Genomic DNA, 144,179 nt, shown 5'->3' with positions numbered 1-144,179 from the left:
ATCTTTACTTACAGTTCTTTACCTCCCTCTAATTTCACCATGTTAAAGAATAAATGCTTCATACATTGGATAGCTTACTAGTTCTTATGTCTATCTTTTGACGATTCAGTGACATTTCTTACTTATTTGGAACCCAAAAGATCTGCATAACATCCACTAGACTTTTTCCCCGTAAGGTCCCAAGTTCTTTGATCATTAGTACTTTGGATGATGCTAGATATGCAGTATCAAAGTGGGGACAAAAGCTCTCCTCCAATAATTTATCTACAACTGAAGTGAAAACTAGTGGGATTTAAGCAATAAATATATATCACTTGTCTTTCAGGATCCGGTTTGTGGGAGTGCACATTGTGCCCTAGCACCATACTGGAGCAAAAAACTTGGGAAGTGTGATTTTGTTGCATTTGCGGTATTCTCAAAATCCCTAGTGCATGCAAACTCATCATTGTAATTGTTGTCTTCATCATATTAATTTACAGTATTTACTTTGTTCAGGCATCACCTAGAAGTGGAGTATTAAACATTCATCTAGATGAGCAAAACCAGAGAGTGCTGCTGCGAGGAAAAGCTGTTACTGTCATGGAAGGGTCTCTTTTAGTTTAGACATTTGGAGTGAAATTCCGTATTGCATGTCTTTTACAATTGAAATAAATGACTATTTCTGGAAAGAAGTATTCCCTGGAGCTGGAGTTGAAATTTCAGTTTCGATTGCTGATTTGAGGTCTTTCTTTTTGATGTATAAATAAGAAGTAGTATTCCACAACATGGGGAATGTGACTCATCTCCATCAGATATACCCGAAAAAAAATGAGGGATAAAGGAGATGGAGGGTGTTCCATTAAAATTACTAGAAAAGCCCAACTAGCTAGAGAGTTTGCAGTAAGATTTGAATTTTTAGAACAACCTAATTTTTTCCCCAACTGTTAAGAGAACTAGTTGGCTACCATCTATATTCCCGCAGACTGAAGACATAATTCTTCATTTGTCTGTTTCAGGGGCAAAATGGATTAGGAAAACATTTTCTCCCATTGTGGTTATAGTCTTGCCTTTGTTAGCAACTATATCACTGATGATATTGCCCATCAATTTTTGATTATTAACCTTTTTGATGTCTCCTGGCTTTGAGTGCAGCACTATGCATTCCTCACTGCAACTGAGGCTTCAGTTTGTTGTAGCAGTGACTCCATCTCTTCAACTTGTTCTGCCATGGTGAAATTTTGGTTTTTTTGGTCAGTGTCTGAAAAATTGATGGATGAGGTCTCTTTTTTAGGAGCTTGGGATGTGTATATGTAGTGGGACGTTTATGGTATGTTGTATTTTTGCTGAGGTTTTTTTGGGCTGAGGTTTATTATGATAAGAAGATGGTGATTATGAGTTGGAATTGAGTGGCATTGTAAGTTTGGGATTTGTTGGGCTGTTATGCCCTGGGGAAAGATACTCTGGTGATGGTTACTATGTCGTTGAGTTGTTTTGGTGAAAAGAAGTCAGGAGCTGGATGTTAAGGTGATGGGAGGTAAAGATTTTGAAGAACCTGGATTATGAGTTTGAAGTAGCAAATGAAGAGGATGGAGGGTGTCTCAGTAAGTGTATGGGAAGGACAGTAATGGGGAGATATGGGGGATTGAGGGATGGTAGGATAGCAGATTTGTGGAATTGCAAGGATGGTAGTAGTGGAACCAATGATTTGCTGTCAAAAGCAGCTTTGGGACTAAGAATCTGTAGAGTCTGTGACTGTTTTATTTGTTTAAGAGTTGCAATCTGTGATTCTTAGTGAAAAGGATGTGGGGTATTTGCTGGTAGATGGATAGGGTTGGTTTATAACGGTTCTTGCTAGTAAAATTATCTCATGAGACTGTTTCATAAAATACCTTCTCGTCTTGTTTTAAACTTAGTTCTTTCTTTCCTTTTTATCTTTTTGTTAATTTGACCATATTTTTGTACATTCCAAAATGAAATAGAGAAAGCATATATATATATATATATATATATATACCCCTATATATAAAAACTTATAATGAATAACATGTTATTAACTTATAATTGGTGTTAATGATAGTCAAATAAATATGATATTATACTAATAATAAATTGTGAAAAAATTATAGAAAATTACATAAAAGGCCCCAAGTTTATGCGCAACTTCAAAATATGTCTTAGGTTCTTAATTTTGTCAAATGAGTTTTCAAATTTATAAAAAAATTTTAATTTGAAACTTTTTTTTGTTATTTGTTTTTGTTATTTTGGATAGTAATGGAATAGAGAAAAGTGAAAAATCAGCAAAAATCAAACATTAAACTTTGAGTTTCACCTTAGACTTTTCATCTCTCTCAAAAAAAAAAAAAAAACCTTAGAATTTCATAAATCAATTTGGCTTGATAGAAAGGGTAGAGAGAGAAAGATCCAATTGAAAAAAAGAAACTTTCACTTCTAGCGAGAAATTAATTGTCAAAAAAACTGATTATGTGAGTAGGGATGATAGGCCCAACAGTATATATTGGGCTGGGGGTCCAGTCCGAGGACGCCTAGTAAGTTGAGGATGGGTAAACGTTATTATGGAAGTCGGCATTAATGAGTAAAGAAAGGGGTCTAGTCATGATGGTCCAAGAAGGTGGTTCGAGGAGGGATGCTTCCTCAGTTGAGCAAAGCAAAGGTCAGAAGGTGCGGTCTGTTATTTAGAAACAACGTTCCAAGAGATTCTATTGATAAGGATATACATCATGAAAGCACAGGACAAATGAAATGTATGATATATCTAAGAGAAAGCTGCTATCACCATATTGAATACTCTGTAACTAACTCTCTGGCCGTATTAATGAGGAAGTGATACCTGAACAGTAATTTTCAGCTTTACAGCTACTCCTAAAGACTTTAACAAGGTGTTGATGGGACAAGGATCAACACCAACAATCTAATCTACATGTGGAAGGTGGAGATGGAAGAAAGAAGATAGTATAAAATAGAAAGAAGATCATGAGGGAAAGGGATCAGAGAATTAAGGAAAAAAAAAAAAAAAACACTGTAGCGACAAAAACTGTGCTTGTAATCAAATTCAAGAGATATATACAAAAACTGATCTTCTCGGATTGTGCCGAGGACAATTTTCTTTAGATAAAACCAGTTTATCTTTATTTTATTGTCATTTGAATCCATTATAGTTGTTACCCAACTTATTAGAGCCTAGTTTTCTAACCCACTCTCTACAAATTCATTGTATTGAACTCTTTAGGCCTAGATCCTTTTACCTTTTGTGCTTAGGAACCAAATTATGTCCTTACAGAAAGCTTTATCAATAATTTCTCATTTTCAATGCATAACTACTACTATTAATGAATAACAAATATGAACATGAGTTTCAAATGGACATAGTTTCATACTTTGGGATTTTAATTGACAAAATTAAATGCTTGAGACCTCATCCAAATTAGGGAATAAATTCTTGACATCTTTACAAAATTCCCCAATAAATTATGTTCATAGAATAATAATAATATATATATTTTTTAAATAATGCTAGAGATACAAATTATTTTACAAACTGCTGATGTGGTGAGGACGATTGTGCCAAGGGCGATTTTCTTTAAATAAAACCAGTCTATCTTTACTTTATTGTCATCTGAATCCATTATAGTTGTTACCCAACTCATTAGAGCCTAGTTTTCTAACCCACTCTCTACAAATTTATTATATTGGACTTTTTAGGCCTAGATCCTTTTATCTTTTGTTCTTAGGAACCAAATTCTGTCCTTACAAAAAGTTTTATCAATAATTTCTCATTTTTTAATGCATAACTACTACTATTAATGAATAACAAATATGAACATGAGTTTCAAATGGACATAGTTTCATACTTAAGGATTTTAATTGACAAAATTAAATGCTTGAGACCTCATCCAAATTAGGGAATAAATTCTTGACATCTTTACAAAATTCCCCAATAAATTATGTTCATAGAATAATAATATATATATATATATATATATATATATATTAAATAATGCTAGAGATACAAATTATTTTACAAACTGCTGATGTGGTGAGGACGATTGTGCCGAAGGCGATTTTCTTTAGATAAAACCAGTCTATCTTTACTTTATTATCATCTGAATCCATTATAGTTATTACCCAACTCATTAGAGCCTAGTTTTCTAACCCACTCTCTACAAATTTATTATATTGGACTTTTTAGACCTAGATCCTTTTACCTTTTGTGCTTAGGAACTAAATTCTGTCCTTACAAAAAGTTTTATCAATAATTTCTCATTTTTCAATTCATAACTACTACTATTAATGAATAACAAATATGAACATGAGTTTCAAATGAACATAGTTTCATACTTCAGGATTTTAATTGACAAAATTAAATGCTTGAGACCTAATCCAAATTAGGGAATAAATTCTTGACATCTTTACAAAATTACCCAATAAATTATGTCCATAGAATAATAATATATATATTTTAAATAATGTTAGAGGTACAAATTATTTTATAAATTGTTGATGTGGTGAGTGATTATTAGTAAATAAAAATGTGATATTAATAGTAGGTTTAAATGAAAATTAATTTATAAAAATATTATAAAATAATTTATTACGGTATTATTAGTCATATATTATATATTTTTTGGTTGAGACAAAAAGGACGATTACATTTGACATTACCATGTGTTTCAATTTACTAAAGAAATTGCAGCTGTCAATTGAGACCAAACCAGCTGACTGTGTTGACCAATCTCTGTTCTGGACTTCTGAAAAGACAAGAAAGACAAAACCTACAACTCAACTTCATTTTCACTTCCTCTGAAATTCTCTCACATCACAGGAACATGGCAAAGAAACCTGTCAAGTACTATGTGGTACTTCTCAGTTCTCTCTATCTGTGTAATATGTATGTATGTCTTATATATTTATGAATAGGATTCTGAGTTTGTAGTGGGACTTGGCAGGTGGACGCGTTTACTGACTCACCTTTCAAGGGGAACCCAGCAGCAGTGTGTTTATTAGAGGAAGAGAGAGATGAGCAATGGCTGCAAGCTGTGGCAGCTGAGTTCAACATCTCCATGACTTGTTACTTGACTCGCCTCACTGACACAGGATCCGACTCTCTTAAGTCACCCAATCCTAGGTTCCATATCAGATGGTTCACTCCTGTAGCTGAGGTGTCACTTCTTAATTTCACTTCCACTCTTAAAAGAAAGTATTTGTTTCTAAGTGCTACCCTTTGAATTTTAATATTTGCCTTAGTGGGGTGTTCTTAGTTCATCCAAATTATTTTAATTTTAGATCTTTAGAATAATACATCCTTTTAAAAAAAAGTAGTAATTTATCTTGTTTTATAATTTTCTTATGGTGAATCATTAAGATGGAGTCTAAGTCACTTGTAAGCAGAAGTGTTAGAATTATAATAACAATTATAATAGTGTATTGGACAATTCTACATATTTTACCTCACTTATTACTTATTTAGAGAATGTCTAGATCAAACGAGGTAGAATGCTAGAATAAGGGCTAAATAATGATAAATGGTTTATTATACTTTTTTTTTCTTTAAAAATTGTGATAGAGAGTATGATTTTACTTGAATGTGATTTAAGTGCATTATCACAGTTAGATTCAATTATTATAGGATTTAGATATACCTTGTTGTATTTATGGTTGTGTACTTATAAAATTGAGCATCACACCATGATCTAATTGCATGTAAGTGTTTTGCTATACAATTTATTGTGATATAAAACGATTATTGCCATAGTTTGGATTCTAATTGGTGTGTCTTGATCTTGTAGGTAAGTGTTAGCAAATTCTTGATCAGAAGTGATTATTAATAATTATATTGGATGCCTTTTTGGCAGGTTGAGCTTTGTGGCCATGCTACATTGGCAGCTGCACATACATTGTTTTCATCTGGTTTGGTGAATTCCAATATTATTGAGTTTGTCACACTATCCGGAATTCTAACTGCTAAGAAGGTCCTTGAAATTAAGGCATCTGATAGTTCAGATATTCAGAATGGTGAAGCGCAAGAGTGCTTTCTTATTGAATTGAATTTTCCTACTGTTCCAGCAATTGATGTCAATTCTGCAGAAGTTTCATCAATTTCCAGTGCCTTGAATGGTGCTTCTGTGATTGATATAAAGAAAATTACTACTTCAGATGCCCTCTTTGTAATGCTCTATTCCAATTTATAATTGTTTTCTTTTTCTTCTATACATTTGTTAGTATCTTAATTATCTTTAGTCCATTATCTTTTGGGAGTCTTTGTTGTTGTTGTAAATATGCATTGCAAAACTTTCAAAAGATTAATCTTTGCTTAAAATAAATGACATGCATGAACGAGTTGGTGTCTCATTGGTAAGTGAGAATCATGACTTTCTTGCTCGAATCATTGGACTTAGATGTGTGGTTGGTTAATATATTTGTTCTAATCCTTGTGTTTTAAAATGATTCTTAATGGAGCAACATCATATTTTTTACTGATTCATGACTACTTTCTAAGTACTTAAAGAGTCAAGCTTATCAATTTTGCAGGTTGTACTCCTATCAGGAGAAAGTGTAATTGAAATACAGCCAGACTTTGATGCTATACGTAAATGTCCTGGACTGGGGATAATTGTTTCAGGGGCTGCTCCCTCAGGATCTGGGTTTGATTTTTACAGTCGGATCTTTTGGCCAAAACTTGGGATCAATGAGGTAAAATTTGTCAGTCTTTGGTCTCAACCAATTGCAATGTTTGTGAAGTGCATGACGTTATAGCTAAATATCTATTGCATCTCTTTACTGTGTTAATAGTGTATTTATAATTTTGTTAGCATGATCACTTGAGATTCATAATTCAAAAGGTTGTGGAAGGGACTTTTGTAAGTTCAATAATTTTTAATGTAAATCATTGCCTACAGAATGGAATTATGATGATAATGCTATTGCCATAAACAAGCAAGATATGTTATTTAACTTCATTATCTTTACAGCCAGCATTTAAAGAATATATGCTTCATACATTGGATAGCTTACTAGTTCTTATATGAGTTATATTTATTGTTTGATAATTAAATAACATTTCACTTATTTGGAACCCAAAACCTACTTGACATTTTCTAGTAAGGTCCCAAGTTCTTTGATCGTTAGCACTTTGATGATACTAGGTATGCAGTACCAAATAGGTGAGTTTGTGATATCAATAAAGGTATACTACTTGTGTTTCAGGATCCTGTTTGTGGGAGTGCACATTGTACACTAGCACCATACTGGGGCAAAAAACTGGGGAAGTGTGATCTTGTTGCATATCAGGTATTTTTCACCATGTCTATCGCAAACTCATAATTGTATTTTTGTGTTTGTCATATTAATTTACAATGTTTCCAGGCATCAGCTAGAAGCGGAGTACTAAACATTCATCTAGACGAACAAAATCAGAGAGTACTACTGAGAGGAAAAGCTGTTACCATCATGGAAGGGTCTCTTTTAGTTTAGACATTTGAAGTTAAAACTCCATATTGCATGTATATTTTCAATTGAAATAATGACTATTACTGGGTGGAAGAATCCCTTGGAGCTAGGGTAGGAATTTCAAATTCTATAGCTGATTCAAGGTCTTGTTATAATCCTACTCTGTGAAATTGTATTTGCAAGGGTGTTTATAGGTTGTAAGGTGATATTTTTTTATCCATTAAGAGAAACTTTCAATAACTATTCCACATAACAATTTTTGTCAAGGCAAGTTTTCTCTTTTCAATACAGCTTCATGTTTCTCTATAATGCCTTCTTAAAATTGTCAAATTCTTACTTTGAAAAGGGTGAAACTTGTTTCTCAAAAAAGAAAAGAAAAGAAAAGAAAAGGGTGAAACTTTGCACTCCATTGTTTGAGATCTTGGAAACAAAAAACTACCTAAAGGGATCCAAGATGAAAAAAGGCATATAGTTGAATATGTCAAACTTTTAATGATTGTGGTTTTGCATATGTTTGGTTATTTGAGGAATTTAAAATTACGTTTATTAAAATATGATGATCTTATCATAATTTCCTTTGTCACATTTGAAGGATTATGAAGATAAGAATTTTGTTTTTGTTGTTGTTGTTGTTGTTTTTTTTTTTTTTTTTTTTTTTTTTTTTTAATTTTTTTATTTTATTATTATTATTTTTTTTAAAGCTACGAAGAATATAGAAAATCAATTTTTACTCTTGAAAGGTTTCATATATTTTACACAACCTCATTTTGTAAGTCTATTGTATTAAAATTGGTAATAACTTTAATATTTTCCTAAAAATATATAGGTTTTCAAAATTATTATCTTTAATTTAAAGTTAAATTAATAGGGTACTGACTTGCTTCCTTTTCACTTTGCTGGTTTCTGTGTTCTTTTTTGTCATAGAGAGCCACTACTTGAAGATTTAAGGCCTTATAGGATTCCTAAATTATGTCACAAGTGCAATACATGTATAATTCCATGAATAATAATGGGAAGACTAACTCTTTCACTTTACAATAATGCACGAGGGGATTCCGTGTAAGGTTTGTGCATTCAACCCATCAACTAGACACCATGGGTTGATTTTTCCAGGATTGATAGGTTGGTTCTAAATTTTTTTGAACTTAGGTTGAGTCAGATTCAAGTTGATAAAATTTTAACCAGAATAACTTGACTCAACCAACACTAGTAATAGTTTAAAAAATGTGTAATTTAAATTTATTATTTTGGATTTTAAAGCTTAGTTTATATTTGTTAGTTTGGTTTATTTTGATATTTTTGAGACTTATTTTTTATTTATGAAATTTGAATATATATTAAGTTTAATTGTATTACTTGTCATCATTTATTGAATAACTAGCAAATGTTCCGTGTAATGTGCAGTGCATTTTAAAATATTTTGCAATAAATTATCTTATGGTTTATATATGTATGTTTAAGAAAATCAACTTCAACTATTTTACAAATCATTAAAAAGAGGAAACACAAATTATTAAAGTTAAAATAATCTATATATAAAATAATAGGTGAAGCAGAGAGAGTGTGAAATTGAATTCTAAATTAGAACTCTAATTTTGTGCCACGTGTCCAGATTGCAACTCCAATTTAGATTGCCACGTGTACACACCAATTTCAGTCAATTAACGCTGTGCTTTTTTTTTTTGGGTGAATAAAACATTCTGCTCTTCACACCCGCGTATTTTTAGGTTCACCTCCCCTTCTCAAAACCCAAAATCCTTACTCTCCTTCAATATACAGCTCCCCTCTTCTTCAATGAATGTTATGGAATTTCAAAAGAATATCTCGGTATCAATGATGCATGCTTCTTGGTATTTCTCTATCTTATATAGAAGAGGTTCTGCATTTTGTACTTTTCTTCACAGTTTTAATGGTCCTGGTGGTTCTGCATCTATTCCAATTGTACTTTTCTTCACAATTTTAATGTTCCTGAGCAGCAAAACGAATTCTTCCTAAGGTTCGATTACTCTTTTCTTTCATCTGCATCTGCTTTCCTTCCTTTTTGTGAATAATTTTTATTCTTTAATTATATAAGTTTTTTTGTTTTCGCATGTTTATCTTCTGTTTCATTAGTTTCTCATTTTGTCACACAAAAAACTTCCACCTTCATCATTGGCTCTCTCTCTCAAAGCCCAAAACCAAAGCCAGCAACGCACACACATATCATTCCAAGCAAACCCATTTAAAAGCAAAAAATTTCTCTATTTTTTTGTATTTTTGATTCCCTTCTTCTTATTCGTCCGTACACAACGCAAAAAACCCTTTTTCCCAATCGTGCTTTCACAATTTTCTTTTCGGGGGTTTTGGATTTTAGCTCAGCAGTGAATTTTACTTTGATCGATGGTTAGTGGGCATGTCATTAAACGCGCCAAGTACAAGACCTCACCCAAAGGCGTTGGAACTCCTGGTGTTCAATCTGAAATTGGAGTCCAATTTCACCTCCCCTTCTAGAAATCTGTGTTCTACATTTAAATGTTGTGCTCTTTTTTTTTTTTGTTTTGGCTAAATAAAACCTTTTGCTCTTCTTTATATATCACACACACCTGTTTTACAGGTTCACCTCCCTTTCTGCCAAAGCCAACAACGACAACAACACCGATCTCTTCACCTCCTTGATCTCAGACATCAAATCCTACTCTGGCAACGACCCTCTTCTCGCATGGCTCCAATATGCCTCTCTCTTTCTTTGTGGGTAGCTCTTTTAATGGTTTTAAAAAGTAAGATTGTTTGGCATTTTGTATATACAGAGGGATCAGAAAGATGAAGGATTCGCTGCCTTCGCAAGTACTGAACGAGAAGCTGCCACGGTTTTTGCAGAAGTGCGCGCAGACCTTCGATTCCGATCGCCGTTACAAAAACGACTTACGGTACCTCCGCGTTTGGTTACAGTTGGTATTTTACTAATCCATCGCTTTTTCTTTTTTTCTTTTTTTCGTTTTCTTCTTGATGATTTCGATTCTGGGTCGTTGGGTTTCTTAGAAGTTGTTTGGTTCCTGTGGAAATGAAGGGGAAAGATGTGAAAATCAAATTTGGATGCTCTTTAGATTTTTTTGGTTATCTAAATGTTGTGAATTTATTCATTTATTTTAGTGTGTAGATGGGTTTTTGTGTATGGTCTGAGAGCGCTTTTTTTTTTATACATTTTCTTATTGTTGATTTTGATGCTGGGATATTCGGCTTTTGTTCAATTTCATAGCCTTTGTTTGGTTCCTGAGTGAAAATGAAGGAAAAGTTATGAACATCAAATTTGGAGTTTTAGTAAACAGAAGGGTTGTTTTGGGCTAAGTTCACTAGCTTTTTTTTTTGTTATTATGATTCTCTTTTGATTTATGACATATCATCTTCATAGAAGAGAGGGAGTTGATAGGAGTTAATCGTGAATTGAAAAATGCCAATTTCATTGTCCGCATCATAATTCATAAGTAATTATTTATTTATTTATTTTGTGAGTAGATGGAGTTTGCGGATGATCCAAGAGTGATTTTCATTATCTTGTGGATGATTTTGATAATGGGTCATTCATTTTTTGTTCAATTTCATAACCCATTCCCTTTTTTTCAATGAATGCTATGAAATTTGAAAGGCATCTCTCAGGATCAATGATGAATGCTTTTCAGTTGTGACTATTCTTATTTAATATTTTCTGGTTATTTGGATTTTTTGATTTCAAGCATTTTGGATTTATATCTGTCAATTCCTTTCTCTACAGAGATGAGGTGGGTTCTTTCTAAAATCCTTGATAGCTCTTTCTCTCGCTGTCAATGGCAGACAAGAAATTAGGGTTCTTCACTATAAAAGAAGAGGATTATGGAGGCATAAAGAGAGGGGAGGCACGTACTACTACAGAAAGAAGGATCACCAAAGAGTAAGACCTTTCTTTTATTCTGCACTTTTATTTAGTTGCTTTTCTGAAATTTAATAATTTGTTAAGATAAAGAGAGGCTGGAACCACTACCGGTGAGTTTTTATCTTCAATTTAAGTTTGTTTATTAATTGTGATTAGGTTTTGATATTCACAACCAACCCAATATCAGATCGCTGGAACTGCTACAAGTAAAATCGTTTATGTTAATTTTGTGCGTTTAATAGGATTTAGGTTTTGCTATTTTGGTTGGTTGGTTTTGATTTAAGAAATTGGTTTAGATTTTGTATAGTCAAAACCTAATATAGATTCCTTTCAATATATAACCCTCTATATATTCCCATCAGTGGCCATAGAAGAGTGACCACTCTCTAACAAACTGATTTTATTTTGGTTTATTTGGAAATATCTCATGTCTCATTCTTTTAATGTGTTGTGGCTTATAAGAGAAGAGCCAGTTATGAGGAGAAGTTTGTTGATTCTATGTAGAAGAAAGCTAAGGTAACAATTCCTTGCTGATTGTTCTCTGCATAATCTGCCATCTAATTGGTTATCAATCATAGAGTTCAAATACTTTTCTAGGTTTTGTTTTATAGTTCTCAAGTTTCCTTTGTTGTGGCAGGAGGAAAAAGGTTGAATTTGCATCAAAGAGATTCTTGGTATTCTTTCGTGGACTTACAGATTGATTAATTTTGATAGCAACCAGATTCCAAGATCCTTCAAAGGCAATGATTTTTTAGGATATAATATTTGGTTCCGGAAAATTAGCCTGTTTTCTATTGAAACTAACAGAATTTGTATTGCTCTATTTATTTATTTGGTTGGTTGAGAAATTCTGTTGATGGGTTTTGTTGGTGAGAATTTCTACGCTGAATCTAAAATTTAATACTAAATATTAAATTTGATGTTCACTTCTTACTCTTTTTTTTCTTGTCCTAATTTCGCTGTCTCATTGACAGGCTTCAAGCGTAGGAATGGTGCACACAATCTTTCATTAATAACTATGCAAGTTTGTATTAATTTCATGTGATTTTTTTATTTTTTATTATTTTTATGATAGTTAGATATCTATTTGCTTATGAATGATATCAGATCTGACCCTCACTTAAACAAAACATAAGGTATAACATTCACAAAACTTAACGTAAGGTATCCTATGCTTTCTTGCTTTCTGAGAAAATTTCATTTCCATTCCATGTGTTTGTCACAGGTTTTTGTTTTGTGTGTCTTTGGGTTAATAAGGCAACAAAACTAAAGTTTTGAAGGCTGTCTGAGACTGTCAACAACATCACATAATGGTAGCTTAAATTCTTCTTTCATTGCTGATTTTTTTCATTTGCTTTGATTTGTAAATAAGGACTGTGTTTTTGGAGAAGTGAATAATGACTCTAAGTTCGTTACATTTCATACTGATTGAACTGTTGATTGCCTGAATGGAAGTATATAAGTAAGATTTCCCTAATTTAAATGCCACTTGTGATTTTTTTTTTTTTTTGTGATGCACTTGAAGCATAGAGTTTCTTTATTCAAAAATTGATAGTTGATACTAGCTTAATATTTCTTCTTATTATACTCTATGGGTTTTGTTTTCCCTTTACTACACAAACACAAACAAAATTCCAATATGTTATTTATTTATGTAGTTATCCCAGATTTTTTAAAATTTGGGTTGCCAAACATAGGTGTATATGATTTAGACTCAAACCTTAAATAACTACCATTTGTTGTGATAAGATTGTATAGAAATTATTCACCATAAATGTGTATTATCCATACTTCTAAGAGGATTGGCTCTGTTCCTTCTATGCCTACTTAGATAAAGTGGATGTGGTTTTGTAAGGTGCCACTAGGTGCCATCATCAGAGGTTCATTTGAGACCAATTGTGAGAATTTGTGGTATAACAAAATTTGAAAATAATTATATTGAAAGTTAACACAAATCTATCTTTTAGATTTATTGGTTGAAGAGCAATTTCTTCAAAATTGGTTGGCACTGATAAGCAAGAGTTCAATGCAGATGTTGGTCATTTTGGAGTAGGAATTTGTCATGATATATGCTTCTCTAAAGTTGCTACATTCCTGTCAAGGTAAGCAAAATACTAAAATTTTGAACTGTTGTAGAGATTATAAACAAAAGAGACATGCCAAATCTGCCTTCAATTAAAACGTCAGGTGTTTAGGAGTTATCTTGCAACTATACAAAGTATTTTCAACCTTTCATTAGGTTATCCCACTTGGAAGACCATTTTTTAGTTATTATTACATGTGTTTTGTGAAATTTCATTAGACATGTGATATGTAATATTTAGTCTCGATTCCCACTTTATCTCATCCTATTATAGATTTGCATCTCCTCTATAGGACTCAAATATCACATTGGATTCTTGCTTATCACAAGTGTAGACTATGTTGGTAAGGTATTGCTTGCGTTGCTGAGCTAAGTTCATTTTTTGGAGTTCATGTAATTGTATTTTTTTTAAAAACTTCGTCAATCACAATTCTGCATTGTGTGCTATCCGAACATTTGAGTTAAATAGTCAATATTATCTTGGTTTGAGAAAAACCAAGACCTAATCAGGGTGGCCAAGAGCTTCCTTAGTCTCTGTATTATTAGATCACTATTTTCATTCTTTAGATTGTATTATGAACTTTCATTATTGTTTTAATCATTTTCAGGTGTGGATTTTGAGATTAAGTTGCTCACAATTGGTGGGAGAAGATTGAAGCTTACAATTTGGGACATAGGCAACTGCTGGAATTATTTTGAATTATAGTTTCATTTTAATCTTTGATTAATGATGCTTTTGGAAGTGATAGTTTATGCTAACATGTAATCTTTCTCTTCTTTCAAGTTTTTTTTGATAATCTTCTCTTCTTTCAAGTTAGTCATTGCTTTTGGTGCATAAATAGATTGTAGAGCTATTAACAATAGCTGAAAGATATGTATATTTGATTTTTAGTTGGGTGAACTTTTGGATTTTAATATAAACATTTAACCTTCGGATGTTGAAAAAACAAGAAGGTAAAATGTTCTGTAAATTTTAATTTTGTGAAACTGATCAATGGCAATTTGAAGTGTTAAAAGAGACAAACAATATTGACTTCGGCTTGAAACGTACTCAAAATAAACTCAAGGACAGCATATTAGACATGTCTATAGGGGAAAAGTGCTATCTGATGACATCTCCACTAAAAACTGTGAATTGCAACACACTTCTGATTCCAATATGCTATTCATGTCCAATTTTATTAAAAACTTTTGAAGAAAGTTCCATTAATGTCCCTTTATATATTTTAAATAATAAAATGCAATATTCTCTTTTTTCTTCACTGTAGCATCACTTAAATAATAAAATGCAATATTCTCTTTTTTTATTCATTGTTTTATCTAATGCTATCCTATGTATGATAAACCAAAAAAAAAAAAAAAAAAGACCAATAGCATTACTTAGATAATAATATGCAATATATATTTGTTAGATAATAATATGCAATATATATTTGTTATTGTTTTATTTAATTCTATCATCCGTGTGATAATCCCAAAAAAACAAAAACAAAACAAAATTGGCCAATAGCATCATTACAATTAACCAGTCCCGTGCGGTAGCACGGGGTTACATACTAGTAGTAATAAAATATGAACATGTTGCTTGAGTAGTTGGACAAAGAAATAATTATTTTTCTCTAACTTAAGTGGAGAGTTATTATTATGTTATATATATATATATATATATATATTTTTTTTTTTTTTTTTGAGGAATATATGTAATATATATTCTTGATTCCGTGTTTTTTAATTTTTACTTTTGTCTCTTTCATTAAAAAAAAAAAGCTTTCGTCTTTTGCTAGACCTTGTTTCAAAGAAATCAATTATTTCCAATTCAACTTAATTTGAATAAGAACATCATAATTCAAGTTCAACCACTATCTAGACACTCAAAACTTACAAATCAAGTACATGAAAGAGTTTTAATTAGCCAACAATTAATATGATCTCTGATCTGACCCTAACAAACTCAAATACTAAAGCTGTTCCCGACCCATCACTTTCTTTTTTCTTACATTACGTTTCATTCTCAAGTTACAAGCATAAAATGCTACATGTGGCTCTAGCTGATAATTTTACTTTAACCTCAAGTCTCATCCACTACACAGTAATTCTCCATGTTACAGCAATCACAATGATGGGGATGGGCCGGATGGCAGAAAATCATCTTGAACCCCAAATTGCAAATTTTGGAACCCCAATTACGTACCTTGATGGAGTTTGGTATTTGTGGACAAATGGGGTAACAATTGGACCAGAAAGGAAATAGTTTGATAAGTAGATGGAGTTATGTAACAATTCAGATAGGCTTTCTGGGATGCTTCCAGTCGAGAGGTTGTTGGAGAGATCAAGAACATTGAGAGATTTTAGCATAGAAAGTGAATTTGGGATAGAAGAATTGAGCTTGTTGCCTCGTAACAGCAGTAAATTTAGCTTTTCCAAATAGCCAATTTCAGAAGGTATTTGACCAGACAGGAGATTAATACTAAGATCTAGTTTTATCAGGTTGGATGCTCGAGAGATACTAGGAGGTATAATACCTGAAGTCCAGTTTACTTGTACATACAGTTGTGACAAGTTTCTGGGATATTCAATTGTAATAGGTAGAGGAGCAGTAAAATTATTGTAAGCCAAGTCAATGAGTGAAGTATGGGGAAGACTTAAAAGTCCTTGAGGCATAGACCCCTCTAAAAGGTTATAACTAACTCCAAACCGTAAAACAGACTCACATTTTGTGTAACTATCAGGCAAATTTCCAGAGAACATATTTTGAAAGACAAGAAGGTAAAGCAATTGACCTCCCTTGCAAACCTCCGCTAGCAAAGGACCTCTAAGATTGTTTTCTGACAGGTCTAGAACAACCATAGATGATGATTGTCCCAGATTTTGTGGAACTTCACCTGTCAGAAAATTGTCATAAAGTGACAAAGAAGTTACTTAAGGTTGTTGAGTTTGCAATCACACCTGGGATTTCTCCTCCAAGGCTGTTGTTGTAATGCTGCAAGACTTGGAGCTTTGGAAGGTGACAAATGGATTCGGGGATCTTGCCCGTTAACCAATTCACTGACATGTCCAAGTCTATGAGCTCTGTCAGATTTCCAATCTCCTCTGGCATGTTTCCACTAAGTAGGTTGTGGTAAAGCTCAAGATGTTGCAAGTTCTTCAACAATCCAATCTCTTTTGGAATTTGACCCACAAGGTAATTTCCACTAAATTCAAGATCAACAAGGGATGTCATGTCTCCTATTGTTGCAGGGATTGGACCTTGCAACGTGGATGCTGACAAGATCATACGTTTGAGCTTTTTCAGCCTTGAAGAAATATTCTTGGGAATTTGCCAGAAGTTGAAGCCCTCGTTTTCGTTGAAGTTAAGCACCTCAAGATTGGTAAGGTTAGTTACTGAGATGGGGGAAGTTACCCCCAAAACGGTTCTCTGACAAATCGAGTGTTTTTAAAAATTTCAAGGGTGAAAATCAGGGAGTGGTCCAGCTTGATTCACGTTTTTCATGCTAATAGCTCTTCTAAGACCAAGCAGTTGACGAGGCTATTAGGAGAGTTGCCAATGAATCCGTTGTTGCTGAAACGGAGTACACGCAACTTTGGCAAGTAAGAGCATACATCTGCTGGGAAGTGACCAAAAAGTGCCCAATCAGTGACATCAATCTTGACAACATAGCCTTAATCATCACAGCTAACTCCACTGAAGTTGCAGTGTGGCTTTCCTTCAGCTGAGACATTCCACTCAGCCAAGGATTTCCCTAAGACAGACTCTTTCATAAGGGTGAAAAACTGAGACTGCTGGTTATTATTGATTGCTTGAGAGAGATAGGAGAGTGATAATAGTAATACCAACTCAAAAATAAGGAAGATAATAGACTAAGGAGCCATTTGAGAGAGTAAGAGAGGAGAGAACTAGGGAGGTTGAGAGGCTGTTATGGTGGTTGTTGCAAGGAAGGAGGTGAGGAAGAGAAGTATATGAGTGGAAGGGAAAATGTAGTTAAACATAGCCTAATCCACAAATCATGACTTGAAATCACAATTTCGGTTTATTTCTGGTATGTGTACATAAGAGCGTGTGGATTAGTATATGTAATAAATACTACTCATGATAAGTGGAATGATTGTAGGGATTATTGAGTGCAACAATAATAAGAGCATACATGATGAAAAAAGCAATTCTGTGCAATAGTGCTAAGAGCAATATAAAGCAAGAAAGAAAGAGAAAGAGGTGCCTGTGAAGCTTCTCCACTAACGGATTCAGACAAGGTGCAATAGCCCTTAGTTATTACATCATTTGTAGAAGAAAAGAGTCAAGAAGGTAAAGGTAAAGTGATAAAAATATTAAAAATTAAAATTTTTTATCCAATTGGTTGATATTAAAAATAAAATTTTGAACTTTTAATCTTTTTCCATCAAAAGTGGTCAAAAGTGGTTTTGCATGGTGCAATAGCTACCAAATCTCAATCCATCCACTAACTTATATAGAAAATATAACTTCAGTGCAAGTATTGTATACTGATGAGCTAGGATGCACGGATGCGGCAAAACGGCCATTGCACCTGCGTTCGACGCAGCAGGGACGCCACTACTTGCGCGTTGGTGCCACGTCCATTTTTTTTTTTTTGCAACTCGTGTGGACTCAGCGCCAACTCGGGTCGAATCGATTCGTATTGGGAGAAACTGCCGAAACACACTGAACCACCCAATTCAGGCCGAAATTAATTAAAAAAAAAAAAAAAAAACCGCACCGTTTGAACTAAACCCTAAACTATCTTAGTTAAAACACACCATTCTTCACTTCAATCTTCAGCTCTCTCTCACTCTCTGTGCTTCGTCTCCCCTCTTGGCTCTCTACTCTCCGTCTCCCCTAAACTATCTTTGGTAATTTCTTTAGCTCATTCTCTTTTACACTCTGCTTTCTCAGCTAAATCTCCGATATGTGTAACAGTATTCGGTTCAAAATGTTTTTTATGAGAAACCCATTTAGCAAATTTTTTTTTTTAATTTTAATTTTTATAATAAATTAGCAATGTTCGAGTTTTTGTGCTGTTGATTATGCTTATTGATTTTTGGTTTCTTTGAAAAGTTTCATAATTTTTTTTTTTTTGAAATATGTTTTCTTTGGTGATTTGCTTGTGCCTGTGTGAATTTTTTTGGTTAATAATTTGTATATATTATGCTCATTATACTCTCACATGCTCTGAGCCTCTGACTATTACTCATTGTGAATCTGTGATCTAATTTTTTTAATTTTTTTTTTATATAAGCTGTAATGTTATGACTAGGGTCTGATTTATTATTTAGTTAATAGTTATTATTTGTAGGTTAAATTGAATCTATTGAATTTGCAATGGATGAAGTTACTAGCATAGAAACTTCACCTTCATCTAAATAAGAAGTTCCAAATGATGAAGCTCCTCTTTGGCAGTATGTGAATAAAGTAGAAAAACTACCTGGTTCTACTGTTAAATCAGGTGGAAACACACACTTTAAGTGCAACTATTGTGGTGTTGTTTTTTTGGGATCCTATTCTAGGGTTAAGGCTCATTTATTAAAAATTCCTAATAAAGGTATTAAAGCATGCCCTATTGTGGTGTAGTTTTTTTGGGATCCTATTCTAGGGTTAAGGCTCATTTATTAAAAATTCCTAATAAAGGTATTAAAGCATGCCCTAAGGTGACACCGAGCCATAGGCTGGAAATGCAGCGAATGCATGATCAAGTTGAGAATGATAAGTTAGAGAGAGAACGGAGAAGTCAAATTCCCTTACCCCCACCTCCCCTAGGCCGTGGGCCTATACCTATTCCCTTATTTTGGAGACAGGAAGGGAATGATAGTACAAATTCGGTTGATGGTAAGAGGAGGAAGGTGACTATGAATTCTCATTTGGAGAGAGCATTCCAGAATAATGCTAGACATGAATTGGATAGTAGAATTGCTAGGATATTTTACACCGGTGGGCTTCCGTTTAACTTTGCAAGGAACCCATATTATCGTAGTTCCTATGCATATTCTGCTACCCATAGCATTCAGGGTTATGTTCCTCTTGGATACAATGCCTTGAGAATGCTGAAAAGGTTGCTGATACTAGATTTGCTTCAGTTGTTGTAATGCTGAAAAAGTTGAAGTTGATAAAAAGATGCTTTCAAACCATGGCTATTAGTGACCAATGGGCTTTTTATAGGGAGGATGATGTTGGAAAAGAGCTTAAAAGGTGAAAGATATGATTCTAAGTGATCTTTGGTGGGATACTATTGATTATATCCTTGAATTCACAGCACTTATTTATGATATGCTACGAGTAGCCGACACAGATAAGCCTTGTATTCATCTTGTATATGAAATGTGGGATTCAATGATAGAGAAGGTGAAGGTAGCAATATATCGGCACGAAGGCTTGGAAGATGATGAGTATAGCTCATTTTGGGGTGTGGATATACTCATTGATCGATGGACTAAAAATTGTACACCACTACCTTGCTTGGCTCATTCCTTAAATCCTAAGTAAGTACATTTATTTTTTATTTTCCTTAGTTCCCCCTTCTAGTAAAACACAAGTTTCATCTATATTTGTTTTTTACTAGGTATTACTCCATTGAATGGCTTTCGGAGAATCCAAAACGCATCTCTCCACATCGGGATCATGAAATTTCTATGGAAAGGAGCAAGTGTTTGGATTGATACTTTGAAGATGAGAATGACTTAAGGGTGATAAAAGTTGAGTTTGCTGCATTTTCAGGAGGAAGGTTTCCTTCACCAGATGCCTTGACAGATAGGTGGGCCTTACAACCTTTGGTTTGGTGGTAATACCATGGCTCCTTGTTTCCAACTCTTCAAACCCTTGCCCTTAAACTTCTTGGACAACCTTGTTCATCCTCATGTGCTGAGAGGAATTGGAGCACATAAAAATTTATTCATTCTTTAAAAAGAAACAAAATGGCTCCTGTGCGCCCTGAGGATTTGGTATATTTGCATTCTAATCTTCGACTCTTATCAAGGCGTAATGAGGAGTACGTAAATATAGCAACAAAGATGTGGGATATTATAAGAGATTCTTGGAATGAGAGCGACATACATGGAGGAGCTGGAATTCTTGAGAATACTGCCCTTACACTTGATGAGCCAGAGATGAAGGCCATGGTTATTGAGAATGTTAGCACTAGTGTTACTACTAGTGAAAGTGAAGTTCGAAATGAAGCTATTAATCTTGAAGATGATGATGGTTGTATTTGATTGTTTTGTTGATAATCTTTTATTTTATTTTAGTTTCAAACTTGTGAGTTGTATTCTAATTTTCGAATATCATGGAATATTTTAGTTTCAAACTTGTGGATTGTATTTAATTTATGAACATCATGTTTTAGTTATTATCTACTATTACTCTTAAATTTAGTATATGTTTATGTAAAGTTGTAATTTACAACTATATGTTTTGTTGGCTTTAATTCCGTGCCAAATTTGATTGTAATTATGTTCAATCTTTTGTGCCCTGTATTTCATGTGGGATTTATTTGTAAGGGTTGTGTGAGAGAGAGAGAGAGAGAGTGTGAAGACTCAAGGCATTGAAGACTGAAGTGTTTTCGCGGGTAGCTCGCGAGTATGCATCTCGCGAAGTGATGCATGTGCCCTGCACATGACTGGAATGCTAAGAGTCAGGACAGGATGGAGACAACTGGTTTTCGCGAGTATCTCGCGGGTAAGGCCTTCCCGCGAGACACCTGCAAAACATTCTGTTTTGCTAGACTGTCATTTCTGATACACACTTTCTGTACCTACACTATTTATACCCTCATTACCCACATATGTTGAGGAGTGCTTCTGAGAGAAAACCCTAGCCACAAACCTTGAGAGTTAGAGATTGTTATACCCACAATTCTCTACACAATTGCTTGTGGATTTTTCTCAACTCCTACCTCTCCATTTCTATACCATTGAGAGATTGATAACTCAAACACTTACCACGCCCTTTCAGAGTGTTTAGTGAGGTATTGGTGCTGCTTGGAAGCATTGGAAAAAGCCAGGCTTTGGCGGATGCAATCGGGCGTATTGCGGGATCTAGAGAGCTAGACAAGACACGGTTCCGAGAAGTCTTGTTGGAGTAGGAGTTTGGAGGGCTTAGGTGCATCGAGTAGATTAGGCTTAGAGGGTCTCTTTCTAACCCATGTATCCCAACTAATTTTCTAGTGGATCAATTACAGCTTAGAGGACGGCGGAGAGGTTTTACGCCGAGTACTTCGGTTTCCTCTTCAATAACACATCGGCGTGTTATCTTGTATTTGCATTCTTCTTCCCTACTCTTTTAGCTTTCATATTACTGCTGTGTTATATTGAATATGGCTTAGAGTAGTTTGTTTGTTTATCCGCTCGCATTTACTCTATTCCGCACATAGTATATGTTAGAGTAAAATCTATCGAGCCGTAACTTTTAATTTGGGGGTCTAAACAACTCTTGTGTTTTAACACATTTTCTAGCATTTAGTTTATATAATGTGAAAAAGTATGCTTAGCAATATATTAAAAATATAAATAAAAATGTTTTTAGAAATTTTTTAATCGCCGCACCCGCACCCAACTTTTTCAAAAATTACCAAGTCCCACACCCGCACCTTCACCTGCACTCGAAAATGCATCTGTGCTTCTTAGCTAATGAGACCTTTATATAAATTGCATCTAATTCTAATCACCGCTTGTAGTCTTGAACAGCACCTCAACTCGATGTGATCAATCTCTTTATGTTGGATGGCCACAGCTAAAAACTCAACTCGATAGGACTTGTGTCCTAAAAGAGTAGTTTTTTCAATTTATTTGTTGGCTAAAAACTAGTTCACACACAATACTATTATACACGCTCTATCTCACTTTCAAATATAAGTATTTATGAATGGGATTCTAAGTTGGTGTGGGCAAGTGGACGCTTTCACTGTAGTGGTGTGTTTATTAGAGGAAGATCAGAGAACCCAAGAGTGGCTACACAATGCTAAATAGTGTAAGTGTAGCCGTTTAGAGGTTTTGTTTTGCGATAAACTTATAGATCCTAGCTAGACCACGTTAATTCTTTATAATCTTTCTAAGGGTCGACCCTTCCACTAGGCCAATTAGGCAATTGCCTAAGGCCCCCAAGTGGAAGGGAGGCCCCAAAATTTTAGAAAATAGGGGGTAGTAGGGGAAAAAAATTTGGTTTCAGATGAATCTAAAAAAATCCGGCACATCCTTATGACCAAAAAACAAAATTTCAGTTATACCCGGTTAAACATTGGTAGCACAAAATTTTTTTTTGGTCTAAATAAAATCAATTGTCCCAAAAATAACATCATTATTCTCTAGACAAACCAAAATTCAACAAGATAACTCCAAATCCGGTCTAAGAAATTAACCACAAAACAATCAATAATAAAAATAAAATAAAAAACCTCAAATCCCTAAAATTTTTACTGTCTATTCTCATTCTTACTCAGCTTTTTTCTCTCAACTCTTGCTCTCCGACTATCTCATTCTTTCTCTCCACTGTTGCTGGGCCTGGCTGCTTGGCTCAAGCTTCCTTTCCTCCGATCTAAATCATCTGATCGCATCTGATCTAAAAACTCTGAAGAGTGAGGACTACCGAGCCAACTGCCTTTTTTTCATTTTCTTTTTCCACTACTACTATGCTATGTTTTGATTCTGGCATTTTGCACTGCAGAATGGGTTTTGACTTTTGAGCTTGAGGTATAACTTATAAGGCTTGCTTTCTACTTTAGATTTGTTAAGAGGGCTGGGCTGTGGCTGGACATTTCACACTTTCACGTTTGGGCCTTTAAGTTTTTTTTTTTTTTTTTTTTTTTTTTTTTTTTGGTTATAGGTGTGTAATAGGATTTTTTTTTTTTTTTATTTATTTTTTGTGGGTCTTGGCAGGCATTTTCTTGGCTGGGCTGGGCTTGTTTTTGTTATGGTTGTGCTTAATTTTTTTTTTTTGGTTTAAATTTTAATCTTGTTATATATATATATATATATATATATAGTTATTGGTAATATAATGAATAAATATTTATTTATGCAAATTGAGATTGATAAAAACTTGTTATTATTTGGTGAAACTACAACAATACTTTTTAAATAAATCAGGTTCTATTTCTCATTTGCTCTACACTTGAAAGTTATTATTTTATTTTAGTCTTTATAAATATATTGTTTGATTAGAAATGTATACTAGAAAATATGCATCTAGATATGAAAATTTTAAAAAAAAGAAAAAAAAAACGAAGAAAAATTAATTGAATCTCAAAAAGGATCAATGGATAAATTTGTTATTAGTAATAAACAAAATATAACACAAAATTTAGATGAAAATATCACAAATGAACAAGAAATTCACCAAAAAGAGTTAGAAGATAATGAAATGATACAATTGCAAGATAACAATGATGTTCAATTTTGCAATACAACAAATCTTGATAATGAACTTCAAAATAATTTAAAAGAAAATGAAAATAATGAGACAACACATTCTGCTGAAGAATCTTTTAGAATTAATTATTTCTTATATATAGTAGATAAAGCAATTAGTTCAATTGAGAATAAATTTGAACAATTTCAAATATATGAAGATATTTTTGGTTTTCAATTTAACTTCACAAAATTGAAATCACTAGATGATGATAGTTTATAAAAATACTGTCTTAAACTTGAATCTTTTCTCTAACATGATGTTTATTATGATATTGATGGTTTAGATTTATTTTCAGAGTTAAAGGTTTTAAAAGAAATTTTATAAATAAAAGATTATACTCTAATTGACACACTAAATTATATAAAAAGATTAGATTCATTTCCAAATACATGCATTGCTTATAGGATTTTACTAACAATACCTGTTACAGTAGCTTCTACAGAAAGAAGTTTTTCAAAATTAAAATTAATAAAATCATATCTAAGATCAACAATGTCCCAAGAAAGATTAAGTGGATTAGCTATATTATCGATTGAAAATGAGATGTTAGAAGAACTTGAATACAAAAATTTAATTAGTCAATTTACATCTCAAAAGGCAAGAAAAATAGATTTTAAATGAAATAAATTATAATATAAAAATATTAAATAAATATTAATTTAATTAATACATAAGTAAGGCCCCATTTTAGTTCTCATCTTAAGCCCCAAAATGTCTAGGGCCGGCACTTTCTTAGTTTTTTCTTACTCTAATGTGGTATTAGAGCTATTCCTTTGCCTTTCTCTTATTCTCACTGTTACAAGTGCCCCATCTTGAAACGTAAAGGTTGACTTATTTTGACATGTGTCAAACTCAGGCACCTATGAATGACCAACGTACTAACTTTCCTATGGTGGCATGCATGGTGGGAACACTACAAAACATGCGGGTTATAGCTGCGTTTTTTTCAACCGCGTTTATTAAAATGTGGTTTAAAGTATTCACCTATAGCCGTGTTTTTAAAAGCAGCTATAGGACATGTCTACAGCCGCATTTATATGTGTTTATAGCCGCATTTTTAGGTTAGGCCCTATTGCCGCGTTTGGAAAATGCGGCTATAAGACCAACCAAATAATTTTTTTTTTTTAAAGTTGACCTATGGCCGCGTTTTTGAATGCGGCTATAAATTATGTCTATAGCCCCGTTTAGAACCCGTGGATTTAGCTTTCCTATAGCCGCGTTTCTAAAACGCAGCTTTAGCTTTGGCTATAGCCACTGTTAGGGTCTAAGACTTTAGGAATTAATGTATTAGAATTTCAATTTGTATTATGTTGGCAAATCATGATCAAAACATTGAGTTTAGGTTTATACTTGCTCAAAGTATGTTTATTTGTAAAATTGGAATTGAGTGATTACAGAATTTATTGGACTAAATCTGCAAGGCTCGATCGATCGAACCACGTGTAGATTTATTTTTCTGCAGAGTTCCAATTCAGCCCAAACTTTACTTAAACGTATTGGGTTTCAAGTAAAACACTCCTATATATAAAGGAAACCCTAAAACGTTTTTATTTTTTATTTTTTTTATTTATTTAAAGTTTTTTAGAGAGAGAAGAGTGTGCCTCTTTTGTATTTAGGATTTTGTACCCAAAAGCTCTCTAAGGACTTGGTTGCTCTTTATGCTATATGTGTGAATCTTTTGTGAGATCTAGAGGTGTTTGCCTTCACATACACTTAGAGTTTCCAATATCAAGATTGATGTCGAGAGCTTGGTGATCAATTCAGTTGCTGCTTCAAGAGCTTAAAGATACATAAGCAGGAATGCTTGCACTTGCTGGGAATTCAAGAAAGAAGTAGTCCGTGGACTCGGAGTTATCATGGGGTTGTGGTAGTAAGTTTCCTACTTGAGGTAGCAATAGGATGTTAGTGGTCTAAGTCGCTATTGTGTAAACTTCAATTCTTTCATAGTGGATTTAGTTTCACCTTGAGGATAGCTAGGTTAAATCATCCCCAAGTTTTTACCAGTTTGGTTTTCCTGTGTTATCATATTGTTATGTTTTTTATTTTACGCACTTTACAATAATATGATATTTGCGTTAACTTAGACTACATAATTTACCTAAGTTAATCACTTGGCTAAATAACTAGGTTAATCTGGTTGTGTTTTAAGGGGTTTAAAAACATACAAGTGGTATCAAAGCGAGTAGCTCTTTTGTTTTAGATCTTTTGATCTAAGAGTTGATCCTTGACCCCTGTTGTCATGGATAAATTGAAGTATCTTTCTGATCATGTTTCTGTTGATCTTATTGATGCTTGTGAAACTCTCCGTAAGGAATTATTGAAATCTATGAAAATTGCTAAGAGATTTAAGGAAGAGTTAAAATTGGTTAATCTTGAAAAAGAGGAATTGGTTGTTAGATTAGATGAATCTAATAAAAAGAATTAATATTTTTGAAATCAAATTTCCTTTCAAGATGAGAAGATGAAAAGCTTGGAACAAGAGTTAGTTAAATTTAAAGCTAAAATTGATAATTTGACTAGTACCAAGCCTGCTGTTGATAACAGAAGTGTTTCTATTTCTCTTAAGCCTAAAACTGAGAAAGTTTATATCCCTCATTTCAAGAGGAATAATAAAGAAAATGCTTATTTTGCTAGGTTAGACAAAGGTAAAAGTTCTGATGTAGACGCTGATGTTTCTAAACCTATGCCTAAACCTACTGTTAGTGAACATAATAAATCTGTTTTTGTGCCTGTCTGTCACCTTTGTGGTGTTGTTGGTCATATTAGACCAAATTGTTCTTTGTTAAGGCAAAAACCAAAATCTAGACTAGATTTGTTGTTAGAATTACTGATGTTCCTAAATTTGTTCTTGTTTGTCACTTTTGTGATGTCTCCGGTCACATTCGTCCTAATTGTCATAAATTGAAATTTAAGCATTCTATGTTTCAGTTTAGGATATGTGATGATATTTCTCCTGCCATAAGTCCATATAAATTGTTTTATATTCTTTTGAAAAATTTGAGCTTGTTGGCTTGTGAAAGGAATTTGCAGGATTTCAGTCTCTCTTAGAAGATTAGTGTAATCCCTTAAATACACTCTGCCTCTTATGGATTTTCACCTACAAAGCCAAAGACTCGTGCTATATGGGTGAGAAAAGATTCTCTAAGGTGAGTGTTGTTTACTTGTCCCTAATTTAATTCTTTCAATTGTTTGTGGACATGTTTTGTTTTTGTCTTTTAGGTTGTTTTTCATTAAAAAAAATCCAAAAATATTGAAAAATTTCAAAAAGACAAAAATATTTTATTTTGTGTCTAGTTTTATTTTTCTTGAGGATTACATGAATTGTGATATCTCTCTCTTGATTTAGAACATGCTTGACATTGTGGATAAACTTGAATAGTAAGTGTTATATAAGTGCTAAGCTATTTCTAATTTTGTGTGAGTATGTACTAGTTTGTACATGTACTCAAGGGTTAAGAAATTGATATTTCTTGTTTGTGTACCCTCTATAGCTTAGTTAAGCACTGTCATGCATTGCATTTGCGTTGTTCATTTAGCATAATGTGTGCTTTTTGTTTTTGGTCATAAATTTTTTTTAAAACCAAAAAGATTTTTGTATTTTGTATTTCACATCTTGGATTTATAATCAATGATTGACCATTTTATCTTTACATAACATATTTATGTACCTTGTTTAGCTTGGATGAACTTATTTATTGCATTTTATTAGTTTGAGCTTTGTAGTGCATGTTGTGTGGGAAGATGTTTATAGTTTTTGATCACATGATCTTGATCTTGAAGTCACATGCCTTTGATTGTCGGACTTGAACTTATTAAGTAAGGTATAAATAACCATCTCACCACTGTTTACTAGCCAATCATGAACACCTTAGTGCATATCGTAAGATTCTGTGCTCGAGAAAGTGTAGCACATGCACAAAAAGAGCATAAGGTGTAGCCTCGAATTAATGCTAAAATTGGTGTGTACATTATTGGGATATAATTAATTCACAATGAAATAAAATTGGTGTGTACATTATCTTGGCTATTCTAATAATTTCCAAAACAAATAAAATTGGTGTGTACATTATGAGGCAAAACAAGAAAATTATATGATAGCAAGTTTGTTTTCTAGGAGATGTGAGAGTTATATGATGTAACTCTTTAGGTGATAGTTTCTTTCAAACTTATGTGATGAATTTTGTAGTAATTGTGATCGATTACTATCTACATATCACCTTACATGTATCTCAAGCTATTACTAGTTGCACACACTACACAAGTTTTTCTTTGCTAAACTTAGTACATGATATTGTGTGTGATCTTGTTGTGGCCATCCAAGATTAAAAGTTCCTTGATTTTAATGCAAAGCGTGTTTAATGTTTGAGCTTTAAGGACAAAAAGGTTGAAAATCTTGTTTTTAGAAGATTTGGGTTGAATTCAAGTGTTTTTGAAAAACTTTTCATCTCATACTCATGAATTTTATTCATAATACAATGTGCTTTGAGGAGTTTCTGCATTAAAATGCTTTGTTAAAAAAAAAAAAAAAAAAACTAATTTTTCCAAATTTTCAATCGATCGAACCTGTTGCTCAACCGATCGAAATTGCGATTAAAAATTTTTGATTTGAATCTGCCTGACTTGATCGGCATTCGATCGATGCTCGATCAATTGAAAAAAAAAAAAAAAAAAAAACCTCAGTTTTTAAGTATTTGACCAAAATTTTTTTCATGCATCATTTATGTTTAGGATTTACATGCATTGCATTGTGTTCTGTATCCATCTTGCAATCATATTTCTCATTATTTTCACACATAACATGCATACACTTTGCTAAATTGGGTACTCAACTTGATTTCAAAATGGATTGATTAATTTTTGAGTCCTTGTACATTTTAGTATATGCTATTTTTTATGTGTGAACTGCAAAAATACTCTTCTTAAGAGATATGATGGATAATAATGTTCAAATATTTTCTGTACTCATGCACCTGTTTATGGGTCACATAGTGTCAAGTTTGCATTTATTGAAAGAGAGAATATTTGTGTTCATGTGTAACCTCAATTTTTTTTTTTTTTTTTTGAGTTTGGTGTGTGTTTTTATTTATCCCCACCTCCTAAATTTTCCCCTAAACTGTTTTTCCCAAAACTTGTTTTGTTTTTCCTATTTTTGTAGGGGGAAGCTTGTTTTTAACCCTTGTTGTTCATAGGGAGAGTTGTCCTTATTTTCTATAGAGTTGAATTGTTTTGTGTTCCCTTATTTCTCTATTTTCTCTTGTCTTTTGTTGCGTATGTTTTTGTTTACTCTTTGTTTGAGTTGTCTTTGTCAATACGTGACAAAAAGGGGGAGAGTTAGATGAAATGTGGGAATATGTGGGAATCCTGTTTGTTTTGTTTAGGGGGAGTTGAAATTATTTTTGAAAGGGGGAGAAAATAAATTTTTTTATGTATCTAACTTAGGGGGAGAGTTAGTTTGCATATTTGTTATTTGCTTTAGTTTGTTTTTTTTTTCGTTTACTTGTATTTTCCACACATGCATTTATGTGTTTGTTGAGTGTTTTAGGAATATATAGGTTAATTCAGTAGTGGCTACTGTCTACACTAGCAACTGATAGATAGTAGTTAGGTTGAATTGTATTTTGGGCTATTTGTAACTTAATTTGAGCACTTCATGTTTGTGATGTGTTTTGTCACGGATTGTTAAAGGGAGAGTTTATTAAGTTTCTATATGATAATGATATATATTCTGCTTGCAATCCTCATGTGCACTTAACCAAATTATTTTATAGAATTTTCTTCCGCCTCCTGTGATTCTCCATGTAATTTTAGGCACCAGTATAAAGCTCTTCTAGAAAAGTTATGTGAGAAAACGTCAATGCTTAGCGATCAATGGGGGTAATAACATGATTATGTAACAAGCCCTTTTTATGTTTTTCCTGTGTTACATGTGGTCAAGAGTCATGATAGAAGGTCGTATATAAACTTTGAGGAATTAAATCAAAGGATAAAATAGACTTGATTTTAAGTTGAGGAATTAAATCAACATAATTGAAAGTTCAAGGACTAATAATAATATTGACACTATTAACGTACAGTAGAGGAGTAACCAAATTGAACTTTTCCTAGTACTTTAATAATTGTGAATTGAGCTTTATTTTAAGTATACCTACCTAAATTGTCCCATACTGGCTAGTCTCTTTTGTGAATTGTTTACGTATGTTGACCAATATACTATATACTTAGAGAGAAAAAAAGAGAGACAGACTCCATTTTTTCACTTCTTCGACCTGAAAAACGTGACTCTCATTGAAACATGGCAAAGAAACCTGTCAAGTACTACGTGGTACTTCTCAGTTCTCTCTATCTGTGTTAAATATTTATCAATGGGATTCTGAGTTTGTAGTGGGACTTAATTGGCAGGTGGACGCGTTCACTGAGTCAGCGTTCAAGGGGAACCCGGCAGCCGTATGTTTCTTAGAGGAAGAAGATCAAAGGGACGAGAAGTGGTTTCAACTGGTGGCAGCCGAGTTCAACATCTCCACTACGTGTTACTTGACTCAGCTCACTCACTCTGACTCACCCACTCCTCAGTTCCGTATCAGATGGTTCAGCCCTGTAGCTGAGGTATGTACTTTGGCTTGTAACTCATTGACAAAATAAAGAAATAGCAAATCAGATAAAAATAAATAAAAAAAAATAAAAATTTGTTGTGTATGTACGCATGCTACTTGTAGTTGGTAAAAAAGAAAGTAGAGAATTATAAAAAGAAAAGATATTTATTATTAATTTACTACTTTCTTGGGGAGGCTATATTAATTTTCCGCCCAAAAAAAGAAAAAGATATATTAGAATTTTGAAATTTGAAAGAAAAAGGAATTAGTTTAAAAAAAAAAAAAAAAAAAAAACAGTTCAGTGCGCCTTTGAATAGCTTTTTTATGAGGGCCACAAAAGTTCAGTTTATTTTATTATTATTAGTATTATTTAAAGAAAAAGACAATAATATATTTGTATCTAGAAAATATGGGACTTAAAGAAAATGTACATAAGTAAATAAGTTAAAAAGCTTAAAGTTGAAAGCTGAAAGCTAATCCAAATGGCTATTATGATAGATAAAAATTTGGCTTGCCAAGTAATATAGTTCTAGATAAAAATTTGAACTTTTTTATATTGTGACAGCATTATTTGCCCGTTTGACATATTGTGGGAATTAGAAAAATTGTAGAACTTTAGTAATAGAGATACTGTGATATACAACTTTAATGTTTTGTGTTTTCGTCAAATTACAATGAATAGTGTTTTAGGCCCTTAGGATTCGTATGGTTGGAAAGATGGAAAAGTGAAAAAATTATAAAATACTAATAGTGAATGATAGAGTTTTTTCCTCAAAAGTTCCAAATTTCAACTTTAGAGCTTTGAGGACCTCTTGAAAGAACTCTTTTAGAATTGGTAGACACCCCAATTTTTGGCTTAAAGTGCTTTTCAGCACAAAAAACACCAGACGGATCATATGATTTCGATTGGCATGCCATTTATGTTCATTATCAGTTAGATTTCATTTAAGGCTTAATCATAACTTGATCTATTTAAGATTGTTTATTTTCTTTTGGAATTCAATATCTTAAAATGATTTATTTGCATGTGAATCTTATAGCAGCCAAATGTTGATTAAAGAGTAATTGACACTGCAATGTTTGATAACCTTTTGCAGCTTCAGCTTTGTGGTCATGCCACATTGGCTGCTGCACACACAATCTTTACTTCTAGTTTTATGAATTCTAGCATTGTGGAATTTGTCACCGTATCCGGAATTGTGACTGCTAGAAGGGTTCCCGAAATCAAAACAATCGATGGTTTGAATTCTCAGAATGGCGAATCACATGAGAGCTTTCTTATTGAATTGAATTTTCCTACCACCCCAATGACTGATTTAAATTCTGCTGAGGTTTCAACAATTTCCAATGCCCTGAATGGTGCTTCTGTGATTGATATAAAGAGGACAACAGCTAAAGATGATATCGTTGTAATGCCTCCATACTTTTTCTCTTTGCTTAATATTTCTTTTACTCATAAGTTTTGAGTATCATATAGTAATATATGCATTTGAAAATTCCCTGAGAGAATATAATGTTGGCTTAACATGAATGATATGAACTATTGTGTGTATTGTTTTTGACCCAATTGAGAATCATGACTAGTCTTATCTGTTGACATGATCATTAGATTCGATGTATAATTGGTTGGAATATTTCTAACAACCTTTGTGTGCCTAAGTGATTCTCAAAGCAAAAGTGGCATCTTTTTGACTGACAGATGAAATTTTTGTTGAGTACTAGGAACTAAGATAATAGTCTTTTGCAGGTCATTCTCCCATCAGGACAAGCTGTTGAAGAACTACAGCCACAGTTTGATGCAATACGCAAATGTCCAGGAAGGGGGATAATTATTTCAGGGGTTGCTCCCCTAGGATCTGGATTTGACTATTACTATCGATATTTCGGCCCAAAATTTGGGATCAATGAGGTAAAATATTTGGTATCAAACAATGTAATGCTTTTCAAAAACTTGATGTTATAACTCAATTTCTAGATAACATTAGAAATCCTTTAGTTTCTGGGGTGCTACTAGAATTCAGAACTAAAAAAGGAAAGGGGAAAAAAGGTAACTCCTCTTTCGGTTATTGTCTAAAATTGAAATTGAACTAGTGGGGAGTCCTCTTACTTATCACTTCTCTTTTAGGATCCTGTAACTGGGAGTGCAAATTGTGCCTTAACACCATACTGGAGCAAAAAATTGGGGAAGTGCGATTTGATTGCTTATGCGGTATTCTTGCTATCTCTAGTGCATTGAAACTTATGTAATCTTTGTCTTCATTGTATAATTTACATTGTTTACTTTGTTCAGGCATCACCTAGAGGTGGAGTACTAAACATTCATTTAGACGAACAAAACCAAACAGTGCTTCTGCGAGGAAAAGCCATTACTGTCATGGAAGGGTCTCTTCTAGTTTAGAGATTTGGAGTTGAAACTCCATGTTTTGTTTTTTATACAATTGAAATAAATGGTTACTGGGTATAAGAATCACTTGGAATTGGAATTTGACTTTCAACTTATTACGTCATTCTGGGGGTGTTTGGTAATGTTATTCTAGTAATGTTGTTTGTATTTTTTAGAAATACGTGTGGGTGAAAAAGTGTATAAAAATACGTGTAATGTTATTTAAACACCGAAAATCGTTGTTTGAAATACATTACCAAACATCCCCTCTAATTATGTGGTTCACATTAAAAAAAATTGTATTTATCAAACTTATCTAATCTTTTTTTTTTTTTTTATAGAATACTAAATATTTTAACACACACGGGGAGAGAGGAGAAAGTCTTAAAGAAACTTACAGTAGTGTATATCTAAAAAAACCTAAACTTATCTAATCTTAATAGTTAACAGTAACATACAAAAAAAAAATGTATGCATTAGTCCATTAGAATTCTCCTTATAGACATACTCTATGTAAATGTTGATTTGGAACCATACAAGTAAATTTATTATAAAATAATAATAATAATAATAAAAGTGAGTATTAGACCAAGGTCCTTTAGTTTAAGGCTCTAATGAACAAGTGAATTGGTCTTAACAATGAGCCCAAATGGACTAAGAAAAAAGAGCCCAAATCCATTGGTTCACGATTTTGGGTTAAAGTAGTTTCTCAACTATATATATCAATGGGCTCTTGGTCGACTCTCTAGGCCTCTTTCCCCAAACATATTACATGTACAGTACTATCCTCCTGTTTAGTCTATGCTCAGCACAGCTAGTTACCGAAAAATTAATCGATTTTCAGAAGATTTTACATCAATGATAGTTAATGGGATTAAAGAAGCGACACAGCTGATTCCTTTCTTTTGCAAATTTTATTGTTTTTTGAAGTCTAGGAAGCACGGACACTCTCGTCATCGTATCATACCCATACCCGTCTCTGTTTTAGAAGTGTTAATAGTGATTGTCTTTCGTGTAACAAATCCTGATTTTCTTCCTCCATTAGGACTACTTTGTGCAAAACTTACACAACCATTTCCCCGTAGGAATTGCAAATGATCTTCTCCATCCAATAATTTAATCCAAAGATTTGCTTCAGGGGATCATACTGAGGATACTATCTTAATCCTCATGCCCTAAGTATTTATAGCTACAAATTTTGATGATATATTATATTACAAAAAATTTCAGGTTGTAGTTCAGGTGAAGTCCTTATAGTCACCAAATCTTTACTCATTAAACATAAGATTTCATCTTATACCAATTAATGCTTTCCTAATAGGCACCTAAAATTTCAATAGCAAAATGAAATCAGACACCATATTGACATTTAATTTGGATATAAATAAGATTCATGAAGATTTGATCATCGTTTTAACGACATTAGATCAATAATTAATTTCTAAATTAAGACAGGTATCATTTTTCGCCTTTATAAATATTGGCCTTTTTATTTCCTTCATATTGCAAGGAATTTCCGTCTGCCTTTTTGTTAAAATTCTTCATCACTTGCAAGAATTCCTGAGTATATCCTGACCCAACAACATAAGTAATTTGAAGGCAACAGAAGAGCTGTACTTGTATTTGGCTGTGAAGTTTTTGAAGCAACTTTTAATGGAGTAATGGAGTACTACCACCCACATGTAATGGACTCCCATATTGCTCCTCAGGTAGCTTGCCGAATGCTACAGGATTTAGATAATTGCATGGAATTTAGAAGTCTGGTTCATGAATTTTTCTCTTTAGTTCCTCTAGCATTAGTGTAAGGTTTTATTACATATTTTATGATAGTCATGTTGGTCCTCTAAGCAAGTCACAAGCTGCAAGACAACATTTTGTCCTTTTGTTTCTACTTAGCATACGATTTATAGTATAATATGTCATTTTTTTTTTTTTTAATCTTGTGTTAATTTTCTCCAATATATTTCACCATACAAAATTTAGGACTAAGGAATTAAGGATCCTTTTTAGTATATATATTAGTAAACGTTCACGTAATTATACATCCATGAGTGTATCTTTAGTACTATATAGTACCGATAGCTTTTATTTTCTTTTTTCCTTATAAGAAGTGGGGATGGAGTAATCCAAATTATCTCGATTGAGAAAACCGAGCAACATCATTGAGCTAGAAGGCTCTTCACTAATACCTTAAATTTTACTTCAAAGAAATTATATGATATAGGTTTTATTTGGTTGTTAAACTCTTATAAAATCTCCTTGAATGATTTTGTTACAGACTTACGTTTTCAGACTACCTTGTCTGAAATGTCAAAGGAGGGTGAGGCAATTGTTGTCAAAACTTCATGGTAACTTCAAGTTTTGGTTTTATTTAATGATTAAATTTTGTCAAAATTGCAAAACTGTAACATTTTATATATTATTTTGCTAGGAGTGTATTCTATTGAGGCTGATGGAGAATCCGGGAGAGTAAAAGTAACAACTGAAATAGATCCTCACACACTTGCTGACCGTCTTGAAGGAATATATAACAAAAGAGAGCTACCATGTGCAACAATGCATATTCCATCACCACACCCTGTGCCTAACCATAACACACATGTTGCAGCTACTAATAACCAAAATGGACAAGAGCAATTCAGAGATTTCCAAATAGCAGAACTTCAAGAATTGGCTAAACTTGAGAGGTTGAAAAACGTGGAGCTTGTTCAATCTAGGACATTGAAAATGACATTTAATGATTACAAAGAGGGTCACGCAAATGCATCTATTGGTGATGTTCAAAGTGAAAAGAAGGATGGGCCTAACCTTAAGCCTGCAAAAGCTGCTGGCTCAAGTCATTGTGAGGCTTCTTCTAGCTATGGTGGTGGTGGTGGTGGTGGCTGTGAAAATCTTAACTGTAATGCAATGAAAAACTTGCCCCATCATCATACTTTTAACATTGAATTCATTAAACCACCACCATCACCACCAAGCAATCATGTTCCACAGCCACAGGGATATGCACCACAAGGACAACCCCAAGGTCCTCCCACATCACAACCATTCAATGCTCACTATTCTGATGTGTCATGTGGTGACATGCAAAAATGCATAGTGATGTGAGTTGAGTTGAAAATAATTCACTTAATTTGAAACAGATATATTTTATGATTCACATTAAATATTACAAATTTAGAAATATATTAAATGCAACTTTATTTCAAATTTTAAATGATGTGGGATTATGTTACATTTTCGTTTCAAATTTTTACGCTTTGCTTGCTCATATATATAAGTTTCATGATATTTAAGAATTAAGTATTTCCTTCCCTCTAAATTTGTTAGTTAATCATAAAACTAATGAGATGTGTTTACTTATGAACTAGAATAAGGAATATGTGTATAAAAAAGTATTCGCTTCTTGATGTGAATCAAAAACTCCTGCTAGTATTCTGTTTTTAGTTCTAAGTATATATATTGGGATAGAATACTCGTATCAGTTTTGAATGATTATATATATCTAATTTTAGATGATGTGACATTATATATGGTTATATACTAACAAAAACAAATGGATTATTTTCATTTGAAAATCAAATAATTAAAAATCACCTTAAACTCTTAATGCCCATGAAAACTATATATAAAAAAATTGTCACTATAGTCGAATTGTCAAAGATTCGAAGTAGTCACAAAAAAGAACACAATGTTTATTCCAAGGGTCATCAGTAACCTTTTACGCTTGTAAAATAAAACGATGCTTAGAAAAATGAGGGGAAAAAAAAAGGAAACAATAAAATAAAACAAAAAAGGAAACAATCAAACCATAGTTGAAGTAGTCTTTAACATTCTTAAAGTCACTAGATATACAATAAATTACACTTTTTCACTTTAACTTTTACCCTAAGTACACTTAATCCCTGGAACAAAGAAAATGCATGACTGACCCCCAAAAGTTGTAACTTTGTTTCAAAATCACCCCGAACATCACTTTTGTTGTTAAGTATGATAGATTGAAACACCAATTTATACCTCTCCAAAACAGACAGTAAATAGATAAATTGGTAACTGTCGATAGTCTTTTTTAAATTAAAGAGTCGATCGTGCGTTACAATAGCTCAATAAGTGTAATCGAGGTCAAAGATTAGGGTAAAGGAAAGTGTAATTTTGCTTTAAAATGAAAGGGTGCTTAGAGAAAAATGAGAAAAAACAAAAAATGAAACAGTATAGACACAAAAGGGTGCTTAGGCTTATTTGAATGTGGTTGTGTATTTGTAACTGAAGTAAAAGTGAAGTCAGCACAAGTGGTTCCCTAGAGCAAAAGAAAGGAGGTGAATTCGAGTTTGGTTGATTCAAGATCAAACTGTAAAAGATTATCCTCCATTTGATACCCTTTAATCACAATCGATGTCTTCATAGAAAGACCACCATTCATAAACCCCAAGCACCACAAGTCAGCATCATCCCTTGTAGTCCTAACCATTGAATTCGACCCAGTAATCCTCCAAACAACATCGGGTCTATGCATAACGAGATCAATGGTTGGGACGCTCGGTCCCATAGGTGTAGTTGTGACATCCTTTGCTTAATTCATAGAACAAATCGAATGACAAAGTAAGGTCTGCTACAGAGGTTAGGTTAAAAGCTGAGGAGGCTTCACTAACAAACACCTTTCTGAATTCAATGTATATATAATTACTTAGGGATGTGTTAAAGAAGAATTAAGCACAAAATTTTTTCTCAGTAAAACTAACTACAATGTTGTTTTAATTTAGAGACTATTCAAACCGTGAAGCTATTCTTGACTACTTGTATAGTTTTATCAAAACTCTAGAGATATACAGGTATTTTCTTACACTGAGACCTAATATGAAACATGGTCTAACACTACAACAAAAAATGTTTATTACAACAAAAAAATTGTTGTGATAACATCAAAGTCATTGCAATAGTTTATGCAAAGTGTTGCAATAAAATTTGAGGTAATAGGTTTGTGTTAAAAAAATCTCATTGCAATAAACTTTAAATATTTTAATGACAATTTTAATGTAGTACTATATTTGCTGTTACAATAAACAATTTACTACTTCAAATATATTGTAGCAATAGACAATAATTTCACGAATTTTATTGTAATAGATTGCAAATAATTGAAAAAATAATTTTGGTTAAGTTATTGCAACAATATATTCATTATAATAGATAATTGTTTCATATTTTTTCATTATTATAGATTGTAAAATAATTGGTATTAGATTATTGTAATAATATATTCGTTGCAATTTCATGTTTATTATTGCAATAGATTGTAAAATAATTGATATTTAGTTATTGCAATAGATTAAAAAATCATTTTAACTTTTTCTTAAGTTAAATTTATTACATTTTTTTTTTTTTTACTGAATAGGTTAAATTTATTATACTTAATAAATGCTTTTAAGACAACAATATTGACATCACTTTATTGAAAATACAAAAAATTTAACCTATTTAGAAGGAGATCCTCAGGAGCAGCTTAAAGCATTTTTCACCAGTGGCAAAAAGCATGCCCTTGGATATGGTGTGAACGACCACCTTGACCGTTGGTGGAAAAGACTAGAGGTTAATCCAGGAGAGCAAATCAGAGACACGTTTGTTAATTTTTTTAATGAACATCTTGGCGGGTGAGGTGTTTTCCCCAGGGCTTGAGAAAGCCCGAGTAGAGAGGAGGAGATGGGGAGGAGAAGATGGGATGGGATAGAATGGAGCAGGTGGAGCAAGCCATGGCTTGAGAGGAGGAGCGGTAGTGGTGGTAGTGGTGGTGGTGGTGGTGGTAGGAGCAGAAAGAAGCGGATGGGGTGGTGATCAATGTAGAGAGAAAGAATTGATATAATATTAACTAGTGTAATTTTTTAATCCAAGAAATTCGATTTCTAATGTACAGTAGCCCATCAGGTTTGATGGGCTACTGTTTATGAGCCAAAAATAAAATGCAGGTTTACCGAATCTGCTGGAACATGAACAGTGCACAGATTCTCCAAATTTTAGCTAATATACCCGGCTACATACATTGTTGGAAATACTCTTATTAGTAGTAATCAATTATTTAGCGCTGCCAATGATTTCTTTTTTAATTTATCAAGAAGGCCATGTTAAAAAATACCAAAGAAACAAAAGGGTAATTAAGGAAAAAAGATAAAAATTAAAAATACAAAAGATACAAAAAGTTGTAACTTAGAGTTGGAATATGATCACTCTATTTGACTATGCGTTTACTAGAAGTCGATGTAAAATTAAAGTTGGCACATGTGGTCCCTTTAACCAAAATTGATGAGCTAAATCCCAATCTCTTTGATTCAAGATCAAATTGTAGAAGATTATCCTCCAATTGATGCCCACCAATCACGACTGAAGTTCTTGCATGGGGTCCACCATCCACAAACCCCAAACACCACACGTCAGCATCGCTCCTCTCAATCCTAACCATCGAATTAGACCCAAAAACCCTCCAAAACACATCATCACTTTGCATCACGAGATCGACGGTCGGGACAGCCGGTCCCACGCGAGTACTCATGATATCTTTTCCAGCATAGCACACACCGAATGGCTCAACGGTATTTGCCGTTACCGTTAAGTTCAAACCCAGGGCTTCCTTTACAAACAGATCATTAAAAGCTTTGTAAATGGACGTCTCTAACACCGTGTAGGGATCAACGGTGCTGATCTTGGTCCCACCAAAACCGTTCTCATCAACGGTCAGGAGCGAGGCATTGATGGGAACAGCTTTTCCGTTGACTTTGATCAAAGTCAAACCTATGAAATACTCATCAGACGGCTGTAAATAGTACGTGATCACAGTACTCCCAACCGGGTTGAGAATGAGAGGAGTGTAAATAAGCGACTTGGAAAGGTCAATTTTGGAGTTGAAAAAGTAGGGCCCACTCGAACCCAAGAAGACCGGGCCGGGTAAAGACCGCGAACCAGACAAGCAAAGCGCAAAATAGCGAGGCAGAGAGAGGGATCTGCTAACCTGCACCGGGAGCGAGAAATTGGACCGGCCCAGTGCGGCCAAACCGGCGACCCCTTTGGCGAGGCCCTGGAGGAGGGAGGTTTGGGAACAGGAGAAGAGGAAGTCGGGGACGAGTCCACCGAGCTGACTCAACTGAGTGGACCCGTCGGTTGTGGGCAGAGCGAGGGAGTCGAGGAGCGCGTTGGTGAGCGTGGCTTTGCGAGTGAGTGGGTTTTCGGGGAAGAGGGCGCAGGTGTCGTTGGCGCAGGCGGGGTCGGGGCCGGGGGGGCTGTAGTAGTTGGAGCAGGCGAGGGAGTGGAGGGAAGAGCAGAGAGAGGAGTTGCAGGGGACGTGGGAGAAGGTGGAGGAAGTGTAGTTTTGGTAGCAGTCGAGCCAGGAGAAGGAGGCGCCGAGGTGGAGGAGTAGCTTGGTGGGTTGGAGCGGGGTTTTGAGGTGTGCTTGGATGGTGTATTGGTGGGTTGTGTGGTCTTTTGTAATGGGTGCTAGTAGAGCTGTTTGGTGAGAGAGGACAAAAACAAGTGAGAAAGTGAGAACAAGGAAAGGAAGAAGAAACATTGTTGACAGAGAAGAGAAACTATAGGAAGGAGGAGTTTGCACGCGGTGAACTGGTGAATGGTGATAGAAATCATATCAGCAGTTTTGGGTGAATATGGATGCGTGAGATGAACCTTGGAATGCTGGAAAGGTGCTACTGTTAACTGTTGGGCAATAAATTATTCGATCACTTACAAAATGGCTAAGTTAAGGGCATGTTTGGGTAAGGAATTTTCGTCACTCAATTTCCATCACTCATCACTCAATTTTTCACATCTGTTTGCCTTCATCACTCAGTTTTCATCACTCACTATTTTTCACACTATTTGGAGGGCCCACACCTGTCACGGTACAGTGTTTTTTTTTTTTTTTTCCCTCCTGGGTTGGCTGTTCGGTCTGGTTTTTTTTTTTTTTTTTTCACTAAGTTTGGTGAGTCTAGGTACTTAAAAAAAAAAAAAAAAAAAAAAAAAAAAGCCAACGCCAACCCAGAAAAGAAAAAGAAAAAAAAGAGAAAGCCAACGCCAACCAAAAAAAAAAAAAAACAAACAAACAGCCAACGCCAACCCAGAAAAGAAAAAGAAAAAGGAAAAAAAAAAAAGTCAAAAGGTAGTCAAAAGTTGCGGCTGTGGGTCCCTCATGTGTGTTTATTTACGGAAATGCCATTGAGTTATGAGTTATGGAAACTGAAAACAGCCTTTTGTTTTCAGTTTCCATAACTCATAACTCAAAAATCAGAGAATTGAGTGATGGAAACAGAGTTATGGAAACAGAGTTATCGTTTAGCCAAACAACCTTTTTGCTATGGGTCCCACCATTTTTGAGTTATGAGTTATGGAAACTGAGAATTGAGTTATCAAAAAACTCAATCCAAACGGCCCCTAAATGTTTCCCCAATTTTGTTTGCACTCACCAGCAACTACATCAGATGAAAAAAAAAAAAAAAAAAAAAAAAAAAAAACCTACATCAGATGGGGAATAATTAAAAAAATACAATATCTTTCTGCAAATTACAACTAATTCTAGCAAGTGCATGAGCACTTCTATTTGCCTCCTTAAATACATGCTTTACTGTGTTACTTTTTTATTATTATTATTTCATTTCTGGGTCATGTAAACAAAATTAAATTTTTTGGGGGAAATTTCAATTACTTAGTGATTGGATTAAAATTTAAATTGTTTATATGTGAGTTGAAATTTGAAATTTTTTATATTTTTTATTTTAGAATACTAAGTATTTAACACACATAGAAAAATGAGAGAAGGTTTTAAAAAAACTGACAGTGGTGTATATCCAAAAAAATTTAAAATTTTTCCATTTCAAGTTAGCTCAATTAGATTTCTATAACTCACTTTTGTTAAAAACATAACTAAATATGTAATTTTGCTCCACTTTTATGTCTCTCTAATCTCTCTCTAATATATATATATATATATATATATATATATAAGATCAAATAAAATAAAAAATAATCTAGCAGAACACTTGCATCATGAGATTTTAAACCATAGATAGTTATTTTAAATTTTGGTCAAATCTCAGGTGGGAAAAATGTCAAATTTTAAATCATGAATAGGCAACTTAAATTTTAGTCAAATCACAGGTAGGTAAATTGTAATTTGCCCAAAAAAATTTTCTTATTTTTCTATAAAATATTTTTAAAAAGAGTCATGCTAACGAGTGCCCTTAGAGCATTAATTAACAATCTATTTTAGAAAAATTTTGACATCACTTTTATAGGAAAGGAAAATTATTAGGTACTCCTAGAGTACCATAAATGCGTACTCCCTCATCTCACATGAATAGTAGGTCCCACCATGAATTTAATTAGTGAGACCCACCATTTATGTGAGAGGAGGGAGTACGCATTTATGATACTTCGGAAGTACACAATAATTTCCCTGAAAAGAAATGAAAAAAGTTGTCTAAACATTATTATTTTTTTTCCCCATAAAAATTTTCTTTAAATGGATTATTAACAAATACCTTAAAAGCATTCGTTAACATTTCTCTTTTAAAAATAGCTTTTAAATTAATACCTTTAAAGCATTCAATAACATTTTTTTCCTTTCTTTTTTTAGTGTTAAAGATTAAAATATATAGGGTTATAAATGAATTAAGTTCTTTGTGAATAACTCAAGCTCTGTTCAGGAAAAAACTTATTTATATTTGTTTGTTTAGAAAATAAGTCAAGTTTAAGTCTTAAGTTTATACTCGATTATTAAATGAGCCAAACTCAAAAATATAGTAATGTTTTCACAAACAAGCTCATGAACATGAGAGCTCGATTTAACTATATATAATATTATATTATATATGTATACTTGTCTAAAAATATATTAATATATACTTGAAATTGGATTCTATAAGTTTTTTTAATAGATCCATATGATATTAAATTATTATTTATAGTTTCTTAATGATACAAAAAAATCTTTTTGTAATAAAAATTTATAAAATTGTGAAGAGGTAAATCATTTTAGTCATAGTTTCTCAATATATAGGAAAATAATAAGTTAGTCAAGTAGTTTGTAGACAAACTCGAGCTTGCTCGACAAGAATATGAGCAAAGTTTGAATATAAAATCTTATTTGGTAATGAGGTTAAGCTCAGCTTGTGTTCAAAAATAATAATAATAAATAAATGTGGGGCCTAATAATTTATGGGTTAGGCCCATTTGCTCGTGGGGAGTCCAACGGCCCAAGCCGAGGAAGGCTATGGCCCAAGTTCAATAATATAAAGCACAAGATAGCCTTGGGATACAGCCAGAGACAATTCAGTCCTCGGTAGACCCAAAGTCCCACCGGAAGGAGGGGCAATAACGGTATAGGGCCAACTTGAAAGAAAATCTAAAATATCCAGGGAAAGCTACCTTTACTGCCATTCAATACTCTGCACCTGACAGAGCAGTATTCTTCGGCTTTTACAACCACCCCCAACGACTTTGGGTATGGGCTGATGGGACAAGTATCAGACTTGGAAAGGTTGGCCCTACACATGGACGAAGGACAGTAAACGCAGGCTAGTATAAAAAGAAACGAAAGTAATTTCTGATAGAGGCTAGGAAAAATGGCCAAAAACCAGAACCTCCCAGCCCACCTCCAGGAGAAAGGCTCCAGGGGTGAAAACAACTTAACCATGTATGAACACCACGAAAAACCCACCGCCTGGTGACCAAGGCCTAGCCTTTCAAACCCACGCTCTACAAATGATATTGTTTGGGCCTTTTTACGTGCGAACCCAACGCTGTTACGATTCGTTACAAATCGTGTCCTTATAATTGGCGCCGTCTGTGGGAAAGGCTTGTGTGTTGGCATAGGCGGTAGGTCGAGAGAGTTCTTTTGTCATTTCTAGCAACTGGTTATAGAGTTTTAGTGTAAAGTTCCGCTAAGGGCTATGCTTCTTGACTAGGGGCTACGCTTGGTAGTGTTAATCGCACGAATAATTCTAGGGGCTTGGCTGAAGAGTTAACTCCCCTAAAGCCAAGGTCCCATGCAAAGAGAAAACTGGGTTTTGGACAGAACCAAGGCATTGCATGGTCCTCGGACTCAAGCCTATGGGGAAACCAACTACTTGGATGAGAAAACTGAGTTTTGGACAGAACCAAGGCATTGCATGGTCCTCGGACTCAAACCTATGGGGAAACCAACTACTTAGATGAGAAAATTGATTTTTGGACAGAACCAAGGCATTGCATGGTTCTCGAACTCAAGCCTATAGGGAAACCAACTACTTAGATGAGAAAACTGAGTTTTGGACAGAACCAAGGTATTGCATGGTCCTCGGACTCAAGCCTATGGGGAAACCAACTACTTGGATGAGAAAACTGAGTTTTGGACAGAACCAAGGCATTGAACTCAATGGGGAAACCAACTACAGTTTTGGACAGAACCAAGGCATTGCATGGTCCTCGGACTCAAACCTATTGGGAAACCAACTACTTAGATGAGAAAACTGAGTTTTGGACAGAACCAAGGCATTGCATGGTCATTGGACTCAAGCCTATGTGGAAACCAACTACTTAGATGAGAAAACTGAGTTTTGGACAGAACCAAGGCATTGCATGGTCTTCGGACTCAAGCCTATGGGGAAACCAACTACTTGGATGAGAAAATGACAAGGAGAAAACTGAGTTTTGGACAGAACCAAGGCATTGCATGGTCCTCGGACTCAAGCCTATGGAGAAACCAACTACTTAGATGAGAAAACTGAGTTTTGGACAGAACCAAGGCATTGCATGATCCTCGGACTCAAGCCTATGGGGAAACCAACTACTTAGATGAGAAAACTGAGTTTTGGACAGAACCAAGGTATTGCATGGTCCTCGGACTCAAGCCTATGGGGAAACCAACTACTTGGATGAGAAAACTGAGTTTTGGACAGAACCAAGGCATTGCATGGTCCTCGGACTCAAGCCTATGGGGAAACCAACTACTTGGATGAGAAAAAGATTGAGTTTCGTAAGGTTGGCTACTTAATAAAAATTCTAAGTTACTCAATCCTCGACTTAAAAACTGTAAAAGGTTAATGCCAATAAGAGCGTTAAGAAGATGGTGAAACACCCCACTATTCAGTAGCCTAGGGGGGCTGTTCATTTTTCGGGTGATATGTCTTCGAATGATTACTTCCTACACCGCATTGAGCATTCAGTTATCATCTCAGCTAGTTTTGGGGTAAGTATCGTTTTTCACAGGTCGGCATTATTGTGCCAAACAACTCTATTAAAGTTATGGTGATATCTCTTTCTTAGCAAGTATTTTGGCCCTAGGTGTCATTAATTCAAATACTATATTACTGTGCCAAATAGCACTTGCAAATACATAATAGCGCCTTTCTCTTTGATAAGGGATTATGGCCCCAAATATTGTACTCTAAAGTCGGCGGTATTGTGCCAGGCCGACTCAGTAGACCCATCATAATGTCCTTTCTTTTCCTGTCTAATGGGAGTTTCAGCCCTAAGTATCATTTGTTTGATTCAGTATTATTAAGTCGGATTGTTTTTATAAACACAGAGCAAGATCTTTCTATTAACTGGGACTTTGGTCCTAGACGTCGGTCACGGTTTAAAAATAAAAAGAATTCACAAAGATTGTATGTCTATTCATTGCGTTATCATTTCGGAAATATAGAGATAGAACATGTGAAGTAAAGTGATACCAATTTTTATTAATATAAAGATGTATTACAACGTACAAAGAGGGGCTTAAACAAGCCTATACAAAAGGTGGATTGCCAAAACAATAAAAAAAATAAAAATAAAAATAAAAAATAAAAAAACAAACAAACAACAATACAGATAAGTAAACAGTCAGATGTCCTTTTAAACTCGTCTCCGAAATCCTTCCAAACTCTGCTTCAGTGGCGCCCATATCGAGAGAAGGACCTTCTTCAGAAGAAGATGGAGGAGATGAATGAAGAAGATGGAGGAGATGAATGAAAAGAAGGAGGAGAAGAAGAGGGAAGAGATGAAAAGAAAGAAAAAGGAGCAAAAGAGGGAGAAGGAAAAGCACCAGGATGGATCTGGTGGTGGAAAGAAGAAGAAAGAGAGGCAAAAGGAGGCATCAATGAACGAAAAGAGGAAGAAGCAGGGGCACTTAGTCCCTGCCTCAGTCCTGACTCCTAACACACTGGTGCCATGTTAGATATGCTCATGAGAGAGTGGTTGGTACTGATAATGGGTGTCCTCGACTTAGTCACATCGAAGGTTTGACGTAATGAGCCCCTGCTTCGGATTTTGGCTGAAAGGAAGGTGAGACAGATTTTAAGTCTTCGCCATCCATGCCCTGACCGAGCCATTACGAGCTTTATTGGAACGTGGTGTTTACGGGAGGGGGGGTATGGTTCCTTCATTATTCGTTGTTATGGTGAGCGTATTATGATTTAGTGTATAACTAGTGGATAAAGTAAACGCTAAAGGAGGCTAAGGAAATCAGATCTCAGAAGGATAAAAAGAGTCTCTGTACGAGAGCGATAGCCTCCTACTTGTCTTCTTATAGGAAGGGCAAAATGGAAGGTATTAAATTTACCCAGGTTTCCAAGAGAATCTGTAAACAAAGATGTATCCATTCCACTTCCCCACCTCATCAAACAAACCGTCGAATTTAAATAGTCTCGTAAATAGAAGTCATTAAAAGCGCGTTTTGGATAACCAAACGGCGAGAATGCGTTAGGAGTAAAATCAAAAGAATGTCTCGTAGACCGGTACATTTCCTGGGCAGATGGAGAATCGCCAGCATTAGTGAAAGGCCGAATTAAATGAGCCATAATAGAGGCTCGATATTACCAAAACCCCCCTTTCCAACCAAGAGGTCGGACAACAGGGTTTTGAGGGGCTATTGTGGGGCCTAATAATTTATGGGCCAGACCCATTTGCCCGTGAAGAGTCCAACAGCCCAAGCAGAGGAAAGCTATGGCCCAAGTTCAATAATATAAAGTACAAGATAGCCTTAGGATACAGCCAGGGACAATTCAGTCCTCGGCAGACCCAAAGTCCCACCAGAAGGAGGGGCAATAACGGTATAGGGCCAACTTGAAAGAAAATCTAAAATATCTAGGGAAAGTTACCTTTACTGCCATTCAATACTCTGCACCTGACAGAGCATATTCTTCGGCTTTTACAACCACCCCCAACGACTTTGGGTATGGGCTGATGGGACAAGTATCAGACTTGGAAAGGTTGGCCCTACACGTGGACGAAGGACAGTGAACGCAAGCTAGTATAAAAAGAAACGAAAGTAATTTCTGATAGAGGCTGGGAAAAATGGCCAAAAACCAGAACCTCCCAACCCACCTCCAGGAGAAAGGCTCCAGGGGTGAAAACAACTTAACCATGTATGAACACCACGAAAAACCCACCGCTTGGTGACCAAGGCCTAGCCTTTCAAACCCACGCTCTACAAATGATATTGTTTAGGTCTTTTTACGTGCGAACCCAACGCTGTTACGGTTCGTTACAAATCGTGTCCTTACAATAAACATATTTAAACTTTTAATACTCAATTCAACTCAGCTCAACTCATTTACTGCCCTAAAAATAGAGAGAAGTTCTACGTCCACATCATTTTCACAACAAATCATAGGTAATTAGTTGTTATTGGTTCAAATTTGAATCTACCACCGAGATTACTTTTTTGTCCCAACAATAACAACCTACCATTTAAGATTTGTTATGAAAATATTGTAAAAATAATATGGACATAGCATTTCTCAAAAAGATATATTTGATTGCTCTATGTTAAAAAGAAATATTACCTTTCCCTTGCTCATGTCTTTTCCCTTAATATTTGTTAGTTAATCCCAAAATTTAACCTGTATCCACTTGTGGAACAAAATATGGAATGTGTATCAAATTATACACTTCTTGATGATACATAAATTGGGAAAGGACTGAGTTCATTGTTTCTGTGTATTAGATTTGTTAAGATGGGAACATGTGGCAAAAGTTTGACATATGTCAGCATTCCAATGGATTTAATGCACAGGGCCCAAACTGATTCTCACATAAACCAATAAAATATTTTTTTTGTCACAAGTACAAAAACCTTCTGAAAATTTGGGAAGTGAGTTTCATTTTAAAATTTCAGCTTAAGCTTTGTCCTATCATATCTAATTTTAGATGAGGTGACTGTGACACTACTATATACAATGATATGTGCAATTTTCATTTTAAAAAAACAAATAAAATGACAATAAACCTCTTAATACCCATAGGAAAAGGAAACTGTCAAACTATAGTCGAACCAGTGTTTAAATAACAAAATATCTATTCAAAAGGTCACTTACCTTTTAGTAAAATAAAACGGTACCAAGGAAAAGGTCACCTACCTTTAATTTAAATCTTAGAAACCCAAAATTGGGGGCTCAAGGACAATTCCAGTTTAAGACTTTTTTTTTTCTTCTTTTTCTTTTTCATCCCTCCTTATTCCGGTTTAAAACTTGAGAATCATATGGTATCATACAACTACGTTTGAAGATGAATACTCATTTAGTAAAATAACAGGCTTAACAGTAGACATTTTAAGTGGGGAATTTGAATCCCAAATATGTTTGTTGGACTTGGAATCACTAAAAAATACCATTGAACCTAAAGATCATTAGCAATATAGTAGTGATTAATCGCTCTACATTGATGGCTGATGAGTTTGGTAGGATTTGATTGCATATTTACAGAATTGATCTCAAGAGTTTGACATGTTTTTCTTTTTGATGAGTGTGATACAAAAGCATTACTCTGGGTGGAGAAAACTCCCCCATGACCATGAGTTTCAAGTTCAACCATCCTCATTGAGGATCTATCCTTCACTTAGATATATCAATATACTGCCACTATCAATTTTTTTTTTTTTTTTTTAAATTACAATCGTTAATGTGACAACTTGTTAATGATAAATAATAAAATGAAGTTAATTATGCTTATATAAAAAACAATAATAACCTATTAAGTAGACATGGAATATGTAAAAAAAATATTTTGTATATTGCGTATGCGTTTGACTTTGACTTAAAAAATCAATTTTTTTTTACTATTTATAAATTCTATTACACTTTTTTAAATTATTCATGAATCTCACTGTATAATTAATTTTTAGTTTTATTAAATAAATTTTTTTTAATTTTAACTAAATATACTAACGCATTATCTTATTAGGGAGGTGCTAGTTTTGGGAGATGTGGTTCTGGGACACACAAAGTCCAAAGTCAACCGGAGCTAGCTTTATTTATGCCAATTCACTTCCCATCAAAAAGATTGCATGCTTTTGACTTTGACTGAGATGTTCTTTATTACTTTTTTTTTTTTTTAATATTTCAAATTTCATTAGTCAAGGATACAAAGTTAATAACATGACCACAACTGTTTATCTCCTTGATTTCTTTTTTAAAAAGAAGTGTTTATTAATTATTATCATTATTAAATAATTAAAGATGCTTGCCAGCCAATGAATACTCCTCCAGTCTTCCATCTTATCCGATGATATATATATATATATATATATATATATATATTTATTTAATAATCATATCGGATGATATGTTATTAGCTCACAGAATCACAGAACTTTGAATTCAATTATATATGCTTAGTCAATTTGACTGATAATATAGAGTGTAGGGCGTAAATGATTTATGGGCCAAGTCGAGGAGGATTATGGCCCAAGTTCAACAAAATAGACTTTGGGTACCGCCGAGGGTAGTTCAGTCCTCGGCAGACCCAAAGTTCCCCCTCGTAAAGAAGGGTAAAAATGGTATAAAACTGAAACTCGGAAAAAAGATCTAAAATATCCGGGGAAAGCTGCTGTTATTATCATTTAATGTTCTGAACCCGACAGGGCCGCATTCTTTGGCTTTTACAACCACCCCCAATGACTTTGGGGGATAGACTGATGGGACAAGTATCAGCCTTGGAAAGATTGACCCTACACGTGGATGAAGGATAAATGGATACAGGCGAGTATAAAAGGAAAACTAAGTAATCTTGGGAAGGGGCTGGGAAAAATGGCCAAGAAACGAGAGCCTCCCAGCCCACCTCCAGGAGAAGTACTCTAGGGGTGACGATCGTTTAACCTTGTATGAACGCCATGAAAAACCCACCGCCTATCGATCAAGGCCTAGCCTTTCAAACCCACGCTCTACAAATGATATTGTTAGGGCCGTTTTACGTGCGAACCCGACACTGTTACGGTCCGCCACGAATCGTGACCCTACAATTGGCGCCGTCTGTGGGAAAGGCTTGCGTGTTGGCGCAGGTGGTAGGTTGAAACAGTTTCTCTGTTATTTCTAACCGTTAGTTATAGAGTTCAGGTATAAAATCTCACTAGGGGCTACGTTTCTTGACGAGGGGCTTGGCTGAGGAGCTAATTCCCCTAAAAGCTAAAGCTCCTCGTAAAGAACAAACTAGGCGCTTGGTAACGTTAACCGTATAGATAAACTCAAGGGGCTTGGCTGAGTAGCTAACTCTCCTAAAGCTAAAGGCCAGCCAAGGCCCCGTGCAAAGGGAAAACTAGGTTTTGAACAGAATCAAGGCATTGCATAGTCCTCGGACTCAAGCCTCTGGGGAAACCAACTACTTGGATGATGGAAAACTAGGTTTTGGACAGAACCAAGGCATTGTATGGTCCACGGACTCAAGCCTCTGGGGAAACCAACTACTTGGATGATGGAAAACTAGGTTTTGGACAGAACCAAGGCATTGCATAGTCCTCGGACTCAAGCCTGTGGGAAACCAACTACCTGGATGTGGAAAACTAGGTTTTGGACAGAACCAAGGAATTCCTCGACCCAAGCCTCTGGGGAAACCAACTACCTGGATGTGGAAAACTAGGTTTTGGACAGAACCAAGGCATTGCATAGTCCTCGGACTCAAGCCTGTGGGAAAACCAACTACCTGGATGTGGAAAACTAGGTTTTGGACAGAACCAAGGCATTGCATAGTCCTCGGACTCAAGCCTGTGGGAAAACCAACTACCTGGATGTGGAAAACTAGGTTTTGGACAGAACCAAGGCATTGCATAGTCCTCGGACTCAAGCCTGTGGGAAAACCGACTACCTGGATGTGGAAAACTAAACACTAAACGAGATTTAGCTACTCTGCGTGATGGCGAAAATGGTGCTTATATCTTCGCAAAAACAAAGGTTAGAAATGAATCTAAGGCCTCTGTGGGCACAAGTAAATGAGAGTTTGGGGAACATAGTGTTAAATGTCTTGCATGCATAGTTATTTGTACATATTAAAATGAGTCAGCGCAGAGTTTATAAGCAAATAATGCGCATTAACAAGGGCGGATAACAAATATATACATGTTCAAATACTTGGAAACTATCGATAAATTAGGAAGTTTGCGAAAGGAAAAGAGACAAATTAATCGTTCAAATAGAAACAAATACAAAAGCCCAACCAAGGCTTCTACTTTTCTGCTTGTTTGTCGGTTGCATTTTTGGAGGTGGGATTAGGATCAGCTTCAATGCCTGGAATGACGGTTTCTTCTAAGGAAGACTGAACAGGGCCAACACTGGTACCCTGAGTGACCACAGCAAGGGGAATGGCCTGTGGCAACTGTGCAGGAGCGGCTAGTTCTTCTGTACTCGACACCTGAACGCCCACCTTGGGTTCAGTAATTTCTGTAGGTATCTCAGGATCCGCATGCTGCGATATTACCACCACATCTTGAAGTATTCCCTCTTTGGGCGCCTTGCTAGTAGAACCACTGGCTTGTAAGTTTCCCGACGGGGTGACCTCTTCCTCGGGTTGAGCATCCGTGGTCACAGAGCTAGTGGAAGTGGTGTCACGGATGGCCGCCGGGTAGAAAACGCTCTCTGCCTTCCACAAATCTGATGAAGCGTCCACTCCAGCTCGCTTCAATGCTTCTTCCCAGACCTGGGAGCAATAAAACCTGCATACTCCAGGAATCTGCGCCTTAAGGGTGGCTTGGGTTTCGGCTACTCCCATGTTATAACCATCATCCTCGGCCGTATTCTTGGCAGCCTCTGCCTCATTCCTGGCAAATTCGGCCTCCTGCTTTGCCCGTACGGCTTCATGCCGGGCATAGTCTGCCACTCCTTTTTCATGCAAGGCCACGGTCAGCTGCTTATTCAAATCCTCGATTAGGTCTTTGGCTATTCGCAGCTGGTCCTCGGCTTCAATTGCGCGCTTGGTTTGGTCCTTGGCCTGTTTCTGGGCACTATCAAGGCCCGCCGAGACGTTATCCCTCTCGCGAGTAGTCATTATTAAATCATCCTTGACTTTAGCGAGTTCCTTTTCAGAAGCTTCGAGTGTTTTTGAGGCTGTTATGCGCTTCTTACGTTCGTTCTCGGCTGCCTTACTCCTGTCATGCACCTCTTCCTCCATCCTATAGGTTGCCTGGAGAGCCTGTCAAGAAAGATGAACGCGTAGTGAGCGGTAAACCGGTAACAAGGGATGATAAGGTGTTAGGTGGCCAGAAATCTTACCATGCACAAGTATCTCTTGGTGCTGAGAAAAACCTCCTGCATCCTCATTCTCTTCAGCTCGTCCATATCATTAGGGAGTAATATGGTTCTCCCTAATGCGTCCGCCACGTATTCACCCTCGCCGTCTCCGAGGTCCCTCAGGGAGGCCGTTTCCAGTAATGGACCCCCGTGAAGCATTGGGGCAGGGAGCCAGGCGCTCGGTAGGGATTGGGAATCAATTCCTTTCCCCTTGCCTTGAGGGGTTTGAACTGCGGGTCCTTTGCCCTTGCTTTGGGGCCCGAGCTTCAGTTGTTTTGTACGCGGAGCCTCATCCTTCTCCTTTGAAGGTTGGGATTTTCCCTCATCCGCGGTGTCCTTGCCCTTGGGACTCCTCTTTCTCTTAGAATCAGCACCTTCAGGTCTGGGGGACCGAGCTGGTTGGGAGGGGGTGGGAGGTTCGGGGCGGTTGGATTGTGGCTGGGACTTGGTGGAGGATGACCGGGTTTGGATTGTAAGGGGTCGAGGCGGTGGAGGAGGAGCATCGGGTTGTGGTGCCTCCTGGGTATCCTTCCTTGGTTGGATCTCGAGGAGTTGGAGAAGGGGGGTTAAAGGTATTCTCTTGACTCCCATCTCGGCTTGCGAAGAGGTGCCTATTAACGACAATTCAGCCTCGGACAAGGCTGGGTCACCTAGGTCACCAGGAGGGTCCTCTGATTGGTAGACTAAATCAAAAACCCTGAACCCCTCCTCCGTCAGATCGGGTTCACCTTCGTCCTCGGCTGCTTGATGAGATGAAGATGGACCCACCAGGGGGGTGTTCTTGGGGACAGCTGGCTCCTGAGAGATTAAAAATCCCTTTTCTACTACGGTAATTTTTGGAAGCCAGGGACGGCGGGCACTGATCACGTGCTTTGCGTCCCCAAACGACTTCTGAACTGGAGGGTACCCTAGTATTTTGTGAGCTGCACGGACTTGGCCATCACTGTCATTCACAAAAACTGCCGATTGTAAAACGGTCTCCAAATCCGCCCGGTTGACTAAATGAAAATGCCGTGTATAGGCACGTGCATCTACAAAAAAAACAACAAACATATATGCATGGTTAGTTATCAAAAGACATTAGATTAGAATGGATTAAAGGGTTATCCCTCTTCCATTCCTGAAACCCCACCTGGTTCTCCTTCTACTACGGGGCATGGGTCGCCATCATGCCACTCCCCAGAGACAATAAGGAAATCCTTGTTCAGTCCCTTGTTAGAATCAGGAAGGCACTGGATCAACCGAACCCTATCGTCCCTTGACCTCATGTAATAGGTTTTTCCTTTCAATTTCTGGAGGTTATAGCACCAATTTACATCATGGTGGGTCAGTCTTAAACCCATCTTCTCATTTAAAGCGTCCACGTAACCCAAAATCCTAAGAACGTTGCCGGCACACTGGGTAGGGGCTAAACGGAAATGCCTGAGGTAACCCCTTGTCACTGGCCCCATAGGGATTCTCATACCTCCCTCTACAAAGGCAAGGACGGGAATTACAACCGCGCCCGTTCCCCTCTTAATGTGCCATTCCCCCATCTTACAGTGCTCCAGACTTACATTGTGGGGAATATTATAATCAACGATGAACTTATTCATCGCCTCATCAGTGTCGACCAACTTCCTCAACCTCAATTTAGTTGCCTTTGTCATCTACTAGCACAAACCTAACCCGCGACGGAAAAGAAAGGGAGCCAGAGAGAAATAAACCCAGACAAAGAAAAAATGCGAGTTAATGAAGGTAGGAAACTTACATAAGGGGAGAGTTACGCTTCGGATGAGCTATATGTGCTTGAGATAAACTTGAAATTGGGTAGAAGTTCAGATGAACCCTGGATACACGCGCTAAAGCTCTTAAGTATATAACTGGAGAGACGAATCCATCTCCAGAATATCTTTTATACTTTCTAGGGTAAACTGCACGCCCATTTTCCCGCCTGAAGAGGCCAGGAAATCATCACCGTTCGATTTTCATCACACCGTTGAACGTGGGAAGCACTAAGCCGCCCGCATTTAATGAGGCCACGTTTCGCCTTCCGAACGGCTCTAGGGACGTGCCTAGGGCAGGTGAAAAACCTCGGGAATCGATATATGACGAGGATTGTTAGGCATTAGCTGATCCCTGGTGTCATCAAAACCCACCTATCCGTCCGAGGGAACGGATAGCAGGATTTTGAGGGGCTATTGTGGGCCCGAGAGGTCTGCAACCCAGCCCAAACTCTACCTGGGCCCAGAACCCGTGCCGAAGGGGTATCCTGCCGAGGACGAATGGTCAATAGCCGACGTGGCGAAGGGAATGGCTGAGGACTTACCCTGTCCTCGGTATTCCGGAGCTGTAATAGAAGGACCTACACTGCGGTGTAGGCAACCCCCAAACAGCCCCCCTCCAGGGGATGTGAACGAAATGGGGCCCATAGGGAAGTAGGGTGTGAAAGTTGGACTAAAGAAAACGCGTTCTTTCTTCAGTAAATGCACCTGCCAATACCCAGAGATGGTTGAAAAGAAAAGACGTTTGGACAGTGTGAACCTTGATCCATGCAACTAATAGAAAGTTAGATGGGATGGCTGACGGGACGGACACAGAGATAAGCTCCCGCCTGACCTACAAGTGGAGGGTCAGGATCAACCAGGCCGGACTATATAATAAAAAGGAAGGTGCGCCAAAAAAGGGGGGTTGGGAAAAAATGGCCAAGAAACGAGAGCCTCCCAGCCCACCTCCAGGAGAAGTACTCTAGGGGTGACGATCGTTTAACCTTGTATGAACGCCATGAAAAACCCACCGCCTATCGATCAAGGCCTAGCCTTTCAAACCCACGCTCTACAAATGATATTGTTAGGGCCGTTTTACATGCGAACCCGACACTGTTACGGTCCGCCACGAATCGTGACCCTACATAGAGAATTGGACAATAATTTTAATAAAATAATCTTAGCAGCAAGGCCAGCATACCTGAATTTGAGATTTGGAGGGGCTTTTTTTTTTCTTTTTTCTTTTTTTTTCCTGAAAGATTTGGAAAGGCTTTGTAAATCTGTTTCCATCCCATTCATAACGTAAGATGTCAAAGTTTTATCATAATCAAATCATTCTTGACTGTAATACAAAAGCATCACACTAGTACTCTTGAAATAAGACATTTTCAAATTTCCATTGTGTTTGACTAGTCCCTTGCATAATTAAGCATATATAATGTAATCAAATAAGGTAAATATACAATTTTTGTCCTTATATTTTGGGCCAATTCTCATTTTAGTTTCCAAAATGATTTTGCGCTTACTCTAATCTCTGAAAATAGAAAATCGTCTCTGTCTTGGTCCCTGTCATTAACTAACTAACAAAAAAGTTCTATATGACAAACAGAATGTATAGATAACATGTTAGATACTGACGTGACTAATAAAATAATATTAAATAATGCAACATCAACATTTTAAATATTAGAAAAGCCACATCATTATTTTTTCTTTTCTTTATTTATTTTTAAATAAAAAATTTTAGTTATTGTGGGGCGCAAATGATTTATGGGCCAGACCCCTCTACCCAGGGAGAGTCCAAAGGCCCAGGCCGAGGAGGATTATGGCCCAAGTTCAACGAAATAGCCTTTGGGTACCGCCGAGGGTAGTTCAGTCCTCGGCAGACCCACAGTACCTCCAAAGGGAAGGGTAAAAACGGTATAGGACTGGAACATGGAAGAAAGATCTAAAATATCCAGGGAAAGCTGCTGTTATTGCCATTTAATGTTCTGAACCCGACAGAGCCGCATTCTTTGGCTTTTACAACCATCCCCAACGACTTTAAGTATGGACTGATGGGACAAGTATCAATCTTGGAAAGTTTAACCCTACGCGTGGACGAAGGACAGTGGACGCGAGTTAGTATAAAAGGAAGAGTAAGTAATCTATAGAGGGGGTTGGGAAAAATGGCCAGAAACCAGGGCCTCCCAGCCCACCTCCAGGAGAAAGACTCCAGGGGTGTAGGAAAGCTTAAGTTCATACGAACACCGCGAAAAACCCACCGCCTATCGAACAAGACCTAGCCTTCCAAACCCATGCTCTACAAATGATATTGTTAGGGGCCTTTTCACGTGCGAACCCGACACTGTTACGGTCCGTCACGAATCGCGTCCTTACAGTTATTATTTAATTATTTAAATAATAATTAAATAATTAAAATAAAATTTTCTTTTCATTTTTTTTTTCTTTTTCATTTTAATAATCTCATTTATCTCTCTCGTGGTCCGTGTGTTTTTGTTTGTATCTATTTCACTTTCTTTCGTGGTGTTTCTTTTTTTTCTTGGTCAGTGGGTTTGTGTTTGTATCTATTTTTTCTTTTCTTCAATTATTATAAAATAAAAGAATATTTTATTTTATTTTAAAATAATTAAAGAAAAGAAAAAAAAATGATGTGACCACTGTAATATTTAAAATACTACATGGTTTTATTTAATATTATTTTATTAATCACGTTAGAATCTAACATGTTATTTATGCACTTTGTTTGTCATGTAGAACTTTTCTATTAGTGGGTTAATGGTAAGAAGCAAAACGAAACGATTTCTATTTTTAGGAACTGGGGTAGACACAAAATTAATTTAAGAACTAAAATAAAAATTGGCCCAAAAATGTAAGAACCAAAAGTATATCTTTTTGATGTACAAATTGATGTGTCATAATATTTTTTTTTTAAATCAAATATTTATATATTAAAGTTGTTGAAATTTATTAATTATATTCCTTCTCACACGAGTTTATAAATATATAATAATAAAATTTATATTACCTTCCTAAAAAAATTATAATAAATATATCATTTTCTTTATTTTAAAGACCCTGTAAAAGAAAATAATAATTAAAAGAAGACATTGAAAGGCTGAAAACCAAGTAGGGATGGCAATTTTTCCCCGCCCCGCTTAACCCGCCCCTCTCCGCTTCGCCCCGCGTGGGTTTTCTCCGCCCCGCAAAGGCGGTGGGGCGGGGATGGGGCAAGATTTTAGCCCCACACCACGGGGCAGGGCGGGGATAGGTTTAGGCTTTTTAGACCCACCCCGTCCCCGCCCCTCGTTACTAAAGATTATAATTATAAAATTTTCATACCCTAAAACCCTACTATTTAAACAAACATATTAATATTAGCATATTTTATTCTATCCAATGTGATTCTCTGCCTTTATTTTGTTGTGTTATACTATGAGATTTTTATTTATTTATTTTTAACGATTTTCTTGTTAAACACTTGGATATATTATTCAAATTTTTCTACAAATTGATTTGATTTGATTGGATAAATTTAGTTGTAATTTCAAGTATATTTTTATTAATAAAATAGGTTTCATTAAAAAAATTGTACTAGTTGTAGGGAAAATTAACAAAAAGTAGAGTCTTACAGGGTGGGGTGGGGCTTCGTGGGGCCCCAAGGGGTGGGGATGGGGTGAAAAAGTATTCCCCGTCATGCGGGGCGGGGCGGGGATGGGGCAAGACAAAACCATACGGGGCGGGGATGAAAACCCCATCCTTTGGCCCCGCCCCGCCCCATTGCCATCTCTAAAACCAAGTTTTATTAACTTGGCAAACAAACCAAGACCAAATTAGGCAATAAGCATAATCGGTCCTTAGAATTATTTTATTTTCTTTGGTAGCTTCAGATTAAAAGCCCCATTTTTCTCAAAAAAAAAAAATCCTCGTAATAAGTTAATTAGTTTATTCAAATATAGGCATTAACTCTGCATGTCTAATTCGAATATAGACATGATCACATAATTTGATTGGGGATTAAGGCATAATTGAAATACTAATATTATTTATCTATCTCTCTCTCTCTCTCTCTCTCTCTCTCTATATATATATATATATATAAATGTAGTTGCTTGTATTCGACGCTAATTTGATTGGGGATTAAGGCATAATTGAAATACTAATATCTTTTCATCTTGTTCTTCTAATTTGATTAATTACTTACATTCCCAATACTCAACTCGTTTGAACAAGTTTTCTCCAAAAAAAAAAAAAAACTCGTTTGAACAATCTGCCACTCCAATTAATGTGAAGTAGACTTTCTGTTCATACATATTTTAAGGGTTCAATAGAAATTAGAAAAGATGCATCATAATATATTATAATAATGTTACGTGACCTAGTAATACACTCCAAAAATTATATATATCATTAAATTTTCAAAGTCAATGTTAGAAATGCCACCTTCTGAAATGTGGATTACAGTGGGCTAAGCAGCCTCCTTTGACGCTAGCTTTGCGCGTTGGCTAGCTTATCCAAGCGCCACATCTCCCATCAAAGCATAATAATGCCGACAAAATTAAATAGAGCTTGCATGGTTGCCCACCACTATTATTCCTCCACACCCATTTCCTATATATACCTCTTTCAAACTTGTAACTTAGCATTAATTATAGACATGGCTAGCTCTATTCAATATATCCTCTTCTCTACCTTCTTATTATTCCTCATTGCTCCTTCTTTGGCTAAACAATCTTTCAGGCCAAAAGCACTAGTTGTTCCAGTCTCCAAAGATGCCACCACTCTTCAATACATTACACGTATTAACCAAAGAACCCCACTTGTTCCAATAAGCCTAGTGGTTGATCTTGGTGGCCAATTTTTGTGGGTTAATTGTGAGCAAAATTATGTGTCCTCAACATACCACCCGGTCCGTTGCCACTCGGCCCAATGCTCACTTGCTGGAGCTAGTGGCTGTGGGGATTGCTTCTCAGCCCCTAAGCCAGGCTGCAACAACAATACATGTGGTGTCATACCTGGCAACACTGTGACGCACACCGCCACGAGCGGTGAACTTGCCACGGATGTTGTGTCGGTCCAATCAACCAGCGGGTCAAACCCAGGCCAGGTTGTGACCGTGCCACGTTTCCTTTTCTCATGTGCACCTACTTTCCTATTGAAAGGTCTTGCTAGGGGGGTTTCAGGCATGGCTGGACTAGGCAGGACTAGAATTGCATTCCCTTCACAATTTGCTTCTGCCTTTAGCTTCCATAGGAAATTTGCAATTTGCTTATCATCCACAACTTCAACCGCTTCACCAGGAGTTATGTTCTATGGAGATGGGCCTTATGTACTACTTCCTAACATTGATGCTTCTCAATCCCTCACATACACCCCACTATTTATCAACCCTGTAAGCACAGCCTCAGCCTATTCACAAGGAGAGCCCTCAGCTGAGTATTTTATTGGTGTGAAATCTATCAACGTAAGTGAAAAAGTTGTCCCGATAAACACAAAATTGCTCTCAATTGATAGTAAAGGTTTTGGTGGGACTAAGATTAGCACTGTCAACCCTTACACTGTCTTAGAGACTTCCATCTACAATGCATTGACAAAGGCTTTTATCAATGAGGCTGCTGCCAGGAACATCACTAGGGTGGCTTCCGTGGCACCATTCGACGTGTGTTTCAGCTCAAAGAACGTGTTTAGCACAATTCTTGGGCCTTCTGTGCCTACAATCTATCTTGTTTTGCAGAATAAGAATGTGTATTGGAGCATATTTGGTGACAACTCAATGGTACAGGTTAGTGACAATGTGCTGTGCCTCGGATTTGTAAATGGAGGCAAAAATCCCAGGACTTCAATCGTTATTGGAGGGCACCAGTTGGAGGACAATCTCTTGCAGTTTGATTTGGCAAAATCAAGGCTAGGCTTTAGCTCTCTTCTCTTTGGTAGACGAACTACATGCTCAAACTTCAACTTCACCTCCAACGCCTAGAGGGTGCTTATGAATCGACAGAGAATTATTTTCTGTAATTCTATGATATATTTGTATGTGTTACAGTCTGAATAATTAATTGGGTATATAGCCCAAAAATCTTTGCTTGATATGATTTTTGAATAATAATAAAGAGTTTGATGTTTGTATAACTCGATAAGATCTGATTATTTAAGTACCAATCAAATTGTTATCAAGCAAGCAAGTCAAATTTCGCTGACCAAACATGATTGGATTGGATATAATTGCTTGACTCTTTCCTTAAGAATAAAAAACCAAATTATGATAACATCATATGATTGTGGGCCATCAGAAAATGACAAGGAGTTATATTCTATGGAGATGGGCCTTATGTGCTACTTCCTAACATTGATGACTCTCGATGGGCCTTCTGTGCTACTTCCTAACATTGATGACTCTCAATCCCTCACTTACACCCCACTTTTTATCAAGGAGAGCCTTCAGCTGAGCCTGAGTATTGGTGTGAAGTCTATCAATCTGAATGACAAAATTGTACCAATAGACACAACATCGCTTTTAATTGAAAGTGAAGGTTTTGGTTGGACAAAGATTAGGCACTGTTGACCCCTACCACTGTCTTAGATGCAAGGAAATCAACATTGTACCGGAAAAATAATCCAAAATTTCTATGAGTTATTCAATATTCAAGATTAAAGTATGAAGATGCAGCTTAAAGAAGAATTATTTGTCAGGATTTCGACTGACATTCAATCTCCACTCCATCGATCAAAATCCAAGTTTTGATAGCCTTTTGATTGCGGTTGATCAATTTAAAAAATATTTTTCGAAAGATGTTTGAAAATGACTTGCTTGATCAAATATCATGTATTTAGAATCTAACATGTTTTAATTGAAGTCAGCGTCATTCTCTTTAAACCCTACCAAGTCTACTATATAAAGACTCTTATGTTGCATGACTTTTTTGTGGCTGAGAGAAACAGACACTCAAAGCAAACAGAGAAAAATATAGCCTCCCTCTCAGTGAACTTGTGAGAACAAAAAATCATTTTTATTTGGGTTTGTATTAGTTGGTGATCAAGAAGTTGAAGCCACAAACTAAATATCACTAAGGTAGAGCAAATCTTCAAGAGGTTCTTGGAGTTGGTTAAAGATCCTGATTGTGAATATAGATGCGTTAGTTATTAAAGCATTCATATAATATATAAAGTATTTTAGAAATGTTGTAATTTCTAAAGAGTCTTTATTGTAAGTTCATCTACTAGGGGGGCAAAGCCTAGATATAAAGGTTCCGCTAAGCCTAAATATAAAGGTTGATCATGAATATCAAATTATGATTAAAGGAAGTGTGAATTCATTTTCATAATAAAATCAAAATTCTCTTTGCTTCCTCTTTACATTACATAATATATTTCCAATTAAAGATGGATTCTATATAAAAAATTTCCAATAAATATGTCTCAATGAAGTCTCTAACTTCTCAATTAAACTTTGAGTTTTTTTTTTTTTTTTTTAAATTTTTTTTTTAACTCTACAAAATACACCAAAAATTGCCTCAATGAAGTTTCCAAAACTCCTCAATTGAATTTGTAGTTTATTTAATTCACCAAAAATAAATAGTAAATAAATAAATACCCTTTTACTTACACTTTTCTCAACCAAAAAAAAAAAAAAAAATCAGGTTTTTATATAGTTATATATATATATATATATATATATATATAAAAAGAATGGAAAATTAAATAAATAAATACAGGGGTATAGAAGTAAATATAGAAAACAAAAAGGTCCCGGGACGGCGTCGTTTAAAGAAGTCTCACTCACAAAAAGGCCTTGTTCGATACTAGTAGCAGCGCGAGCCCTAAAACTCAAAAATCGCTCTCCCTGTCTGTGTGTCCATTGCAGCACACACGAACACCCATACAGAGCCCTAGTTCTTCGTCCACAATGAAGCTCGTTAGGTCTCTCACTCTCACCCTTCCCCTTCTTTTCTTTTTGCTTTTTCTCTGTTTTTGAAAACAATGTGATTTCAGCGTTTAATTAATTTTCGACAATTTTTTTTTTTTAATTTTTTATAAATTAATTAATCTGTGAAAAACAATGTACAGGTTTTTGATGAAGCTGAACAACGAGACCGTCTCGATCGAGCTCAAGAACGGCACTGTCGTTCACGGCACCATCACAGGTCTCTCTCTGGTTTTTTTTTTTTTTATAATTAGGGTTTTTGTTAAACCCTAGGTTTTTTAATATGCATTTTCTTTTTGATTTTTAGTGAGTGGAATTATTGGCTAGAAACCCTAGCAAATGTTGGTGTTTGATTTGTGCTTATAGGGAGGTTAGATTGTTAGTACTTGAGCCAAATATAGAGGTTTTGATGAATGGAGCCTAATTGGGGTTTCTGTGGTGTGGTTTTATGTTTGAAAAGCTTTTGTGGGGTCTCTGGGAATGTGGAAACTGAACAGCAATTGGGAAAAAATTATTGATGAAGAGGTCCTTTTTTAAGTGGGTTTGAAGCTGAAATAGCAATAAACAAAAAAGGGCATGTGAATTAAGGAGTTGACAGGGAGCCTGATTTTTGGGCTGCTCCTGATTAGTCTATCAAGGATCCATAGCCAACTCCAAAATTTGAGATTAAGGTGGTGGAGTTTTTGTTGCTCCTGGGTATGAGCATAAACTGCTTGGCCCGTCAAGGGTGAACCCGGCAACTGTTTTTGGTGGGTAAGGTCGGTTGCCCATATTTTACTGGCTAGAGGCTAGTCCAAAAGGCTCTTCTTTACAAAAGTTCCCTATGTTATTTATTTATCTATTTTAAAGTTTGTTGATTTTTTTTCTTAGTTTTTTTGAATATTACTTGAGAATGTTGTGCAATATAACTGGGGATTTTTTGGTTGAATCTTATGACATGGAATGAAGAAGGTGCTAGTTTTAATTTGCTGGTTTCTTTTTAAAAATTATTTTTCAAAAAAGAATTGTCTAAATTTATGTTATCTCTGTGGATTCAAGAAAAGGGCTGTTAAAATGTTAATGGGGTTGTCCTGATAGTTTTGCTTACATAATGTTTGAAATTGTGGCAGAAAACGAGGTAGAATTTTTGAACTTTGTGAGCAATAAATAGCCAAAATTCAAAGTATTTTTGGGGGGGAAATTGGGAGAAAAGGATGGTCTGCCTAGGAGGTGGAAAGCCCCTGTTTGGTTCCATTTTGGTGGTTGGATTAACTATTTGAGTGACAATGTTTGCCTTGCTTATTCTCTATTGAAGTATGTATATCAGTAATTGTTCCGTTTCTCCCTGTTTGAATAGTTTTTTTCCACTCAGAAGCATCAACGACATCTATATGAACCAATTTTATGTTAGTGCACGACACACTTGAGTTAAAAAACATTGAACATTTGAGTTTCCCACACTGTGCTCCCTGAAGAGTTTGTTTTTGCACTTGACTATATAATGATCCTTAACACAATTACCTTTCCACTATTCACTCATTTCCTTCCTAATGGAAAGAAAGTTACTATTTAGTATTTAGAATATGATGGGAAGTGGGATTTATCTAAAAAGATTGATGAGGAGTTATAAAAGCTTATATACCAACTCATAAAATCTTGAATTGAAAAAAAGAAGTTTATGAGGGGTTAATGAAATACTTATTTACTGATAAAAAAAAAATGTTTTGAGGGTAGGTGAGGTAAGATGGGTGGACGAAAAATGTATATATATATTTTTTCTTGATAGTATAAAACTGTAATTATATGTGGAGTGCCTGTTAGAGAAAAATTTCATCCCTGGACTAGAGCCAGACTTGGTAGGCTTGCATGTGGTGTCGTCTTTGAGTGGCACATAAAAGTGTGCGGGGCAAAGTGCTAAGGGTACAGTTTTACTCAGATTATAAAAAAGAAAAATTATCTTTAAGGCTTTTTTCGACTCTTAACATTGAGTCATCATACTTTCCTCATACCATTTATTGACTTTTGTCTACGGGTTTGGCTTTACCTTCACCAGGATCTGTCTGAGTACTTGTCATTTACTAGTGCTCTCACCATCTTCAAGTGTTGCCTTGTTAGGCAGAGTCATGTGTTTTTGATATGATACCTATCTTATTGTGAATACTTAAATTTGTCCAAAGTGTAAGTGTTAATTTTTTGACTCTGGTATTTTGTCATGTTGGATTGATGGATATAACATCTTTGTATTGCCATTTTCACTGTGAGAATTTTGAAATAAACTTTAATCCTTGCATGATTAGACTAGAAGACGGTAGGATAGTTTGTTTATTTCTTGTTTCCTAATTTTGTTGAGTCATATTTTTGAGAGATGTTTTATTCCCAAGAGTTAGAATGTTAAATTCCTCATTATCTTTTAGTCACTGATGCCATTTTAGTAAATCAAATTCCTCATGTTTTTAATTACAAAGTCCATAGTTAAAGGAACTGTGTTAATATCTTAAATTCTCTCTCTCTCTCTCTCTCTCTCTCTCTCTCTCTTTGTTGATTAGTAAGAAGATGCCTGTTGTTAACTCATGATTGATTATGCTGCAAGATTGGGAAAAAAAAGGTAGATAAAGTTTTATGACTAGGAAATAATGTGCTTCCCTGTTGGTATGGTTGTTATGTATAGAAGAGATCAGCCTGTTTGGCATGTGCCCAAGGAAAATGATAAAGCGGATGAATAAATTACTGCTTTTTCATTATCAGGAAATTTTTGTCGGGAGTAACCCCTCTATATGTTTTTTTTTTTTTTCCAATAAAAAAGAAGATTGAGAACAAAAGTAATGTTTGGGAAATTTTCATTTGAAAGTAATGTAGGGAAGGTTTTTTTTCCTTGAAATGGCATGTGATGAGGGACAGACAATTTAGGGCTAGTTTAGGAGTGCTGCAGCTTTTCAAAAACATGAGAAGCTCAGCTGCTTGCTTCTTCAAAGCTGCTTAAAAAGCATGAGCTGTTTCACAATTGACAAAAACATGAAGTACCTTGGTTTGCTGAATGAGATGGAGGTAGCTTCCATCTTTTACAAGTCAACATGCCTACAGGGGAAAGCCCCACTAAATAAAGCCTTAAATACGTTTTTTCTTCACCCCTAATATGTTTGTCCTGTATGTTGCTCTAGCTAGTGCATTTAATTTGATATTTATTTGGTAAATATGTCAATTTTTAGACTAGAGTTCCATTTTATTTAGAAGAAGTCCTACTCCACAAATCTTGTGTCTGTAGCTTGTAGGATTCCTACATGGTAAACTTCTAATCTTTAGCATTACTGAGTGAGTGAATTGTATGTGGCGATTAATTTTTAGACTAGAGTTCCATTTTTATTTAGAAGTCCCACTCCACAAATCTTGTGTCTGTAGCTTGTAGGATGTCTACATGGTGAACTTCTAATTTTTAGCATTACTGAGTGAGTGAATTGTATGTGGCGATTAATAGGGGCTTATAATTTAATTGGCAGTATAAGCCCTTCTCCAGTCTGGGAAAAGCAGTGAACTCTAGAAGCTAGCATTGTTCCACGCTTTGTTCACCTTTGGACATGTACACTATTCTGCTCTTCTCAATGCGTTAAAATTAATTTGATTGAACATTATTGTAAACTATTAGGAATTTTGCAGCAGTAAGGTACTATTTTTGCAATCTGTATTTGCTTTAAATATATGAGTACCTACAATATCTTTGAAAAGATTATGCTGTTTTGTTATTGCACATGTCTATTATCCCACTTTCTTTAAGCTGTGATTTTTTAAACTAGGCAGAATTCCATTATTTCATTACATGCATTTAAGTTAAAGATAAGCCGTTGGACTTGTTGGATGGTGTTTCATTTTCCTAACTGGAGCAATTGATTATTGAGTAGAAAGTACACATGGACACATGGAAAATATAGCTGTTTTGACTAGTGGATTGACTTGTTTGATGCAGGTGTTGATATCAGTATGAATACACATTTGAAGACAGTGAAACTTACATTGAAGGGAAAAAATCCAGTGACGCTGGATCATCTCAGTGTGAGGGGTAACAATATTCGATATTACATCCTTCCTGACAGCTTGAATCTTGAGACTTTACTGGTTGAAGAGACGCCTAGGGTTAAGCCCAAGAAGCCTACTGCCGGTATTGGGACTTTATCTGACTTAAATACCATTCATATTGATGCCTTTTGTTTACACAGTTGTTACGTGGTGAGGTTTTATAGTAATCATTCTAATACTATTCTAAATTTCAGGGAGGCCTTTGGGACGTGGACGTGGCCGTGGACGTGGACGCGGGCGTGGACGTGGTGGTCGTTAAGCCAGGCTGCATTGGTTTCAATTTTTGTGGCACTTGGTTATGTAAACACCAATGTTGTAGGGAGAATTTATTGGAGCTTTTAGGGACATGAAAAGAGTGTTTTCGCTATTTCATCTTGTATTCTGAGTTCTATCCTTTGAAATTTCTTAAAATATCTATCAAAGAAGTCGGTGTTGATAACCTCATGAAACTTTATAAATAGACCCCATTATCGTAGAATTTCACAGTGCAGATGTTATTACTCAAGCCTTTGACTTTTTGTGCCCCTACCAACCCCAAAAAATTTTTCACCATTCGTACTTGGCTTCGTTTAAACCACAGGGTCCCCATAACTTGGTACATTTTGCCTGAAATTGATCCTGCTTGTTTGGCAATTATGTTTATGTATCCTTTTTCCCAGTTGTTTATAATCTTGTTTTAATAATTTGCAGAGTATTTGCCTTTTAATTTTACTTTCAACTCAATTTTCAATTAAGTTATACATGAGGTAGCAGCAGTGCTTGCTATTATTATTATTTAAACATTTACTTGGCTACGAGGCTACTGGCGTCATCTTCAACCCCTGTTAGGGTAGACCTGGTGGCAACAAAAGTGGTAGCATGATGGCCCTGGTTATAAACCATAATAGTGTGGGCTGTTTAAAGCGATAGAATGGATGACTGTTTAAAGCTTCGTGACAAGTTTTTCAAATTTTGGGCTTCAATCTGAATTTAATTCTTTCCCTATGTTGGTTGGAAAGGAATTGAATCGTTGGGTTTTGTAGTATCAACAAAAAGAGAACTATAGGCTATAGCAGATCATGATTTTGTGTAAATGTAACAACAGAAGAAAGAAAGAAAAAGAAAAGACCCCACTAGAAAGTAGGTGAGTTATGCAAGTACTGACTAAAGCTTTGTTGCCTACTGAACAATGTGTGCCAAAGGTTGTCCCTAGATTTTTGTTTTCTTATTGTCATGCAAATAGAATTCTATTGCATTTATTTCAATAAACAATAAATATCAACAATTATTTTAATTTTATTAGAAGAAAGAAAAAATATTTAAGTTCACAAATCCTCACTTAAATGTATTAACCCTCAAATATTTATACAAAAAGGACTTGAAATATGAAAAGAAAATATATTAGATCTTGGGATTGTGCAATAATTAATAACGATCAATTGAAAGATCCTATGTATGCAAGTATCAACAAAGACATTCACATACTTAACAATGTTTTTATTAACTATACATTTCTTTTTTAAAAATCCTTTTTAATACTTATAATTCTTTTTGCATGTTCTTTACTATTGTCTCTAGACTCTTTACTTATTAAGATGCTACAATACAACGAGACTTGAGGCACTTCAGACTAAATAATATCATTTGCTTTTCATGAGAGAGAGAGAGAGAGAGAGAGAGAGAGATTATCGTTAATTTGTTTGATATTGATAATATTTGTGAAGTACATTCACTTCCTAGTTAATTTACAATGGTTTTGGCATGTTTTTCGTAGAATTACAATCACTAATAAAAAAACAAGCCGCTAGTTTGTCCACTTAGATTTTCAATCCTAGCTTGGTACATAATGATACACATTTTGTTAGAACTTAGAACTAAATTCAACAACAGATGAATTTACCTAATAAATACAGATGAATTTTGTTGTAAACAAACAAACTAGGGTGGAATGGATGGCTGTTTAGAACTTCTGTTAAATCTTTTTCAAATTTGGGGCTTCAATCTGATTTTGATTTTCACATTATTGGTTGAAAAAAGAAGAAGGAAAAACGATTCGAATCACAATTGTTGTTGTCTTGTTGAGCATCATGTTGGTTTAGTAGGTACCAGGATCCATGTATTGGTGTTTATGCAAAAATAAGGACCGAGTCTCTCTCTCTCTCTCTCTCTCTCTCTTCATGCCTTAAATAGAAAAGTTCACTAAGAATCACACAAAATTAACCACTCCTCCCCCTCTATTTTTTTATTCTCTTATAAAGGACTTTAATTGCCTCCAAAACAGAGTGATATCAAAGGGAGACAAAAATGGCAAAGACTTGTGCAGTTGCTGCCCTCATTGCCACCATTTTTTGCTTCTCTTCCCTCCTCAACCTTGCCCAAGCCACTAGTGAAACCTTCTTTGTTGAAGGCAAGGTGTACTGTGACACATGCCGTGTCCAATTTGAGACCAAAATCAGCCAACCCCTAGCAGGTAATTTGTCACAACAAAATGTTTTTTTGATTAATTTTACTAAAATTATTAGGATATTACTTCGTAAACCATGATTTTGTAACATTATCAAATTGTAGAAATAGTACTACTTGTATACACAACTATGAATTTGAGTGGCACAACTTTGTCAGAGAACTTAGTCAGCAATGTGTTATTGTTTCCCTTTAAGTATATTAAATGTTTTATGGCTTAAAGTACAAGTGAGAAATTCTCTCTAAATTAGTTTCTAAATTATTGAATGTGACGCTCTATTTGTTTTAATGGAAAACCTTGTATAAAAATAGTTTTTCGTGTTTTCTAGTATTTGGTAATATTAAAAAAAATAAGTCAAAGAAAAACTACATTTAGTTAACATAAAAAGTATAGCTTATTTTTAGATATTGTTTTTCATTAAAAAATTTTTGGAAAACAACTCTATCTTATATCAAGCTAAATAAGGGAAGTTAGAAGATTGGTTTTCAATTTATTTAAGGTTGTTACCAAACATAGGAAAGTGAGATAGTTTTATGGAATACACTTTTTGAAAAATGACTCATTTTCGAAAAAAACATTTTCACCTATAAGATACTTTTTAGAATTTTCAACAAAAACTTTTAGAATTCAAAAAAAAAAAAAAAAAAATTACACCTTAGTATATCGAAAAAATTTAAAAATGACTATCACCAAAATGGTGTATGTCATATCATTTTTCCATAAACTAGATGGCTTTTAATAATTATAATGTAAATATGCGGCAAAAGCTTAATCTTTTTTTTTTTTTTTTTGGGGTCTAGTAGTGTAGATTTTCATTGCTCTTCAAATCCACTTCATTAATTTCAAATGGATGCACTTAATAGTTCAAATAAAATATTATAAAATTAAATTTAACGTCATTCTATTTACAATTTTAAATAACATAACACTATGTACCATGTAGATTATTAAATGGAAGATATAAAATCTCAAGTATGAAATGAACCCTTACATGGTATAATCCTTTGCAGATTCTAAGGTACGCTTGGAATGTAGAAAACGTGAGGGTGGTGAGTTGACATACTCATTCGACGGTACCACTAATTCGACAGGAACTTATCGTCTTCCTGTGGATGGTGATCATGAAGAAGAGATATGTGAGGTTGTGGCCCTCAAGAGCTCCAGGGCTGATTGCTCTGACCTCATGGCTGGTTATGAAAGAGCTAGAATCACACTTACCAAGAAAAATGGTATCGCCTCCATTGCTCGCTATCCCAACCCCCTTGGGTTCATGATTAAGGAAGCTCTCCCCAATTGCCTTGAAATTATTGCTGAAATGGGTCTCATCCCACTTGATCTGTGAAAAATCATTAGCACCTTTGCCTACGTAAATTTACTATGACATGTATTATTATATTGGCAACCGTTGCACTTCATTTTAAAAGAAACTTTTGATATTGATATGGACTAAGTTTTGACATATACTACTCAAAAATACTTTTCTCTAGTTTATCATCTTTTCTGAATGTAACTAATACCATTCTAAAATGGTGTTAAGTGAACTGAATGTATTGTATTTTGTTGACCATAAGAACTATACAGATAGGGGGTTTTATTTATGTTCCTTTGTTTTACTTTTACATCTACTTTTTCTTGTGTTAAAATATAGATATTTTATAAATGTAGACATTTTCGTATTAATTGTAGATATTGATGTAAAATAATTTATGTTAACGAGTGTAAGAGGATACATTCGTAACTCAAAAATCATCTATTCAGCTTGCTCGCAGCTATTGCAAATTACACAGGCTATGAACAACAAACTTCAAATTAAAAATGTGATTTGGAGATGCCCACAAGCTACTAAGACATGAGTTGTGTATGTCAATCCATGCACAAATATAGGGCCAGCAATAAGCATGTTCAGACCATGCTTTTCCAATTTGAAGTCAGCATATCCTTTCTCTGCCTGTTCTTTGTGGTCAAAAAAAAAAAAAAAAAAAACCTCAAACTTGTAGGGAATTCTTCATTTTAAGTTTCTAATTTTTATTTTATTTTATTTTAAAGAATGAGTACTTTATTCAAAACAAGCAGTCCATTTTAAACAATGGAAATAAAAAACAATTGAAAAAAAAAAAAAAGAATTCTAACCACCAAGTCTAGCTTTGACGTAAGCTTCGAAAGTTCATTAAAAATAATCCTGCCAACATAAACACTATAGATTTTCTAACTGATGAGAACAATAGAAAAGTGCTCAATAATGTGCCATTATAAATTTATAGAATTCAGTTATTAGCCATACATAATCTGGAATAATAAAATTAATGCGTAGATAACAGTCAACACAAGTAAGGGAAAACATTTGTGCGGGTAACTTGTATAATTTTAATTGCAAGTTAAGCAGATCAAGTCACAACACAATCAACCAATCAGCTGATTAAGCTGACTCCTCCATAGGGAAAAGAGAAAGAATGTTCACTAAAAAACATAATGACAATTATAAACACTAGCAGAAGAAAAAGAAACAAGTAAGCATACACTACATGACAATTAATTAGTAACCATTGTCTTACATACACACCTATGGTAAGCATAGTTTCTACTAATAAAAAAGAAAAAGAAAAAAAAAAGAGTGCAACAGGTACATAAAAAGAAAAACCAATTACTACAATACCAAGCCTCAGCAACCCTATTGAAACAATCCTCTTTCCTTCAGGAAAAATGAAATTTAGGGTTCCTTTGGTACTGCATCTCTAGCCACTTCAACTGGACGTCCTTCTTATCGCCAAGTGCTATAAACATATTTCTACCCTCTACTTTTTCCATGAAGAAGAGGGTGATGAATAGATGAAGGCGATCACCCGATTACACCCTAGGAAGACTTAACACCATGTCCAGAATTGATTTAAGCTCAGCAGTTGCTTTGGAAGCACATGGTGTACGAGTACTTACACTTCTACTTTCAACAATAATATCTGAGATGCTCTTCAAAGAGTCAAACATCTCTTGCACAACTGAATGCTTTTTTCTTAGTTTTTTGCAAATTGGCCTGAAAAGGTGGACACCGCTTGCCAAGCCTTTCCCCTTATTCACTGCCAGTCCTGACCTTGACAATGATGGGCCTTCAACTTCCATTGGGTCAACATTCACAGAGGGTTGACATTGGGGGTCAACAAATTCTTTGTTATCAACGGAGTCCTTAAACCCTTCAATGCTTTCCTTTGATATTTGACCACTCGTGCAGAATGCATTTTTCCTCGTTGCAACTGTGCCTCCAAACATGATGTCCATGGAGTCTTTATTTGGCATACCTCTTTTTTTAAAGGTTCCTGCCTTGGGACATGCCTATATGTGGATAACCAGTAGTTAGAAAACAATAATATATAGTTGTAGATATTGGAGGTTTTTACAATTATGTAAAGTGAACTAACCACAATCTTTCGGGTCCACCACTCATCACTAGCATTAAGTTGCCCAATTCTAGGATCAAGACCCAACCTAGTCTCACACTCAAAACATTTGTTATAATAATTCCACCGTTTTCTTAGATGATCCCATTTATTTTTAAACTGCGTGTGAGTCACCACTTTTCCCATTTCACCCAAGTGCTTAATCACTACATCAACCCCTTCTTTTTAAAAAAATCCTCCACTCCTCTTGCCCTCTAGGACTTGAACAGCACACAAATCACAAAAAACTTTTAGTTCCGCTGGTTCTTTCCAATCAGTTCTCACATCATTACCACCGTCCTTCGATTTCCCCTTACCCATTTTTGCTACAACTTCCTTCTATACTCATTGAGGCATTTCAACAAACAATTCATGTGCATATCATAATCGGTTACACATGCCCACATGAAAAATGCAAAGTAAACTCACATAGTCCAAATACAACATAGGTAGGAAGAGAAACACACAAAATTACATGAAGGAGAGAGAAACCCACATACTAGTGTCATGGAAAACACAAAAACTACACACAAACGTTGAACACAAAAACCACACACAAATGTTGAACACAAAAAACCACAGATTGAAATCTCGTGGAAAACAATATAACCACACACTAACATATCAGAGAATATGAGAAGTTAGACACAACTTACCCGTGAATGCAAAGACCTACAGTGGCGACAACGATGTCACAAGCGGAGAAAAGGTGAGTTCGAGTGAAGGAAGAATAGAGGGGATGGGGTGGGTTTGTTCTGTGTAATGGGTTTGCAATGTAGGTGTTTCATCTGTTTTGATGGGTTTTTGGTTGGTGGGTAGGCGCAATTCATTGATTTGGAAGAGGACGGAGCATTGATGAAGAACATTGAAGACATCTGCCACTGTAGTTAAGAGAAGAAACTCCTGGAGAATGAAAATAGCCACTGGCCGGAACGCTGTGTTTTGTGTTTGTGACTCTGCCCTTCTTCGTGGGTTATTTGTGTGTGAACAGTACTGAGCATTTGTGTCCATGAATAGTACATGCATATGCCCGCTTTTAATGAAACGATGCACTCTATTTTTTCATCCATGCGTTTCAGCTAGGTTATGCGCATTTAGTGAGCATACTGTAGCATGGGTCCCTTGCATTTGTAAATGCAAACGCAGAAAACGTTAAATCCAAACGCTACCAGAGTACTAACATTTAGATTTTATTTTGAGTGTTAAATCTTAGTACGCAAAGCATTCACCATCAACATTCAAAGAAAATACTATAAGCTTATAAGGCAAATCCAAAATTTATAGCCTCCCTCCTCCATGGTTGAGGACTATTAAAACACTCATCTTGATATCCCCTATATCTTGCAGTAGACTAGCAGTGAACAAATCTATACTCCTTCCTCACCTCAAAGTGATCAAATCTTGAATGAGGCCAGACCATCCTATCTTGTGAAGCACATTTTGAGATGGCCATCTGAAGAGTATACTTTACCACACCTGGGCTAATAGAGCCCTCTGACCAAAGCAGAGTTCCATCTGCACCTACGCTATTAATTCCAAATAGCAACCTAGCAAACCAACTCTCCATATAGGCTTAGGCTTAGGCTTAAAGTTCTAGTAAACATTTTTGGTCAAAGCAAATGATTAATTGGAATTGTTGACATCCTCCAAATCTGCATGGCTAAAAATAAATAAATAATAACTTTCCTAAAATACCACCAGAACTTTTGGTAATGGCAGAGCCACTTTGAGGCCAATTTTTTTTTTTTTTTTTTCAAAATTTCAAGATATATATACTCATATATATAATATATGTGTTATCCCAAAAAAAAAAAAAAAAAAAATTATCCAAATTTTTTTTTCTCAAGTATGTAAGCTTACTGACCCCCATTTCATTAAAATTTCGATTTATATTTATATAAATAGGATTACAGAAAGGGTTTTTAGTTTTTTCACGTTCCTCATTGGGGGAAAAAAACCTCTCTAGTACATCAATACAAAGATGTTTGGAAATGTGTTCAGTGAAAACATAAAAAGACATACACACCAACAAAAGATCAATACACCTCAAGCACCCGCAGGCAGACTCTTACAGTGACAAAACAGACCTCAACAATCTAACAAAACAATAGGAATTTGAAGGACCAAAGACTCCTAATGAGCAGGCTCGGGGTATCACACACTTAACAGGGGCTCTATATATGATAATCCTTCGTATGGAGCAGTAATTATCTTTTGCACTTGCCCTATGGATTGGGCCTCTCACGAAATTATGCCCAACATACCCGTGGGAATCATAAGCCCACTCCAAATAGTTTACTATTTAGATTCTCCTTCCATAATACTAACTTAAGCAAGAGAGTGGGTTTGGCTGATCCACCTCAAGGAAGCCCATCTCACAAAAAAGGTTTTTTTTTTTTTTTTTTTTTGAGAAGCTGAAAAAAAAAGTTTTTTTGTCTTATAAGAATACCTTCTTTTTTTTTTTTTTTTTTTTTTTTTTTTGAGAGATTTTCAACCACTCTTAATAATAGCCCTTTATTATCAGGACAAAACACCAATCAGTTTTGGTGTAGGTAGAGATTAAACCCCAAAACTCTTATTCAATTATCAGACTTTACTAATTAAGATAACTGGAACTCATCTTATAAAAATACTTAAATCAAGCAATTTGAACGGTCATTGATCCCTTTCTCACATGGTTTCCTCTATATAAAAATTCATCCCACCATATATCCAAATGTGATATATTGAAATCTTCAAAGCAATTATGTAGATATCAAACCATACTTGTAGTCTTTCTAACCAATACAAATAAACCATTATGGTTTTTAGTAATTATGTGAATTCCTTAAAATTAATCAATGTGATCGCTAGACTATCTTTTTTATTGAAAAAAAAGAAAAAAAGTCAACTTACTTGAGCCCACTGCACTGCATATGTAAGAGATAAGATGTAAAATTTTTGATGATTTATTTTCTTGTCTATAGTATTTCTTCTATTACATATGCAAATAAGCTCTTACTTAATTGACACATCCTTTTTATCTAAGTGTTAGGTTAAGCGTTAAATCTTGGATTTAAGACCCATTGTGTGCGTATTTAATTTACCAACTGAAAACATTATAGTAATTAAAAATTATTTTGTTATATATATAGGGCGTATCCTAGAAATTAGAAGTTTTCTTAAACCCTAAGGAAATTTTGATTTTTTTTTATTTGAACAAAGTAAGGAAATTTGATAAATTATCACAATCAAACGGGTCCCACACTTTGTGTATTTATATATTCGGTTTAGTTTGGGTTTGAACGCTATTATTTTACTTCATTCAGAGGTCAGACCGCTCTTCTTCTTGCACCGAAAAGCAGTAAAAAAAAAAATGGGGAAATCAACTGCTACGAAGCAAGCGGTGGTAGTGTTCGGAGCCTTAGCGTTTGGGTGGCTAGCCATTGAGCTCGCCTTCAAGCCCTTCCTCGACAAATTCCGGGCCGCTATCGACAAGTCCGACCCGACCCGCGACCCAGACGACGTCGTTCCTCCTGCTGACTCTGACGCTGACGCTGATGCGGGTTCTCCTCAGATTGCTCATCAGTGAGGTTTGAAATTGGAATATGTTTTTGTTTTCAATTATTATTAAAAAGTTAATGGAATTTTCTGATTTAATTGCTAAGGAAATCAGAATTGAATTAATGTTTGTGTTGGATTGTAATTTGTAATAGTCTGTTGGAAAATTTTTAGTACCGTGATGGAGGTGAACTGAATTGGGGAAACTTAAATTTAGTACTTGGGATTTGTGGGATTTTGATATGGTACTTCTTTTTGTTTTGGTAGTTGTATTGTCATTGTACAAAGGCCATAGTTTTTTTTTGATAAATACAAAGGCCATAGTTTAAAAAATAATAATAATAATAATAATAGTGGTTAATTTATGCCCCACTTGTCGATTTATTTGTTAAGTATAAAACCTAACCCTATTATTAGCTTTTAATTTTTTTTTTTTTTAATTTGTTAGTTTGATTTATTTTGAATTTTGAAACTTTGTCTTAATTTTTTAATCAATTTATTTGATATTTTGAGGCTCGATTTTGGTAAAATTGGAATATTACTTATTTAAATATTTAAATAAAATTATCATTTTTATTTAAATAAAATTGTTTTTGTTTAGTCCAAATTTAATAAGAAGCGAAATTCTATTTTTCTAACAAATCGAACTTAAACTCAAACTCATCATTATCATTTTTTTTAACAAAATTATTTTGTCTAATTCAAACTTAATAAGGAGTAAAATTATATTTCTCTAACAAGTCCAATTTAAACTCATTAAATGAAAACCTAACCCTAAGTGGTTTGGTCTATTATGCTCCGTTTGTTTTGAAGTAAAATATTTTCAAATGTAAATATATATTGAATTTTTTTGATTTTATGGCATTTTTACGAAAATTTCAATGTGTAAAACATTTTATAGATTTTTAATAAGCATTTCCAATCAAAGTAAAATTTTTTCATAGTTGACTAAATTTTACAACAAAACAAAAACCTAAAAATATTTTCAGTAAAAAAAAATGGAGAATTAGTTTCCAAAGTCATATGAGATTCATGAGATCCTAAGTTCAAAATTTCTAGTCAACATCTAAGGGTCATGGTCACGTCAAGGGTTTTCTCCCTATAATTGTTTGGAGTGTATGTGTAAAAGGAATAGTTAAGTGCTCAAATAGCTTCGGACACATAGGTAACCCAAAAAAAAAAAAAACTGATCTTTTATTAGGCTCGTTAAAATGGTGCCCCAACCTGATCTATTTTGAGACTCAATTTTGATGAAACTTGAGTGTTATGCCAAGTTGTATAAATTGTACTCATTTATTGAATAATGAGCTTAAATAGTTGAATTAAAAGTCAATTTTGTATGAAAATAACACAATTTTTTTTATTAGAATTGTTAAAATGGTTCCAACTTGATAACTCAACCCAACCCCCAACCCAACATGATCCTTACTATTTGAGTTGGATTGGTTTTTAGAGTTACCATGAGCTAGGTTGGAGATTTCTTACCTCAAGGAGGTCATGTTGGGTTGAAAATACCCCAACCCAATCCGACCTGACTCATACGCACCTTTTCACATTAACTTTTTTTTTGTTTCGGGCGCGCGGGGGTGGGTGGGTGGTAGGGAAGGAAGGAAAGATTTGTATTAGAAAAAAAGACAAAAGACCAACCCTGATAACAACAAACTAATTCTAAATATGAAACCGTAGCACAAATCAAACTGGAGACAAAAGACAGAACCTAAACATCCGACCTTAAAGCCCCATCAAGACCCAACTGATTTACAAGTTAAGGGAAATTGGGAATCCATGAGAGGACCCTCGAATTGGTGTTCAGCAATCCATTTTGCCAGCAAGTGAGCAGCCATGTTAAATCCCCTCCTACCCCAGGAGAATCTAATCCAATCACCACTTCTAGAAGCAGCAAGCTCTCTAGAGTCTAGGCTTATTTGCAGAAATTCCCAATTGGGAATGATAGGAGGGGGATAGAAATACAAGATTTTTTCATATTTCCACCATGATTAGAAGAAGGCAGAACAGTGTGGATGCCATCAAATTGGAGGAAAATAGGTGGATTTTTTAGGAAGATGAAATTAGTTCATATTTTGTCGAAAATTTTCCAAGAGCTATATACTACATGTCATCCTCAGTGACCAGAGGATTTTGAAGGAATTTTACAAGAGTGTGTAGATGAGGCAGAAAATGATGATTTATGCAATCTGGGGAATGAGAGACTTGAAGGCACCTGGACCCGATAGAATGCCAGTTTTATTTTATTTTTTTAAGTATTGGGATATTATGGGAAAGGAGGTCATCAGGGCCAGCTCTATGGTGGAGCAAGAAATGCAGCCGCCTAACGGCCTAAGGTCCCAAGTGAAAAAAAGGCCCCCAAATTTTAACCAATAGGATTATTTATAATCAATAAATAAAATAATTTTTTTTACTAGATGAAAAACAAATAAAAAATAGAGAAAAATGCAACGTCGTTCACAATATTTTTCACAACATTTTTACAACTAATGCTAAGTAGCAGGTTGTTACAGCCTATTGTTGATGGCAAAAAAATAATTATAGTGATATTTTCAAATAAAAACAAAAAACAGTTTAAAATCTAGGATTTGTTGTAAAAAATATTGTGAATGTTGCACTTCTAAAAAAAAAAAAAGAATAATAATAAGAGTTTAATTAACAAACTTTTACTAGTTTTCATCTAAATCTACCACTAACACCACTGTTTTACTTGCCACTATCAATCTACCACATCAACAAGTATGAAAAATTTTGTCAAATTTTTTCTGTCTTAAAAATTCCCAAAAAAAAAAAAAAAAAAAAAAATTTCTATGTAGTTCATGTTAATTAGTAGTAATTTTGCATCTAAATTAAGATGATTAATTTTCGCCTTAGGCCCCCAAATGCATCAAGCCGCCCCTGGAGGTCATAGACACCATACAAAATTTCTTCATTAGTGGGAGGATGCTCAAAGAGCTGGAACCCTTAGCACATTAACTTCAACTTTAACATAAACGTACTATTTATTTATGGTGAAACCTTCTTAATGTTATGTAACTAAGAACTAAATTTTGATATGACCTTTCAAAGGTCCTAACTCTAAGCAGCATAAACCAACGCATCCTTATCCTGTTATCCATGTCAACCATCAAACAAGGCCCGAACCAACTCTTATTACCACCACAGCACAACCTCCGCAAACACCGATTCTATCAATGTCACCCTTCAACCTAACCCAAACATTACTTTAGTTAGGACTTAGGAGCCACCAGCCAGGAATGGCTACCAAGCCCTGCCTGCTTCTGTAGGTTGAATGTTGAGATGATTCCTAGTACTCATGGCTATAAATCCAAAAGACATTAAAACCATGTCAAAAAGAAATGTACTAAATTGATACAAGTGGGTTTAGAAAGACTAGACCGAGAATCATATTTTGCTTTGAAAAAAATGCTGATGAGAGTTTGATTAAGCACAAGATGTCATATTTCACGAATGCATGTCGTCAACCTCATCAACCAAGAATTTCCGCTAGTGCTTACTTTCTAATGCAGTAGGTTATATCAACTCTAGCCGGAGCCTTTTCCATCTTGTTCATCTTCAAAGGCTTAATCTTGCTGACAATTATTTCAACTACTCTCAAATCCCATCCACAGTTTCCAATCTATCAAAACTAACATATCTTGATCTCTCTTTTTCTGCATTTTCTGGTCAAATCCCAGTAGAATTTTCACAATTGTCCCTATTGTTATCACTCGATCTGTCTACCAACAATGGTTTGAAACTCAAGAAGCCCATTCTAAGAAGTCTAGTTGCAAATTTAACCCACCTAGAAAAGCTTGATTTGAGTTGGGTGAGAATAGTCTCCATGGTGCCTAATATCTTGGCAAATTTGTCTTCTTCAATGTCCTTTCAACTCTGCTTTTGCGGATTGCAGGCAACATCTTTTAGTTTCCAAATTTACGAATTCTTGATGTGAGGCACAACAAAGGTGTCACTTGATATTTGTACGATTTTCAACGGAGTAGCCCCTTCAGGAAATGAGCCTCGCGTACCCAAGTTTCTCAGGTAAGATAACCTACTTCAATGGGAAACCTTGGTTCTTTGACTATATTGATATGTTGGGCTGCAACTTCTCTGGGGTCATTCCATCTTCACTTGGTAACCTCACGCATCTAAACTTTTTGCGCCTTTCACGTAACACTTTCGAGGGCCACATTCCATTTTCCTTAGGTAACCTCATCCAATAACTTTCTACCTTAGATCTTAGCCATAATAAATTGACAGGTCCAATCCCTTTTGAGCTTGCAAATCTAACACAATTGACTCAACTTCACTTATATTATAATTTCATCAGTGGTCATATCCCATCGTTTTTTGGAAACACCATCCCCCTTTCTTCTCTAGACCTTGGTCAAAATGAATTGACAGGTCAAACCCCTTTTGAGCTTGCAAACTTAACACAATTGACTCACCTTCAGTTATTTTATAATTTAATTAGTGGTCAAATCCCCTTTGAGCTTACAAGCCTCACACAATAACCCTCTTGGATCTTTCAGACAACAATCTTACAGGCCAAATTCCAAGCTCAATCACTAACCTTGAGAATCTTGAATTTCTTGATCTTTCTGATAACTTCTTTAATGGCACTGTGGAGTTTAACAAGTTTTTTAAGCCCAAAAAGCTAACCACATTGCATTTATCTTATAATCAAGTATCATTACTTATAAGTGAAACAAGTGCCAATAGAACTCTTCAAAAGTTTCAATAATTGGGATTGTCTTCCTGCAACTTGAGCAAGTTTCCAGATTTCCTAGCAAACCAAAATGAATTGTAGAGACTAGACCTAAACAACAGCTATATTCATGGTCAAGTACCAAAATGGTTTTGGAATGTAAGTATAGAAAGTCTTAAGTCAATCGACCTTTCTAATAACTTTCTTACCAACCTTAGTCAACATCCGATGCCTCTTTCATGGACCCATCTAGCCATTTTAGACATTTCGTCTAACAAGCTCCTAGGATCGCTTCCAATTCCATCATTCTCCACTTTGCAATATCACGTATCAAACAATTCCTTCATTGGACAAATTTCAGAGCTAATTTGCAACATGAGTTCTCTTCAGATCCTTGATTTGTCAGAGAACAACTTAAGTGATTCACTTCCTCAATGCTTACACAACTTTGATGACTCTCTGCTTATATTGGATATACGGAGGAGCAATTTCGAAGGAAGCATCCCACTAACTTGGACAAGTGGAAGAAAATTATTGATGATTAACTTCAGCCAAAACAAATTTCAAGGGCAATTACCAAGATAGTTGGCCAAGTGTATAATGTTGAAGGCCCTTGATCTTAGTAATAACCAATTCAATGATACTTTCCCCTCTTGGCTAGGAAACCTTCCTAATTTGAAGATTCTGATTTTAGGGTCCAACCAATTTCATGGCCCAATAAGGACTTCTAAAGCGAAATATATGTTTCCTAGCTTGCAAATTCTTGTCCTCTCGCATAATAGTTTTACTGGAAGATTGCCATTAAAATTCTTTCAAAATTGGAATTCTTCTAGATTTGATCATGCAGATCGGTTAACATATATTCAAGTACACTCAACTTTCAATCTTCCTAGCAATTATTATCAGACTTACATATTGGATAGTGACTATGATTACCGAAGGATGGTGAGAAACAAAGGAGTGGACATGATTTTTGAGAAGGTCCTAGAAATTTTCACAGCCCTGAATTTCTCTAGTAATAGATTTGTAAGAGACATTTCTAAATCCATTGGAAATTTAAAAGGTCTCCATTTGCTCAATCTTTCCAATAACATTTTCATTGGCTGCATCCCACCAACGTTAGGAGACCTTGCAGTGTTGGAATTATTGGACATTTCGCAAAACAAGCTCTCAAGGGAGTTCCCACAATAGCTAACACAACTTACTTCCTTGGAATTCTTCAATGTTTCTCACAACCATCTTGTGGGGCCTATACCACAAGGAAAACAATTTAATACATTTGAAAACAATTCATTTGAAGTCATTTGAAGGAAATGCAAGATTGTGTGGAAGTCCATTGACAAAGAAATGTAAGAATTTTGAGGCTTCACTACCTTCACCTTTAACCCCTGAACAGGGTCAAGATTCAGGGTCTCTACTTCAATTTGGTTGGAAAATTGTTCCGGTTAAGTATGGATTTGGGCTAGTTGTTGGTGTGACTATTGGTCATGTTGTGAGTGCAAAGAATCATGATTGGGTAATTAAGTACTTCGGGTCTAGGCAACTGGTACCAAGAAGAAAGGTTCGTGTGAAGGGAGTCAGAAGACATTAATTAGTTGGACAGATGTCTTTCAAGGATATACATGTGTAGATATGTTTTTTACATTCTGCCCTTCTCAACTTTTTTTTCCTCCTTGTGTGTGTAATGTAGTGTGCTCCTTCCTTTTTCTTTGTTGTTTCAATGTGCATTGTAATGACTAGCAAGTCTAGCATTAATGTATTCTATGAAAAAAGTAACGGTGACTTAAGTGATTTATTTATTTATTTATTTTTTTGAGATAGATTACATTGATTTAAGAATATAGAGTAATGCAGCTTACTAAAGGTCAACGAATAGGTGGATTTGTGCTCATCGCAAGTGTAATGCGCTTAACTAAAGATGAGCAATTAAATACACTGGCGGCTCCTTGCAAGCCAGGGTGATCTGACCACCCTGACTTACAAAGAATTTTAAATATACACTAGCCAAAAAAAAATATTATATACTAAACTAACTTATTATGACTACTCTAATAAAAATGTTGAACACCCTAACTTGAGAATTATAAAAATTTGGATTCAACAAAAATAAGAATAATGCTACATTCACAACATTTTCACAATGATTTCACAACAAATCCAATGTGATAAGCTGTTACCGATTCTAATTTGGGCCCAATACTAATATCATCCTAAAAAAAATTCCTAGAACCGTCACTGAGTGAATATGAATAAGCGTGGCTTCATCAAAAGTTCATGATGTATAGTTGGCCAAAATGGCCAAATGGCTATAAAATCCTAACTATCTAGTTAGTATTTCTAGTTACTAAACTATATTTTTTACTAGCATCTCGAGTCTAAGAGACTCGATTTAGGGCCTATAAATCGAGTCTTTGAGACTCGATTTCGGGCCTATAAATCGAGTATTTGAGACTCGATTTTTATGGGTTAATCACACCTGATATGGCATTTTTTTCCACATGGTGTGTACCTGGAAATCGATGGGTTAAGACTCGATTTCTAACCCAAAAAAATTTTAAAAAATTTTAAGTCTAATGTACCAGCTGAAATACCCAAAACAAATTTAAGAAACTCCAAACACATCCATCCCAATCCTAGATACTCAGATCAGAGGGAGAGAACCTCACCAGTGCGGTCTGGGGCTCGCGCGATCCTGGGTCGCATCGGCCTGGGGCTCGCGCGAGCCTGGGTCACATGCGGCCTGGGTCGCGCGAGCCTAGGTCGCACGCGGCATGGGGCTTGTGCGAGCCTGGGTCTCTGGTTAGTTTCTGGTCATGCCGCGCGCGCTTGGGTCTTCAATCTCGATCTTCTCTCTCTTTCTGTTTTTGGTTTTCTTCTTTTTTTTTTTCTTTGGGTTTTTCTCTGATGTTCTGGTGTTTCCTCTGAGTTGGTCTTATTTATAGGGGTTAGAAATCGAGTCTTAGAGACTCGATTTCCATGTGGTCCACGTGGAAAAATATGCCACATTGGATGTAATTAGAGCATGGAAATCGAGTCTATGATGCTCAATTTATAGGACAAAATCGAGTCTTTTAGACTTGAAATGCTAGTAAATAATATAGTTTGGTAACTAGAACTACTAACTATATAGTTAGGATTTTATGGCCATTTGGCCATTTTGGCCTGTATAGTTTATCCAGATATAGATACTTGTATAGTTGTACATATGCCACACAAATGTATTGGTAAGAACTATATGCAAACAGGCTTTGATTCTTGCACATCTAACATTACAAATAAGTGCATCCAAACGTATTCTAAATAGGAATAGTCTTGGAAATGAAATAAATATGTTATACATCTTATATATACATCATATTTTTTATAGTGAAGGGAATAATATATGTATTAGATACATAAAATAACTTCTCCTTAGAATGGAATGGAAATGAATGAAAAGAATCATTTTAGAATATTCTTCCTTTCCTTTGTTTGGGAGTTTTAATGGAGGGAATGGAAAGCTCAATCCCTTATTTGGGAGTTTAAGTAGGAGGGAATGGAATGGATAGGAGGGAACACTCATTCCTCTCTATTCCCTTAAACCTCAAATTTTCATTCCTCCCGAAATTGGAAGGAATGGGAGGGAATGGAATTAGATTTAATGATTGTTTTACTAAAACTCCCAAAATACCCCTATATATTCAATTATTTATTTTAAAATAGGGGTCTAATAGTAATATTGTCATAAAATGATTCCATTCCATTCTCTCCATGTTGCTCCCAAACAAGATTACTTACATTCCATTCATTTTCATTCCTTTATTTTAAAACATCCAATCAAGGTTACTTAATTCCATTCTTTTCCATTCCTTTCTCTTATTTAAATACATTCCATTCCATTCCTTTCCATTCTCTTATGATCATTCCATTCCCTTCCCTTATGAACTCCCAAGCGGAGCCTTAGTTTCTCCGTCGCTAATGAAAGGTGAGCTATCCATCTTCTTCTAGGCTGTAGAATTGTCGTCTCTTCGTGGAAGAGTTTTTTGTACCTTAGAGTAACACAGTTACCCTAAGGCTCGTTGGTTTTTTCTTTTTTTGGGGTTGTGGGAAACACTAATATCTTCCATGGACGAGCTCACAAAACAGTAGTCCAGACTAACGATCTCCTAGAGAGAAGGACCTAAATTCCGGCTACAGGATGAGATGGCTGCCTCTGTCTCCATTATTGCTGCTAATTTTCTTACTAAGAGAGTCCTGAATACTGATGCCATCGCAACCACCTTTACACCAATATGGTGGTCCAAAAAAGGCTTCAAAATCAAGAACCTTGGTAACCATATAGTGCTCATTACTTTCGAAAGTGAATCCGAAGTTGACACTATCCTTGCATGCACTATGGGGCTTTGACAAACATTTAATGATTTTGCAAAAATACGATGAGGTTAGTAAGATAGAGGATTTGGACTTTAATACCACCCCATTCTGGATCTAAATACATGGCCTCCCGGTGAAGTTCATGAACACGATGGTGGCTGAAAATTAGTGTAAAACCGCTGGGCAAGTATTGAGATTACCAGACTTAACGACTAAAGAGTGTGGAGGCTTTATGCGGGTCAAGGTTATGGTGGATGTCTCACAACCACTATGCCGCAGGAGAGTAGTCACACTCAATGATAGTAGAGAATTCTATGTCTCCTTCAAATATGAAAGGCTTCCTAACCTTTGCTATTGGTGTGGATGCCTCACTCAAAATGACCGGGACTGTGATCGCTGGATTGAGAGCGAAGGATCACTTACTGAAGCTGACAAGGAATACGAGGCATGGCTGAAAGCTTCCCCACTGATTGGAGCTCGTAACTCTGTGGTAGCTGTGCCGGGGTTTTACTCGAAGAAGAAGGAAGAACGATTAGGCCAACGGCAGTCCAATAAGACGGGGGACTCAACGGCAGCTAGGGTAAAGCAAGCCACACCAGGTACCAACATGGTAAGTGATAAATATAGCAACTCTCCCTCTAACTCAATCAATACTGATTCTTTCCAAACTGATAATCATTCTATGTTCATGCCCACCGATCCTTTCCATATAGAAAATAACGCAGTTGACCCTAAACACTTAAACACGGGCCTAGGACTTGACTTTACCTCAACCAAAAATTTTGAAAAGCAATTAGAATCCATAGACCATGATTTGAGGAAATATGATATCCCCATGCACACATCGGATGACCACATGTCCCCTATCACTATCCAACCTAGTCATATGCCGCCTCACCCTCACTCCAAGAAAATTAATGATACCCCAAGCCCGACCAAACAAATATTTGACCTCTCAACCACCAATTCCAAACAGTACACACCAACTTACCTGAATCCACAGAGAGATGCAACTATATCAAACAATCCCAACATGCCTAACTTTCCACCCCACTCGACCCACACCTCCTCTTGGAAAAGAATGTTCAGAGTTGTTGTTGATCATTTGAGCCCAATCAACGGAATTAAACGAGCTCTAACCTAGGATAAGGCTCAGTTTGAGTTACCAAGTAAATGTTATGCAGTTTCACAAGTTGATAAGGATAATAAAATGATATTGGCAGAGGCTGGTTTCTAGCCCTGCTAGAAGCAATAATTCTTTTAGTATGGAACTGTCGCGGGCTTGGGAACCTGTGTACAGAAGATCAACTTGCAGATTTCGTGTGGGCAAAAGATCCCTCTATCGTGTTTTTAGTCGAGACATGGACAGACAAAGCAAGGCTAGAACAGGTTCAAAGACGTATCCAATTTAAAATTTTGTTTATGGTTCCAAGATGTAATAAGGCGGGGGGGTTGGCGATTTTGTGGAAGGAAGGATTTCCTTTGGATGTTGAAAAATACTCAAAGAACTATATTGATACAATCATCAACAAAGGCAAGGAGAATGCATAGAGGTTCACAAGTTTTTATGGAGAACCGGACACTAATAAAAGACATGAAGCATGGTCCAAGCTACAAGCTCTAAAAAATTGTGGGCCACTACCATGGTTGTGTGTAGGAGACTTTAATGAGATCGCACAACAATTTGAGAAGCAAGGTGGGCGATCAAGACCCCATAATCAAATGCAGGCCTTTTGTGATATACTTGATGAGTGTGGATTTATGGACCTTGATTTTGTTGGTTTTCCTTTCACCTAGCACAAACACGATCCCAACTTTATTGTATGGGAAAAACTAGACCGAGCAGTTGCTACTAATGATTGGTTCTCAATGTTTGCAAGTACAAAAGTGCAACATCTAAATGTCACCTCTTCTAATCATAAAGCCTTATGGATTTCACTGGAACATATGAATTGTAGTTTTCAAAAACCCTTCTGCTTTGAACAAATGTGGATGTCTGAAAAGGGTTGTAGTGACATTGTTGAAGTTGTGTGGAGTATAAATTCCACTGAATCATGGGACACCCATATACTAAGGAAGACTGAGAAATGTGGGGCGGCATTGTCTGGGTGGAGTAAAAAAATCCTTTGGCAGCATCAAGAAACAATTGGAAGTCACTCACAAACAATTGAAAGCAGCAGAACAACATGCTCTTCGGTCTCGTGACTCAAGCCGTATGAGGTTTTTGGAGGATGATGTAAATCAACTCCTTGATAAAGAAGCACAAATGTGGAGGCAGCAATCCAAAGTTGCATGGCTCCATGATGGTGATCGTAATACTCTGTTTTTCCATAGCAAGGCTTCTCAACGCCACAAGAGAAACTATATTACTCTGAGAGACCTCGAAAGAAACGTCCCTCAAAAAAGAGATTCGGATATCTTTTAGGGCACTTCTCTTTTTGGGTAAGTGGTGTGGAGTCGCCACTTATTTTTTATTAAAAAAAAAATAAGAAAAATTAAATACATGACTGAATTGTTCTCTTCATTAATTGAATAAAAAAAATACATATCTTGAAAAACTTGAAAATTACATAGCTTTGGATCTTAGTTACAATCTACCAAAAATACATGGCTGGTTGTCCTAGTTACATTCTACCCAAAAATAAACAAAAACAATGCTAGATCTACTTAGCCAAAGACCTAAATCCAGAGGCTAGCTAGGTTACGGAATGGGAAGATATTAGGCACCCATTCTGCCCAGACAGAATCTGGTCTTCTAAAATCTTGAGACCGATGTACCTTTTTATGCATGCCATGAATGATATGTTGAACATGTGAATGAAAAATTAAATCACATAAATTTATTTATGAATGAAGTCTCTTCTTTTGTTTAAAAAATTCGGATCTGTTTTGATTGGTAAGAAAAATTGATTTTTATTTGTCAAAATATCAAATTTGTTTTGTAGTATTTAGAAAAAGTGGTTTTTGGAGATAAAAATTCAGATCTATCTTGTGATGATAAAAAAAAAAGGTTTTTAATAGTAGAAAAATCAGATCTTGTTTTTTATATGTTTAAAAAAGAATGAAAAAGAGTTTTTAAGAAGAGAGTTTCACTCATAATAATGAATTTATGCAATCATGAATTAAAACAAACACAAACATAGTAGTACATGATCTCTTTCTTTATTTCAACAATTTGCGTGTATTAAAAAAAATCAGATTTGTATCTTAAGAAAGATACAAATCAGTTTTGATTTGAGAAAAATTTAGATCTGTATCTCATAAAGATACAAATCTCTTTTTGTTTGAGAAAAATTTATATCTAAATCTAAGAAAGATGCAGGTTTGTTTTTATATTGAGGAAAACTCAGATCTACATCTAAAAAAGATGCAGATCTGTTTTTGTATTGAGAAAAATTCAGATCTACATCCAAGAAAGATGCGGATCTGTTTTTATATTGAGAAAAACTCAAATCTACATCCAGAAAAGATGCAGATCTGTTTTTATATTGAGAAAAACTCAAATCTACATCTAGAAAAAGATGCAGATCTGTTTTATTTCAAGAAAAATCCAGATCTACATCTAAGAAAGATGCAGATCTGTTTTATTTTAATAAAAAGAATTGTTCACATGCAGATTATTGACATTCAAGAAAGAGATTATAACAATCACATAAAAAAACAATAATGTTGTAAACAAAACAACAATTAACAATTCATGTTATGGATATTTGAAAAAGAAAGAGATATAACATGCATCCTCACATCATAAGAAAAAGGGTTAAGAAACAACCTCTTGCACGAGCACTCTTTGTTCTTGAAAGGATGTTTTAGGGTTCAAAAAAAAATTATGCAATTCTCTTTGAAACCTAAAAACCCTAATTTAAGTAGCAACACTTAGAGAAGGGATCAGAAAATATGGGCAATTTGAGAGCCTAAAACGTATGTCTCCCAGAGCGTAGAAAAAAAAGTGTTGAATTATAAGGTTCAGTCTCTATTTATAGAGGCCAGAAAACTCTAAAAAATAGGTACGGACGATTAGGGTTTAAATTCGGACACATCCTTTTACGAAAAGATTGAAAAGGGTATGCATAATCGTCACCCGAAGGCCGTTGGGCCAAAGGCCACATCAGGGAAATTCAGCCCTTTTAGAGTGTCATTCAGCACTCCAAAAGTGGCGAATTGGCCCTATGGCTCCGAATGCACTTTCGTGTTCGGGTGCTATTTGGACTCCTCTTCTAGGGTTTTTTGGCCGATCCTTGTACCTAGACGCGTTTTCATCCTCCGCCTATGATTTTTCATCTCTTTTTTGGATAATTTAAGATATTTAAGGACAATTATCTTGTAGATAAATACCCTAAAATAAATCTTGATAAAGTTCAGATTATCCACAGTTTTATTATTATCCAATCATCCCTTTTATTCCCATGCATGCGTCCCTATTGTAAACACTAAATATCAACCAATCACAAAATTATTTAATTAATTTTAATTGTTTAACAAATCAGAATTAATTTAAATTGATCATGTGTGGTCGATTCTACCTAGACACGATGCATGTTAACCGTGCAAACTTAATCATGCGATATCTTTTGATCTGATAGTCTGATTTGATAACCGGAAACGCCGTTGTGATCGTTAGAATCTCAAGATCATTTTTATGATATGCAATGAATGAATTAATGCATGTAATGCAAAGACAAAATGATGTATGTAATGCAAGAACAAATTGATGCATGTAATGCAATTATGATTTTTGGGGTACATGGATTGGTCATTCAAGTCATTCTCTTTGATTAAATCATGGGTGCAAAATTGAGTGTCTACAATTACCAAGTTGCATGATGCTAATGGAGGATGGTGATCTAGCCAAGATCAAGTTCATGCCACCATAGTAGATTTCTACCAAACACTCTTCACGTCGGGTAGCCCTAACAATTTTGAGGAGGTCATTAAGAATGTTCCACAGGTTGTAACTGAGGAAATGAATGACATGCTTGTGGCCAAATTCACCATTGAGGAAGTGGAGATCGCTCTAAAATAGATGGCAACCCTAAAAGCACCCGGTTCGAATGGTATGCCTCCTCTCTTTTACTAAAGTTATTGGTCCTTACTTGGGCCTGATGTGTCATCCACTATCCTATACTATCTCAAATCGGGTTCTCTTCCTCAAGACCTTTGTCATTCTTTTATTACATTGATTCCTAAGGCAAAAGATCCAACATATGTATTTGAGTTTAGACTCATTAGCTTGAGCAATGTTTTGTATCGAATTTTTGCTAAAGTTCTAACCAATTGTTTGCAGGCTATTATGCCTAATCTTATTTCAGAACATTAGAGCGCATTCATGTCTGATAGGTTGATTTCAAACAATATCTTGGTGGCCTTTGAGACTTAAAACTACATGCGGAATCACAATAAGGGGAAAATTGGCTTTATGGCCTTGAAACTTGATATGAGTAAGGTGTATGATAGGTTGGAGTGGGAGTACATGGAGAAAGTAATGACCAAGATGGATTTTCACCTTAGATGGATACAATTGACGATGATGTGTATCACTACAGCCTCGTACTCGGTGTTAATTAATGGGGAACCCCATGGGCATATCACCCCAACACGTGGTTTGCACCAGGGAAACCCATTATCCCCTTACCTCTTCCTCATGTGTATTAAAGGTCTACATGGTTTACTAAGTCAGGCAGCCAACAATGGTGACATTCGGGGTGTATCTCTTTGCCGAAATGGGCCCAAAATCACTCATCTTCTCTTCGCCGATTATAGCCTAATTTTCTGCAGAGTTAAAGAGGAAGAATGTCAGAGCTTACTTGAGGTATTGGCCAAATATGAGAGAGCTTCTAGACAACAAATCAACTGTACTAAAACCACTATCTTCTTTAGTAAATCCACCATCGCAAACACTCAAACAGTGATTCAAAACATGTTGGGTGTTAGTATTGTTCGACAATACAAGAAATATCTTGGCCTCCCCTTACTAGTTGGCCGAAATAAGAATGAAAGTTTCACATACATCAAACAACAAGTGTGGAAGAGGATTCAAGGGTAGGAAGGCAAGTTACTCAGTCAAGTGGGCCGAGAGATATTAATTAAGGTGGTGGCACAATCTCTCCTAACCTATACCATGGCTTGCTTTAAACTTCCTACTTCACTCTGTCACGAACTTGAGAGCATGATTTGTAGATTCTTTTGGGGGAAAAGGGGAGATAACAGGAAGATCCACTGGGTGAAGTGGTTGGAACTCTGCAAGTCAAAGACACAGGGTGGTATAGGGTTTAAAGATCTGTCTTTATTCAATGATGCACTCTTGGCTAAACAAACTTGGCGGTTGCTTCATGACAAGTCATCTTTGTTCTATCTTGTTTTCAATGCAAAGTTCTTCCCTGATACTTCGATTATAGAGGCCAAAATTCCAGCCAACTCTTCATATGCTTGGAAGAGTATTATGAAGGGTAGGGATGTGGTCAAACGAGGGGCTAATGGAGGATAGGGTCGAGCAGGTCTGTTAACATTTGGGGTTTAAATTGGTTACCCACCACAGCTAATTCCAATGTTCTTTCACCACAGATTGAAGAAAGGGTAGTGAGCATGGTTAGTGAGTTGATTGATCCAAACCTTAAGGAGTGGAGAACGAATGTTATTGATAATTTTTTCTATGATTTTGAGGTAGCCATTATCAAAAACATGCCTCTTTGTAGATCAATACAGGATGATGTCTTAATTTGGCCGTTTAACCCTAATGGAGTGTGCACAGTCTAGTCAAGATATAGATATTTGCATGAACAACAGACTCACGGCTAGCTTGGGCCATCTGATGCTTCAGTGCTCAAGCCACTATGGAAGAAGATTTGGGGGCTTCAAGTCCCAAATAAAGTTAAGCACCTTGCCTAGAAAGCTTGTAAAGATTCATTGCCAACCAAGACAAACTTGGTTCGAAGAAGAGTCATTATTGAGGACTGCTGTGATGCCTGCAAGATGCATCATGAAGATGTTGTTCACGCCTTATTCCTTTGCCCAACCTTGTAGCCTGTATAGAGATCTCGAGCAAATTGGGACCATAGCACGCTTCAGGCGTGGTCCTCTTTCACTAACATTTTTGAGCTCATTTTTATAGGTAACAGGAACCCCAATCTCTTTGCTACTATGCTATGGACAATATGGAATAGGAGGAATAATTTGCGTTTGGGCAAGCTAGTAATCCCGCTCGGCCAAGTGATTGCTTTTGCTCAAGATCGAATCCTAGAGACAAGCACTTGCAGTGTTGGTGTTTAGCGACCCCAACAGTGCCCAACAACAGTTTGGAAAGCACTGACCCAGCATGCCTACAAGGTCAACTTCAACAGAGCTACATTTGCAGAGGACTGCTGGCTTAGGAATGGTGATCCGTAATGAACAAGGACTGATCATGGCTTCGCTTACTTAACAAATACCCCTACCTGCTTCGGTTATAGAGGTAGAGGTCTTGGCTGCATGGAGAGCATTGGAACTCATACTTGAGCTTGGCTTCGACAACATCGTCCTTGAAGGAGACTCTGAAATCCTTTTTAAGTCCTTGGAGATAGAATGCAACTCTCTGGCTCACTATGGCCACCCGATTGCAGATATTCAAGTTTTTATGTCTCAGTTTTCATTGATGAGTTTATCTTATGTTAGGAGGCAATCTAATGGGTTGGCACATGCTTTAGCTAGACGAGCATCCTCTACTCCTTTTATGTCGGTCTGGATGAAAGAAATACCACCAAAACTTAACTCCGTATACATGGCTGATTTGAATGGCCTAAGCTAATAATATATCCTTGTCTTGATTCTCAAAAAAAATAAAATAAATAAATAACTTCTCCTTGAATGAATTAAAATCGGCCAAGATTTGCAACGTAATCAGTATTTTAGTACATGCCGATTTTGACGTCTATTAATAGCGTAGTATGCTTTTTTTAAATCACAACTTAACAAATCAGACACAATCCATATAGGATGTTGTAGTTTTAAGTACACAGCAAGACAAGATATTGTCATTTTGCTTTACAGTAAACATTAGCCATAACGGAGTCCTTTCACATGTTGGTAAACAACAATAAAAGGGTATCACTAGAACATGCTTCCAACCCATCAGACTGATAAAACTGATCCAATCCAACCCAACCCAACCCAACATTTCGGGTTGGTTTTTCAGGAGCTGGGTTGGAATTCATTTGAGCATTGGTTGGGTCAACTTCTTATTGATAGGTTTTTTCAATCCATCTAATCCAACCCAAGATTTTGATAATTAATTTGGATGAATTTATTAATTTGTAATATAATTCAGGCATATTATCAATGACGTGGGATTGAATGTAACCAAACGTATAATAACCTTGTGAGGGTGTTTTATCTTCTACCAATATAAATGGTCCGTTTGGATTGAGCTTATTGTTGCTGAAACTGAAAACTGAAAACTGAAAACTGAAAGTACTGTAGCAAAATAATTTTTAAATGTGTGAATAGTATCGTGGGAACCATTTTTAATATTTTTTAATGCGTGAATAGTACATAATAGTACGTGAACAGGCAAAATGTGGAACTGAAAACGCAAGAATAAGCACAATCCAAACGCTCACAAAATCATCTAAACGTCTTCCACATGGTAATTGAGTACACCATTAATCCTTTGAAATGGACTCATTTTCATTCTCACCAAACTGATAATTAACAGAGTATTGTAGTGCAGCGGATAGCAATTGTGTGGGTATTAGGCGATTTGTGATCTTTATGATTCGTAAGTTATTACCCAGTTATCCCATTTCATCTCTTTTAAGATGGGACTAAAACGTGTTTCTTAGTTGCCTCAACCAATTGCAATTCATCATTTTAAAGTTTGTAAGATTGTTTCAACTTTCAAGTACAAGGTCTTGATCTTATGGCCGAAAAATTATTAGGTACTCCTGGAGTACCGTAAATGCGTACTCCTCCCTCTTACATGAATAGTGGGTCCCACCATGAATTTAATTTGGTTTAGAGGAAAACTTTGTCTTGACTATAATGTCTATTGATTTCAAAATATTTGATAGAAAAAAATAATAGTACTCTATGATGAATTATGCAAAGAGCATGGAATTTTTTTATTTTTTTTATTTTTTTTGCCAATATTTTCTTAGCTTTCATTAGGAAATGGCATTGTAATATGTCAAGGTCCTGCAAACCAACCAGGTGTATTTTGATAAGGTCAGCTTTTGATGATGCAAACTAAATATTAGATGATGTTTCAAAGACTAAATCAAATTTGTTAATGACAACAGGTTTTATACTTTACACACATGCACCTGTCACTTTTTCCCCCCTCAACCCATTAAAAAAAAAAAGGTTAATTTAGTAATAATTAGTATATTTAATGCAACCTTAATCGATGCTTAAAGGCACCCATTAACAAATACCTAAGTTAATTTATGTGCATCTTTTGTAATGAGCATCAATATGTCATTTTCTACAAGTCAGCTCCTCTTGGTCCACAAGCCAAGAGGCCATTGTACGTAATACTTGGAAGGTGCTATGGAAAAAGTCCTTGTATCTAGGATTCCTGATATTTATGGCATGTTTGGTTTATGGAGTTTTCATACCGGTTTGGGTACAGCTGGAACGCAGTGCTTTTGCGTTTCAGTATTTTTTTTTTTCTTCATTGAGAAGCATGTTTCAATGCTTTCTAGTGGGTCTCGTGCACTGTTCATGAGACCCACAAACCTCTTTTTTCAACAAAACTTTAATTAAAAATGGGTCTCACGGTATTATTTACACATTTAAAAATTATTTTGTTACAGTGTTTTCAGTTTTTAACAAAATAAATGGTATCCAAATGGACCATTCATCACTCATCACTCAATTTTCATGGATCCCACACTAGGTTGGGTTGTTTGGTTAAGTTTTCATTCTCAATTTCCATCACTCATAACTCAAAAAAACTGAGTTAGAGTGATGGAAAATGAAAACAACTTTTTAATGTTTTTGAGTTATGAATTATAAGTTATGGTGGCTTTTTTGTAAATTTAATCACATGTGTGGGACCCAGCTAGAGTCTTGGGAACTGAGTCTTGGGACTTGAGTATTGAGTGATACTAAAACCAAACAAGCTTTTAATGGCCATTTACCTTAATTTTAGGTAACCCAAATTCCTCGTCCCCCTTTTTTGGTTTGTAAACATCACATCTCACCAGCATAATAATTGAATTGATTAATTATTGATTTGCTCTTTAATAGTGTGTTTGGATACTGCTTCTTTTGCTGAAATTGAAAAATTATTACTGAAAGTACTGTAAATAAAGGTAAATGATAATTAAAATAGTATAGTGGGACCCATGAATAGTGTCAAAAAGTGCAGTAGGACCCATGAATAGTAGTAAAAATAAGCTAAATAGTGAAATAATTTTAATTTTAATTTTTTATTTTAATCCAAACACACACTAAGTTATTTATTTGAATTATTAGTAGTTCAATAAATAATGGTTAATTTAATTATATGCCCCACTTGTATCATTTTATTTGTTAGGTACCCAACCTTACTTAATTAATCCATGTTATTACTAGTTTAGAAAAATGTGTATTTTAAATTTGTTAGTTTGATTTATTTTGGATTTTGGTATTTGTTTAAATTTTATTGATATTTTAAGACTCGGTTAGCTTCAAACACCAGTGGGTTCCAGTTATCTCAACTGGTAAAAATTTTGATGGTTGAATAAGAGATCTAGGGTTCCATCCCAAAAGTTAGCTTCAATTAATTTTGAGATCCAATTTTGACAAAATTGGAATATTAAGCTAAATTATATAAATTGCCAATTTTTTATTGGGCCTAATAAAATGGTCCTAACTTGACGATTCGACAAGCCAACCTGATTTGTATGTATATAAATTGTAATCATTTTTTGAAAGGAGTACTTTCAAACCGTGGTTAACGGCAATGGGTATTAGTATATCACTTCGTAATGCAATAACCGCAATTACAAGTTGTCCTTTCCTATGTCTCGCATTTTGTTATGATCCAAAGCTAAAGAAATTTTCCAATAGATATCTTAATAAGTTGGTGAGAAACAGTGAAACACGTACGTATTAACTTTTTCTTCATGTTCTCTTAAATGTTTTAGCCTTTTAGGCTGAAGAGAATGGTACAGAAATAATGGAAAGAAACAAGAGGGTTAATTGGCATATTGTGCGATGGGACCAAAAAGAACTATATTTGGGGATTGTATATTTGCTAATTGCAATCCAAAAAAGATTTAGAAAATAAAATGTACTCCATATGTGTCCAATAATTTGCATTAATAGTAATACTTCTTGCAAGGTTTTTGACATGGAGAAAGGTAGTATACATCGGATTGAATCGATATCGAACCAAAAATACATATATAATTACCTTATTTGTGGAAGTGTCTTTATCTTCTAAAGAAATCAAATCATCCAAATATCTTCCACGTACATGGTACCTGAGTACACCATTAATTACCAAACTGATAATTGTGTATGTGTGGGTATCAGGCAATTTGTGATATAATGATTCTTGTCCCATTTCATCTCTAAAGATGAGACTAAACGTGTTTTCTAGTTGCCTCAACCAACTTCAACTCATCATTTTAAAGTTTGTAATTGATTGTTTTCGACTTTCAAACTACGAGGTCATGGTCTTGTGGCCTACTCTCATCTGCCCATTCTTGTGGGGATTTATTAATTCCAAATATGAAATCTCTTATATGTATTTAGCCCCATACCCAAAAATAAAAGTTTTCTGAACTAAAAGATAGAGAGATTGAAATCACTTTTCCCCTGCTATGAATATAAGGGCAAAATTTTCTTCTGAACTAGGTTTCTTAAATTCACTGCATGAAAATTTTAAAGACTATTCATATATATTTTTTAGTTATACATGATCACTTAATAATCATGTGACTTATTTTAAATAATTTATTTAATAAATTATGTGATTTAATAGATGTAAATAGTCTTATGAACTACATAATGGGTTGAAAAAGATTTTTTCAATTAAGTTTAGAGGAAACTTTGTCCTAACTATAACTGCGTCTTGATTTCCTATATATTACAGATAATTATAATAGTACGATATGATGAATTATCTTGAGAGCACGAAATTTATTCAAAGAAGAAAGTTCTGATCGGTACTAATTACCAATACAATAGAAAGGGAAGCAATCTCTTTTCCATTTTTTTGGGTAATAGAAAAAATCTACATGAAAACATCAACGAAGGAAAACTGACAACATAACTACCAATAAGCTCTAGTAAGCCATCTCTTCATCTCTTTGACCAATTTGGTATGATTGAACTTACCTACTTGAGAGGGCATATCCTTGAACAAGCCTCTGTGGCTGCACATGTCTATGCACATACCATTTTTTTTATTAGCAAAAATTTTTCATAGAGATTGGAATAGGCAAGTAACTATGACTTGAGAGGACATGGGGTTTTCATAAAAGAATGGAACAATAATACCTTCAACTTTAAGTTAATGAGTCCGGCTAACGGGTGATTTAAGACATTCGATGAGAAAGTATTTAATGCAACATATTGCAAACTTGATATAACCACTTTTCTATTATGACATAAGTACACTTGTCAAATTTTTTTTTTTTTTTTCTCAACCGCATAAAAAATAAGGTTGTTTTAGTGTATTTAATGCAACCTTAGCCGACATCTAAGGCCTAAGGACACCTGTTAACAAATGGCAAAGTTTATTTATCCACACCTTTTGTAAGGACTAATGAGAGCATTAACAACTACTACATCATGTCATTTTCGATTAGTCAGCTCCTCTTGGTCCGAAAGCCCAAGTGGTCCACAGGAATTGTAATGGCCACTGCACATAATACTTGGGAAGGTGTAATGTAAGAGTCCAACAAGCTCCTGATTTTTATTGGCCAATTACCTTAATTAGGTAATCCAAATTCCTCATCTCCCTTTTTGGTTTGTAAGACATCACATCTCACCAGCATAATAATTTAATCAGATTAAATTATTGCTTTGCTCTTTAAGTTTTTCATTGAATTAGTAGTACAACCACAGAGACAATAAGCAAGTTTTGTCCATAAAAGGAGAGGAATAGGAGATTCGAATTGCTGGCATTTGCCAATAAAGCCTATGTGTGTGTGTGCACACCGATTACCATTGTTCCAACTTAAATTGTTAGGGTAAGGGTGGTACTGACACCGTTGGTCTTAAACACAGTCATAAGGAAATTCAAAAGTTCTTATCACTAATATCTTTAGCATCCGGTGTATATATTAACAATAATAAACAAAATATCACTCAAAAAAACTTTGCAAAACTTTGAGTTATTGTGCATAAGGTATATATATTACTTCTCTCACAATATATCATACAAAACAAGGGACTCACATATTGTGAGAGAGATTAAAAAAAAAAAAAAAAAAGCAAAAAAGCCAAATGCATAAGATAATTATTCGTTAAGAAGAATCTATGATTTAATGACACTTTGACTCTCTTCCCCAAAAAGAACTTGGTTCAAATACCTCTCTATCTTGTTACCAGCAAGGGGAAAAAAAGAATAAGAGAAAGTAATGTTAAGCACGCGACATTTTTCATAACAATAAACATGACATGTTCATGGTGGCATGTTAAGTTCATTCTTCAAATCACTTTTGAGTCTACAAATTTTATTACATATATTCTTTATAAAATACATATAGCGATGAATGTGATTATTTTTTTTTGTAAAAAATAATAAATAAAAATTTAAATTACTTTTACCTTTTTTTTTTTTTAGAAGATAAGTTAATTTAACTTTCACTTAAATAATAATAATAATTGAGCGGCGGGGCCGGGGGAGCAGAGCAATATAGAAAAGAATGCCAAATATCGAAACCTTGCGTATCCATCCAATGTACAGACAGGACACAGCAGAGCATCACACAACACAACACAATCGTGTCCAACAACAGGGGAAAGTGACCCTTAAACGAACGAACAAACAAACAAACAGACAAATCCATATATCATCTTTTAGATTTCAATTTTGTCAACCAAAATAATCTCTAAAGGATTCTCCATCAGATCCTCTTCAATCCTCACTGGGTCTGGGTGTACCTTATTATATTCCTCAAATAAGCTTTCTTTTTTCCTTTTCTCTATCTGGGTCCTCACCTTCTTCACAACTATCTATATTTATAGCTGGCTAGTCTATGAGGTGCCTTAACTCTCTCTCTCTCTCTCTCTCTTCCTTTTTCATACTGAGTGAGTGTATTTGATACTTTGGTTGGGTTTTATGTTTGATTTTTGTTTATGATGTTGAATTTGGAAGTTTTATTTCTCACTTCCTACGTATACTTGTTTTGGGGTTGAGATTAATGTGTTGAAATTCTGTGTCTTTCTGAGTTTTGTGTTGGTAGAAGATGAAGAAGAAAAAGTTGAATGCCCATGTAACAAGTTTTGTTATGTAGCTGGTATAATCTGTATTTCCAAAAAGTGATGTGAATTGCATTTGTTTCCTTCTTTTTCCCTAAAGGATATTTACTTCTTAGGTGATTCTATGGTAGTTATTCTTGGTTGCAGAGCCGAGTTGTTAGTTTCTAAATGGCCACTTCTTTAGTAGTTCTAAATTTGTTTCTGTTTGTTTTATTGTTATATTGGTTCACTTATCATATGGTTATTTATAATTCTGTTTAGAATCCTGTGTTAAACCACTTGAGCACAGCCATCATGGGTTAGAGGATATCAATTTATGTGTCCATCTTGTGCAATAAGTTTCTTTAAACATATAATATGGTTGTGGAGCTACATGCTCTCAAATGGTTTTTTATATCATGTAATGGACTTGATCTCTTAGAGGAGTTTCTAATTCTGTTTCCACAGTATCTATGTTTGGGAGTGTTTGTTGTTTATCTCCCAGTCTTTCCCATGCATGTAAAACATCATAGGTGAAATTCTAATATTTACCTATGAAGTAGTCCCTAAGTAGTGACACTAATGTTTGTTTCGAATTGCAAATTGATGATCTTTTGAAAACTTTATTGTACTTTTACCTTTTAGTTTTTGAAATTAAACTACTTTAATTAGAACTATAGTATTATATTATAGTTTTTGATAAATGTAAGACTAGCTATGCTCCACGGTACTGAATATTGGGCTGTTAAGAAGTAATATGTTCAAAAAATTAGTTTAGCTGCAATGAGAATGTTAAGATGAATAAGCGAAAATACAAGATTGGATTTGAAATAAGGAAATTTACTTAGAGATAGGGATCTCCCTTATTTATGAAAATACAAGGAAGAGTCACTTGAGAGGGTTTGGTCATGTGCAAAGGACAGCGATTAATGCACTGGTGAGGAAGAGTAAGTTGATTTAAGTTGAGGAAATGAGAGAAGTTAGGAAGACCCAACTAATATTAGTAGTAGTAAAAAAGGACATGTCAATGAAGGAGGTAACAAAAAGTATGATTTTGAATAGAGTATAATGGCGGAAAAGAAGACATGTAACCAATCCTTATTAGTCTATTGAGAATCATAGCTGGCCCCAAAATGTTGGAATTAAGGTTTGGTTATTGTTTTTTTCTTATTTTCCCATGTAATTCAAAAAAAATTGAGTCTTGGCCCTTGATTGCATGCTAAAATAAATGTATGAGGTTATGTATTTTTACTCAAGTTAATATTTTTTTGAAAACACAATGATTTTATGGATTTGGACATGAGAACTGTATAACATTTTTGAAATGGGGACTTGGTCTTAGATTCGTTAAACTTTCAAAATGTGGATACAGGATGCAGCCATATGTTGTAATGTAAAATTTGTATATACATGTTTATTTATCCAATTTCTAGTGCTAGTTTGATTGCAGACAGACCATAGGTTGTAAAAACTCATGACACTAATAATAATGTGCAAGTTTCTTGACAAAAATGAATGAAATCTTATGATTTTGTACATTCTCTGGTACTAAAGGTGAATTCTTTTATAAGTCTCCCAATGAGTGTCAGACACCATGTTCTCAGCTGTCAAACATGCTTTTTTTTGCTTAAGATAAGCCTACAAAATTTCATGTAAATATCTTCAAATATCTTATTTGGATCTAGTAAAGGTTGTTCTCCACCCTATTATTATTCGATCTCACAGTCTCCAACTTATTTCAGATTCCTGATTCGTTCTCATTGTGAAAGAAAATTGGATCCGTGTTGACTCAAATTCATGTCAAATTCCTCATTCGGTAAGTATGGTTTGAACATTTTTCCTTTTTGTTTGAATCTTTATATAGAAAGCCAGCCTTCCTATACTGCTCTCTTCATTGCTAGGCACAATGAGTATTAAAACCTCAAAAATTATTCTCTTTTCATCCTATCGTATGAACTTTAAGATGTATGAAGTTTCATATTTGCTTCATAAACTAGAGGCAGGTCAATAGACTCCCATTTAACTTAAATTGATCCAGGCCATAAGCAGACCTACATCTAGATAATCCTTCTTTGGAATTTTAAGCAGCTCAGGCATACTGTAATTATAGATCTATGAAGCAGTTAATTGTCGAGGTAGATCTACGAAGATTTTTCAATTTTCTTGATTTGGCTTTGGGCATACCAACTAATTAATTATTTTGTATTTGCTGGTGAATTCACTGTCTTTACTTTTGCACTGTTCATTATTATATGATCTCTAGTCTGGAGTATCAGAATTCAGAAGTTCTTTTCTTTTGTTTCCGGTAATTAATCAAATATTGCTTATAAGTTATAGGTTTGGGCATGCATCAGAGGGAGGGGGGGGGAGACTTTGGTACTTATTGAATATTGTGCATTGAAGCTATATTAGAACACTTTTACATTCTAATTACATAAAAGCTGGTTATTTATATTCAAGATAAAACCAAGTTCCTCTTAATGCAGGGTTAACTTGCTTTACATACAAACATGATCATTGAGATGGTAGGTAGGAAGAAAGTCTCAATTCTGAAAATAAATTGTCATTGTTAAGGCCAGCCATGCTTGATGGAATAGAATGTTGAGTAGTTGAGATACATGTCCCTAAACTGAGAATACTTCAATGCTCCTTCTTTTCATAGCTGCGGTTGTTATTATTATTGTTAATGTTGTTAAATTTGAGGTGGAAGGGTTGTTGCGTCTTGCAGTGGCAACTTGTTAAACTTATTAAGAGGCAATGAAAGGGCCTGAAGACCCTTTTAAACTATGCTTGTTAAGTGTTCCTATATGTTGATTTTTTCACTGAAAGAAAGTGATGTGACCCCACATTCACAAGTGTCCTTGAAACATGATTCCTCAATTATTTTGTTATTAGTGTATAATCTATTAAGTTTTTCCTTTGATGATCAGAGGTCTATGGCTATGGCGGTTGCACCAGTTGAGAGTATGGAATCATTGAGCAGCGATCTCTTCTATGACATATTAAGGCGTCTTGATGGTCCAACTTTGGCAAGTGCAGCTTGTTCTTGTGCAGCGTTCTGTTCCATATCAAAAGAAGAAAAATTATGGGAAAATGTGTGCTCTTCTATGTGGCCTTCAACCAATAGGGAAGATGTCAAAAGTTTAATATCATCCATTGGTGGATTCAGAAAGTTCTATGCAGATTGTTTTCCCCTCATTGTAAACAAAGAAGTTACTGAGCACCAATGGAACAGCTATCCCGAGTACCCTGAAGAATGGACTGAGGCTGAATACTATGGTGACATGGATGAATTTGAAAGTATTTCGCCATCAGATTTTGTTTCCATTGTGGATATTAGATATAAAGATAAAACAATATGCTCAAAAGTCCTTTGGGGCATTCCAAATGCAAATGGCTTTGATGGTTGGTTCTACAACTGCCCATTTCGGATTGATCTTCTAACTTATGCAGCTAGAGATGATGAGAATGACGGTGAGGTTACACTTTCAGTATCTGATGGTCTGCCACCAATTGCATCTATGGAAAGAGAACGAAAAGATGGAAAGCTATGGCAGGAGCTTCGTGATGGACTCCGGCTTAGCTGGATTGTTGTAAATAGAAAAATAAAGCAAGCTGCTAATCTTGCTAGCTGGAGTCCTCTTGGTGGGCAAAGGCACTGGCCAACAGAAAAGGATTTTGTGTTGCACTTTGGATCTGTCCTTCCTGCGAAAGACATTCTTCCATGTCAAGTGGTGGAATGCATCCTTAGTATGAAATTCAGAGTGATCCATACTGAGGGAGAGGACGTTCAGACAACTCTCAAATTAACCGAGCTGAGCATGCAGTTGGAAGACATGGAAGGTTCTCATGTTAATGGAAGAAACAGTTTGCTTATCCTGAAGAAAGCACTGAGCTGCCGTAGGAGCAAAAATTACAGTGAAGTCCTCGAGTCTTGTCATTTGTACTCAAAAGTGCAGAGTGAGTTAAAGGAGGAGAAGATGAGAATTGAAAGCAGGTTAGACAGAATTTTTATCCTGGGTGGCATTTCTGTATTTGTAATGTTCTGGTACATCATCTTATAAAACAGAAAAGCCTCCATATTAACACTGTTAGCTGAGAGTGCTCTAACAGACTTTCAATCTTTGTAACTCTTCTGATGTAAATATTCAATTTTGCTTCATGGATACTGGATTGGTCATTTCATATCTCTTATAGTCTTACCTATGTCTTAACTATGCATTCACACCTGGATTATCTTATGCGTATCTTCCTGTACTTAATTTTCAGATTGGGTGTCAACATTACTAGTTAAAGTCTTGAAGAACACAAGTTGAAAAGTCTTTTTTTTTTTTTTTTCCTTTTTTTCCTTTTTTAAATCCAAAATAAATATTTTTGACAACTACAAAAACAATGACTATTACTGATTTTACATCTAATTGAATAGAGGTATTAATCTCTGCCATGAATTATTACAACATTTTATCTGATCTTTAGTTTCTACAAGTGGTGTATAAAAAATAAGCTGTTTATTTGACTTATTTAGCTTATGTACAACAATTTCAAAGGTTTAATTTTCCTAGGGACAATACTCGTGCTCAACTTATTTTTTAAGACCAATAAATCAATGAAAATAAGCTTCTTCCAAACGAGTAGAAATATAACATCTTTTTAATTGGATGGCACATAAATCTACATCAACTAGCAATAACCTAGCTCCTGTTATGAATAGGAATAGTTTTGGACTTTGGCTTGAACAATATGGTCTAATAAATCCAACTCTTTTCTTTCTTGGACACATAGAGGTGAACTTCATTTTCTCCAGACATAACTAATGGTTTGATTGGTCACTTCCTGTGTTAATGACTTGTACCAACAATATGAATTTTGTGCTTCATCTTCCACAAGGAAATTTAGCTCAAACCAAAAGGGCACGCAACCCAATTCACGAAGGTTCTCCTTTCTTTTTGACTTTTTCTTGGCTTTTTAAAAGACTTTTAAGCTTATGAGTAAAAGACTATTATTCAAAATGTATTAAAAACATTATTCACCTGCCAATCAATTTGAAAACCCAGGAATTAATAAAACTACGATTAGGATTTTGTAGAATTTTTAGGATAACTCTATTGTGGAATTCTTAAAAGTTAAAAGTTTACGTCCATAATGAAATGAATCGATTGGATTCTAGCATATCATAAAAAATAAAATAAAATAAACAGATAAAATAATACTCATTAGTGTTGTTTAAGTAGAGTTATCTTAAGAACTCCAGGTAATCTTGATCCAATAAGAGGTTTAGATTTTACCCACATAATCATTATTTAAATAAATAATAATAAATATTTTTTAAAAATTCATTTAAATTATGGATGATATAGTAAAATTTAAACTACTAATTTAATAATAAATTTTAAGGATTTTATTAGGATCTTAAAACTCTATTGTTAAATTTACTTGAACCCTCCGTTCATAATGCAATTCACCTTTATTTATTTATTTATCTTTTACTTCATTTATTCAATAGTAGACTGTATTGTTCTTTCCTTTACCCCTCTCTATTTCCTTTTATATTATGCTGTGCATGAACCAAACACCTAATTGGTTTGAGTCTTTATGTGATTCAAGAATTTGCCCCCTTAAATGGTTTGAACATTATTATTTGTTGCACAAACTTTTAAGAGATAAAATATAAGGAATCATGTTGGGCTAAAACCTTCATTAGGCTTCCAAATATATAAAGATTGGTCGACCAACTTAACCAAATGTATGTATGCCCTGCTGGTATAGCATTTGTTCGTACTATCACATGATAATTAACACCTAAATTGTACCTGGTTACACGAACTAACCCATCATGTACCAAATTGGAAATATAAATTTACTAAGAAAAGGTCAAAGAAGAGATTAATGATGGTCGAATTTAATTTTGAAAGGGAAAGCTATGTAATCTAATCTCATTTTGATTCTGCTTTGAAATAAATAAATTGAACTTTATTATCAACCACCATTATCATTCAAGCCCTTGTACAAATCTCAAGATCATCATGAAATGAATAAAATTTTCAACTCATTCCATACTTTTTTTGAATTTTTGGGACAAATAGTTATCAGCATCACCATGTGGTATACCCTTAAAAGCTAAAATATGGAATCATCCCATGTTTTATTTTGTTATGTTTAGTTCTCTTGTGATTATCTACTTGAAGCATTTCCTTGGGAGATGAGTACACCTTTTGGGATGCTTCTAAAAATAAAATAAAAGTGCTTCTTTTAGGGTGAGTTTGGGACTTATACTTATAAGGCCTTTATGTTCATGTACGCCTCTTATTCTCCTTAATTACTTAACAAAAGATTAACTACGTGGTCAATTTTGTTAACTTTAATGCACAAATGAGCCGTATAAAAAGAAAATTAGAGAGATATTTGGAAATGTCTGCGTAAAACAATATTTTTATCTAATTCTTTTTCGGTGGATGATTTTGATATTTATCAAATAATTCTAGTAAAGTTAATGAAAATTCATAATTGAAGTGTCACTAAATATTGTGCATGGTAACTCTGTAATTTACCCTTTTGTGTATGTAAAATTATAGAATAAAAATGAATTATTATTATCTAATTTCAGTTCATTTAATTATCTTAAGGCAAGTTTGGAAGAATAATCCTCCACTCTAAAATTAAATCAATTGATTGAAATCAACCATTATTTATTCAGTGGCATTTTTTTCAAGGACAAGAGTCACAAGATAAATACATCAAGAATATTTCAATCCTTCCATGGTTGTCAAAATTCCAATCTAGATCCTATAATCTTACGATTTTACAATCCCATATGCCCAAAACGATCTTTCAAGAATTTTTGCAATCATTTAGGATTAGTAGGATTGTTCTAACGATCCCAAATGATCCTGATTTCTTGTAATCTTCTTCAATTTAACAAAAGACTCAGTTGAACCCAAATAAAAAATAACATCCCAATAGACCAATTTTTTTTTTTATTCTAATGTAAATAGATAGAGTGTAATAGATAGAGTGTCAATTAGACCCCAAATGAAAAAAAACATCCTAATAGAGTGTCATGTTTTGAGGTGTTTGACATCTTTAAATAATACTTACAAATGGATGTAGTGATATATGGTGATTATATCAAATGGATGCAAATTTATGAATGGATGTATAATTTATGTGATTATTTAATATACCAATATTTTTTTTCTCAAATAGTATAGGATCTTACAATCTTATGATCCACGATCCCACCTACCTCTCATGATCCTACATGGGATCCCGATTTTGATAATCTTGAATTCTTTTATATCAAGAGTCTTACTCATGGCGAGCTTGACATTATTGTTTTTTTATAATAAGAGAACTGTTTTCTTTTATCAAGTCAATTAAACTATCTCTCTCTCCTCTTCTTCTTTTTATTTTTTATTTTTTAGGATGACATTTGAAGTCACAAACTCTTAAAAGTTAAAAGTTGGTTTGGTATAGTTTATTTTGTTTTAAAAATAAGCCGGACAAAAGTATCGTGAGGGGCATCTTAAGGTAACTTGCATATAACTTAATTTTATTTTATAATAAAGTTGGACAGCTTCAAGATCCAAGGGGGTGTTTGTATTAAGTTTTTTTTTTAAACATAATCTTACTTAAATAAATATTCAAATATCGACATCAATCACTTGTTCATCCCATATCAAAATGAGAATTTAATTCATTTACACAACTTAAAAGATGGTCCAAAATACGTGGTAAGAAAAAGACAGAAGTTTTGTATCAAAAATTTAAAAAAGAAAAAAGAAAAAGAAAAAGAAAGAATAAAGTAAATGTTTGACTCCTAAAATTTTGGGTTATTTTCATTCTATCCCTTTATGTTCTAAAATTTTTATTTTGGCCCTATATATTTGATTTCATTTTTATATTTGTTTCACCATTCATTTTTGCTAGTAATTTAATGATACCTAACATTATATGGGTGACATACTTTAATGGACAACACTTATCTGGCACTTATATTACCTCTTGATTGACTATTTTTGTAAAGGTTTTGGTATAACTAAATTATTAACGGAAAAGGTAACATGGTTAATATGAGAAGGAAATCAAACGTAAAAGACCAAAAATGAAAAGTTAAAACATAAAGTACCAAAATGAAAACAATAAAAAAATTAACGTAAGCCTAAGAAGAATGAAGTAGATGTCGGTAATTTTCAAATCAGTGTTTTGAAAACAGAAATAAAATACAATAATGCAAAAAATGCTCCACATTCTTCTCCCCTATCCTTTTCTTTTGATTGGGTTTGCAGGCACTATAGAAACATTGACAAGACAAGCACGATTCATTGTAAATACAATGTGATATCACTAACGACCATTTCTTTGGATTCGTTATAATTAGAAAATGAGAGCAAGGCACATTGAGGTGTTAATGACAATGTGGTATCACCTAATATATAACTCACTGTCTTTGTCACAAAAATTTTTGGATGATTTCTTTAATTGCCAAATCTCTGTGTAAGCTGAAACTGAAAGCTCTCCATCTAGCTTTGACTCTATAAATTCTATAAATATATATATATATATATATATATATATATAATCACAATATTCAAATTACATTTTGCCTTTAAAACTATATTTTTTATTTGTTAAAAATATATTAGATATATTAACTTAATGTAATTGGCACAAACTAATCTTACTTTGTGTATAAGACAAATTTCCTATTTGTATTAGAAGTCTAGAGTTTAGTCTACTATATATATACATGTTATGGTTTATTATAACACGAGTTTTGTACTACACTTTTACATGATAAAAATATAGCTTTTAAGGATTTCATCTGTAAATGTAGGCTTACTCTTTCGCATCTACTATAACATATACAATATAGTATACACATCAAATGCTAATATTCAACTCTCAACATTATTTATATTGGGATCATATTATCTTCTTTTGTTTACCAAAGCTTTGGTTGTTAGGTAACGGGACTAATGTCCCAATGAGGCACGTTATGTATGTAATGAATAATCACAGTGTTCTCCATTTTGCTTTGAAAAAACATTTGTTTAATTTATTGGTGATAAGGATAAAATTGTAAATATGAACACTCATTGATGGAAAGACGTAGAGTGACGTTCCAGATAAACCTGTCAATCCTGTATCCATTGATACATGACAACAGTAGGGAGTTTACAGCTTCAAGCTGACGGGGTTAACTTGGGGTGAAGATGAAAAGTTGACGCCACTAAGCTAAAGGGGACGCACAAGACTGACGGTTCTGGCTTGACCTTAACTTGGTCTTCACGCATTCGTGTATAAGGAAATATCTTGTGTCCCACGTTTAGTGTTAATCAAAAAAGAATCCTACAAGGAAAGAATTCTGTAAAATATGCTCATGAGGGCTCCTATAAGGAAAAAACTTCTAAACTAAAGAAGAGATGTCAACCCTCTACTACTATAAAAACTCCAAAACCCTCACTAACCAAGGTACGCATAATTCACCACAGCTCTGGTATTCTAGAGTTGACATTCGGAGAGTATTTAGCCGGTACCACACCAGTGCTCTCTGTTTGGTCTTTTCTTTTTGTTGTGTAGGTATTGTTTCGAACACGTGAGGACCATGTGATTTACTGTTGATTTTTTGACATCATCAATTGGGATCTTATTATTTTTTCTTTAGTTTATTGGAGTTTTAAGGTGTTAGGCAATGTTGCAATGAGGGCATGAGGCATGTTTGGGATTTGATTAAGTGATTGATCTTTTATTATCAATTTTTGTATTTATTTATTAGTACATTATTGATCTTTTATTTATTATTTTGACCTTTCAAGATTGCACTCAGATTTCAGAATTTCTATGAAGTAGGAGCAGAATCACGATCTTGGCCACCACTTACAATATAAAACCTCAACAGTTTCGGCCGACTCATTTTGAGTGCACCACAAATTAATTTTTAGTTATTACATATATACATTTTTTAATTCTTTTTTAGTCTCTTGCTTTTAATAAAGCTAGTTTTTAATTCTCTCCATACACACAGACGTGTTTACAAATAAACATACTTAGATACATATTAAAGGATTCTAAAAAAAAAGATACATATTAAAGGTTAGTTCAATTTTTATTTTTTCATTTTAGCCTTTTGCTTACTTAAATTTTTTTTTTTTTTTTGGTAGTGTGTATATATATATTATTCTTTAACATAAATTGTATAATTACGATGTAGTAGATTTATCTGATGTTTATATTTTTCAAACAAGTTATTAAAATGATTTATTATATAAATACATTTAAAAAGAAAGTCTAATTTTTTAAAACGTGGTAACAATTTTCATTGAAATTTATATTTGAGTTAAAAATAAGTTTTAATAGGCACATTTGGATTAGTTTCCACTAGGTTGAAAATATAGTATTGCACACAATCGTTTCTTGCTAGTCAAGCCTTGTATACTTGTAACTAAATAGTACAGGCTTAAAGTAAAATGGGTTAGATTCTTCACAGAATCGTTTCTTGCAAGCTTTGATGTTGTATCTAATATTACAGTTTAAAGGGAAACGGGTTAGAAGTAATTTTAATATTTTATGGCCTTGAAGTTGTTTTAATTGGTGTAGCTAAAGTTTTCAAAATTAGGATTTTATGTAGGATCGTGAGAGGTAGATGAAATCATAGATCTTGGATCGTAGGATTCTACATTATTTGAGAAAAAAAAAGTACACATTAGTATGTTAAATAATCACATAAATTTTACATTCATTCATTAAAAAAAAAAAAAAAAAACCAAAAATTTGCATCAATTTGATATAATTACCATACATCATTATATCCATTTGTAAGCATTATTTGAAGAAGCCAAAAATCTCAAAACGTGACACTTTATTGAGATGTTATTTTTTATTTGGGTCCAACACACACTCTATCTCTCTACATTAAAATAGCAAAACTTGGTCTATTAAGATGTTATTTTTCATTTGGGTCCAACTGAGCCTTCTGTCAAGTTAAAGAAAATTACAAGAAATCAGGATTGTTTAGGATCATCATAATCGTACGATCCTATTGATCTTGAACGATTGATAAGATCTGGATCATTTTGGACAAGTGAAATCGTAAAATCATAAGATAGTAGGATCTAGATCGGAATTTTGACAACCCTTGTAGCAAAACAAGGAAAAAAAAACTATTTTAATGGTTAGGTTTCTATTTATTTATTTTTTGAGTGGTAGATAGTGGGTTGTCTAATTAAAATAACTCTAGTGAACAAGGTAGTATATAACTATTTTCTCAAAAAAATAAAAAAGGTAGCACATATGAATTATTGGATTATTATGTACATTTGTAATTCCTTTTAGTCCCCTACTTTCAATTTAAATTTAAAATAACCGTGCCACCCAAAATATCATTATATTTTTTTCATCTTTTTCATGTCACAGGTGGACGTACTTAATGCATTTGGATACCGTTTATTTTACTAAAAATTGAAAATATTGTATTAAAATAATTTTTAAATATATAAATAGTACCATGAGATCTATTTTTAATGAAAATTTTGTTGAAAAAAGAAATTGTAAGTTTCATAAACAGTACATGTACCCATTGCCAAACTTTTTTTTGTTTGAAAGCACCCACCGCCAAACTTGAAAACTTTTTTTTGTTTGAAAGCACCCACTGCCAAACTTGAAATGCGCTTCTCCCCAAAAAAAAAAGAAAAAAGAAAAGAAAAAGAAAAGCCAAACGCAGACGCGTATGGCCAAAATGCAGTCAAAACGTGCCTTAAATGTTGTTCATCAGAACCAAGTCAAATAAATCCTACTCTTTTTCTCTTATTTTCCATAATATAATGTAAACAAAGAATTTGATTTCTTTGTCCTACTCTCATGTTTGTGCACAGTGCACTTACATTTTAAATAATTCTTTCCCCCTTACATAAAAGTACAAGAACTATCTACATCCTTAATTTTCTTCTCATAAAGAAAAAAAATCTACATCCTTAATTTGCATTCTATATAATTTAAAGATTGACATGGAATATTTCCTTATTTTGATCACTGCAGATTTGGCTGCTGATGTAACTAATCATGAAAGAAAATTTCTAACTTGTTCTCAAAATAAATAAATAAATTGGAAAAATCAAATCCTAATTTGAAGTTTTTGTTGTTTTAGAAATGCATTTATTGCATATAAATATCTAGGCAACTACCACCTAAATAGAGGAAATTCTTGGATGGCCAAGATTCAATAATAATAATAATAATAATAATTAATAAAATATGCAAATAAAGAGCACTGAAAAAAGAAAATGTAATAGTACATATGGCCAAATGTGCACATGTACAGACTACGGTATTTAATATGAAAGGGGCAAATAAAGAGTTGAAGATTTGAAAAAAAAAATTTAAGGAAAGACACGGCTGTTAGAGAGACAGTTTAGAGATTTGTTTCTATTTTTATTTTATTTGAGTTTTGTTTCTATTTAAGGTGTATAAATATCCATATAACTAATCATAATTATGTGGATTTAAGACTTATAATTACTTCAAAATTAATCTGAATGTTAACAATGGTGTTATTGCAAACCTAATCCTCATTTGGATATTGAACTAACCAGTGGAAGTGATAAGAAAAAGAGAACAGCTATATCCACAATATTTTCATAACATTTTTATTACAAATCCTAAGTGACATGTTGTTATTAGTTGCTATAGATGGTTAAAAAAGTAATTTAAGTTTTGAGTTCAAATTAGAACCAATAATAATTTTCCATCTATGATTTATTATGAAAATATTATGGATATAACACTTAAAAAAAATTGTCTAAAAGAAAAAAGAAAAAAGAAAAAAGAAAAAAGAAAAAAGAAAAAAGAAAAAAGAAAAACACTCAAACATGCTAACAGTATTAAAATTATTAACTACAACTAATCTATTTCACATCCTTTCATATAAAAGTGACTTTTACTTGTGGTTCTCATGAGACGTACTTTTATATGAAATAGAAGTTTAGTACACCAAATGTATGGAATAATTTTTTCATCATTAAAAATGAAATGTCAATTAAACTAAATTTCATTAAAATATATACATATTTTTTAAAAATATAGGCTCATTTAAATTTTAAACTCAATACTTTTTTTAAGGAACTCAATAAAATTTTAAAAATGTAAGGTTGTGTTTATTTCCATAAAATGTTAGAGATAGCATTATTATTTGCAACACACATCTATTGTCATGGTTGATAAGGTGGTAATAAGTATATCATAATCCTCAATTAGGTCATCACAATACAAATAAATGACTTTTTTATATATAAAAATAATAATTCAATAGTTACAACTGACAACAATAGAGAGATGATTAGTTTTGAATATTGATTCTTCTCGTAAAGGAAAAGAGACAATATTTTAAAATTACAAGACTTTTTTTATCGAAATAAATGACTTGGATGTAAGTCCAATAACATCACTATACAAATTAGTACACAATTATCAAAACCCTCAAACTATCTACCAATCATTAGAGCCTTAAAATTTCAAAAACTCTAAATTGGAAGAACTGATTGGGTATATATCTTACTTTTCTCTCCCATATATATATATATATATATATATTTTTTTTTTTTTAATTTGATAGTAGAAGAAAGTGGGGATTTGAACATTAATATCTCATTTAAAAACAACAGAGGTGACAACTAATTTAATTACAAGGTTTTTTACTTCTCTTGACTAAATAAAAAAGAGTTACCGTTTTTTCAAAAATATGGATTTCATATACAAATAGCACAAGTAGGGTCCATTTTTATGTTAAAAAAAAAAGATGTGCACGAAAAAATACTCTAAATAATTTAATTTTCACAAAAAATCTGGGGCCGTAAATAAATATGTGAACTCCAAAAGGGTAATGGTGGCACAACATAATTATGTTCTTTTCTCACAATATCGTTGTCACCGTAGCGTGTTCGTCGTGGGCCTCGTGGCCTCATATTTTAGTCCACTTTCTTAACTCCACTTCCACACCCAAACCCCTTAACTAAACTAACCTCAAACTCTCTCTCTCCTTCACAGACTGGTAGTAACTGGCTCTGTCTGTGTCCATCACTTATTATAAAGTTCTCGTTTTGTTTTAAAAATTGTGATTTTATATGGTTGATGAATCTAAAAATCAATTTTTTAATAATTTAAATTTTTTTAGATAATAATATATAATTGCTTTCTTTTACATTTGAAGATTTCAGAAGTCTGTGATTTTGTTTTTTTTTTTTTTTTCTTGGTAAAGATTATGAATTTGTCTTCCTTTTCTGAAAATTATTTTTTTAATAGTTGAGTTACAAGACTATATAATAAAGAAGAAAACAGCAACGTTTTGAATGTTTATAAATAAAAGCATTTCATTTTCTTGTTTTTGACAATAGCTGAAGCTGTTCATAAAAAAAAAGAAGAAGACAATAGCTGAAGCTGAAGCTGAACCAAAGAAAAAGAAAAGAATCCCTATAGTGCAAAGCAGTTTTAGACATTAATGCTCTCTCTCTCTCTCTCTCTCGCTCTAAAACCGACATTTTAGAACACCCTTTAGACCATTCTATAACATACGCATCTTTCTTTTAATCATCTATCCAAAGAGATGACAAAGAGCACAACTTCAAAAGACCAAGAAGGCACGATGACTCACTTGGATTTCTTCAAGAAATTTAAGCGCTTGAACCCTCTTGAGCCTTCACTAGCCATTCTTGGCTTCTTTCTGGTCACCCTTCTCTTCATTAGTTGCTTCTATTACTTGGATTACCACACTGTTGCTAGAGGAATCACCTGGCTTAATTTGTATGGTCCATTATCTTCTTCTACATCAGCAGCAGCAGCAGCAGCAGCCAATTTGAGTGTAAGTCTGGATTTCCTTGATGAAGCTGGTGATGTCTGTGATATCTTTGATGGGAATTGGGTTTGGGATGAGAGCTATCCACTCTATCAGTCCCAGGATTGTCCTTTCTTGGATGGAGGTTTTAGGTGCACTGAGAATGGTAGGCCTGATAGTTTCTACACAATGTGGCGTTGGCAGCCCAAAGATTGCAACTTGCCCAGGTTTTGTACTTGTTCATCTCTTTGTTTTTTCTTGTTTAGCTTTAGTTTGGTTGCTGAGAAAATTTAGAAGAAATAGTATCATTATTAAGCAAATTTTGAATGTCATGTTGTTTATTGGTTTTTCCAAAGAAAGGAGATTTTGCATCAGGTAAAGTAATAGGTGTATTAGACCATTGTGAAGAGGAGGCCTCTAAACTCTCTTTGGAGCCAAATAGGAAATTCAATATTTTTTTGTTTGTTTGTTTTTGGTCTTTTTCCCCTTGTTTTAAACTTTAATCTGTCAAAACTACTTGTGTAGAATTGGGAATGATATGGTTATTTTGATATATGCATGTGGATTAGTTTATGATCAATTAGTTGTGTTGTAAATTCTTTTTTCTAAGCTGCAACAAAGAAGAGGTTTTTTTTTGGTACTGCTATCTAAGCCTTAATACAGGATTATGGCTTTGTCTATTGTTTCCTCTCTATAAGTTATGTTTTATTGATTGATGGTGTCCTTGCCATTGTCTGTTGGAGTGATTTTGATTTCTGTACAGCTTGTTGGTTTTTTCTCTTCTGTTGCTTATCTGAATCCGTGAACTTTCAGCTTTGGTTTCAAGTGGTGAGGTTTTTTGTTTCATTTTATTTTTATAAGTACCTTTGTGTAAGTTAGCTACAATTCAGGCCTTTTTTTTTTTTTACTTTTCTTTTCTTTCCTTTTTTGGTACCATTCAGTTTAGCAGTAGAAGAAGGTAGAGGAACACTAAAAATTACATTAGTAGAAGTAATAAAAAATGACATTCCAATTAAGGGTGTAATAGAGAATATAACTTTAGAAAGAGTAGAATGAAGGAAAATAGTACATATGGCCGCCCCTAACTAATCTGTTGAGGATCCATAGCTGACCCCAAAATTTTGGGACTAAGGCTTTGTTTGTTGTTGTTATTTAGTTTAGCAGTCTCCTATATCAAACTCATGTGCCCAAAACAATCTTAGTGATACTGTTCTTTGTCTTCATTTTGTTTGTCTTCAAGTGTGAGTAGAAGTATGTTCCTATTTTACATGCAATTAATAGTTAATACTAACCTTTTCATATCTCATAGCGTTGCAATTCAGTCCTTGTGATTTCTCTTATATGTTTTGGGATTGTCAACCTTGTGGCTTAAATGAAGCTTTTCCCATGTTCAACTGTTTCTGTACAAAGAATTTTTTTCTTGACATAATTAGTTTGTTGGAAGATGAAAATCTTATTTGTGGTTCTCTAAAAATCTTATTTGTGGTTCTCTCCTTTGTCTTGAGAATAGATTTGTTGCGGGGAAGATGTTGGAAAAGCTGCGAAATAGGCGGGTTGTATTTGTTGGTGACTCAATTGGAAGGAACCAATGGGAGTCCCTCCTCTGCATGCTCTCCTCTGCTGTTCCTAACAAGACTTCTATCTATGAGGTGAATGGGAACCCAATTACAAAGCACTCGGGCTTCTTGGTGTTCAAATTTGTTGACTTCAACTGCACTGTTGAATACTACAGATCTCCATTTCTAGTAGTTCAGGGTCGGGCTCCTGCTGGTTCTCCAAAAAAGGTGAAGGTAACTCTGAAAGTGGATAAAATTGACTGGATTTCTAACAAGTGGAGAGATGCAGATGTGCTGATTTTGAATGCTGGGCATTGGTGGAATTATGGGAAGACTATAAGAGAGTAAATATATTCTATCCGATAAATTTTTCCTAATTTCTGGTTTAATTGCATCCATTTCATATCTATTTTCATTTCCCATCAACAACATAGGGATATGGATATCAGGAAGAAATTTAATGAATCTACAAAATTAAATAGAAGGCTGAAAACCCACAAGCTAAATGACAGGTTTCTTAAAATTTAGCAATTTGATTGATAATCAAGGTCTTAGCTTGTGACTTTAGTAAGAGAAAAGCATATGACTATCTTTTTTTAATTTTCCATAGAGGTTGGAATTTAGGATGAGAAAAAGTCTAGTGCAAGTAAATTTGCACCATTGAGATGTTTTTGAAGAAGCTCTACTCTATCCTTGGTAAGGACGATTGGTGCCAAGATACATATGATTCAGTTACTATAACTTCACATGGGGAGTCAACTCCAACACACACATGTTATTTTGTGTTAGTTATAGATGAAACAATTAATTGGAAAGAAGGTTCTTTGGTGCTGTTCATTAGCATACAATATAATTTTTCAGTAAAGGTGTAAATTTGAAATTATAAATTAAAGGTATAAGTTGGAATCAATTAAAAGATAGTTCATAAATCTAACATCATTAGACCTCGTATAAACTTTTAATATGGGAAAGGTTAGGATTGATACCGTGGTACACCCTCAAAATCTAGTTCAATCATTGAGTCCAATGAGCAAATAATGAGGAGGATATCATGAACAGATATTGCCTATATGGTTTTTGAAGGCTGACTTAGATGGAGATGTGCTTCTAGTTTCATATTTGATCTTCATATTCCAAACTAGCTAAGGCTAGATATGATTTCCAAAGAAACAAGGGGATAAGAAAAGAAGATTCTAATGATGCTTTTAAAGATCATATCGATGCCTCTAGAAGTTTGTTTACCAGTTCAAGTAAGATTTCTAGTTCTATTAGGAAAATTTAAGAATTTGATAAGAGTTGATTAAAAATTAAGTGTTTAATCATGAGAGACACGTTGGCCTTAGTTTTTTTCCCCTCCCTTTCTCTTCTCCATTGCTTATCTTCTCAGCATTTTGTCATCGTTCATGTTACTGTTCATGTTTAGTGTTCATGGTGCTGTTTTCAGCTTGAGGACAGATTCGATGTTAGTTTCTTCCCACCTCTTTAGCAACGCTAAATCAAATATGTTTGCTGCCTACCAAAACCCTAGTCATTCTTGAACAGTTCAATAGTATTGGGTAAAGTTCCTATAAGCTAAGTCAATGAAAGTGGAGGTGTTAAAACTTAAAAAAGAGGTAGAAGTTGATGTCCGCTAAGGTAGGGACTGGAGAAATGCAAACTTGAATTGCTTAATTGAACATTCCTTTCCCTCAAAAGTGTGTCTATTTCTTCTTTTTTGTCTTCCTTTTTTTTCCCTTCACATTAAGCACATCGGAATTGACTTCCAAATCTCACCAGAAGCTTGTTTATCAAGTTTCCTTTCTAGCATGCCATGAGAGCAACTACTGACTTGTGATCACTCAACTAATCCCAAAGAGACAGAAATTCAGAGTCCATAACTCATGAGCTATTGGATGGTGTAGAATGGAATGGTCCACATCTTCACTCTTAGCTTTGCACATGCAACACTAGTCCATAACTATTATTTCGTGTCTCCTTAAGTTGACCATTGTCAAAAATTTCCCTAGGGCAGTGGTCCAACCAAACCATCCAAGTGAAGCAACCTGTGGCGAAGTGGATCTTGGAACCATCTTCCACTTCAAATCTTGCAAATTTAACAAAATTGTCCTAACCAAGTCTAATATGTTTCCATAAGCACACTCCATAAGCCTCCCTTGCTGTAAACAAGCACCAACCACCCTGAGAGGTGCCGTGGAGAATATCTATTAGCTTCCTCTATAGTGCATCCTGCTTCACAACATACCTCCACAGCCATTTGCGTGGGAGAGCTTTGTTAAAAAGTCATAAGCTTTTTAATCTCTAAACCCTCTACTTTGCATAGGAGAGCAAAACATTTACCAGTTCACCAAATGGAACTTGTGATCTTCACCTGTACCACCCCACAGAAAATCCCTGTGAATTTCCCATCCTATTAGCCACACCAGCATGCAAAGGAAATAATGATAGATGAGTGCTATTGGCAAAAAAAAAAGATGTGATATCATCAAAGGTTCCCCATTTGTATGAATAAGGGTGAATCTGTTTTACGTATTGCCCTTCAATTGCCCTTGAAACCAATTTTATGAAGACTTCCTATAATTGGAACAGAGAGAAGAGGAGAGAGAGGGTCACCCTATAGTAATCCTCTACTACCATCAAAGAATCCACTTGGAACACCATTCACTAATATACTTATCAAAAAAAAAAAAAAAAAAAATCCATTCACTAATATTGAAAAATAACGGTGGAAAAACAAAAATTAAATCCAAGTCCAACATTTTCCCCCTAAACCACATCCATGTAAGATATACAAGTTTTACTCCCAATTAACATGGACAGTTTTAGCAGCAGTAATGGTTCATAAACTATAAGCATTAAGCACTGACAGTTAATTCAAGGGACTGTCATCTAAAGTATTGGGATTCCTATGGTGGCAAATGTTTGGCAACTGTCCTTTCCCCCCCCCCCCCCCCCTCAAGATTATAGGTAATAGTGGACAGAAATTCCTATTACTCTGCTTAACTCTATTCAAGGCCACTTTTGATCTCATCTCTCTATCTCATTGCTTTTGCTTTTCTTCTCATCTCTCTTTTTGTGGTTCTAAAATTTTCTTTGGGAACTGTATATGAAGAATTTCTGGCTACAGGTATTGAGATTTTGAAAAAAAAATTGTATAGGCTCTGTGTGCAATAAATATTAGAGTCTACATTTGGTTATGTATTCCTCATGAAACTGAAAAACTCAGGAGTTAAAGCAGAAGGTCATTGTTTGCAGGGATTTATCTACTCTTGATGTATAGGCATCATTGCTTCAAGCTATAATTGTATTATGATGTGTGATATTTGTATTTATTTGTTAGGGGTTGTTACTTCCAAGAAGGTGAGGAGGTGAAGATGAATATGAGTGTTGAAAGTGCATACCAACGATCGCTTGAGACTGTAATGGATTGGATTAGTAGCCAAGTAAACATGAGCAAGACTTATGTCCTCTTCCGAACCTATTCTACTGTGCATTTCAGGTTTTCCTTGTCACCTTTTTCTGGTAGTCTCTTTGATTTTTGTCTCATTATCTACCTCCATATCACCTAATAATTCAATTTGAATTGCCAATGAAATATTTCTCAAATTGCACTTCCTCCTCTCACAAGTGTGGGTGGATGGTGAGGTCAGGTTCAAAACCCATTGGGTGCATGTGTTACTTACGAATAAAAAAGAAGTTTGAATTTTTAGCTTTGGAGGTCTGTTGTGGTTTTAGCATATGCTGGTAACATTTGTATGATTTGTGACACCAAAAGATTCTAATTCCAGATATCTCCATAGGTAGCTAATTCTAAAATATTTCTACTGGAGGACTTTTCCAGATTGATATGTTGTGGCTTTGGACTCTTTAAAAATACATCTCAAATAAAGTAAACGGGATGTTATAATTATCCTCTTACCAATTATTAGGGTGTGGCAACCTGAATCCTTTCGTCCGTTATATTTTGTCATATAGCTGACCAGGTATGAACAAGTGTCAGTGAAAACTTCCAAAAAAATCCTTTCGTCCGTTATATTTTGTCACATAGCTGACCAAGTATGAACAAGTGTCAGTGAAAACTTCCAAAAAATATTACTAGTTCTGAGATTCGTTGTTTAGTCCACAAGAGATAAAATGCTTTTATTCCCTTGATGTCTATTGGTAGTTATGATTGTTATTTTTCATCACTTATAACAAAATTTGATTTTGAACTGGAAACTTGGCTGGATGTAACAGAGGCGGTGATTGGAATTCTGGTGGTGGTTGTCACTTAGAAACACTACCTGACTTTGGCTCACTTCCAGTTTCTGATTCAGACAACCATTTCAAAATTCTCTATGATGTGTTAACAGAGCGCTCAAACAAGCCACAAGTAATGAAATTGGATTTATTGAAAGTAACAAACATGACATTATGGAGAAAAGATGGCCATGCTTCTGTTTACTATTTAGGGCCTGAGACTGGGCCAGCCTCCCTCAGCCGTCAAGACTGCAGCCATTGGTGCCTGCCTGGTGTCCCTGATTCATGGAATGAACTTCTTTATGCACTTCTCCTCAAGAGGGAATCCTTTGGGAGACGAAATTCTACAAAACCTTCTCAACCTCCATCATGACAGCTTCCTAATTTACATCAGCACAATTAGAGGAACTCAACTTATAATGATGTTACTGTTTGACAACCGGTGAAATTATTGAATATAAAGCTGAGTTGGGGAAAGCTCCATTCTGGTCAGTTGAACAGGCACGTTTTGACTCAGCATTTGGGAAATGTTGTTGCAAACCAGTAAATACAATATATTCTTATTTTTGATAAGATTTTTCCCTCTTTACTGATGTATTCTGTGACTGGTCAACAGATGATATGCATTAACTGTTGAGGAATCATGTCTGTCATGTTGGGTGCTTTTTGAGGGAATGCTTGGTGGCACATTTTTGGTCTCTAGACACATAGCTTGAGCAGGAGGGTGCTAAAATTTAGTGTCAGAATGTGTTTAGGAGGCCTTCTTGAGGCAAACTTGATAGTTGTGAAGAGATATACACACATACAGGTTTTTGGTTTTTGGCATATGATGTAATTCTTCAGAAAGAACAGAAAAAAAAGAAAAAAAAAAGGTGTAATGTTGCTGATTTTTCTTACTTAAATTTTGTATTTAGAAAAAAAATTGTAATTTCATTGCTAATTGCTTCCCTGTTTGTAATATTAACACTAGAAAATTCAGTTCTCTTTTCTGTCCGTTTTGTTAATGGAAAGTATGAAGCGAAAGAAAATTGAGTGTTTCCCCCCCCCCCCCCCTCACTTCCCCTTGTTTTGGCATGCTTTTTGGATTGGAGGTCGTATGGCATGGATGTGAGCTTTTCAACTGTGTTTTTATGCTTCTCTATAATTACTATCTTTGAGGTAAAAGTAGAATATGAGTTTCTAATACTCATGTTGGTGAAGAAGGAAGAATGGGCACCAAATATATTCTTGTAATGCTAAACACTACTCAATCTGAATGATAGGGCAAGAATGTATTGACTCCTTGTGATGAATTAACCAATTAAGTAGTCAAGTTAATTAATTAATTCAATTAGCATGCAATAAGCGTGGTAGCACAAACAAATCACCAACTAAGTTAATATGCAACGGAAAATAAATTAACATGGTGATTTGTTTACGAATGGGAAAAACTTACATGGCAAAAACCTTCACCGAATGATTTTAAGATCACCACTCTTGAAAATCCATTATTATCATAACAAACGGTTACAAGTAAAGGAATCTCAATACCTTATACCAACCTACAGTTAAACCCTTACCCCAATATCCAATTGGACTTGTTCTGTAGTGACAATCTCTCCTTTCAATGCACGGCTCCTAGCACGTGACTAACCAATTCGATGCGCGGATCCCAGTACGAGACTTACACACCAACTTGAGAAGGATGTTAGCTGCAAAGTTTTTCAATTCATCACACGATAAAGATCATAAAGCTCCTTAGTTACAAAACCCTACGGCGTACAAACGTAGCAGCTTTTTCAAGAGAAATATGAATTAGAGCATATGTCTCCAGTTCACAATATGCTTGTGAAAAACCTTTGCATTGATATGCATCAACTGTGACGGCCCTTAAAACAATCTTTATATATGTTTAGGGTTGTGGGAAAATAAAGTCCAAACATCTATACACAGATTGGATGAAAATCAGTTTGAAAATCTAATTTTCTTAAATCTCGATAGATACCCTATCTATAGAGCAACTGTCGAGCATCGGACTTAACACAGCCTTTTAAACCTCGATAGATGCTATTTGTCTAGATACCTGTCGAGTTTTAAAATTTAGCACTTCTTCACTTGATTTTTGAACAGACATGCATAACTTTAATACTTGGACTTGAAACCTTATTCCTTGAAACATTAAACACATCCTAGATTTACCCAATTACAAGTAAAATGCATTTTGTCAAAGGATTAACCAATTCTATATTGACATATGTTCCTAACATGATTCACATATGTCCTAACAATCTCCCCCTTTGGCAATCCGTGACAAAACTACAATAAACAAATGAATATATGAGAGAAGTCATAAATCACTCAACTTATACTCACTTGTTGAATACAATAAAATCTATTCTAACACAAACTCTTGAAAATTTTTGCAAGAAGAAAGTTTATGGCAGAAAGACTTTGACAACTTGTTTTTTTAAATACTTTAAACAAAACTCATCACAACATCTTAGTGTAAAATAGAAATAAAAGATTGCATATAATATATAAGAAACATATGCATAAAGAGAGAAAAGAACCAACACATGAAAAGATAGGTGAAAGAACTGTAATAACAACCTCATCATATATATATAATATCATAAGTATAAGGTTTATTATCACAAAGTAAGAACATTGTATCTATAAAAGAAGAAAAGAAGAAAATATATAAGTCCTCATTACATTCCTCAAAATATAAACACTCCCTCTAACAAAAATATCCTATGCTAACTCTTCTCCTATGTATACGACTACTCTCATATCCAAAACTAATTCCCCTTTTTGTCACAAATTACAAAGGGTAAGTAAATCAAGCAGTCATCGTGTCGTCACCGAAAGAGCTAGCATCCTCATCCTCATCATTATTATCGTCATCGGAGTCACCATCATCGTCCTCATCCTCATCCTTAGATGCCTCTAGAGAAGGAAATAGAGACTCTACGAAGCCACTAAGGTGAGCCTGTCGTCAAGCAATACGGCCGACACGAGTGTTCACCTGACACAACTCATCATTGAGTGTGTCAAGGCAAGCATCCATGCGTTGTAGCTGTGCCATGACCGCCTTGAGGGTCACACCATCCGCCGATGAAGAAAGAGCGGATGTGGAAGGAGCGGAAGAAGCTGGAGGAGTCGTTGTCTCTGTCCATGGCTGCTTGGGTTGAAGTTGGGCCTTGCTTTGTCTGACGGTAGCAGCGTCTATGGCACACATAACCGAAAAATGAGGAGACTCGAGATAGGAGATAGAAAAATAGCAAAGAATCCGCATGATAACTGAAGGAAAAATGAGCTTATCACGGGTAGCCGTATCCCTATAAACATTTATGAAGGATAGAATAAAGTGAGAGGAAAAATCAATAATGAGTCCCTCAAGAAGGGATAACAAAAATCGAGCATAAGGCTCTATGATAGAATTATACTGAGACAATGGATGGAGAATAAATGTCATCACCATGTTAAGGAACCTCGGACCTTTTGCAAAGCCCGAGCAAGGGCTGATTCGACGGTCACCCCAAGATGAGGGTGTCTCACAAAAGCAAGACGAGAGCTCGTCTTTAAACACAGTCCTCAGACGCTCACAATCGGGATAGTCAGCAAACTTTACCCATGGTACATGTAGCATCTTGGATATAAGATCCAAAGTGACTACGATGTGCGTACCTTGAATGCGAGTGACAAAATGAGGTACTGAATAATCAAGTCCGTGCATATTGGAGTAAAACTCTTGTATGATCATGGAGGGGCAAGTGATCAGAATGCCACACAGTGACTCCCAACCCCTATTGTAAATGATAGTAGGAAGGTCAATATCGAAAAAGTCCAATAGAACGACTTGGTTTTCCGAATGAATGCCTCGTCGTGCAAAGTTCTCCGAAAAGTCCTTACGGGCTTTATCATCACGGAACCAAACGTAAGATGGAGTAGAATCAGAGGGGGAAGAAGAAGAAGATGCCTTGGAATGAAGAGGGTTTCGGGATGGAATGGATTTTTCTTTAGGTGCCATAGAGCAACTAACGAAAGAAAGAGAGGGAAAAAGAGACAAACAGAAAAGCACCAAACAGTTCAATATAAGAATATAAAGAAATGAAAATACATATGCATGAAAAATGCATGAGCATGTGATATGCAACAGTAAAGACATCATGGGCTCAGCCCAATCCAAACCTACCAGCACACATCATTTCAACATAATAATCACACATCTAAAATGCATGAATCATAGTTAAAATGCATATGTGATGCAATGCATGATGATTTAAAATCATTTAAACAAAAACCCGTCCCAAAAATTTCACAAAAACCTCATTAAACTTGAAAAGCCCTAAAAACTTTTCAAAAACCCAAGACTTAGGTCAATAAATATGAAATGCATGATAGAATACAGAAAAAGGATCATACCAGATGAAGAAAACTTGATTTAGGCCAAAGATCAAGTGGAGTAAGTGAAGAGGTTTAGTTTGAGGTGTTTAGGAGAGAGAGAAGAGAGTTTCTATCAAGAGAAATCAGAGAAAATGAGAAAAGAATCGCGCTGACCCTTTTTATAGAAATCTCAATTTCTCGATAGATCGAGAGGTATCAATAGCTATCGAGAATTAAAAAAGCGAGATAGAGCTATCGAGAAGCTATCGAGGAGCTATCGAGAGGTGTCCACAGCAATGTGACCTTGAGGGATCGAGAAGCTATCAAGCATACAGAAACTTCCTTGATGGATCAAGTAGCTGTTGAAAAACTATCGAGATTAAGTCTCAAGAATCTTGATGGATCGAGATTGTGATAATAGCTATCGAGAAAGGAAGTTAAAGAGCTTGATAGATAGTCTAGCTGTCAAGAGATGTCCAACAGCTGTCGAGATTGCTTAAAAACAGTTTTTCAAAGAAGAGAAAAACACAGACATGAATGTAATCAAACATGCTACTCAACCAAAGATGCAAACAACATTTTAAACTCTCAAAACATCTTTCATCAAGAAAAATGTCAAGCATTCGAATCCAAAACACATACACACACTAAACAAGTTTAACTAATTTCTATTTCAAAAACAAGTCTAGACAATTTAGTGAACATATATTAACACATGTATTCCTTGTGATGGCTAAATCACATTATACCTGCACATGTATCAAGAATAGCAAAGAATGTTACGTGTTGTGTGTGAAAAATATCGCAAGATTGCACAAGTGTCTACATGTTATGACAATTTGAGATATGAGAAAATCACTTTAACTCACACATAATCATAACTGCTTGATGGAGACTATCACCTTCGAGGTATATCCTATAACTCATACATCTCCTATAAGACACGCTTGCAATCATATATAAAACATTTTGATTCTTTTTACTTTTAATTTTCTTTGCATATTTTTCTTTTGTTAAGCATATCATGCATAGGTATATAAGAGAAAGAAAAAAAAATACCCAATGATGTTAAGCTTTTGAAATTGCACTTATGCTATGCTGAAGCATATAGATATCATTTCATGATTGGCGAGTAACAGTGGTGAGATTGTTATTTATGCATTTCTCTTAGGATTTTCCAGTCCTTTCCGTCAAAAAGAGTGATATGAGTGTTAAGTACAAGAGATTACTTAATCTTACTCATCACAAATACGAGCTATAAAACTCACTTACTTAGTTATGCATAGAGATGCTCATCTAAGCTACAAAAGATACAAAAAAAAAAAATTTGTTTCAATAGCCAACCAAGGTACACAAGTACCAATGTACACAAACATATACTGTTTTTGTATTTTTCTGATTTTTCAATATATATATATATATATATATTTTATTTATTTATAAAAAGCAAAATAAAACAAAACTGAAAATAAACAAACAAAAACATTTTAAACAAAGTTAAGCATAAACTAAACTGGCTCAAAACAAGAAAGCAAAACACACAAAACACACAAGTAATACATACTTAAAAACAAGAAAGGGAGAGAGAGAAAAAATGACTAAATCACTTGGAGCCTGTTTCCTTCTACACTTTGGAAGAACCTTTCCTTTTTGCAAACCCTTGATTCGACGGTGAGGGGGAAGAATTGAAACTGTTCAAGTTCGAAAGAAACATGAGGGCATTGAGTAGATCTCCAAGAGAAGCAAAGGAGGATGGAAATTGATTTTGGTTTCCCGACGAGATTATACTATTACTCTATTGAGTGGCTAATCACTTATAGCAATTAGGTCGAGTATGTCCAGTTGCTCCACAGTGATGATAGAGATGTTGCTTCTTCTATTTAGGCTTTTGAGTGTTTCCCTTCTTAGGCCTAAGGTTTTTAATCTCTTTCTTATCAAACTTAGGGGTGCTCCTAAGATAGATTTACCATTGTCTATGTTCTCACTAGCTCAAACAGTTTTGACATCATTGTTTTCAAAATCAACATTATTAGAAGGTGAAACAAAAACAGTAGTACTAGTAGAAGCAATATTAGAAGAACAGAAATCATACCCTAAACCGGTTTGATAGGAAGCAAATTTCTAAAGACTAAGCATCTCGTCAAGCTTTGCACTTGAAGTCCTCTCCAGCTGAGCTCTGACTTGAAACAATTCTGCCTCAAACTTCTTGATCTTCTTAGCGAAGAAATTATTCTCAAATCTCAGTGCTCCAATGGTTTAATTGGCTTCATCAAATTTCGTGAAGATTTCTTCTCGTTCAAGCTCCACTTCACTGAGCTTCTTGGTGGCCAACCTACACAACTTCTAATGTTTTTCCGAGACCTTGTATAATTTTGCATAGGCTATGTGGATGTCATCCTATTCATCCATCTTCTCAAATTTTGACTTCACCAAGTCCTCTTCTTCATCCACATCTTCAACAATCCTCTCAGTAGGATTTACAGTGGTAGTGAAGGCATTTAGGATTCCATCATCCTTATTATCAGAATCATCTTCAAGCTCGGTGTCGCTCAAAGTAACAGCAAATGCCTTACTTTTCCCAATGGTCTTGAGATACGTAGGGCACTCTTGTTTCATGTGACTGAAGCCTTGACACTCAAAGCACTTTGGTCCTGAGGGAATAGTGTACTGACCGCCATCCCTAGCTTCCTTCTTTCCTTTGTCTTGGTTCTTGAACTGAGACGAACTGGACTGCTTGCGGTCTTTGTCAAATCCTTTACCTTTGGCATTCTTCATAAACTTTTTGAGTTGCTTGGTGATATAGGATTTCATCTTAGAATCTTTATCGTTTGAAAACTCATCAGTGTCATTGCTCTTGGCCTTCAATGCCATGCTTTTTCCCTTACTAGATTTCCCTATCCTTGTCAAACCCAACTCATAGGTCTGCAGATACCAACCAGCTCTGTCAAAGGAATTTTATCAATATCCTTTGATTTCTCAATCGCGGTGATCTTGGCATGAAATCTCTCGGGTAGAGATACGAGAACCTTTCTAACAATCTTGGATTCAAGAATGGTTTCCTTAAGATTAAAGGCTAAGTTCACTATGTCATTGAGCTTGGCATAGAACTCATCGAATGACTCATCCTCCTCCATCTTAATCTCTTTGAAACTTATAGTAAGCCTCTAAAACTTCGAATCCTTGATAGCCTTAGTTCCTTCATAGGCTGTCTGAAGGATGGTCTATGCTTCCTTAACAGTTTCAGTAGAGGATATCTTCTTGAATACCTCATTCGTGACCACACTGAATAAAGAATTCAATGCCCTGCTATTGAAATTTGCCGCCTTGATCTTAGTATCATCCCAATCGGCTGGCGCTTCCTTTGGCTTGGTCCAGCCTATCTCCATAGCTTGCCACACATTTTCATCTAATGACTATAAGAAAGCTCTTATACGTACTTTCTAGTATGCATAGTTAGTGCCATCAAATAAAGGAGGTATAATAAGAGACTGTCCTCTATCTATGACAAGCAGGGGTCAATGAATCACACAGTAAAGATTAAAAACTAATCAGAGTGTGTCTGCTCTGATACCACTTGATAGACCAAGAATGTATTAACCCCTTGTGATGAATTAACCAATTAATTAGCTAAGTTAATTAATTAATTCAATTAGTATGCAATAAACGTGGTAAAACAAACAAATCACCAACTAAGTTAATATGCAACATAAAATAAATTGACACGGTGATTTGTTTACGAATGGGAAAAACCTACACGGCAAAAACCCTATCAGGTGATTTTAAGGTCATCATTCCATAGAATTCACTATTATCATAACAAGCAGTTACAAGTAAAGGAATTCCAATACCTTATACCAACCTACAGTTGAATCCTTACTCCAGTACCCAATTATACTTGTTCTGTAGTGACAATCTCTCCTTTCAATATACGGATTCTAGTACGTGACTAACCAATTCGATGTGCGAATCTCAGTAAGTGGCTTACACACCAACTTGAGAAGGATGTTGGCTGCAAAGTTCTTTAGTTCATCACACGATGAAGATCACGAAGCTCCTTGGTTACAAAACCCTACGGCGTACAAATGCAGCAGCTTCTTCAAGAGAAAGATGAACTAGAGCATATGTTTCCAGATCACAATATGCTTGTGAAAAACTTTGCATTGATGTGCATCAGCGGTGACGACCCTTAAAACAATTTTTATATATGTTTAGGGTTATGAGAAAAGAAAGCCCAAATATCTATACATTGATTGGATGAAAATCAGAACTGAAAATATGATTTTCTTAAATCTCGATAAATACCTTATCTATCGAGCAACTATCGAGTATCGGGCTTAAACAATCTTTTAAACCTCAATAGATGCTATCTGTCGAGATAGCTGTCGAGTTTTAAAATCCAGCACTTCTTCACTTGATTCTTGGACAGATTTGCATGGCTTTAATACTTGGATTTGAAACCTTGTTTCTTAAAGCATTAAACACATCCTAGATCTACCCAATTATAAGTAAAGTGCATTTTGTCAAATGATTAGTCAATTCTATATTGACATATGTTCCTAACATGATTCACATATGTCCTAACGCTGATAAAGGAAGAAGACCTTTAATGACATTAATCATTTTGCTTTCTTTCTAGTTATTGTAACACCTAGCATGAGACACGAGAAATGCATCAGAGGATTCTGTTTCAATAAGCTATAGATATCATCTTATTACATTTAGCTTTATCATGAAACTACTGCATAGGTATGGTATCCACTGATTCTTTGTTTTTCAGTGTGAGTCCTTGTAATCTTCTTTACGAAATACCAGACTTTCTTATTGCTTGAACGGGGTTTTACCTAAATGGTACTTTGGCTAATGAACTAGTAAATTTCCAGGAGTATTTATAGCAGTTAGTTAGCTTTAAAAAGTTTGGTTTGTGCAAGGTGCAAAAGTACACATACTGCAGTATATAGGTGGCCTGATCAAATTGAAACCCATGAAAATGCTGCTTAATTGATTTGCTTTGTTGGAATTATGGAGGTGTCTTTAGCTTCCACATATCTAGAATTCTATTTGGGAGGTAAATTGAAATGCATTGCTTAATGAAAATCATTAGTAGTTGCGACATAGTTGATGACTTAGCAGTTTAAGGAAGAGGATTGTCTTATTTGTAGACCAAGCAACTTGAATGGAACACTTCAGTTTTTCTACAAATGCAGTTCGTTCCAGGTTAGTCACTTTTGTTTTGTATGACGTGCATTTAATTCACTGCATCAGTTTTGTAGGCTTATTTCAAGAACCAAATATTGTAATAATATGAAAGGAGTAGTGACTGTTTATGAGTTTAACATGTCTACTTCTAGCATTGCCCCTGAAACTGTTGATAGAATTTTTATTGTGGCTTGCTAACGAAATACCTTCTAGCTACAAAGTCTTTAGAAGAATTTTCTATGGTCTCCAGTGGGTTGATATAATTCTACTTGTAATTGATTTTTATATAGAATTTGTTGGGTCTATTATAAACTTTATCCACTGCAAGAAAGTTCTAAATTTTTTTCTTCCTTGTGGCCTTGGCTTTTAGTTAAAGTTACCTATAATCTTCTTGTATGAATAATCTATAGTTCTAATCCAGAAATACACAAATTGCTTACATCAAGGGGAGCTATCTTAGGCCAAGGAAAAGATCTTCATGTGCAGCATCCTTTATTGCTAGGAGATAAAACCAGATCAAACACCATGTTCACTAGTCCTTTATTATAGGTGAATTCCCAAGAAGTCGAAACAAATGGTCTGTATAACTGGTACTATAAACGTTAATATCAAGCAAAACTTTGTGCAAAACAAAATTCCATGTAATTTCCAAGACTATCACCTAAAATTTTGATGAGCAAAAGATACAAGCATTTACATCCCAGATTAAGAACAGTTGCTCTAGTATCTCACTTGGACAGAATCTGAAGATAGGAATAGCTGCAGACCCATGGCTGCAGCTCTTAGTTATTTGAGTAGTAGTACTTGTGAAATTCTAGATTATGTAGATCAGATTGGAAGTGTGTTTGAACAGACGTGTGCTGAGTATTAGATCTGGTGTTTACTAGATTGAACTGAGTAATATCTATATATTATTAAAAGCTGAAACGTGGTATTTATTGTTGCTGAGGTCCTGTTGCGCCACCTCATCATCACGTCATTCGCCACATAATTATTATTTATTCCTATTTTTTTTACAAAAAAATATTTATATATATAAATAGATTATTGATTTTATATATTTATCTTTGTCGGTTTTAACATCTATATATATATATTTTTTATTTCCAATTTTTCTATAATTTTTTTTTACATTCACTTATCTATATATATATATATCTATATATTACTAAAAATTGAAGCGTGACATTTATTACTGCTGAGTTTCTGTTGCGCCACCTTATCGTCATGTCATTCGCCACATAATTATTATTATTTTTTTTTTTAAATATATAAATATATCATTGACTTTACATATTCATCTTTGTCGGTTTTAACATCTATATATATTTCTTTTTTATTTCCAATTTTCCTATAATTTTTTTTTACATTCACTTATTTTTTAAATATTTACACTTCCTTCAACCTTTATTCTCCCTTTACTTTTTCATCTCTTCACTAACCTCTACTTTAATATTGCTATTCATCTTTCCCTTCATCTTCCTTTATTTGTCTCTTCTTATCCCTTCCCTCTTACTATAAATTTGTCACTTTTTTTCCATTCTTTGCATAGTTTTCTCTCACAAAAAGGTTCTCTCTCTCTCTCCCCCTCTCTCTCTCTCTCTCTCTCTCTCTCTCTCTCTGTGTTTTGGTGGATTTTTATTTTTTATTGCATCTCCGCTTTAGGTTGATAAATTTTTGTGTTTTTAAGAACTCTAATTTAGGTTGATACAATTTAGTTTTTTTTGTTTTAAGTTATTATTATTATTATTTTGCTCTATGATTGTTAAATTTTATCCGATTACATTATAAAAAATTAAAGATAGTAGATAAAAATAAAATAGTATTCCATTACATAGCATAATTTAGATAATTTAGTATTTATTGTTATATCTTTTAATTTTTCTTTTTTCTTTTTTCTTCTCTTCTATTTTACTCAATATTAAAATTCAACCACATCCTCCTTATTATTAAATTATTTATATGTTCTCTCTCCTTTTGTTTTAAAAAATAAAAAATGTAATATTTTACTTAAATTCAAATAACAGAAAATTGTGCTCATCAAATTGTACTCATTTTTTTTTTTTTTTAACATTTACACTTTCTCCAACCTTCCTTCTTTTCTTTACCTTTTCATCTCCCAAAACATTCTACCTTGATATCACTCTTCCTCTTTCCTTTTATCTTCCTTTATTTTGTTTCTTTTTATTATCATCCTCTTAGTATAAATTAATTTGTCATTCACTCTTTCATTCTTTACATAATTTTCTCTCACAAAAAAGTGGTTATTTCCCACTCTTTCTCCCTCAATTTTTTGGTAGATTTTTATTTTTATTTTTCTTGCTTCTCTATTCTAGCTTGATAAAGTTTTGTATTCTTTAGAACTCTATTTTGGTTGATGGGATTTAGTTTTGTGTTTTAAGTGTTTTTTTTTTATGTTTTTTTTTTTTTTTTATGACTTTGATTGTTAAATATTATCATATTGTATTATAAATAATTAAAAATAGTATATAAGAATGTACTATTATTATATTACATAGAATTATTTGGATAAGTTAGTGTTTATTGTTATGTATTTTATTTTTATTTTTTTTCTCATATCATTTTATTTAACATTTAAATTCAGCCACATCCCCCATATATCATTAAATTATTTACATTTCCACTCCTTTTTTTATTTTAAAAAATTTAAAAATATAATATTTTGCCTAAATTAAATAAATGAAATTGTCCACATTAAATGGAGTAATGTTAGGGAAACACTCATTCCCACACCCAATGCATCAAAGGAAGAATGAAATACCAAAAAAATCAAGTTAGAAACACTAAATTAAAAAAAAAAAAAAAAAAAAAAACTAATAATGCCTATTTAATGTCATAGAATCCTCATCAAATTTTGGAAAACAATAGGTTGCCAATGGAGAGAGAGAGAGAGAGAGAGAGAGAGAGAGAGAGAGAGAGAGAGAGAGAGAGAGAGAGAGAGAGAGAGAGAGAGAAGAAAAAAAACCAATACAAAGTAATAAATAGTAGATAAAGAAAAAAAAAAACCAAACATCAATTAGTAATTGTTGATTGGAAAACAAAGAGGTTGTAAGGAGAAGTAAAAACTAAAATAGAGATTACCGTGTGGAGAACATTAAAAACTTTATAGTATAGTAACATAAACCTTTAAATTCACTTAAAAAATTAAATCAACAATCAACAATTAAATACAATCATAGTACTAAATTTAAATTTAAAATTAATCAAACTCTAACTGTGGGGCCAGAGAACTTACGACCCGGCCCACTTTCCACTAGGGCCCAGGGCCCGTGCTGAGGAGGATAGTTGCCGAGGACGAGTAGGGAAAGACCAAATAGCCTAGATACACAGCCGAGGATGACCCTGTCCTCGGCATCCCAAGACTTCGAAGGGAAGAGTAACATGTCGTCAAAGGCTGCCTCCAAAAGGCCCCCAGTAGAAAAGGCGAGTAGAATAGGACCCACTTGGGGGTATAGAGTGGAGGTGCTTCAAGGTAAATATGTCCCCTCCGCATTGAATGCGTCCACAAACATCCTAACCATATTAATGAGAAAAGACGTCTGAATAGTGTGACTTCGGTTAGTGCAACTAACAGAAAGCAGGGGGAGGCGGCTGATAGGACAGGTATTTGGATAGGCACCTGCCTGATCAACAGGTGGAGAGCCAGGATCAGCCAAGAAAGGCTATATAATGTGAAGACTTATGCGCCAAAAAGGGGGGCTTCCAGAGGATGGAGTCCTAAAAAAGGGAGAATAGCAAGAACATGAAGCTTCTTGGGCGAGGTCTAAGGACCGGAGCCACTCATGACGTACCGGAATAGATTATTATTAAACATGTCAGGATCATCCTTGTGCAAGTCGTTATGAAAACCCCGATTAACTACCGTCCAGTGACCAAGGCCTAGCCTTTCAAATCCACGCTCTACAAATTATATTGTTTGGGTCTTTTAACGTACGAACCCAATATCATTTTGGGGTCGTCACGGATTAAGTTCTTACAATTGGCGCCGTTTGTGGGAAGGCTTGTGTGTTGGCACGAGCGGTGGGTCGAAAAAGTCCCCCTGTCACTTCCAATAGCCCGTTGTAGTGCCCTAACATAAAGTTCCATTAGGGGCTACGCTTTTCCATTAGGGGCTACGCTTCGAAGCGTCAGTAGTGCGGATGGTTCTAGGGGCTTAGCCGAGGAGCTAATCCCCCCAAAACAATGTCCCACACCTAGGTCGAGGGGCTGATCTCTCCAAACTTAAAGAAATATCTAAGTTTTGAATAGAACCAAGGTATTGCATGGTCTTCGGATTCAAACCTATGGGGAATCCAACTACTTAAAGAAAATATCTAAGTTTTGGACAGAACCAAGGTATTGCATGGTCCTCGGACTCAAACCTATGGAGAAACCAACTACTTAAAGAAAAATCTAAGTTTTGGACAGAACCAAGGTATTGCATGGTCCTCGGACTTAAACCTATGGGGAAACCAACTATTTAAAAAAAATATCTAAGTTTTGGATAGAATCAAGGTATTGCATGGTCCTCGGACTCAAATCTATGGGGAAACCAACTACTTAAAGAAAATATCTAAGTTTTGGATAGAACCAAGGTATTGCATGGTCCTCGGACTCAAACCTATGGGGAAACCAACTACTTAAATAAATATCTAAGTTTTGGACAAAATCAAGGTATTGCATGGTTCTCGGACTCAAACCTATGGGGAAACCAACTACTTAAAGAAAATATCTAAGTTTTGGACAGAACCAAGGTATTGCATGGTCCTCGGACTCAAACCTATGGGGAAACCAACTACTTAAAGAAATATCTAAGTTTTGGACAGAACTAAAGTATTGCATAGTCATCGAACTCAAATTTATGGGGAAACCAAATACTTAAAGGAAATCTAGATACCAGGCTGGGCCTAACAATACACGTGACATCTCGGATGATGCCTATATCTCTCCAGAAGTATGTTCAGACACAAATTCAACGTCCTATGGGCTCGGGTAAGTTAGAATTCCGGAATATGATTCCAAATATATCATATGCACAACCATTCATACGTGTTAAGATAATTGGTTCAAAAATCGGGAGATCCACGACAATAGTATCAGCAAGGGCAACTAACATGTAATTTAAAGGAAAAAGGAAGAAAAGAATTTCATATATGTGGACAATAAGTTCAACTACAAACAAACTATAAAGTTTTCAAAATGAATGGGAAACTAGTTAAATAATTAAACTAGAAACAAATACAAAGGTTGGCCAGTGCTTTTTACTTCTTCGACTTCATTTGGGCCACATCCTAGGAAGGTTGATCGGGATTAGCCTCGGAGCCCTAGGAAACATCCCCTTCTTGGAAAGGCTTGGCAGGATCAGTCTCGATGCCCTAGGGGACCTCAGTAAGGAGAATTACCTGTAGGGGCTGGGCAAGGATGGCTGGCTCCTCGGCACTAGAGATCTAGGCACTGACCGCGAACAGGACGACCTCCTGAGGCATCTCGGGATCCAGTCCTCCAGGAGCTTCTGTCGCAGCATGAGGCTTTCCTCCATCGGTCGACTCACTGAAGGGGACGATGATTTAAGCAGCTTCTGACTAAACTGCACTGGCCTCCTATAAATCGCGCCTAGCCTCGGAGCTGGCGGAGGCAGTCTCGCGGATGGCCGGAGGGTAAAATATGTTCTTCGCCTTCCACAGGTCGGACGAAGCCTCCACCCCAGCTTGTTTGAGGGCCTCTTCCCAAACCTGAGAGCAGAATAGCCTGCATACACCCAGGATTTAAGCTTTAAGGGAGGCCTGGGTTTCGGCTACTCCCGATTCGTAACCCTCCTCCTTGGCCCTGTCCCTAGCAGCTTCGGCCTCGTTTCTGGCAAACTCAGCCTCCTGATTGGCCCTCACGGCTTCGTCCCCGGCATACTCCACCACGCCCTTAGCGTTGTCTGCCATGACCAGTTTCTTCTTCAAGTCACTGATCTGCTCCTTAGCTATCTGCAGTTGCTCCTCGGCGACGAGTAGGCGCTTTGTCTGTTCCTCGGCTTATGTTTGGGTGCCTTTTAAACCCACTAGGGCACTATCCCTGTCTCGGGTAGCATTCTTCAAGTCCTCCCTGGCCTTCGCGAGGTCAGTCTCAGAAACTTTGAGGGTTCGCGCAGCATCTAGGCGTTTGGTGCGTTCACCCTCGGCGGCCTTACTCTGCTTATTAACTTCTTCCTCCATCTTATAGGTGGCCTGGAGAGTCTGTCAAGCGAGATAAATACATCGTGAGTGAAAGTCCGGGAGTAAGAGTTAATAGAGTTTTAGGTCTCAAGAGTCTTACCATACCCAAGAACCTCTTCGCGCTAAGGAAAACCTCCTACATCCTCATGTTCTTCAACTTTTCCACATCGGTGGGAAGCAGCATGATTCTCCCTAATGCGTCGGCCACATAACCACCCTCGCCATCTCCAAAATCCCTCATGGACATGGTTTCCAGCAATGGCTCCCCGTGGAGCATGGGGGCGGGAAGCCAAGCACTCGACGCGGATTGGGTTTCGATCCCTTTCCCCTTGCCTTGGGCGGATTGGGCATCGGTCCCTTTCCCCTTACTTTGGTGCCCAATCTTTAGCTGTTTTTGGGCTCGCGAGGTCTCATCTCTCTCCTGAGAGGATTGAGATTTTTCCCCTTCCATGGGCTCCTTCCCCTTGGGACTCCTCTTTCTCTTTGAGTCGGTGGGCTCCGGCCGAGGAGGCAGAGCTGATTGAGGAGGAGCAGGAAGTTGGGGACGAGGAGATTGTGGCTGCGACTTAGTAGACGAGGACCTAGTCTGAACGGCCTGAGGCTGAGGCAGGGGAGTTTGAACACTGGATTGCGGTTTCCCCTGTGCACCCTTCCCCGGCTGGCCCTCAATGAGGTCGAATAAGCTGGTCGGGGGCTTTCTCTTAAGACCCATCTCGGCTCCGGAGGACGTTCCCACTGACAATAGTTCCGCTTCGAATAGGTCTGGGTCACCTAGATCACCAGAAGGATCCTCTGATGGGTTGACTTGGTCAGATGCCTCAAATCCCTCCTCGGACTGACCCAACTCGCCTTCATCCTCCGCTGCTTGGTAAGAGGGGGAGGAGTCCACAAATGGGATGCCTTCTGGGACAGAAGATCTTTCGGAGATTAAAAATCCTGATTCGACTACGGTAATTTTTGGAAGCCGAGGATGGCTAGCGTTGATCACGTGCCTTGGGTCGGCAAATGACTTCTAAAGGGGAGCGTACCCTAAGATTTTGTGAGCGGCTCTGACTTGACCATCCTTGTCATTTACAAAAACTGCCGCTTGAAGAAGAGTCTCCAAGTCCACCCGGTTAACCAGGTGAAAATGTCGATGAAGGGCATTTGGATCTAAAAAAAAAAAAAAAAAAAGGCATGCACATGGTTAGTAACCGAACCGCATCAAATTAAAATGGCGCAAAGGATCGGCACCCTTCCATTCTCTACACCCCACCTGGTTTTCCCTCCACCATTGGGCATGGAACGCTGTCATGCCATTCCCCAGATACGATAAGAAAGTCTTTGTTCAACCCCTTGTTGGAGTCAGGGAGGCACTGAATTAGCCGAACCCTTTCATCTCTGGTCTTCATGTAATAGATTTTGCCCTTTAATTTTTGGAGATTGTAGCACCAATTCACGTCATGATGGGTTAGTCTTAGCCCTATTTTCTCATTTAGGGCATCTACACAACCCAGAATCCTAAACATATTGGCGGCGCACTGGGTGGGAGCTAACCGGAAATGCCTAAGGTAATTCTTCATTACTGACCCCATGGGGATTCTCATACCCCCTTTATGAAGGCGAGAACAGGAATTACCACCTCGCCCGTCCTTTTCAGAAGATGCCACTCCCCCATCTTATAGTGACTCAAACTCACGTTGGGGGGAATTCTATAATCGGCGATGAACTTTTCCATCGCCTCTTCGGTATCAACCAATTTCCTCAGTCTCATTTTAACCATCTCTAAGAACTACTAAACAGACTCAACTAACTACGGGAGAAGGAGAGGAACAAGAGAAAAATAAACCCAGAAAAGAAAAAGTACGAGTTAGTAAAGGTAGGAAACTTACAGAAAAGAGGAAAGGTGCCTCGGACAGGCTTTTTGTGCTAGAGATGGACTTGAATGTGGATGAAAGTTTGGATGAACCCAGAATATGTGTGCTAGAACTCTCAAGCGCAAAAGTGAAGAGACTAATCAGTTCCAAAAATCATTTGTACCTCTCATCGAAAGTAACTGCATGAATTTTCCCGCCCATAAAGGCAAGGAAATCTCCATCGTTAGATCTCCATCGCGCCGTTGAACGTGGGAAGCACAGAGCCGCTCGCATTTAATGAGGACACGTTTCACCTTCCAAAGGCTCTAAGAACGTGTCTCGGGCAGACGAAGAGTCTTGGGAACCGATTGGTGATAAGGATTGACAAGTTTTGACGGATGTCTGATGTCATCAAAACCTTCCTATTCGTCCAAGGAGCCAGATAGCAGGATTTTGAGGGGCTATTATGGGGTCAGAGAACTTACGACCCGACCCACTTTCCACTAGGGCCCAGGGCCCGTGCCGAGGAGGGTAGTTGCCGAGGACGAGTAGGGAAAGACCAATAGCCTAGAGACGCAACCGAGGATGACCCTGTCCTCGGCATCCCAAGACTTCGAAGGGAAGAGCGACATGTCGTCAAAGGCTGCCTCCAAAAGGCCCCCAGAAGAAGAGGTGAGTAGAATGGGATCCATTTGGGGGTACGGAGTGGAGGTGATTCAAGGTAAATATGTCCCCTCCACATTGAATGCGTCCACAAACGTCCTAACCATATTAATGAAAAAAGATGCCTGAACAGTGTGATTTCGGTTAGTGCAACTAACAGAAAGCAGGGGGAGGCGGTTGATGGGACAGGTATTTGGATAGGCACCTGCCTGATCAACAGGTGGAGGGCCAAGATCAGCCAAGAAGGGCTATATAATGTGAAGACTTATGCGCCAAAAATGGGGCCTTCCAGAGGATGGAGTCCTAAAAAAGGGAGAATAGCAAGAACATGAAGCTCCTTGGGCGAGGTCTAAGGACCGGAGCCACTCATGACGTACCGGAATAGATTATTATTAAACACGTCAGGATCATCCTTGTGCAAGTCGCTATGAAAACCCCGATTAACTATCGTCCGGTGACCAAGGCCTAGCCTTTCAAACCCACGCTCTACAAATTATATTGTTTGGACCTTTTAACGTACGAACCCAATATCATTTTGGGGTCGTCACGGATTGAGTCCTTACACTAACTATAGAAACCATATTAATCATAACTAAAAAAGTGATGTTCTCTGATAGTAGTAGAAATTGCATAAGAAATAAAGTTAGAAAATTTAAAAATCCATTTTTCGACATTTCATTTAACCTTATTTATAATATATATTTATATATATAATTTTCATAATAAAATTTCCATATACTATTACTTTCGAAAATCTAATAAACAATGCTACCTTTCATTTATTGTCTTTGTTATGCAAATCATTAGTTAGTAAATATATGATAATGGTAAGAAGCGTTACAAAGGAGATCACTAAAATATATATTTATATATATATATATATATATATATATAATTAATTAGTCACTATCATTATGGAGTAGTAGTCTATAATTTTTTTTTTTTTTGAGAAAAGTAGTCTATAATTTTATGCATCCAAAAAAGTGGAATATAAAGAGTTTTCTTAAATGTATGTGTAAAGATTCACTGTATGTGTGTGTGTATAAAGGTAAAAAAAAGGTATATTTAAGGTTTTTATTAACTTAAATACTAATGAAAAACCAATGGTTAATAACTAAAATTATAGTATTAATAAAATATTTAATTAGTGCGGGTATACGACTAGTATAAGTAATTACGAGTCCTAATTATAAATTTACTAGTCCTTTTAGGATATAACATAGATTTGAGTTTGATCAGTTAAATCCTCTCAGCTTTCACAAACTCTTGTGTAACATTTTTTCTTTAATTTGGCAGGTAGGAAAAAGGAAAGAGAGGGCACTACATTGGCCTCACATTGGAACAATTTCTTCTCATCCTTTTCTTCTCTCTATTGCTTAATCTGTAGTCAATCATAACATGCTTTTTGTTCATTTTTTAAAATTTCAATATAAATATCTTTATAAAATATATATATATATATATATATAAAATAAAAAAAATAAATAAATAAAACTTATAATCATTCTGCCAGTGACAGTTGACTTTGATCTAATGTTATGGATTGCTATCCGACTAGTTATTTTGTATCACTAGGCACTAGCAATCAATGCATTAAGACTTGGATGCATTATAGCCTTATATGGATAAATACAACACATTCTGTAAGAATCCCAAACCAAATGAAAAGAAAGAAGTGAGAAAACCCATTAGCCAACGATGAGTAGAGCATTCAGCACAATTGAAAAGGACAACGTTGCAGACACTTCGTGGCAGAAAAGAAACATGCTACATAGAAGTATAATCCATTGGTTACCCATCTTTCTAAACAGTAAATGGGTATTGCTCATACCTTATATTACAATCATGGAGCACTGCGCGAGCACCTATCTGGCTTTTACACGTACCAAACATGGCCGTCTTTGCAGCCGTAAGACAAGTAGTGCAATCTGAGCTTGTAATATTTAGGTTGCAAGCAGCATGACCATAGGCAAATGCATTAGGATAAGGTGATATGTTGTAGTAATCATAGTTTTTGTATGTTGGTGTAACACTCTCTAGTTCTGCAACAACGTAGTTGAGACTAGTAACAAAAGGATCACCTTGAGAATACACACCACTGTTGCAGAGAACGGTTGTGACATTAGTGTCTGGGACACATCTTGCAATACTGCACAGCCAAAAGATTGCAATTATGGCTACTATAAATTTTGGAGGAAAACCCATCTCTCTGTGTCTCTTCCTTTCTTGAATTTTCATTCTTTCTTGTCAAAATGAAGCCTTTATGACATTTTTTTAGGTGGGTCTCATTGGTTTTTCCATCATTGTCATTAGAATAGGTCTTTGTCTTGGTTGATTTGTGTCATTAGTTTGTCTTTCTTGCTTGTTTCTTTATTTTTGTGGTGGTTATCTTCCTTTATTTACAGTAAAAGGGCATTGGACCACAGAATGTTAGGCACTATGAACGGCATAATTCACCAAATACAAATAGCCTATTCTACAGTGTCATTAAACCATAAAATGGAATAATTTGACAGAGTTTTACTACTACATAAGTCTTACAAATTAACGCATTGTCAATCGCATAATTTAAGGGTCGCTAATCATATTCTCGGCACGTTCTCACTAGACCCTTATTGATGGACACATTAGGGTCTCAATGTAACGACTTGCAGTGATGCCACACCAGCACCATCAATTTGAAAATTCCGTACCACTTGGTCATAATATATGCATAAAACCAAACTTTCCTTTGCCATTTTCCTCAAACAATTTGCCGTTCTTTCAAAATCCAAATGGCCATTCGTTACTGGAAATAATACGTAGTCTAAATTTAAGCAACAAGGATTAGTCAAAGAATTTCTTTTGTTTAAGGAAAACAACCAGTGATAATCATTCTAGTCTCAACACTGTGAAAGCCCAGAAATAGCGGACAACAACAGTATCACCCCATGTAAGTGCTATTAGCCCAACCTTGTCTTTCATTTTATATGCAACATTCAAATAGTTTTAGTGTGAGTCTTAAATCGATGGCCAAACACAAAATTTTATCGGCACCAATCTCAAAGACAAAAATGGGATAAATAAAACAAAATGGATCGGCACGAGGGGGGCAGCTATGACCATGTCAGTCCCTTGTTTGTCCTTATTTTCTTGGGACACAGAAGTCATTTTCAGGGGTCCTGTTCTTTATTTACTCAAAATTCTTGGAAAACTTTAGAGGAATATAATTGTTTTACACTTTTTTTATACAGACATACACACAATATCCATACTTTCACATTAAGTGTACATATTTTTCAAAAATATCTACATTTAACACATGATTTCCCAAGATGTGTAGGGGAGTGTGTACTTCGAATGTGAGTCAATCAAAACTCTACTTTGGAATCAGATTGGATCATAGCATTGGTGTTTGGGCATATTTGGAATCCTATATATTACTGTCTACGTCTAAAAAATTGTAAATATAAAAAATTGTATGCTTTGGGATTAAAAGTGGATAGAACGTTGATTCCGTTAATCAATTGAAACTTTAAGGTAAATATCATTTTTGTCTCTAATTTGATATAAGACATAACCAAAGATCAATGATATCACACAGGAAAAATATATACTTCTTTCAATTTCTTTTCTTTATTTATAAACTTCCACAAACACAAAAACACATATACATACATACATACATACACACACACACATATATATATATATATATATATATATATATATTAAAAAACACCATAATCCTTTCCATTCCTTTCTAATCTCTCTTTAATTCTAATTTCTTTCTATTTGTATTTATTTTATGACTTGTTAATAAATTCCCTAAGAAAAACTCTCAAACATAATGTTAATTCGTTAATTGAGCTTAAATTTCTCAATCCACCTAATGTAATTATTGGAATATATTATTATAGCTAAAATTGCTTATTTATTCACTAATGAGAGCTCTAGTTTAACTAATGTTGAGGTACAAATTTTCGAACCTTAATTTCATTAGCTCACTTACAAAAATACCCACACAAGCCCATAAATTATTTTGAGCCCACATAAATATCTCCCACATATTACTCAAATATCCCCCATGTTATTGGGTTCCCACAAATATTTCCCATATAAAACCCCACAAATTACATTGGGCCCTCTCACAAATATTACCCATTATAACCCACATGTTATCCAACTTGGGCTTTCACAAAAATACTCACCATATTACTACCATATTGAGCCACAAAAATTATATCATCTCTATAAAAAGCCCAAAAGCGCTTATCTTGTAGGAAAATCCAAAAAGTCCAACAAAACCCTCTCCAATGCCCGTTGCTACACGGCATTTTTACAAAGCCCGTTGCTACATGGCACCTCCAAAGCCCGTTGCTACACGGTATCTTTACAAAGCCCGTTGTTACACGGCACCTCCAAAGCCCGTTGCTACACGGCATCTTTACAAAACCCGTTGCTACACGGCATCTTTACAAAGCCCTTTACTACACGGTACCTCTAAAGCCCGCTACGATGCGGCATCTTCAAAACCCGCTACGATACGGCACCTCCAAAACCTGTTGCTACACAAAATCTTTACAAAACCCGTTGCTACATGGCATCTTTACAAAGCCCGTTGCTACACGACACCTTTACGAAGCCTGCTATGATGTGGCATCTTCAAAGCCCGCTACGATGCGGCACTTCTAAAACCCGTGACGATACGGCATTTCTACCAAGTCCATTGCTACACGGCAATATATTTGCAAAATCCTACAAAGCCCAAATAATAATTTGGCACTATTTTACAAAACCCAAATGCTAATTTGACAACTATCTCTAAAAGCCCAAATAATAATTTGGCACTATTTTCATAAAGCCCAAATAATAATTTGACACTATTTTACAAAGCCCAAATACTAATTTGGCAACTATCTCTAAAAGCCCAAATACTAATTTGGCACCTATTTTATGAAGCTCAAATATTAATTTGGTACTTATTTTATGAAGCCCAAATCTATTTTGGCAACTATTTCACAAAGCCCAAAATATTATTTTGGCAAAAACATTTACTTTATGCTTAAAGCCCGAATGCTATTTTGACACTACTTTACAAAGCCCAAATAATATTTTGGCACATACTTACAAAGCTGAAATACTATTTTTGACACTTGTTTCATATATGCTAAATCTCTCACTCATGGGAAATATAATTATTCATCTCTCAAAAAATATCTCTTTCACAAAATTTATGGAAACTATGCTTATTTTTTCATAATCAACTAATTACAAAGGCTCATGAATATCACCTATGGCAAAACTCTTCATTTTGTAGTGATAACAAAGACCAGCTAAGCTGGTCCAGCCCACACACAAATCCTAGCAGCTAGAGAACACGTGAGCTGACCAGCCAAATTTCAGCAACAATTGAACAGTTGGAGCCCCGTCCCATCAGGTCCCAACTTATCCAATCAGATCAAAAGAGGACACATGCCCCTCAAGGGTTGAATCCTTCCTTTACAAGCTGAAATCCCATCATTTCTCATGTGACATAAAACTGAGAGGGATGTGACAGAAAGCTGGGAAACTTTAGCCAGTTGTCCCTTCTTTCTTCTCCAACCCAGCCGGTCAAAAATCAAGAGCAGCCATGATTAGGCCATTAAAGCTCCTGAAACAACATGAAATCAACTCATTTTCATACTAAAAATGTGTATTCTCTGGTTCATGGACCAAGTACATGAACCCCAAATGGGGAAACTTAGGGAAATGTGGTTTGGAGGGCACTAAGGAGATCCCAGCAGAGTTCCCAGCAAGGGCTCCAAAGTTGACATCTGGCTTGGGGTGATTTAATCTGCCCTAGGGAGCTCTGATTCTAGTTACAGCATAGTCAAGATCATTAGCCTTAAGCATACTCTAATCCCATCAGCCAAGGCCAATCAACATTCAATACTAAGTCAAAATCCTAGCTGTTATTACCCAAAACAACAACAACAACCTTCTAAAAGCTGAGCTTACTACTATTAACTAAAATCCCAAGAACGATTCTCTAAGGATTTTCTGAGGATTGTGAAAGATTTAACAGAGATTATTTGCTAATTCCCCCTAAAACCCCAGATATAAATGGAACTCTCCATTAATGCTAAGGGAACACACTAAGGAGACTAAGATACACTAAGACATACACAAGGAAATATTTTTCCTTAACTTCTCTGTTTAAGCCTCCTCTAAGCTCTGAAAAAGTTACTGAGTTCTTAGTTTCAAGCCTAGAAACTAAATTCCCCAGCTCCTAGCTCAAAAACACTTCTCATAACTCTACTCATAAACACTTATCTACCCCTAGCAGAAAGCTCCAGCAGTCTTACTATACACTTTCATTCATTACTCATACTACTCACAAATGACTCTCTCTACTCATTACTCACTATACTCATGAGCATGTCTTGGCACCATAATGATCTTGCTGTGTTAGCTGGGATCTCTCTCTCTCCCTTCA

At 35.2% G+C, this 144,179-nt stretch overlaps 10 protein-coding genes, 2 long non-coding RNA genes and 2 pseudogenes across 16 annotated transcripts; 12 read left to right on the top strand and 2 right to left on the bottom strand.

Moving 5' to 3' along the window:
- Nucleotides 1-1,683, top strand: part of LOC115971389 — a 2,454-nt pseudogene extending 771 nt beyond the window's left edge.
- A 2,996-nt stretch (nucleotides 1,684-4,679) lies between these two features.
- On the top strand, nucleotides 4,680-7,717 carry LOC115971388 (uncharacterized isomerase BH0283-like). Its single transcript, XM_031091282.1, has 6 exons — nucleotides 4,680-4,853; nucleotides 4,944-5,156; nucleotides 5,850-6,161; nucleotides 6,526-6,687; nucleotides 7,201-7,284; nucleotides 7,360-7,717. Exons 1-6 carry the CDS (start codon nucleotides 4,824-4,826, stop codon nucleotides 7,465-7,467), a joined length of 909 nt encoding a protein of 302 aa, XP_030947142.1. The 5' UTR covers nucleotides 4,680-4,823; the 3' UTR covers nucleotides 7,468-7,717.
- A 1,541-nt stretch (nucleotides 7,718-9,258) lies between these two features.
- LOC115970966 lies at nucleotides 9,259-12,251 on the top strand. Of its 3 annotated transcripts, none has more exons than XR_004087186.1 (4): nucleotides 9,259-9,439; nucleotides 10,230-10,374; nucleotides 11,192-11,845; nucleotides 11,967-12,251. It is a non-coding gene; the product is annotated as an uncharacterized LOC115970966 (long non-coding RNA). The 3 variants fall into 3 exon arrangements; XR_004087185.1 differs by having other exon boundaries at nucleotides 9,388-9,439; nucleotides 10,037-10,374; XR_004087184.1 differs by lacking the exon at nucleotides 9,259-9,439 and having other exon boundaries at nucleotides 10,032-10,374.
- A 6-nt stretch (nucleotides 12,252-12,257) lies between these two features.
- LOC115970967 lies at nucleotides 12,258-14,190 on the top strand. Its single transcript, XR_004087187.1, has 3 exons — nucleotides 12,258-12,642; nucleotides 13,362-13,431; nucleotides 14,021-14,190. It is a non-coding gene; the product is annotated as an uncharacterized LOC115970967 (long non-coding RNA).
- A 1,119-nt stretch (nucleotides 14,191-15,309) lies between these two features.
- On the bottom strand, nucleotides 15,310-18,781 carry LOC115970396 (annotated as a pseudogene).
- An 11,221-nt stretch (nucleotides 18,782-30,002) lies between these two features.
- Nucleotides 30,003-32,917, top strand: LOC115971983 (uncharacterized isomerase BH0283-like). The gene is made up of 6 exons (XM_031092113.1): nucleotides 30,003-30,142; nucleotides 30,220-30,423; nucleotides 31,508-31,819; nucleotides 32,158-32,319; nucleotides 32,536-32,619; nucleotides 32,701-32,917. The coding sequence occupies exons 1-6, from the start codon at nucleotides 30,113-30,115 to the stop codon at nucleotides 32,806-32,808; spliced, it is 900 nt and encodes a 299-aa protein (XP_030947973.1). The 5' UTR covers nucleotides 30,003-30,112; the 3' UTR covers nucleotides 32,809-32,917.
- Nucleotides 32,918-38,925: 6,008 nt separating this feature from the next.
- Nucleotides 38,926-40,470, bottom strand: LOC115972253 (probable aspartic proteinase GIP1). Its single transcript, XM_031092467.1, has one exon. It carries the CDS (start codon nucleotides 40,340-40,342, stop codon nucleotides 39,011-39,013), a length of 1,332 nt encoding a protein of 443 aa, XP_030948327.1. The 5' UTR covers nucleotides 40,343-40,470; the 3' UTR covers nucleotides 38,926-39,010.
- An 18,208-nt stretch (nucleotides 40,471-58,678) lies between these two features.
- Nucleotides 58,679-60,154, top strand: LOC115970098 (probable aspartic proteinase GIP2). The gene has a single exon (XM_031089772.1). It carries the CDS (start codon nucleotides 58,683-58,685, stop codon nucleotides 60,000-60,002), a length of 1,320 nt encoding a protein of 439 aa, XP_030945632.1. The 5' UTR covers nucleotides 58,679-58,682; the 3' UTR covers nucleotides 60,003-60,154.
- A 1,674-nt stretch (nucleotides 60,155-61,828) lies between these two features.
- On the top strand, nucleotides 61,829-66,483 carry LOC115972015 (small nuclear ribonucleoprotein SmD1b). The gene is made up of 4 exons (XM_031092153.1): nucleotides 61,829-61,942; nucleotides 62,090-62,166; nucleotides 65,884-66,075; nucleotides 66,188-66,483. The coding sequence occupies exons 1-4, from the start codon at nucleotides 61,929-61,931 to the stop codon at nucleotides 66,250-66,252; spliced, it is 348 nt and encodes a 115-aa protein (XP_030948013.1). The 5' UTR covers nucleotides 61,829-61,928; the 3' UTR covers nucleotides 66,253-66,483.
- A 1,793-nt stretch (nucleotides 66,484-68,276) lies between these two features.
- LOC115970939 (olee1-like protein) lies at nucleotides 68,277-69,778 on the top strand. Its single transcript, XM_031090577.1, has 2 exons — nucleotides 68,277-68,442; nucleotides 69,447-69,778. The coding sequence occupies exons 1-2, from the start codon at nucleotides 68,277-68,279 to the stop codon at nucleotides 69,776-69,778; spliced, it is 498 nt and encodes a 165-aa protein (XP_030946437.1).
- Nucleotides 69,779-75,123: 5,345 nt separating this feature from the next.
- Nucleotides 75,124-75,670, top strand: LOC115972087 (outer envelope membrane protein 7-like). Its single transcript, XM_031092235.1, has one exon. It carries the CDS (start codon nucleotides 75,220-75,222, stop codon nucleotides 75,433-75,435), a length of 216 nt encoding a protein of 71 aa, XP_030948095.1. The 5' UTR covers nucleotides 75,124-75,219; the 3' UTR covers nucleotides 75,436-75,670.
- A 14,922-nt stretch (nucleotides 75,671-90,592) lies between these two features.
- LOC115970395 (uncharacterized mitochondrial protein AtMg00310-like) lies at nucleotides 90,593-90,958 on the top strand. The gene has a single exon (XM_031090033.1). It carries the CDS (start codon nucleotides 90,593-90,595, stop codon nucleotides 90,956-90,958), a length of 366 nt encoding a protein of 121 aa, XP_030945893.1.
- Nucleotides 90,959-98,368: 7,410 nt separating this feature from the next.
- On the top strand, nucleotides 98,369-103,033 carry LOC115971678 (F-box protein At2g27310-like). Of its 3 annotated transcripts, none has more exons than XM_031091686.1 (3): nucleotides 98,369-98,647; nucleotides 100,587-100,660; nucleotides 101,775-103,033. In XM_031091686.1, the coding sequence occupies exon 3, from the start codon at nucleotides 101,781-101,783 to the stop codon at nucleotides 102,906-102,908; it is 1,128 nt and encodes a 375-aa protein (XP_030947546.1). In that variant the 5' UTR covers nucleotides 98,369-98,647; nucleotides 100,587-100,660; nucleotides 101,775-101,780; the 3' UTR covers nucleotides 102,909-103,033. The 3 variants fall into 3 exon arrangements, with proteins under 3 accessions (XP_030947546.1, XP_030947544.1, XP_030947545.1); XM_031091684.1 differs by lacking the exon at nucleotides 98,369-98,647 and adding an exon at nucleotides 98,667-98,694; XM_031091685.1 differs by lacking the exon at nucleotides 98,369-98,647 and adding an exon at nucleotides 98,701-98,903.
- A 9,803-nt stretch (nucleotides 103,034-112,836) lies between these two features.
- LOC115971217 (protein trichome birefringence-like 10) lies at nucleotides 112,837-120,317 on the top strand. Its single transcript, XM_031090983.1, has 4 exons — nucleotides 112,837-113,892; nucleotides 115,176-115,565; nucleotides 118,559-118,717; nucleotides 119,455-120,317. Exons 1-4 carry the CDS (start codon nucleotides 113,438-113,440, stop codon nucleotides 119,828-119,830), a joined length of 1,380 nt encoding a protein of 459 aa, XP_030946843.1. The 5' UTR covers nucleotides 112,837-113,437; the 3' UTR covers nucleotides 119,831-120,317.
- Nucleotides 120,318-144,179: the final 23,862 nt, after the last annotated feature.

Source organism: Quercus lobata, chromosome 12, assembly GCF_001633185.2.
Source record: "Quercus lobata isolate SW786 chromosome 12, ValleyOak3.0 Primary Assembly, whole genome shotgun sequence".
Lineage (NCBI taxonomy): Eukaryota > Viridiplantae > Streptophyta > Magnoliopsida > Fagales > Fagaceae > Quercus > Quercus lobata.
The sequence above is the reverse complement of the archived record's forward strand: the minus strand, read 5'-3'. Positions and strand labels throughout refer to the sequence as shown.

Coding starts and splice junctions, on each gene's coding strand:
- LOC115972087 (XM_031092235.1), top strand. CDS start 75,220: ATGGGGAAATCAACTGCTACGAAGCAAGCGGTGGTAGTGTTCGGAGCC.
- LOC115972253 (XM_031092467.1), bottom strand. CDS start 40,342: ATGTTTCTTCTTCCTTTCCTTGTTCTCACTTTCTCACTTGTTTTTGTC.
- LOC115971678 (XM_031091686.1), top strand. CDS start 101,781: ATGGCTATGGCGGTTGCACCAGTTGAGAGTATGGAATCATTGAGCAGC.
- LOC115972015 (XM_031092153.1), top strand. Junction 62,167..65,883: donor CGTTCACGGCACCATCACAG/GTCTCTCTCTGG, acceptor TGTTTGATGCAG/GTGTTGATATCAGTATGAAT. Junction 66,076..66,187: donor GCCCAAGAAGCCTACTGCCG/GTATTGGGACTT, acceptor TCTAAATTTCAG/GGAGGCCTTTGGGACGTGGA.
- LOC115971217 (XM_031090983.1), top strand. CDS start 113,438: ATGACAAAGAGCACAACTTCAAAAGACCAAGAAGGCACGATGACTCAC. Junction 113,893..115,175: donor AAAGATTGCAACTTGCCCAG/GTTTTGTACTTG, acceptor TCTTGAGAATAG/ATTTGTTGCGGGGAAGATGT. Junction 115,566..118,558: donor TATGGGAAGACTATAAGAGA/GTAAATATATTC, acceptor TTTATTTGTTAG/GGGTTGTTACTTCCAAGAAG.
- LOC115970395 (XM_031090033.1), top strand. CDS start 90,593: ATGGCTTGCTTTAAACTTCCTACTTCACTCTGTCACGAACTTGAGAGC.
- LOC115970098 (XM_031089772.1), top strand. CDS start 58,683: ATGGCTAGCTCTATTCAATATATCCTCTTCTCTACCTTCTTATTATTC.
- LOC115970939 (XM_031090577.1), top strand. CDS start 68,277: ATGGCAAAGACTTGTGCAGTTGCTGCCCTCATTGCCACCATTTTTTGC. Junction 68,443..69,446: donor AATCAGCCAACCCCTAGCAG/GTAATTTGTCAC, acceptor AATCCTTTGCAG/ATTCTAAGGTACGCTTGGAA.
- LOC115971983 (XM_031092113.1), top strand. CDS start 30,113: ATGGCAAAGAAACCTGTCAAGTACTACGTG. Junction 32,320..32,535: donor CAAAATTTGGGATCAATGAG/GTAAAATATTTG, acceptor CTTCTCTTTTAG/GATCCTGTAACTGGGAGTGC. Junction 32,620..32,700: donor GCGATTTGATTGCTTATGCG/GTATTCTTGCTA, acceptor TACTTTGTTCAG/GCATCACCTAGAGGTGGAGT.
- LOC115971388 (XM_031091282.1), top strand. CDS start 4,824: ATGGCAAAGAAACCTGTCAAGTACTATGTG. Junction 5,157..5,849: donor GGTTCACTCCTGTAGCTGAG/GTGTCACTTCTT, acceptor CCTTTTTGGCAG/GTTGAGCTTTGTGGCCATGC. Junction 6,162..6,525: donor CTACTTCAGATGCCCTCTTT/GTAATGCTCTAT, acceptor TCAATTTTGCAG/GTTGTACTCCTATCAGGAGA.